We start from the raw sequence: 121,896 nt of genomic DNA, 5'->3' as shown, positions 1-121,896 counted from the left end.
GCCTAAAGAGTTCTGCATGAAGGCTGTCATTTGGTGGCCAGGCAGATGAATTCTCGCTGTTCAATCTGGCATGTGCCAGGTTAATAATTTGCAAATGCAGCCCAATGGCCCATGGGCTGAATTTGGCCACCACAGGGTGTCCAAACTATGGCCCGTGACCCTTATACTTATAACTTATAAAGAGTTATTATTCAATCGGACAAGACTGTGGCTGTTTTTATTTATTTTTTATTTCTTAAGTGTTTCTACAATTCAATTACAAACTATGTTATTGATTTGCAATTCAAAAGGCACACACAGCAGATGCATAAAATCAACAATTCCATTGACAAAGGAGGTGCTTAAAACACATGGACTACATGCTATACTATATAGACTAAAATGTATAGAGAATAAGTTAATAGACTTATACTCAGAAAAGAGAAAGGTTTATTGCCATTGCCAGTGAATCAAAATGAACATACTAGGAACTTGTTTTGGCATTAAGGTGCAACATGAAACCAATGAAATCAATAATACCACAATAAAAGCAAATATGTAACATAATTTGCTATTATAAATCTTTTTTACAAAATAAAATGTAATGTTTGTTAACCCTGCAACAAGCAGGCCCCTGTCCAGGCTGTACCATCCCTGGGATAGGCTCCTGTCACCCACGACTTGGGAACAAGTGGTAGAAAATGAATGACTGTTTGATTTAGAGCTTCTCAAAATGTGGGGCGCGACCGTTTGAGGGAGCGCAGAGCCCAGTGCCAACATGTGATTACTCTTGAAATAATAGAGAGCCTGGGTCAGCCTGCCTCTGTGCCCCTCACACATGTTTGCATTCATGCCATTCAAATTAAAGATGTAAGTTACTTTATGCATATTCACTTTTCTTCTTTTCCAAAATTCTCTTGGAAAAGGCCTAATCCCCTATAATTATTCCGTGTACCCTGGGGATACCCATACCACAGTTTTAGAACCAATGGCAGGGCGATCATTTGTCTCTGCAGCATTTACAGAACAAGGACAGTCCACTCGCCAAATGTTCACCATTTTCTAGAAAAGAATCTCTGTTCTAGGCTATTGTTTCTCTTCTGTCTTTCCGTGGGACTGGGTTTGAGTGGTTAAAATAAAAACAAATAGTATGTATCCTGAATGGGCAAAAATCCTCAAAATAGCTCATATAAACAGGAAGCTAACCCCCATGAATAGCATGCACCTCCTCTGTGGAAAGGTAGTGAGTGTAGTCCATTTTCATTCAAAAAGTACACCCTGTGCAACACAAGACAACAGTCTGTGCAACAATACATCATTTTACAATATTTTAAAATACACTTTTTAATTTAGTCGCCCATAAGTACAACAGGCTACTGAAGGCCTGGTTTCTCCTAAAATGTGTAAATTGGTAGTATAAGCCTTATTTGCTTGTGAATGTGTCATTATTTGTGAATTTACATTTTGATGTAGCTAAACACAACTTTACAACTAACTTTTGTTTCGCAGTTAGTGGTTTAAAGAGTTATAAGTGTCACGTTTGGCCATTTAGATTATTCTCTTGAAAATGTGCTGTCAAAAGCCTGACAAATGTCTCTCCTCGCGGCGGTTACATAGTGCGGGAAATTAACGACGACTTCGCCGCCCCCAGCTTTGCTCAACGGATTTCTACAACGGCCAGTCATGTGATTGTAACGTAAAACCCCCAACCGGAAAACACCGACGGACGGACGACCCTCCGCTCCACCGCCGCCAACGAACGCGAGGAACAGTACGAGCTGCAACGAGCGAGAGGACGCACGGACAGACGGAGAGACGAGTCTCCGGTAACAAACAACGGCGACGCGGTAAACTCCACGGTCCCCGGCGAGTTGAAGGTACGGCGGCGCGTCTCTAAGCGCCATCTCGTGTGTTTAGTTCAAGTGTAGCTTTTCGAGTCCTGTAGTTACTCGCGTTCGTCAGAGAAGTTAAAAGAAACGCGTTCGTGATCGCCCCATCCCCCTTGCGTGTCTCGCGCCTCAGCCTACGTGTGTTCGCGCGCGCGCGCGTGTGCACCCGCCACTGAGCAGATCTGCTTTAAGTGGTCCACACACACACATGATCGTGAAGAGAGTTTTGTTCACGAACTCGTTTTCAGTGCTACGCTGATTCCGACCCTTTTCCAAAGACCGTGTGATCTAGAAAACGTACTACGGAAGTGGCCGATCCACGTGTCTCCCAGGGGCGGGGCTTAATTCTGACCGTTAAGTGAAACTAGGATGATCACAACTGGGCTTTTATCTGATCTGCCTCTTTCCACTTCGTTTTCTAATTTGTAATAGAAATAATAGGCCCAATATTGTACTTCATGATAATTATAGCATAATAAATTAATAGATAATGTTTAGCCAAATACTAATATATATTTAAATTACAGGATAATATATATTTAAATTACAGGATGCATGGGATGCTGCTGTTCTACATGAAAATATGCACAAATATGTGATATTTTGCATTGCTTCTCAGTGATTTGTGTTTTAACACCTGCTGGGGTTTATTATATTAAAATAATGATCAAAATCCCTGCTGTGCTGAGTGTCAGCTTGCTCATGCATTGATGGGGTAGAAACGGTTCTTGCTGAGGAATGTGTGTCGACACTGGGGCCTTGATCATGTGATGGCCTGAAGCTTCTTTTGAACTTTAGGGTCAACAACACCCAGTGGACAGCAGAGCACACACAATCTAAAATAAAATATCTATTTGGGGTTTATTGTCGCAATAATTTCCCACACGTGACAAACATAATCTTTTGTTTATGGGCGTGGCTAAAATAGTAATGGTAGTAATGCAATTGAACTGTATTTAATGATATTAGTTATATATAGACCTTAGTAGGTTGGACCCTTTCAGCCGCTTAGTGGTTTCATATCTGACTTGTTTTTCCAAGCAGGAAGCCGTTTGTGGCTAACATGTGTGTGTGTTTGTGTGTTTGTGCAGGTTGAAAATGGAGTTGGCCAACCATGGTCTTATCCTGCTGCAGCAGCTTAACGCACAGAGGGAGTTTGGCTTCCTGTGTGATTGCACAGTGGCCATTGGAGATGTCTTTTTCAAAGCCCACAAGGCAGTCCTCGCTGCTTTCTCCAACTACTTCAGGATGCTCTTCATTCACCAGGACAGGTACTGAGCAGGAGTCATATCAGACCTATCAAATCACCACCAATCTATATTCCATACACGTTATCTTGTTGTTTATTCTTAGTTACAGAAACATTGGACATGATGGCCAAGTGCTGTTATAATTAAGTGTTTTGGTTCTCAAGATGAGTATCCAATCAGAAAGCAGAATGAGTTTCTCATTTGGGTTGCCAGTTCCAAAGGTGAAGTCCAGTTGGTCTAAGCTAATGATGGAGAGTTTGAACCCTCATGAATCAATGAACCACTTTGAAACTCCTGCATCTGACTGAAACACTGTTTCAAAGCACTATTATAGGCAATAGTACTCTCTGTTGGCTGTCTGTCAGAACTGCATGTGATTGAAGTACATGAAATGAAGCCTAATGTGAAGAGGTTACTGATCTGAAGCAGTGCTTCAAAAGCAGTACAGTACAATAACTCGAACACTTCCGCTTCCAAGGATCAATATCTGTGTGGAGCAGTGCGTTTTATCATAATATCTCTAGTTCAAGTCTCTTTGATCTGAATTGTCCCTACCTAAAGCCCCAACACCTGCAACCAATGTTGAATTGATGCGAGTGCAGCTTCTGCCGCTCAGTGAGGGAATTCTGGGGGTTCTGAGGTGAAAATGAAACATGGCTTCTCCATATACAGGTTAACGCTCTAGCAACACCAACGCTGGTTCAGTTGTTATTGTAGGAGTAATAGCATTAGAGCGCAGGCTACAGGTTCCTTTAATGTCATTGATATGGCCTTTGCTTCCTTTCTAATGTGATGATAAACAATCATTATAAATATAAAATATGAAGTGATAAATATGTATTATCAATGTTTTTGACTTAAGGTGGATAGTTGGTGTCCAATACATTTACAAAATGTCTTTTGTTTTTAGTGACTGTGTGCGTCTAAAAGCAGCTGATATCCAGCCAGACATCTTCAGCTACCTCCTGAATCTGATGTACACAGGCAAACTGGCGCCGCAGCTGATCGACCCCTCACGGCTGGAGCAGGGGGTCAGATTCCTGCATGCCTATCCATTGCTGCAGGAGGCAAGCCAGATGTATTCAGACCACAGCGTCAACCTGTCCACCTCCCTCTATGGCATTCAGATCTCTGACCAGCAGGGGGGGCTGTCTTCTGAACTATCCACTCAACGGCAGCTCCCTTCACCTTTTGAGATGGAGGAGCCCAGTTCTGAGGGGAAGTACCAGCCCGCAGAAGCGGCATCTACTACTTTCCCAACTTCTTTTCCTTCCAAGTTTTTTTTGACTCCACAAGAGGCAGAGCCCTCTGTCAACAGAACAGATGTTACAGAGGAGGAGGGAAGAAATGACTTGAATAATTTAGATGGTTCCTCAACCATTCGCCATGTAAAGCCTAGTATTATGAAAAGAAATGCCTCTTTTAGGAAACATTACTCGTGCCATTTATGCAGAAGTCGATTCAATCAGAGGAGTCTACTAAGGGAGCACTTGCTGCAGCACACGCAGACTCTTCATCAGCCCAGCACTGAAGTGATGTACTCCGCTCAGTCTCCTATCACTGCAGAGGAATGCACCATAGAGACTGAGGGGCCAGCTAAAGCTGCTGCTCCTGCTGCGGTGGAGATCATCAGCGACAGCGAGCAAACACCTGTTTCAGGCACAAACTCAGACTCTCCCCGGGCTGAAGTGTCCACGTCCAGCTGGGGACTCGGAGGGCTGAATTCTCAGGCAGACACCCCACCTCCATCGGACATTGCAGACATTGACAACCTGGAGAGTGTGGACATTGACAGAGAAGTGAAGCGAAGGAAATACGAGTGCTCCACATGTGGACGCAAGTTCATCCAGAAGAGTCATTGGCGTGAGCATATGTACATACACACAGGAAAACCGTTCAAATGCAGCGCCTGTGGGAAGAGCTTCTGTCGCGCTAACCAGGCTGCCCGCCATGTGTGTTTGAATCAGGGGGCCGATAGCTACACCATAGTAGACCGCCAAAGTATGGAACTGTGTGGAGGTGATGACCCAAGCCAAATGGAAGTTATGTTTATGGCATCAGCAAAACCCTACAAATGTAATATTTGTGCAACAACCTTCTCTAATCCCACTGAGGTGATCAAACACCTGTGCTTTGCACAAGGAGGTTTAGTGGGGCTGCAGGACAACGCTGAAGAGGGAGCTGACCTGCAAGAAGAGATGTCCAAAGATGAAGGCTCTGACTTGTCCAATTCTGGCACCACACTAGTAGCCATAAAGAGTGAGGACATCCTTGTGGAGTAGTGCCAAAATAGAATTCTCACATATCTTTATTTTCTAATTGATTCCTAGTGGCAGATAGGGTAGAAACATCATCAAAGTAATCTCCTACATTTAGTCAAAAAGCAAATGAACCTAACATACTGTAACACTGTAGTTGTTGTTGTTGTTGTACATTGGTCTTGAACCAGGGTGAACAACCCTTAAATTCATGGTTTGAAGTGAGAGATTTAGAGCAGAGAAAGAGGACACAGACACTTCCTGCTGCTACATTGTGTCAGATGAGCAGACTGTACAGAAGAACAGGTTAATACAAATGAAAAGAATGATCATCCACATCATAATGCACATAAGCAGCATATGCAAACTTTAGACAATCTGCGTCTTGTTTTGTGTACATTATTCAAAGTCTTCCATTTTCCGCCTCATTGAAATAAGAAGTATGATCATTTCTTTTTACTGTGTTGTGTGTGACATTTTTTTGCATGAGCAGACCGTTTGTGGCCAACAAACAACTCTGGTAAATCAGCTTTGACCTGCTAATTTGATAAACATATTTGCAACTTATAGAGTACCTGACATTTTAATGCTTTGTTTAGAACTCTTTGGTTATACTGATGAAATGTTGGCCCTTTTAAGTAAATGTTAGTTTTAATTTCATGAGTTTTCATAAGCTACAAACAGGAAATATACTACTGATCACTTGAAAGGGTATGGTAGTTTTTAATGACTTTACTTATGGTTAACCTAAATGTTAGGGGAAAAGACCAGCACTGAGCTTCCCCTCTTTCATGTATTATTAAAATGTAGTGGCTAATCTAGTAGTGTAGATACACTAACATTTCATTACTTGTATTAGTTGACTTCATACCAAAGCTATAAATTGCCTTTATGTAAATTGTCACTCTAATCAGAAACTTATTCTTTTTCCTTCTTATTTTTTAAACCTTTCTCAGATGTTTTTAAATGTGATACATTTGCATTTTGTATTTGCTAATTGGAAAAAGCTGTTAACCTGGCTTACTAGCAATTACATTTATTTTTAAGTAGATGGCGCTCTTAACTGTAAAATGTTAGACAGGGAGCAGAAGCAGGCAGAGCACACTCCTCTGTTCACAATGATGTGACCTGCCAGACTTTCATATGTACTCTTCTTATGTAGTCACAGTTCATAAGTAACAGTCTAATTATGTACTACTGATGTCATGATTTCAGTTTGTCTTTTTGTTGTTGATGATCAGTCTAGTTGTATTGGTTCTATATTTTTTTGCATTGAACCATCAAAGTATCTCAGGAAAAAGCTATGTTTTTACTATTGTTAATAAAAAATAAAGCTTAAACATCCACAAAGTGTGTACGCCGTTCATCAATTTGTGGTACATTAAAACAAAGCACAAAACAACTGTTTATATGTGGAACAAGCAGACAGTGATTTAATTATGCCATCTAAATTACACAAAATAAAGTAATTTAGGTGTTCTTATTATTAACATCTGTGTAAATTAAACATGTTACATGGTTAAAAGCTAAATTAAATTAATATACTGTAGTTTCAGTATATAGGAATACTGCTATACATAATAGACAAGCAGCATGTCTGCATAATTAGTACATTAAGTAAATTGGTGGAACTCATTTGGTTTTCAAGCTTAATTTCCAAAATTCTGGTTGGAAATGACTTGGAGTAACATGCCATCAGTGGTGATACAAATGTCACTCTCAAACAACTCTTTCCCCTATGAATGGCACTGACCTTATGACTTTGGTTTGAGAATTGAAGTGTTTTGAGAGATGTTTATTTAATTGAATGCTTAATAATTTTCTGACCTAAGTTCAGATGGGTGCTCAATTACATGTATTAAGAAATTGCACTTTTCAGGGTTTTCTGATACATAACAAGTTTGAAGGAACAATACTTTTGCTTAAGTAAAAGTCCTTTCCATTTTAAGATCAAAAGTGACAAACACTTGTATAAACAATTTTTAATATTTGCACTTCCTATACCACTCCATCAGATCTGTCTATTCTTTAGAAATACCAGAATCTGTCTGTTATTTATTATTTTGTCTGTCTGATTACACTAACTTACAAATCACATTTATATAGTATGACACTACTTTCTACTTTAGTAATGTTTTAAACTAATGGACCATGCCGATACTGTAATGTAAGTCAAGTAATGTATTTTGTCAAATGCAACAAAAATCTTTAACATAAATGCATTATTTATCACAGATCTCTGACCAAATGAGTTATCATATTACTTTATTTTATCTTTACAATATTATGCAATGTGTAACAATGTAATTTTCACAGTAAATCAGGCAGTGATTGTTTGTCATATCTACAGAAGCTTATGATACAGTAATTTTGGTGGGACGCAGCACATTGTGTTCAATCTGACAGGTTTTTGAAATACAATATCAAACATTGGTTATTTAGATTTTGACAGTGCTGTTATACACTGACACACCTGTACCGCGGTTCACTTATATTTGCTACAATAAATGAATATGACATTACAACATTGTGATGTTACAGGTGGCATCAAGATTTAGTTAAACTCAAGTTTCAACTGCCATAATGATACCCTTTGTATCACAGGTAAAAAGTCAATGTCCATACAACAAAATAGGGTCAAAATGAAAAACAAAAACACAAAGTTGAATGAAGAATAATCAATATAAATACAATATACAAGATAATAATCATCTTTATCTTCACCATTGGTCATAAATCTCACTCGCTACTGTACACATATAACCTCACACATACCGTATGCACAAAAATACACACTCGGCCATGTTTCCCCTGATTCAGCAATGGGCACTAGAAAGCCACTCAACATATGATGTCACACTCATTCTTAAGCCAGATGAGATGCTTTCAGAGGTACAGGACATGCGTGAATGTGAGAGCCAGTGGGAGTGGGGAGTTGCAGGAGGATGGTGGTCGGGACAGGGGCAGAATCAGTCTGTTTGATTCTCTGGGGCATGATAACCAGAGCTGCAGCCTTTCACATTGTCTCTCCCTCATCACTCGTCTTCCTCGTCCAAACTGTACGTCGCCCAGGCACACGTCTTGTATCTATAGCTGTAACAGAGAAACAAAACCATATTAGTAATTCCAGGGTATCACAATTGTGTTAAATAATAATAAAAAAAACATCCATTTAGTTGTATTTTTGTTTTGTTTTTTATATATTTAAGCTTATGACTACTAACAAGATGAGTAAATACGGTGCACAATGTAAAAAAAATACTGCTGCTGTAACACAATAAGCCCTTTTTCTATTAAATTCCATATGTAGCAAAAGTGCACCCCTTAGGGGACTAACATTAAAGTGTCCCTTTATACCAAGTGGGTGCATACATTGGAGGTATTGTATAATTCAGTCAAAATAACAGAAACATTTTTTTTTAGAGTTCTTTGAGACTTTGTAATTTAATCTAATAAATGTGTACACCGACATGGTTTCTTGACTCCATACGGAGACAGAAAATGGGAGGAGGCAGAGGAGGAATCATAATCAGTCTTTCAGCACAAGTTCATCTGCCCCTCACACACACCGCTTCCCTTTAAGACCCACGGCCTACAAAGAAGGGGTCAATGGCGGCATTCCTGCTTTGATATCAAAGGTCCCCTAGTTACTCACAGTCTGAACAAAAGCTTTTTCATCTGGTCAGTGGGAAAATCCCCTCCCCTACTCCCCTAATAAAACCAGGCCCATTGATGTTTCAAAAAAGCTACTATGAGAAGATTGCTTGATAGGCCAACAAAGGAATTTTACAAAACAACTACCTTGGTTCTCACACTAAAACACATGTACCATTAATAAAGGGGCTACCTCACCTGCTCATGATGCCGCTGTGATCTCTGTGGAGACTGGTTCTATTTCCTTCACGGCCTCCTCGATCACCTCGATCACCTGGGCCATGACCTCGGCGCATTTCCCCGATGGCTTCTCTCCTTCTGGTTGGCCGTCTGATGCTGTCTCTGCTTCCTGCTGTTCCTCCGACACAGTAGACAGCCGTTCGGACACTTGCTCCGAAGTTTCACCATTTGTCTTGAGTTCCTCTTGAACTGGGGCGTCTACTGTACCGTTGACGTCAAACTCAACTGCAGCCTCCTCTTCCACTGTTGGTTCTTCAAGGACTTTTGCCACCTGGAGGACCACCTGGACTGGGATGTGGAGCTCTAGGGGTTTGGATTGTGTCTCATCTTCAACTGTTTCTGTGTCATTTACTTTCTCTTCAGCTACTGCCTTCTCATTGCTCTGTTCTGGTTCTTCCTTTTGACTTTCTTCCATGGCCTCTTCTTTCTCCTCTTCTGCAGCTGTCTCTTCACTTACGTTAACCTCTTTCCCTTGCTTCAACTCATCCTCTGGCTTATTTTCTTCAGTTGAATCAATGCTGGCTGTGACTTCAATGGGAATTGTGTCGCTAACCTCCAGGGCGACGTGTAGAGCTTTTGGTGAGGATTTCTCACAAAGGATTGGAAGTGGAGCGTCAGTGACTACTGCAGTTTCTGATTTGATCTCAACATCTTTCTCAGTAGTTGCGACAGCTTGGTCTGGGGTTGGGATAGTAGAGGATTGAGTACTGGGTTTTTCAGATTCAGGGGTAGCTTCTAAAACTACGTCTACAGCATCTTGGATGACATTCTTGGCAAGTACCATGCATTGTGATTCAATCGTTTTTTGAACAATTTCCCCTTCTGTATCTTCTTCCATGGTCTTCTCCACTGCAACAGCAACTTCTGATTCAACAACGTCTTCAGACTTGGTGCCGAGGGAGGCGTCAAGAACAACTGTTTCTGCAATTACGGCGATAAATTCACTGGGCAGGACCACAGGGATTTCTGGCTCAGTTTCCTTTGTGGTGGTCATTGTGCTGTCGCATATGGTGGAGACCTTTTTGGTCATTGATGGGACTACCTCTTCAAGTGGAACATTTTCTTCAGTTGCAACAAGCTGCTCCATGTCCATTTCGACTTCTTTGGTTTCTAGAGTTGGTTCAGTAACTTCAACACACTGGTTGCACAATGCACCTTCAGTTGTTGCAATGATCGGATCAATTACCACAGCTTGAGGTGAATTCTCGCAAACTGTAGGTGGCTGGGAAACTTCGGATCCTTCCAGTTCAGTGTTGACAATACCAACTTTCTCAATACCTTGCTCAATACTTTCAGTGGCAACTTGAATGTCAGCAATGCTATTCGCTGTTTTTTCTACAATGGGTTCGAGTTCAGTGGTATCAACTTGGTGGATTTGTGCTTCAAAAATAGGATTTTCAGACATAGTGGCTTGCTCTGTATTGGCTGGCTTCTCCTCGATTGACACCTCTTCAGCACAAACATCACGAACTACAACCATACTCTCTGTAATTGGTGACACAGATTTCTCAAGAGTGATTTTTGCGATCTCCTTGGTTCCCAGACCGGTGCAGATAGCCATAGCCTCATCACGAGCATGCACTTCCAGGCATGCATTGGTCTTAGCAACAGCAGTTTCAGTTGCTGGCTCATACTCAGTTGATTCAGCAGCAGTTTGCATGGGGGCATCTTCAACAGCAACAGATGTTTCGGCTGGGATTACAGCATTCTGGGGTTCAACAGCTTGGAGAACTTCCATAACATTTTCAGTTACTGGCCCTTTGGGAAGATTGGCTGTTTCTGAGGCTGGAGCTGGAGCTACAGGCTTGAATTCAGCAGTGGATAGTCTGCGGCCAGAGTTGACTCGTTTAGGAGACATTGGGACTTGTTCTTCATCTTCTGTAATGTCAGTATCCACCGATTTAGGAGTGGCAGCGCTCTCGGCCTCCTCGGGGATATCACTCAGCTGGTCTTGTTTGTCATCTTCAACTGCTGCTGAGATCCAAGATGGCGACCTCTCCTCAGCACTGACATTGGTCGGGACAGCTTCTGTATCTGCTTGTTTCTCGGCTTCGGGTTCGGCAGGCTCGTCATATTCAGAAAGAGGGACCACCGCTGGAGTGTCAGAGTCCTCTTCACCAGAGCCGTGCTCAGTGGAGGCTTGCTTTTCTAACTTTTTCTTTCTACGCCCAGGGAAGAACTTCTTCAAAAAGAAGGATGACTCCTCTTTCGGGGCCTCGCTGTCAGACAAGACTTGTTCTACGCTCTCTTCAGGCTTTTCTTCACTTTTTGTCCTCTTCAACGTCACCATGCGTTTGAGTGTGTCCCAGGCAGAGGCAGGAGGGCTCACAGGTTCAGGAGAGGAGACGGCTTCACCCTCGTTCTCACTGGTTTGCGAAGTTGCCACCACAGCTTCAACTGTGGGCTCTGCTTCAGCTTCTATTGCTATCGATGGTTCCTCTTCAACCTTGGTCTCGTCATCATCAGAGTCAGAAGTTTTGCGTGTTCTCTTTTTAGGTCCGCCCATGCACATCAGAGCCTCCCAGGAGACAGAGGTGTCCATTTTCTTCTTCTCCTCAGTGCTGCTGGAGAGTTTCTCAGTGGCTTCCATCTTTGGCTCTTCCTCATTGTTTCTTTCCTCTTTAGCCTCCTCTTCGCCACTCTTATCTGTCAGGGTAGCACTCTCAGTGGAGGATAGCGTTGCAGACTTGGCAGGTTTCTCAGCAGTACCCTCATCGTCACTCTCAGAGGGTCTCTTCACACGTCTTTTGGGTGTCACAAGCTTCTTGAAGGAAGACCAAGCAATGATCCCTTCCTTTTTCTTCTCCCCATCAGAGGTGACCTCGCCATCGGTCTCCTGGCTGGACTCTTTCTCTGGGAACTCTGTAGTGACCACGTGTTCTCCGGACTCTTCTGGAGAGGAGGGGCCGCTCTCAACTTTAGGGGCCTCTGTCGATTCAGTGGATGATAACAGTTGTTCAGCCTGTTCCCCGGATTCTGTAAGCTTTGTTTCGGCATCTTTCTTGGTCTTTTGTTTTTTAGTTGACAGCTTTTTCAGTCCAGCTCCAGTAAACAGTTTTTTGAGAGGACTTCCATGGGGTTTGGCCTTCTCCTGGGAAGACAGCAGTTCAGCTTCTGTGGACACTTCCAGTGCGGCTTTCTCCTCGTCCTGTTTGACCTCGCCAGTAGTATCAGTTTCCAGAGCAGGTGCTTCAGCTGTGGTCTCTTCTTCTGTAGCCGCCTCAGATTTAGTTTCTTCTGCAGTCGGTTCCTTTACCTCCACAGTGACAGCCTCTTCTTTTTGCTTATCCTCTTCAGAAGTTGGTGCCACCTCCTCTTTACCCTCTAATTTACTCTCTTCTTCTAGAGCTTCTTTGTTTGTTTTAGCTTTCTCTTCTTCACCAGCAGCTGCAGTTTCCTCTTCCTTTGCTGTCTCCTCTTTCACCTCTTCTTCATCCTTTGTCTTCTTGACGCTAGCTTTCTTTCTCAGATTGGAGAACAGCCCACCGCTGAAGAGCTTTCTAAATGGGGAGATAACTTCTTGGGCTGGAGTAGGCTCTTCCTCCTTCTCAGTTTTCTCCTCTTCAGTGACCTCTCCTTCAGAAGGCTCAGTGTCTACCTCGGTATTTTCAGCCTTCTCTGTGTCTTTAGTTACCTCAGCCTCCGCAGCCGTATCTGCCTCCTTCTCTTCGACTGAGCTCTTCTCCTCAACAGCTGCCTCTTCCTCTTTAACATCTTCATCCACCAATGTATCGTCTTCTTTATCTTTGATGGTTAGAAGTTTAACTGGGTCCTTCTCCTCACTCTTATCTTTCTTCAGGGTGAACTTAAAACCAACAAAACGGAAAATCTTCTTGAAGCCCACCTCATTGGCATCTCCACTCTTCTCCTCTGTGGCTTGCTCTTCAACAACTGAAATGTCATTGGCATCAGCGGATTCCTTCTCAACTTTCTCCCCATTTACTTGAGGAGCCACTTCGTCCTGAATAGCTGAATCCATCGTCTCAGCGGCCTCCTCCTTCTGAGCCACAGACACACCATCCGGCTGGCCCACTGAAATGATAAGAAATAAAAACATTTGATGAGTTCTCTATACTAGAATACATATAATATAATGTACATTACAAACATTAGTACTGCCCCAACAAGTTTTATTTCAACCAATGCTGTTCACTTCTTGCGTCTCAAACCCAAATGAATGTTGAGCAAGGAAAAACATGTCTATACTCCAATACAATTTTAATCAGAAGCATTTTGGCAGTATGATTAGTTTTGGTTAGTTTAAGTGTATGGCGTGATGATTTGCAGCGTCTGAATCCTTTTTTCTCTCCTCACATCTCACTGCAGTCTGGAAATCCTCACATCTGATACCTCTGCACTTTCAATAGGGACTGCCAGCACTTAATGCCAGCTATCAGCTTACCTAATTACACCCACTAAAAACACCAAAAGCCCATTACACAGGGGGGAGACTAAGCTCTCAACTTTAAAAAAAATAGACCATTATAAAGGTGCTTGATAAGTTGTGTTTATATGGAACAAAACATCCAATTCTGCATTTGTCCTACACAAAAATGCAAAACCAAATGCATGTCTACATTAAGTTTATTTAATTATAGACATGAAGCTCCACTTAGAAGAAACGCATTCCAACATTTCTAAAGATACAAAAAGTAAGAGGGGATTTTGAAAGCTATGGCACATTGCAAATGGACTACACACTAATTATATTATAGAAACTATTTTGTTTGACATACCAGACTTTAAGTCATGGTCACACCCATATCTCATGGATTAACTATATTTGTACCTCCTTATTTAGCAAAAAGATTTAAGGATGCTGTAAACATTTTTGGATTGAAATAACAATAGGAATTCCAGAATGTTTGTTGTTGATGTATTATGTCTAAACTGTGTTATATTTAAGCTATACAATGCAGGCTTCTATTCCTAGTTAAAAGTACCAATCCCCTTGACCCAAATTCCACCACAGCAGGATGGATGGGGACCACCCCCCTTCCCCGGGCGCACACTCATACAAACACAATAGCCTTCTTACCCTCTGTGGCCTCCCAAAATAAAAGACGGGGGGTGGTCAGCTTTACTATTATCAAGAAACCATGCAGGCTAGAGGAAGTTTGTCATTTGGAGCTAACACATTGAAAAGACCCTATGTAAACCTGGATTGGAGCTGACCAATCAAAAAACAGTTTCTTACTATTGTGTGTCTCGGGCACATAGGTGATACTAATCAAGCATTAACAACACACATACAATAGTGTGAACTTGGGGCATTGACTTGATGTTCATGTGTGAGGGAGGTGTCTATGTGTATCTACATGGATAGTAAAACAGGAACCATGTTGATTTAACAGACTACTGGCATCTCTCCTCTCTTTTTGATCTTTGTTTTCAGTCACATTTTTTTTTCTTTTTACAGGCACACTCAACTGTTAACTGACTTGTTTTGGGGAAAGGGGGTGTAGTAGTTTAAATGCAAAAGTGAGAGAGAGAGAGGAGGGGGGTATTTTGAATAACGACTGTATCGGCAAGAATGTGTGAGAGAGGGTTGAGACAGCGGGGGGCTTTGGGGAGAGACGGAGATGGAGGAGGGGGGTTTGCCCTGAGGCTGAAGAGTAAGTAACTTTAGAAGGGCGTTGCATATCAAACATACAGATATGGAGTCATAGTGCTCTCTACTGGAGGCAAGCTCTCTTTATTATGGGTGATGCATGGGATTTGTGTTTTGATACAATATCGAGTAATACTATGGCAAGTAATACTGTAGCGAGTATAAATCTGATACCTATGTGCTTTGAATTCAAATGCAATGACTGCAAACAATTGTACCACAGAAGCTATGATTGTTTTGCCCTACCACAGCTTGAACAGATCTAAAAATAAACAACAGTGCAAATAAACTTGAATAAAACGAAAATATTTTTAAAATGAATACAATTGATTAAAAAAAACAATTAAAAGAGAGAATTCACAATTCAAACAAGTATACTTTACCACCAATGTAAAGTAGAAATATTAGTATGTCATACTAAAAGTACAACAGTATGTATTTTATAGCAACAATATTATACATTAAATTAATGTAAACTGATCAACTAATAATACTAACTATAGCAGTTACAAACTAGCAGAGTATTGTGGAAAGCATCTCAATAGATCCATGAAAAAAGGTGTGGTCAGACGGAGCACTTCACTGTCTCCATAGGGGATCCAGGCATCAGTCACACCCAAAGTCCATTAATCGTTGCATCATTCTTTCCACATTATGTCTTTGAACATCACTGTTCAACAAATGTGATATACCACTTTGTGTAACTTTATAATGCCCTGAGAAGTAATTAAATCCATATGCCCTCCGCCCTTCCCATTACAGTCCACTAAAGTGAATAACCCACTGGGAATTAAGATGCAGGTCTAATCTAATGAATACTTCACATGACAAGACGCTGGGGAGAGCTGGCTCCGATTGTGACCCAAGCTAAAGAGAGCTTTGAAAAGATTTCTGTCAAATACTGATGTTGTACTGTGGGGGCATTTGTACTACAGGGGCAGCTGTTGCTTTTTCAAATTTCTTCCCACCAAAAAGTTAGAGTTGTTGAGTTATGTTTAGTGCAGTTAGTTGAATAGATCAGTGTATGGCTTCATTGACTGTATGGAACAATTGAAGAATGGGCTACATTGGCAGCAGGAAAAGAGGGGATGCAGTAGAATAAAGCCTATAGTATAGTCAGTCATCTCTTGTAGCTCATAATACTTCATATAAATGTGAGACAAATGTGACCCCAGATGTTAAATTCAAAAGGCTGAATGTGACAAATCCACGCTGGAATCCTCTATCACTATATCTACAAACAGGACAGCTGAATTTACTCATCCATGCCCGGGCAGTGCAGAGTAACCACACCCTCAGGACAACAATGCCTTTGGCTAAAAAACTAACCTGTAACAAGCATGGACTTACACTCCATTATCAATTACCACAGACAAAAACAATGGAAATGATGATACATCTCAGCGCGCATGCAGAATAATGTTATTGAAACATGGGCTTACCTGTTAAAGTTATTGTCCCAAGCATTTGTGAAACTCCAAAATTACTTTCTTCAAAATAATATGAAAAACTTAGAAAAAAAAAAAAAATGTTGTGATAAAAGTCTGTTGTATTTTCTCAGTTCAAAGTTGCTCGCAGTTCAAACTTGGCTCGCTTCACTCGTTTCTTTCTACAGAGGGCAGAGCTGTGTCTCCAGTTGCTGCGTCCCGGTCGGTATGTGGGCAAAAGACCGCTCCACACTGATTTCAACAGACTGACACACATGTCATGTTTGGGACCACCCCCGTCTCCCTTCCTCTTCTCCTCCTCCTCCCCCGTCCCGCTCCTTTCTTCAGCTGTTCTGAATGAGCACACCCACCCCCCCTCACCATCCCAACACCCGCTCCACCTACTCCTGTTTCTACAAGCATGACTGAAGTAAGTTTGTGGTCACTACTACATTGATTTGCTACTATTACCTCCATTACCACTACTGTTTATTGTGTTTCTGTATCCGACTGTGCAACTGTCAACATTTATTTCCGTATCTTCAGCTCATATCGCATATTCATCAAAGTATTGTCTATTACTTAAACCCTTAGTTCTCAATCAGATGCAGCCATCATATCTTAGCCAGGTCTATAACAGGACTGTTCTAGGTCAAAATTGGGGCTACACTAGGTCTAAAATAGGACTATACCGATGCTGCAGTCGTTCTTACCAAGATCTTATCCAAAAGATGACAAAAATGTAGATTAAGTAACTCTAAATTAATGTTAGAACAGTGGTGTTTGAGAAACAGTGACTTAAATCAGGATTCCCTAACAACATGGTGAGGTTATGAGTAAACTTTAATATAACTACAGTTACAAGTTGTGAAACTTTACTTTGCACCATGTTTAAACGCCATACAATCCTCTCCAGATACTTGCTGAATGAGTCTCTGCGCACCAATTCATATGCGTTGATTCTCTTTCACCACAAAAGACAAACAAGTAACTCAGAACAAGTCTAGAAAGAATCCCCTACCCCCTCTTCCACTCCCACATTCAGGAGGCAACCACAAGCCCACAGTATCACCAAATCTCATAACTACTGTCACCAGGCGTCAAGAGACACGCTGACGGAGACAAAGCAGGAGGCAGACATTTTGTTTGGAAGTCCATTGTGTATCCACTGCGTTTCTGTAACATTATAGGTTCATTTGGGGTAAACGGTAAATGTTTTTCAACGCTTCAAGTGCTACAATTTTAGACAAAGCCAACTGTGTGGACAGGAAGACAAGTTGATCTGATACTATCATTTGCATTTTGATTCCTGCAGAGAGAGAACAGTCTATGGGAAAAACACATTTCCATCGACTCTACCGGTGTCCAGAAAATAATGTTCAAGTTAGGTCACTTTGAAACTTTATTGAATGTATTTGAGCCACTTTGCCCAAAAGTAACATTAGAAATACATGTTTTTGTGTCTCTTTGTGCAAGTCAGCATCTATGACTAAGCAATTTAAGCCTATTATTCACCTAATTTAAATTAACAGACCTCACAAACTCATTAGCTATTCCAAAACAAGTCTGAACCCACGCCTCAATCTATTAAAGCTCAACTCCACTACTCAATTACTCCAATCCAGACAGGTTTGAATCGGCCTTTGTGTGAGGGGAGTCCTAGGACGAGGGGGGTCTCAAGGAATGCAGATAAATCCCCAGGTAAATACCTGTATAATCAGATCTGTCACACTTATGCATTGTCCCACAGGAATGTGTGAATTCTGGTGCACTGCTCCCAGAAGTGTGATAACAACAGTAATCGAGTGGTGTCTGCTGCAGCCACACAGCATGTATAAAGCCGACATTAGGCACGCTTAGATGATACAACTCATTTAACACTATTTGAATTACAGCGTCTGCCTCCAAATGAACTTTGGGATGAACTTTGTCAGGCTGAAAGAGTGTAATATTATGTAAGACTGACGTAAATTGAATGCCTTTTAAAGACTTTTAAGACCTTAAAAAGTGTAAGACCTCATTGCATGTTCTGTATGGCCATTTGTTTTTGGAAAATAGTCTGAAAGTCTCAAAATGTGTTAATGGACAAACTTACAAATAAAGTAAAGTGATAATATAATCTATGCAATTGTAATGAAGACTAAGAGCCTTGAGTTCAGCTAAATTAATAACATAACACTTTTCAATGTTTTTTTCATTTCATTTTTAGTGTTTACAAATGTATTGTATTGTAATATTATAAATGTACTTTTGCTGCCATAACTGATCATGTCATTTAATCAAAGAAGTTGCAGTTTTGATTGTCCAAGAGTCTTTGCCTCTTGTAAGCCCAGACAATGTCATCTTTGTATTGTACTGTATTTCCCTGCAGGACAAAATGTGGTTGTGTTTTTTGTTGCTGTTTATCGAATATGCAAATACATATCTTTAGATTCAGTTGTAACTTCAAGTACTGGTAAGTGAGGAGAGAAAGCGCATCTCCAAACTACTCAGACATAACAAAAACAACTGCACAATAAAATGGAGCGCGATGCCATAAGTCATCTTTGCGATTTTCATAAAGACGATCACAGTCATTTACCAGGAATCCAGCCATGACACATACATCGAGCCTGCCGTTATTACAGTGTCTCATAGGGCTGGCATTTCACTTTACAACTCCCCTATCATCTTACACAATGGACCACTATAGGAGCAACGCATAATGCTGAGTGGACATTGAGTCACTCCGAGGCATTTAAAGTTTGATTGGAGTGCACTTCCTTTTGGCTCGGCCCTCATCCTCGCCGCGCTCTCTGACTCGCCCACATCAGTCACATTCCTGGACTTCCATACATACTGACACATTTTAATTTAGGCACCCGCACTGCCTCCGGGCTGCAGCGGGATGTGTGAGAATCAGATTTGATATACCGTCCATAAAGTGGTTCACGGAGGGAAAATATTGTGTGTTTTGAGAGACGACATTGTGTAAAATAGTTTTATTCTGTGTTTTGTGAAGCACTTTGTGACTTCTGTCACAAAGATAGTGTCTGGACATACACCATAAAACCTTCAGAAACATTGGAACAAACCACTGAATGCCATTATTGGTGTATGTCCAATGTATTAATAAATTAATACATTTAAATAATATTGTGAATTTTGTTTTGAAGATATGCTAAATTTGAATGATAACTGTGTTGTCTATAGTAAAAATGATACAAAAATAAAACTGAAAAAAGTGATGTTGTCAACTTTTAAATAAAAGTACAAGAGGATATTTTTGCACTTTAGTGATACATTTTACAGACATTTAAATGTTCTGATAATTAAACCTCAACTAATAAGTTTACAGACATATTTTAACACATTTCTGATGGTTTGACATAAAATTGTCAGATACTCATTTTTGTCAATATAATTTTGTGGTTGGAGGTGGCAAGCTCTGTCACCACACAGCGAGAAGGTCATGAGTTTGATTCCTCAGCAGGTTAAGGGTATGAGAAGTTTACTTTTTTACTTCATGCCTGTTTGAACTGAAGGATGGAAGTTAGAGAATGACACAATATGACCTTTTTACTTTGTCGCTGTCTGTGTTTTGTTCAATTTGTCTTTATGTTGTGTTATATTTCACAAAAGTAATAAAAAGAGTATCAAATCCACTGACGGAAATGAATGACCCTTCTTTGTGTAAAATATCTTTAAAAAATATCTCAAATTCTTAAAATTCTGATTGCATTGAATCACACACTCTCACCTAAAAAAACACGAGCACACTAGACACAACCTGGGGGGAAGTAAGCAACCACAGTTTGATTGAGTACTGACGCAAAACTCTAATCTGATCAATGTGAAGACAAAAAACGTACAAGCGCTCAGGAATGTCTAAGGAGGGGTACTGAGAGGGCGGCTTTTTGTACGCTGTATACAAAAAGAGCATGACATCATCAGACAGGCCGATCTAAGCCGCGTCCTTCCTCAAAGAATTCCAAGAACAAGATTTCGGACCATGTTGGGATAATTGGAGGAAAGGGAAACCTAAGTGTTAAGCAAGATCAGAGCATTTTGAGCAATGGACCACTTGAAGGTGTCCAGTGCCGCTCCACTGTCCCATCTGAGAAGCACTTAAGCCGGGCTCTACAGTTTGGGCTGCCAGGACGGGATAAGAATGTAAGACAGGAAATACAGTCGCTTGTTGACATCACAACTTCCTCTTCCGCTCCCTTTCCCATTTCCTCGAGGTACGCAATGTTTGTCCTGTACTCCGCAAAGTTCCGTAAATGTGTGATTCAGGAGGATAAAAAGTTATGACGCGTCTCGTTTGAATGTTTCATGACTCAAACGTGAACAGTGAAGAGGATCACAGCTGTTCAGGAATACTGTTTGATCTCATTGTTACAGCATTCAGTCGCTAACATACAATACAATGTAAAACAGAATGTCAAATTAATTAAAAATCTAAAAATTGGCAGTGGCAAATTTACTTTATTTTTTTGAATCAACTATGTTCAGTAAGCAGTGCATATGGTCGTGGCCTGCCATCTGTTATACTTGATTTTACTTTGAATTCCAGGCATATTTTGGGGTGCACTTTGGCATTCCAGTTGGTGTTATGCTTCATGTCTCAGCGTACAGGCGCAGCGTTATGAAACTTAGCTAAAAGTAACTGAAACAACCAATTAGGCAAAAAAACTAAAATGGTGTGTGAATGACAATCGTCAGAGTGGTTTGTCAAATAGATGAGCTTGTAACACATTTATACAATCTCTGCTTAACATTACAATTTGGCTCGGATCCACAACATGCACTCTATTTTCAGCTCTAACATTGTTCCCCTTTAACAAGCCATTTCAACCTAATTTCAATCTAACTTAGACGCTAGAATAGGTGTACGCAGCTGTTTTCACAACAATTTGGACGTTTTTTGATAAATCTCTCTCCACAAATGTTAATGACGTAAAAACTCTGGGATGGTTTAGTACTCACATTATTCCTGGTTTGGACCTTTTAAGCATTTGTTTTTCTTTGATGTAACATACAGCTCTTCTGCGTTACATAAAAGCCTGTATTAATTGCTGGTTAAATTTTAACCATTAGTCATAATGCTTTTGGGAGGAGGGAGGACCACATTCCTCTGTCCCATTCTCTGGATCCCACTTGTGAATGTGGGGTGAGGGGCTGAGGGGGATTATGTTCTCTGACAGGGAGGGTCCGGGGGAGACCCTTCACATTCATTACATTTGTTCAGTTTTATATTCTTGGGTTGGGCAAAATGGCAAAAAATGAATGTCTAATGTCAAAATAATTTTCATGAACAAAAACAAGACAGACTTTGAATGAATGTCATCAAACACAATGAATAGTCCAATTTATTCCTCAGAATTCTGCTCCAAACCACATACTTTTACAGCCAGAGGATTTGCCGTAGTCATGACAATTAACAAGCCTCAAGCTGATCACTGACAATCAAAGTTGAGGCAATTGCACATCAACTCCACTTCGATTGAAACCTGATTAATGGATTTTTTGGGGGGTAGACAGTGTAGTGTGAAACAGGGGTGAGAGAACAGACGACATTCAGCAAATTTTCGGAGCCAATAATCAAACTCACAGCACAGAGGCAGCGGCACGCGCTTTAACCACTCGACCACCAGCAAGATTGTATTAATCAAAGAACCAGACTCAACCAGGTTTAGGTTTAGATCTAGTCACACGATTAAATAGCATAATTTGAATCGATCAAGGTTGTAACAAAATATTATTAGTTAAAACCATGATAAAAAGTTTCTCTGTAAAACTGTAAAAGCCGTTAGTCATTTCTGTTGCCTCTAGAGATGTCAAGCTTATTAAATGAATCAATACATGGGTGATTATTCATGTCACAATATAATCGTAAGAACTAAAATATACTAATTGTGACAATTTTACAGGCGAAATTCAGAAATGTTGTAAAGCTGGTCACAAACTTGAGGAATAGCAAAGTGTTAGACAATGGGAATGAAAGAAAAAGAAACGTTTCACTGTTGTTTGGTTATGGTCAAAGTAATCATGACTAGTTGTTCAACCCTGGTGATTTTTGCACAACAATCGTCAAATACAAAATGGTTGAGAGTAGCCAAAAATCCACTTAAGGGACACTGATAACTATATTATACTAATGATGGGAACCTTTTCCAAACTTCAGCTCACATATGCATCCATTCATATCACGAGTTGCTCAACAAATTATCGAATAAAACATGCAGCTGTCTGACTCAGTTACACGAGCGGACTGTGATTGATGCTCGTCTCACTACTGAGGAAATATCCTTCAGAAGACCATATACACACATGTTAAAGCAGTATTAGAGGTGGAATGGGAAATACTCACTATAATTACCAATGTCAGAAGGAATGCTGGAGGAATACGGCGTAATTCATATTGGGAAAGAACCATGCCGCGGTCTGGTTTGTGTTAGGACGAAGTGAGACCCGCTGGCCCAGAGCACACAGCCTGAGCAAAGGGAGAGGTTCGAAACACAGGGATGATGAATACTTTTGGCAACGGGACAGTCCCATCCAGTTAACCCCCAGCCACATGCACACACACACAGGCCCGGACACATTCTTCTCGTAAAATGTTACACCTGCAACGAAATGTGATAAAGAGGTACAGGGCGCGCAGAGAGCAGCGGATAACTACAACAATCTGGACTGGCAACATCTGTGGACACTTTATTCTAACTGACAATGGAGCTGGGGCGGTTTGGTCGCGTACAAAAATGTGCATATTGATTTTGCAGCCATTACTGCTCGACTGCCGAAAGGTCTTGTGTTTTAATGCATGTTGAGTTGTTTTATAATCGTCATCGATCACGATTAAAACAATGAGTGGATCCTTATGTGCTTTCAAGGAAGGTTGTGCCCCATGGTTCAGAAAAGCTTTTAGTCAAATGCACGCGCTGGCATTGATTTGTAGGAGTTGGACTGAGGACTTAGCTAATGATTGTACACAGCTGAAAGAAAAAGAGACAAATAATAACATCAAAATGGAGAAAAGGGTGAAGAACATACATAATTCACAAATGGGTGAAAATGTCCTGACTATAATGTCAAAGGTGGTCTAGGGTTGTCAAAAGTATCACAAATGACGGACTAATCAATGTTGAAAATAGTATTGAATCTAGCAGTATTCATACAAAAAAAAATCACATAAACAGGACAAAATGTGATCTTTCCTGAACATTTTTAGAACAATCTTGAGCTTTATATATGTAACGGAAGACAACATGGTGACGACTAAAGAATTTTTTTTGTGTTAAAATGAATCACGTATCGAGCCCATTCCTTCAATCAAGTTCAAGATCAAGATATTTTAGTTTGTTTAGTGTGTTCACTGATTGGTAGTAAACCTAAGCTACAAGGTGTTTTATTCATTGTATCTCCATTGTATTTTCATTTTTTTCACGTAAATGTACAAAAAGCCTTTGGGAGGGACTCTTTAATCATATGACATCACCCCAGAATGTTTTAGACCCACACCCAACAAGAGCACATATGGAATTGAATCTTGCCGCACGTCTTTTTGTCCTCCACTGATGCTAAACCCATTTCACCCCATTTCATGTGATTTTTGTAACCGTTCCTATCCAAAATCCAAATTGTCTTGTTAATTCTTCAGATACAAATCAAATACAGACAGATTTAGCCCTTTTCATTTTCGAACTAGGTAAACACAATCACTTTTCTAATTTGTTGATTTTCTTGCTTGACCCAATCCCTATCGTTCTGTGTAAACCAGAATATCAACCTGCTTTGCCATTTTGGGAATTGCCTAATGGATAAGATGTGACTGCCCTCATTTCCAGACACTTTTAATGGAAAACTAATACCTTGGGTGAACTTCTCAATTTGCTGTTTGTATTCACTGATGCGCACCAAAGATAATGTTCTGTTTTTATTACATTTTGTGCAATTCAATTAAACTAAACGCTGGGATATGATTTGTGGTGCAATATTTGCTTTCATTACAACTTAAGACTCGCCCATGTCCTTAAAAGTCTCTCACGTGTGCTCGCCGGAGGTGCAGTGGTTCAACGCGTAGCACACGTTTGGTTGCTACCTCCGCACAGTTGTGAGATGATTCCTGGCCTTGACCATTCTCTAGAACAAGTGAAATAAAAGTAAAAGTATGCAAGTCTGTTTTTGAGGTCACAGAAACTTTCGTCTATCATGATGCTTTGCAAATGTAATCTTCTCCAGCTCTAGAGGATGTGTCTCTTGTATCTCTCTTCCTCTCACTCCCACCGCGAGGCCTTGGCGGTGTTACATAACAGTAATACAGTTAGTCAGAGGAGGAGCTCAAAACCTGACTTTGTTAAATGTATTGTTACTTTCACAAGGCTATTTGGAAAAATACGTGCATAAAAAGTAGGAAGTTTGTGTAGATTTGCAAAGTAGTAAAATGGACAAAAGACCTGTCCAAATGTTGGATGGATGGAGAGGGCAATAGAAAGGGCATCTGATATAAAACATGAAATACACAGAGAAGGCTAAAGACTTTACACTAAGGGTCACCGCCCAGAAACCAAGAAGCCGAATGGAAAATCCTGCTCTAGTGCTTTTGCAGATTGCACATTTCACCCCCTTTACAAAAATACAACAATACTTGCAATACTACATAACTTTCACACACATAAGGTCAGTCCTCATCTTCCGCTACATCTTTGGAGTCTAGAGTTTCTTCATAAACAACCAGATTCACAGAGTCACATATTAAATGCATGTTTGGCGTGGTATGTGACATATTTGGCTCTTTCAAGTAGTATAAGGTTACTCCTTCCCCTCAGGCAAGCGTATTATGAAGAGTGGACGTTGCTCTGAGCGGGCTCCAGGTCATGGCCCACCAAATATTTGGGGAGGGCCTACACACACCCTGCAGCCCCCAACGCCAAGGGAGACGTCAGTAAAATAAACACACGGGGATTAAGGACAGCACAGAATGGAGATAGTACGCTTGTGTCAATAAAGGTATAATATATTTTCATGGTAATGTGATGTCAATAGAAGGACCTTAAACTGTATATATAGTCTGACCAGCAGGACCTGTTCATTTATAAAGATAACCAAGTCAAGGAACCTTTCATCAACCACAAACGTGCACAAAATATGTAATGAATTAAAAAGAAAATGCAAGCTTTAAGTCCACGATGTTCAAAAGGAGAAGGAGGAAACGTTGTGAAATGATGTGTCTCTGAATTATAATATCATATTTTGAAAATATCTTTAAAAAAATAATGCTTTTCAGACGATACTTTTGGTTAAATGGTACATACCCCTTCAAAATTGTTTAAAATATAACTTCAAACTCATCTTTTAATGTATAACACTTTCTCCCCAGATTAATTGCACTACTAGAGTACCAAAAGTCACCTCTACGTATTGAGGAAGCTTTGATGTATAAAACATCTGTAGATATCCCTCCACACACGGGCCCAGACAGACAAACAACCTTACCTTTTGCCTAAGCTGTAGCAACAGTACGCGATCCCCAGACACAAACACACACAAATACGGCTCGCGGACCACACCAAGAGCAGCTAAAGACACAACACTCGGGTCAAACAAACTCACCTTCATCCAGCGTGTTGTCCTCCGAGTGTCCGTTCAGGCTGCTCATGCTGGAAATCTGACCATTCTTCTGCAAAGACTGGAAAAAAGATAGAGAAAAGGTTAGTCTGATTAATTTAGACTAAGATAACATGAAAACAAATTTGATACTAGGACATTTTATAAGAGTTGTACAAGAGCAAACCATTTTCTTAGAGAAATCTGGAGAATGTCAGCTTCTTAGAAATTAAAACATGGCCTTGATCTTGGAAAACCAATACTTTACAATTTAGTACAGGCAATTTGCATTATCCACTTCAGGTAAGAGACTTTATATATTTACTTAGCTAATTGTAGATGAAAATCAGTGTTAAACAAAGCAGGAGTAGGATACATAGGTGAAAGTAATGACCGCCAAAGTAAACATTTACAGTCACTTATTAACAGTTTAAGCAGAGCCAGCCAGACTCCGGGACTCTATCTTCACATCTATGTCTACACATGGGTTTTTCTGTTCTGGCAGGGACATGTTGTGAGTGACAGGGTTACAATGGCAGGCTGGCCCATGCATTGTGCCGTCCTGGGGCTGAAAAAGGCAACCAGAGCCTCCCCACAGAGCTGCTAATCTAACTAATGGACACGTCAGGTCTCCATTCCCAGCAGCCTCGACTCCTCCTGGAACGCCATGAAACTCAATACAACAAAAGAGAGATTCTGCTTGAATGAAATATTGAAAATGAAAGTGACGAAATGGTGAGAAAAGGGGAGTTGGCGGTGATGGTCAAGTGTAATCGCTTAAGGAGGACTAAAGCTGAGATTTGTGTCAGAAGTATTTGTAACTGATCCCAAAATGTTCAGTCCAAGGTTTGACAATGTTTTCTCAATATGCCTGTCAAACATTGTTTTGTTTACCTACCCTGACATGTCTTCATGTCAAAGTGTGAATGTAATATTACTCCACCTGTGTCTCACAGCGAGGGCAGTAGACGACAACAGAAATTCTTGTTTGACTTACAACATGCTCTGTGCATTAACTGTTTGAAAAGAGGTGTGACACTGGCAAAAGCTCTAAAAACTATTGGATCACGTGCAAAAAAATACAGCGAATCATTGGTAAACAACATCTACATCAAGTGAAATGGCAGATAAAAGGGTCCAGTCACTCCCAAAACCGCAGCGAGGTCACTCCACGCGTCCCCCTTTCTGCGCAAAGCAATACTCATAATCCTCATAACATAATAGGCTGACAAATTTAAGTCAGGTGCCCTTTCTAAATTTCTTTATCCAGGCTTGGGGCCAACAACAGAGTAGCGTTGATAGACTGAAAAAAACACAAACACAAGTATATTACAATAATTGATCCACGAGCATTTAAGATGGGAATTGAAGCTCGCCGGTGGTGTAATGGTTTACGGTGTTGAACATATGCAGTTGTTTTCACCTCGTTGTCATGGATATACTTCCCAGTCTCAAACGTTAACCGAGAGTCTCTTTCACCGCTCTCCCCATTTCTTACAAAAACTGTTCTGTCCAACAAAGGGTAGTGAAAGAAAGGATATTTTGGCCCCGTAGGCTGCACGTGGAGCCTGGCATATGTGCTGCTGTCTTAAGCACTCCACCACCGGGCAGCACAATATTTATCTTTCTAAAACCATGGGGGTCCCACTCACTGCAGACCAGAAGTGACCCCACCCCCCCATTTTGACCACATGACAAGCATTCCCAGAATTCTTTGCCTGCCACACGGAATTCTACCCATAGCCCAACACTTATCTCTCACCTAAACGCTCACCCTTTGACCGCCACTGTCCCAAAGTCAATCCACGAAGCCTCTCTAATGCCTATGAAAATGCCAGAGATAGCAGTGATGCAACAGACCCACACCAAGTGCAGTAATCTGGGTTTAAAAGACACAAAGGAACGTCACACTGGTCCAAGCATGTCTTTCTTTACAAACACACATAATCTCTAGGGATGAGAGTCTTCATCCGATTGGTGGAATAATCAGTAGACGGTGTCCAAAACAAGCTATTTATTGTATTGGCATTATAAAGATTTGCATTGGAGCATTGGAGTGAGTTAACTGGAGATTTGGAAGAGAATTGTGAGTTTCATCTCCATTTTAACGTTCTTTATGCAATTTACTAGTACTTCTTTGTATATAGCATTGTAATAGTATTGTAAAAACACTGTAACTGCAATATAAGATAGCACTAAATACTTTTTAACATTTGCTCAAGTAATTTTGTTAACAACCAATACTTCCCCTAACACTTCAGGAATATAATTTTGAAGTAACACAACTTGAGTACATGTTTTAACCACTTCCTTTTTAGGTTCAAGATTGGGATATCAATATTTGAATCAAGCCCACATGCAAACATTGAGATTTCTGTCATACCCAAACCATACAAAAGAAGATTAGGAGAGAAGCCGCAGCGGATTGGCATTATAAAAATTCACACTCTGGTTTATCATTGCAGTGAACTGGAAATGAACCGATTGACGTTGACCTGAATCTCACCGCTTTTCGAAGCAGACACAGAACTTTCTCTGCCAATTGTGCATATTTTGGACAGACGTTGGTCAAAATGGTTGCGCCACGAAGACTTACTTTACAAACTAGGAGACTCGCTAGACATCTGCTGAACAAAACAACAGCGGATAAACAGACTGGAGACGGCTGTGCGAAGCGTCTGGCTTGTCTTGTAATGCGATAGTCTCCGGCTTCATTGTATAAGCGTAAGAGTAGAGCTGTGTATTCAATGTGCACGAGTGCGGCTTTATTGTGTGGAAGTTACAGGGGATCACCCACTTCTCGTGTTTACACATTGTGCTTGTCTTGAGGACAACGGATAGTTTTTGCACCACGTTCTTGTTGGTGTTGGTTCAAACTGACGACCCGATGGTTGGTAGGAGAAGGTTTAACACACTGCACCACTGATTACCCACAATTACTAAGTCTTACAGGGTTTTTTGAGTCCCGTGTGTACATTTTCTTTGCACTAGCGGTAAAAGTGTTGTTTTTGGTTCTACTATAAGATTTGAGCTTTAGAGGGATTAATTAATAAGTAACTTTTAAGAGATACTTACGATATTGTACATTTAGAAAAGATAGAAAAGATATACTGGGTTTTCCTGCTTCAAAGTTATTCTGTAGCAGTGTATCGCACTGACAAAGTTATTATTTTGACCGGCCTATGTCCAAAAGATGTCACAGAGAAGGTTTTCAGTCAAATTAAGTCAAATGTTCAAAAAAAAAAAAGATTATATTATTAATGTATAGATAATTTAGTTCTAGCTGGTTCAAATTGTGTGTTTCTGAGCTATACATGGGTGAAAATACATCTGCTACCTTTATTGTTGACAGAATAAAAATAAAACTGTATGTTTGATGTCTTTATCCAACCTTATTCAGCTGATTTATTTGTCACCGCTGAATCTATGACAGAAGAAAATATATCTCCTTCCAGATAACCTCATCCCTCCTTCACACTTTCCATACATCACGCAATGCTCTTGGTTTTGACTTTTGTCCTTAAAAGTCTGGTTTGTGTCTCAGTCTAGACACTCCTAGTTTATTTAGTGTGGTCTACGGCACTCACAAAATGGAAGACTCAATGCGTCAGTAAGCACCTTATATCTAATACTCATTTCAAATCAAAGTCCTTAATTTGTATGCAACTATTTCATTCTAATAGCCTTTTAGATTATTACGCAGGCATTAAGTGACATATAGTACTTGATTTACTATAAAACCTGCTGTATGTTTGCAACAAAACACTCTATCAGGCTGTTGGATTGGTGATAAAGTTGTGATTCAGAAATGCATTTTACAACCACTATCTGGAGTTTGTCATGGCAATTACAGAAGTATGGCACAAATTGCTGCAAAAAGGCCCTGTTCCCATGATATGCCACTCAAGGACCTTTAAGAGCCATTTCCTGTAAAGCTTTACTGTTATAAATCTAACAGCCAAGATACAGTGCAGAGCAAGTTTTAGAAATGAAAACAAGTATGATATTATACAAAAAAATATGACAAATACACAGTATGTACAAATTTCCAAAAAATTACCCATCTGTTTTCCCAGGAACAAGATCAAGTATAAGACAAGGATTCATTTGGTCAGACAGGACTCAGAAGAGTTTTGTTTACCTGCTTTATCTCAGAAGCTTCTGAGGAAATAGACAGAATGAACCTTCACCAGACGAGGTAAACCATGTTCAAATCATGTATAGATTTTACTGATACCAATTGTAATGTAGATTACAAAAAATGTTGGACATGATGGATGAGTGGTTCTCCTGCTCCAATCATGAATGAGTGCTAGTTTCTCCTGCTCAGTGAGAGACTTCAGGAGGTTCTGAGCTGAAGATGAGACATGGCCTGTCCATAAACTGAGAATGAGAATGTTTCTCTGTCTCTAGGTTAAGGATCTTGCAGCACAGTTGTGATTGTAGTTCCTCCTTAAACCAGTAAGCGAGCAGGCTACAAACCCAGCCCTTAAAACTATGTAACTTCAGAAAAAGACCCTCAATCAAGGCACTGTCCTGTCATGTAATTATAAAATGTGACAATAGAAAACCTTTCCAAAGAAAAAAAAGACTGACTAATCATGAAATTCGCATTACAAAAATCTAGAGAGAGTGTTCTTATAAAGACGTCTTACTAAACCTAACCACTCTTACTACAAAATAATTAATACTTATCTTTTTCAATCTCAAATTAAGATTGAGATTACATTTCCCTTTGAGAGTACTCAGTGTTTTTCCACTTTCTGCTTTATCTTTTCTGAAATTTGTCTTTGATTCCTTGTTTCTTCTTATCTGTCTCCCTTCTTTGGCTGTCGGCTGCACCTTCTGTAGACAGGCGGTGGCTCCAACGCCGAGACGACCCTAAATCACTTGACAAAAGGCAGCAGAGCAGATTTATGTCTCTTAAGGCAAACACAAGATACAAGTTGATGGAGAAAAGGAGGCAGATGGCAAATTAGGTCCATAGGAGGCTGTCAGAGTAACTGTGCTGGAGAAACGTGGAAGGAAATGATTTAATTGTGGTAAAAAAAACATTCAAATGAAAACATTTGATATCTAAAGCAGATGACATTACCTAAATTGAACTTGCTGATTACTACCATTCAAATAGTGATTTTAAAATTTATCCCAATTCATCTTTCTGCCCTGTTGTACTGTAGAACTCAAATCAGAGTGCAAAGTTACTACCAAGCTCTTACTTAAACACCAACCCAATGTAAACAAACTTAGAAATAAGTTAAAAAGATTCATTGACCTAATTACTTTACTAATTGATTCATATTTGCCAGAATATTCAAGTTTTTTATGAATCCCCATGTGAAGCCAGACAATAATTCACTCATGGAATTGAAACCCATGACTGTCCATTACCAGCTGTAAACGTTATTTCTTCTCTTTACATTTTACAATCAAACAATGTGATTTTACACCGGCCACAGTAGGAGATAATAGGCTTAAAGACTCTCTGTGGGGTCGTATTTGGATGAAGGCAGTTAACACTGTGACCTTTGACCTGAGTTATTCGTGCAGACAGACTCGGGCCACAGACAAAAGTGGAAAACCGCCGCTTGGGACACGAGAGAATGGGACGGAGCTAATAACAAGAGTGAAAATGTATAAACAGAAATGCTCAATGGACCGACACAGGGGGAATAAACTGAGAACATTTAATTCAAATAAAATCATACGGACATGGGTTTCAGTGACTGGTACTGTCCATAATTTTAACTAATTAGGTCAACAACAATCTATTCATTCAAGCGTCTTTGGCTCACAGTCGACACTAGCTCACATTTTCGCAAACAATTAATTATATTAAATGTACCAGCAACCTTATTTGACCTAAATTAATTTGTATCATGTAGCAAAATAAATAGTTGTTGATGACACAAACATTGAATGGCATGTATGGATTGCTAACCATGTATGGATTGCTGATACATTTTGGTCAGCTCAAACTAAAGTGTATATGGAGTAGAAAATATGTATAAAAACAAATTATATGCAATTGTAAAATAAAAAAATACTTTTATAAAAGATCAATACTAAGAGAAAAAACAAAGAAATAAACAACACATATAGGACAATAGTGATGCATTGTCCTTTTCTGAATTGTTGTATAGTTTATACAACATAGTACTATTAAGTAAACTACTATTATTTTATGTAGGTAATTCTATAATAATAATAAATAATAATAAATCTTTTATTTGTATAGCGCTTTTCAGGGACCCAAAGACGCTGGACATATACAAAAAAAAGGGGGGGGGGGGTATTTACAGACAGGGGGGGACAGCACGTACAATACACAATAATGAACAGATAAAATAAACAAGACAGGAGAGGTAGAAAGAAAAAGATGGGATGTAACAGGGGGTAGAGGAGGCTAGGGGTTGGGGAGGTCATTGGCTTGGGTGAAGAGTAATGTCTTTAGGCGGGATTTAAATGTTGTGAGTGAGGGAGAGTGGCGGACAGTTTGGGGAAGGGAGTTCCAGAGACGGGGTGCTAATAATAGTATTATCAGAAAGCAGTAATTCTACTTTCTTAAATGGTAATTCCACTTTCTTAAATGATCAATGTGGTTCAGAACATAGTATCAAGTATTGAGCCTTTTCTAAATTGAGTTTGAAATTACAGATTTATGTCAACACAAAGCAAGACTAAGCAAGATATAGATATAGAAGTATCAAGTACACTTGAATTAGGATATTTGGCCTTGTCTTGCAATGATAATTCATTCATTTAAAATGATTATAGTGAGGTTTTTAACCAAAAACTATTGTGTAAGGCTCGTGCTGATCCGTTCGAGTCTGGCAGAAAGCGTATATTTTTGGACAAAAACATTTGACCAGTATTACTAATTGCTAACAAGGTAACAAATGTAAAACAAGTTAACATGGTATGATGCTACACAATAATTCAGCCAAAAATGTTATTGACAAGGATGTCAATTGGCTGCTGATTGTCCCTAATCCTCACAAACCTTTACACAGGTTTCATTCCAGATTAATATCACAGAGCTAACCTCATTTGCTGTTATATCAATATATATATATATATATATATATATATTGCCAGGTTCATCATTCATAGCAAATCATGTGCGAGCATTTCAACAGTAATGTTTTATTTAATAAACTATAGCCTTTGTTTGCATTTCTAGGGTCATAGAATTCCTATGCCACACTCAGTCTTAAATCATACTACAACAGAAGGTATTCCCTCCCCAAGTGGCCCAAACATCCACGAAATCCCAACTATTCTTCAACATGCAAACTTGGCTCCACTAATTGGCCAGCATCTGGTCAAGCGTTTTAAGAGTCTATTAAAAGTATGTCCAGTATTTACCCCCGATGTAAATGTAGGGGTCTGGCCTGCCCCTCTCCTACTGCTGCCTGCTTCATGTGTCTTCAGCCCAGGCAGACCTAGTCCATTATGGCTGACCTCACATTCAGAACATACCTGAGATCAAAGAGGCACAGGACCCCTGAAGAACACTCTCCCTGTTTCCACATCCCATTAAGTCTGGACTCAGCTGGGACCCTGGACCAGGACCCTCCTCGCTCACTCTATTGTGTGTGCTGTGTACAACGTGAAGTACAAGAACCAGGTGAGGTACAAGAAGCAGGTGAGGTACAAGACCCAAGTGAGGTACAAGAACCAGGTGAGGTAAAAGAACCAGGTGAGGTACAAGACCCAAGTGAGGTACAAGAACCAGTTGAGGAAATAGTGTCCGGGTAGTGTGGAAACAGTGCACAGTGCGCGCTCCGGGCACAGCACTCTTGTGCCATGAGAGAGCCGGGAAGGCGCTGGGTGGATGAATGACGGGGCTGTTACACAACCACAATCCAATATAATTCATAATAAATCAAATTTTCACTAATTTGAGTACATAGTCTAAAAACACGAAGAACTCTTCAGAAACAGTACTGAATGTAACTTCACTATCAATTCAAATAAGGTCTTACGTCAACAAACTGAATAGCTAAGATGATATGCTGTTAGTAAAGTTTGTCATGTTCCATTTACTTGATTGGTGCATTTAAGGCAAGTGTGTCCAAACTTTTTTCACCGAGGGCCGTATTTTGAAACTTATACAGAGCAGAGGGCCACAAACAGTGCAACAATCTCGAATTTGTTGAATGACAAAGGGAATCATTTGCAATTTTGAATTTGACATAGTTTTGATGCGCCTCCACACCTTTTAATAAGACTTGGAACATTAACATTAGGTTGGTATGACGTCAAAATGCTTGAATTTTTACAATTTTACAGGAAAAAGTAGTACTTTTTGTTGTTAGGACCAACTTAGCCTGGAAGCTGGAGGGCCAACAAAAAATGGTAGTTTGGACATGCCTGATTTAAGGTAACAAAATTAGGGCATTTATTTTTACACATACATGTTTGGGGTCTATGAGTCTTGGTCAAACTATACTCTGGGAAATGGTGGATGGTTTCCAAACACAGCCCCATTGTAATAGATATATATTATGTGTATTGTTACTAATTGGCTATTGTGCAACATAGGTTTCAGAAACCATTCATACTAAAAGCAGAAGATAAAGTACACTGATTTGAGACAATTTGGTTTTATGTAAAATAACTTGTGTTTTTCAGATTTTTACCTTTCAAAGGAACAGGTTTAATAAAATTAGTCCTTTAATTAATTAAACTGTGGGATCAAATTTCCTTAATTTAATATTTTCGGAAATTTTTGCCAGGATTTGTCTGGGAACCACATCAGTGTCAGGGTCTGTCAGCTGGGTCTGATTTGGACCTAGTTCACTTCCAGCGTGTGACCTACGAGAGACTAATACTATGTAAAACAGGCCTATTCATCTGATGGCCCACATGCAAATGAACTGTTTTTACCGTTTCTACTTCCCCAAATGTCCAATCGGAACATAGGGACCCAGCTACACAATCAGCGGGAGCACAGTGGAACACACTGTTTAACTTTTTCAGCTACTCAAACATATACCGTAAGTGCATTTTAGTGTCCTGGTTTAACTTGTTGCACAATAAAAAGAACATATCTCCTGCTTTTCCTACACATGAACCGCACACACTGCCCGGTGCTGGACTCGACAGCCAGGTTCAGCCCACATTGCAGCGTATTTATTTTAAAAGGGGACCATGTACAATTAGAACATAAGTATTACCATTAGATGCATTGTACCAGAGTTAGCCTCAGGCTAATTTTACATCTGCGGAACAACCCAAAAACATTTGACAAGACACAGATGTGACAATGTGTTGAACACAGAGAGTACACACCAACACACTATTTACACATGCAATAAACTCTACTACACTCTTCCACTCACAGATACAGACACATTCACACAGTTCCAGACAGTTCCATTGGAGCGTGGGACCTAAAGAGTCTAATTGTTACAACTTTATGCTCTTGAGATGCTGTTTTAGTTTAGTTTTACAGCCTTGGATTATAACACATGTCCAGAGTCAGGCAGTATATTTGTTCCCTTTAACCTAGGCCCCACAGTTTGTCTGTTATTCTGCTCTTCATCTGTTGCGCTTCTACGATATCAAACAACAGGAATAACAACAAGCTGGACACAGGAAGGACCCCCCAGGACTGAACCCCATGCAGACCCACCCTCACTACCCAAAGATTGACCCCAGGTCAAAACAACAAATCCACTCCCTTAGCTGACCTCCAGTCTTGGATCTCTGAATATCTGTGGGCTCGATAAGGATCTAGGTCAGACCTGAGAGAAAAAGACGACTGGTTAGAAACATACGCAGACACTATAAATATGGTTTTAATTAACACTGTGTTTTTATATGTCTTTGGACTTCAAACTACTCTTACATTATTGCTTTGCATATCAGCCAAGAAATCGTTTGTTGTCCAAATAAGCCATGGCTTTACATCACATAAAACATTACAAAGAGTTGAGTTATGCCTTAAATACAGCAATTTGTACAGAATATAGCTTTATGGAAAATGTCTGAGCAAGTTAGTTATTAGATGAAGTAAAATGGATGTCAAACAAAATTGCACAAAACCATGTTGAATTAACTACAGTGTTATGGCAACAGATAAAGAGCAACAAAGAGAGAATCAAGCCATGAAATCAATGCAGTCTCATGTTGTTTTATTTACAGCTACCCATGCAACACACTAAAATGTTTGTATAGGCCTTCTGGGGAATTTAACCCAAAAACTTTATCTTCTACATAAACATCATAAAGATATTTATGATATATGATGTAGTATCAACATATCCAGCGACATGTCCGGGAGAAGATGGAAAAGAGACTCTTGTGAACGCTAAGAAATTCATGAGCTACAAGCACGATTTTTCGCCAAGATACAATTCCAGTGTCAGTGGTAAGAAGTCCACCTGTTTTTACAACAAAAACGTCTACTTTCAACCAAAACCGGAGTGACTCTGTGTCGTTCCCAAAACGGTCTAAAGACCAGCCTGTATCTTGGATGCAAATCCTAAACTACAAAGATAATAAAGTCACCTAAAATGCAGCTTACAAACAGATTTTTACCATTTTCAGAGACTGAAGTAAATGAAACAAGGAAAAATGTAATACATGACGTGGCCAAAAGGCAGCAGACAGAAAGAGAATCAGTGTCAAATGTCAAGGTCACTGAGACTTGATAGGAGACGGCGTGATGTACGAAAAATCAAAACACATTATTTGTCCCATTGTGTTTCTGAGATAACGTCACTCCTTGACAGCTGATAGTGCACGTGGGTGCAGTGGACATATGACGGGAACAGACTGAAGTATTGAAAAGAGACTTCTTGAAATTATTCGATGTGCTTGATAAAATAGAAATCAAAACATTCACTGCATTACATTGAGAACTTCTATCTATTCTGGAAATGAGAGGACCTGCTTAAGAGAAACGGCCCACACCTATGCAGAGGTGGAGTGAGGGTGCTGACAGAGAACCTGCTCCACGCTCTGAGGCATTGGACTGGGCCTGGACAGCGTCCTGAGCAGAGAGTTAGAGAAGAGAGGAATGAGAGAAGAATTCCTGCTCCATCAGGCAGTGACCAAGCCAATGTTTCAGCGTCAACAGCACCACAACCACAGCCTCCACCAAAGGATTCATCAGCTGCCAATTCACCATCAAAGGATTCAGCTCCAGCTACTCCACAATCTCCACCGCCTCCAGCGAAGGAGTCGTCAGAAGAAGCACCACAACAATCTCAACTGCGGCCAGCGCAGAAGTCATTAAAGCTATTTCCCACAGGGTCCTCATCAAATGCCTTAGACCCATCTGTGACAGGCTCGACAGCATCAATATCATCGCCCCTGCCCTCGGAGCAGCCCTGGGTCCCCCCTACAACATCTTCTCCCACTACAGATTCAAAGTTTACGATAATACCAGCCGATGGTTTTGGAATAACAGACAGGTCAAAGAAGACACAGAAATAATCAGACAGAGCAACATCAATCACATTGATGTTTGAAATATTAACCCCCTTTGTAATTACGAGATCTAGAGTGTGCCCTCTGCTGTAGGTGGGCACTTACGGGCTGAATAAGTTTCAAGGACAGCATCAATCTCTTCAGCATTCCTGTCACAAATATTATCAACATGAACATTGAAATCACCTGTAATGACCAAACCATCAAAGTCTGTGCATACGACTGAAAGCATCTCAGTAAAATCATCAATACAACTTTGGCACTGCTGGGGAGGTTTGTATAAAACAATTAAGAGAATGGATGGAGACTGTTTTAGCTCAATTTGAAAGGATACATACTCAAATGATGAAAACACCTCTTATCCATGCATTTGTCTCCAGTAGATTAGACTAATGTAAAGGCCTGCTCACTGGCCTCTCCAAACGAGCTGTAAAACAGCTGCAGTACATCCAGAACGCTGCTGCTCGGGTCCTGACTAGAACCAGGAAGTATGAGCACATTAGTCCTGTTCTCAGGTCTCTGCACTGGCTCCTGTGGCTCAGAGAATAGACTTTAAAGCAGCTCTGCTTGTGCACAAGTCTCTCCATGGCCTAGCACCAAAGTACATCTTGGACATGTTAGTGCCATATGAACCATCTCAGACTCTGAGGACCTCAGGGACTGGCCTCCTGCTGGTGCCAGAGTCAGGACTAAACATGGACCAGCCTCCTGCTGGTGCCAGAGTCAGGACTAAACATGGACCGGCCTCCTGCTGGTGCCAGAGTCAGGACTAAACATGGACCGGCCTCCTGCTGGTGCCAGAGTCAGAACTAAACATGGGCCGGCCTCCTGCTGGTGCCAGAGTCAGGAATAAACATGGACCGGCCTCCTGCTGGTGCCAGAGTCAGAATTAAACATGGACCGGCCTCCTGCTCGTGCCAGAGTCAGGACTAAACATGGACCGGCCTCCTGCTGGTGCCAGAGTCAGGACTAAACATGGACCAGCCTCCTGCTGGTGCCAGAGTCAGGAATAAACATGGACCAGCCTCCTGCTGGTGCCAGAGTCAGGACTAAACATGGACCGGCCTCCTGCTGGTGCCAGAGTCAGGAATAAACATGGACCGGCCTCCTGCTGGTGCCAGAGTCAGGAATAAACATGGACCGGCCTCCTGCTGGTGCCAGAGTCAGGACTAAACATGGACCGGCCTCTTGCTGGTGCCAGAGTCAGGAGTAAACATGGACCGGCCTCCTGCTGGTGCCAGAGTCAGAACTAAACATGGGCCGGCCTCCTGCTGGTGCCAGAGTCAGGACTAAACATGGACCGGCCTCTTGCTGGTGCCAGAGTCAGGACTAAACATGGACCGGCCTCCTGCTGGTGCCAGAGTCAGAATTAAACATGGACCGGCCTCCTGCTGGTGCCAGAGTCAGGACTAAACATGGACCGGCCTCCTGCTGGTGCCAGAGTCAGGACTAAACATGGACCGGCCTCCTGCTGGTGCCAGAGTCAGGACTAAACATGGACCGGCCTCTTGCTGGTGCCAGAGTCAGGACTAAACATGGACCGGCCTCCTGCTGGTGCCAGAGTCAGAATTAAACATGGACCGGCCTCCTGCTGGTGCCAGAGTCAGGACTAAACATGGACCGGCCTCCTGCTGGTGCCAGAGTCAGGACTAAACATGGACCGGCCTCCTGCTGGTGCCAGAGTCAGGACTAAACATGGACCGGCCTCCTGCTGGTGCCAGAGTCAGAACTAAACATGGACCGGCCTGTTCCAGAAATGTCTAATTCTGTCCTGTTTATATGATTTTTTCAAACATCGATACTTGCTCAAAAGAGTATCTAGTTTCAACACTAGTTTTAGCATTGATTAGTATCTGACTTTTGACAATCCTACTGTAAACAAAATACTAATACGCTCTGGCGAAGTCTTCCTCTGTCTTTCGTATCCAGTAGAGTAGAGACATGTGAGAGCAATCAGCTTTAAAAAGAGGTTTGTTTTTGGGCCAAAAACTGGACAAACTGACTCTTGTTGCTGTCTTTTATTGCCCTAATTTTCTACTTAACCTAGCAGGGAGAGAACACAGGCCTTGGTCTATTATTATGCTATGTTATCTGCTCAAAAATGACTTAATCACATTGCCAACACAAAACACAGTGGCCAAAGCACTGCAGTATAGACGTAGAGTAAAAGACGTAGGTTTCTACGCTTTTTTCCCAAAGAGGTTTTTTTTTGTAGTTTTTCCTGGCCGAGAAGGAGAGTCTAAGGACAGAGGACCCTGGGACATTGTCCCTCGCCACCACAGACATTGTCTGACTTCATCGCCACCACAGACATTGTCTGACTCCATCGCCACCACAGACATTGTCTGACTTCATCGCCACCACAGACATTGTTGATTCATTTCTCCCTGTGGCCCTCAGAGGCAACTGTTGTTGTGATTTTGGGCCTTACAAAAATAAATTGATTTGATTTGATTTGACTATGGAAAAAAGTAACATTCACTTATCTTACAAAAACAAACTTGGCCACAGGATACCACTACTGAGACTCAAAAGATAAACCCAATTTAAGTCCTTTTAACTTAATGTGGCTTGATAGACACTGGCTACAACATTTATCTATTTTTTAGAATAAAATGCAAAAGTGAATGGAACACATTGAATAATTTGTAAATATAGTTATCGAATCAGAGTCGCAATTTCAATTAACAAATCACGAAGGCTGTAATTGTTTAGATAGAATAATGTCCACAGTAAACGAACTACAAATCTATGTAGAAAGACTTGTTTAACCCCCCCAAGTTTAAACCTCTACAAACATTTATTTTAGAATTCTTCATATTTCAATGTTCTCTCTAATGTTGTCGCTTTTGGATGTGTTTAAAATGTGAGCTTAGAACTGAATTGTAATTTTAAAACATCAATGGCAAATCCAATTTTACGCCGTGTCACAACAAGTGCCAAAACCCTGCAGCCCTTGTGTCCCGTATGCAAAATGAAACCTTTGATATAAACCTTTGCATCTTCTTTTAGTGGTTTATGTAAAGCAGAGAGCGTGAGAGTGCGTCTGACTGTGGCTGCAGAGATTTGGACATCGCAATCGCATTAAGCAGAGCTGTACATTGGTGACGTAGATTTGTAATGTAGTGAGAGTCCTTTAGTGTTTCTCATCTGCCGTAGATCCAATAGAATCTCAGTGCAAAAGACTAGTGTTCTAAGGACATTTCTGACATTTTACCAATCAAAATAAATTAAAACAACAGCTGCATACAGAAGAAAAAAATGTATGAGGGAGAGTCAAATTAGTCAGAAAGACACATATTTGAATCCCACAAAGACAAATAGGAACCAAAACAAACTTAAGAATTCAGAATATTTGACTTCAAACTTGTTTCTACTCTTTGTCCTATACACTTATATACACATTATTCTGTAGTTTGTATTGAAGATTTCTTAGTGTTAGATTGAAAGTTATTCATAGATTGTATACACATAATAAACAAAACACAGGCATATCACTTACACTGTAGTTCAGATGTTTTTTCAACAGTCTACAGATATTTGTATCTGAAATTTACACCGTAAATTTCATACTTAGTTTAATAAAAGAGCAAAAAAAAAAAGTAAATTATGCAGAAATATAATAAAATCGATACCCAGATACCCCACAGTAAATCTAGCAGCAGAACTAGATACTCGTTTGAGCAAGTATAGATACTTTACAAAATCACATAACTAGTATACTAAACATATCAAAGAAACTGTGGAATTGTACAGGAAATTCTATCCTATTGTCTAAAAATGCTGATTGTAGATTGCCGTTTGCATTGAATAAGAATAAATGATCCTCCCACATCCGTCTCCACTGGAGGTCATGAGTTTTATTCAGCTGTAGCTGCGTCGTCTTTACGTCTTGCGCCGACTGCGGAGGTTACACTGCCCTGTTCGAACAAATACAGCAGCTGCGCCAGGATCACCTTCAAACGCTCACCTCCCACCAGCGCCAAGGCACAACCACCCACACGCTCGCTCGCACGCACGCTCACGCTCACACACACTGTACGCTTTAGTGCTGCATCAGGACCAAATGAAAAATGGATGGAGGGGAAAAGATGGCGGAGGAAGGTCAGTGAGTGCAAAGGAAAGAACGGTGCGCAAAGCATAACAGCCTATGATGGAGCCCTACACTGAGAAAACACATCTTATAGAACTAAAAGCTATAAAACGGCATTGCCAGACAGGATAGTTATGTATAAAAGGCCCTTATAAATGTATGAGTAAGCTGTAATGTGAGTATGATCGTCGGGATGAAGTGGCCACAATCAATATGAAGTAAAAGTACAAAAGACACAATGACTGTCTGACTAAATGCATTTGTATTTATTGAGTTTCCGGTACAACACATGAGATTAGAGCTGCAAGATTGACCGCAATCAAATTTGAATGGGCGCGATTTGCAAAATGCAATGGCTGCAATTTTGGAAGTGCAATCATTTCCCCCACAGACAACACAATATTCTCCTAATCCATCGCACAAAAACTGCAGAATGCTGTTAACCCTGAAGTTTAAATCGGTACAAACACAAAATACATGTGATTCTTTTGTTAGCTTGCCAGTATTGTGATCCTGGTCACGTTTATAGTATTGTTTTTTTTTTTGTCTAGTGTTATTTGATAGTGAGTCCTCAGTTGACTTTGGCGGTGTATGAAATTACATCAACACACAACAGCTCCACAGGCTGCACTATCACAAACAATAAGATACAGATCATTTATTATGCAAAGAGTGCCCCGAGTGTGCTGAGTAATACATCAAGTCAAGTACATCTTCAAGCTGTTCTTTTTACCAGGTATTTTAGCACCTTCCAAACAATTGTGATAGCGCCAACTTGAATGTGAACGATTTCAATAGGACAACTTCCCTGTATAAATAAATTAAATGAAAGAAGTAGGAGAATACAATTAGCACAGCCAGTAGCTATTCCCCTATGGAGTGCATTACTTTGTGGCTGGGCAGTGGTCGTGATCTCATTCCTGTGACAGTTTGCTTTTTGTTTTTGTTAAAATTGCAATATTGCCAGTCACTAGTTTTCTTTTGAATGCAAATGCAAAGACATTTTTCCCTTCTCTTACTGGTCAGCCTGAGAAATGCTCCGAGTGAGTCACAGGAAGATTTAACCAATGCAATGAACTCGCCGAAGAGGCCAATTACTTCAGTTACTTCTTCAAGGCAATGTTAAGATTGTGATCAAATTAAAATTGTGATCTGGCTCCAACTAAATGGAGATGTTCATATTTTTGCCCACCCCTTATTCACTCAGCATCTCATCTGAGGCAAGATGTCGTTTCAACATTACAACTTCCATTTTTAAGGACTTTTCTATTCTTTTTATTTCCAAATGGACAGTATTCAATATATACTTGCTCAATGGAAAATGATCGTTGGCAATGACGTTAATCCTTATCCAAAGATGGCATTTTCAGTTCATACAAAAACAGGCATTGAAAGAACAAGGTTTAGACAAAGTGAGGAGTGCAGTTAAGATGGCAGGATGGGTCCACAGAGGCCAGTGACGCAAGGAGGAAGGAAGTTATTTAAAGGCCTGTGCAGCAAATGACTCTGAATCCAGGCCAAAGCAATAACATGCACCGCACAGCCCGAGTCCCGACAGCTATCCACGACAAAAATGCATGATCAGTTGCTGCTTAGGGGAGCCATAAAATATCTATAACGTCCCTAAAATATGCCAACCTATCATTTATTCATTCAAGAGCGATGGGTCCGTAATGAAACGCTGCTATAAATACCGAGACTCAAACCGATCTCAGAGAAGATTTATTGAGAAGAAGTGAGTGAGATTAACTGCAATGAAGTAAAATTAGCACGCATTTGTTGCTTTCCCTTGCAAAACGACACGTTGAAGTGCAGGGGCAATGAAGACCGAGGACACTATCGCTGAAGGGGCAGAATTGTCCGATACCAGAGATTGACCAGTGCAGGTTATAAGCCCCAGGAGAACCGTGAAGGAGCTGGAGGCTGCAAAACAATCCAACACACGATCAATAATCTATAAAGGCCAGACGGGCATGCCTCAACCCTCTGCAAGGACAACACGTCTGGCTCTGGAATGATCTGTCAAAGCGTTTGCTAAGGTTTTGGAACGGTTTTCAGTTTTTAAATCAGTTTTGTTGAATCTAGTTTTGTAGTTTACATGTTTAACACAAGCCTCATTGCTCACGTATAAATGAAGAGCTGCATCTGGAGGGACATGTTGCTGTGTGAAGCCAATGATGTACAGTATCAGTATATCAAACACCACAAATGTGTAATACCTTCAATATTAAATAAGCGAAAAAACAAACAAACAAACAAGTGTCCATTTACTTTCTGTGCCTCAACCAAATCTTGTAATATGCAATTCTGTGGGACTACAAAGTATCATCTGACAATCAGGTTAATGCCACTTCGATTGTAATATTAGTGTAGGAATTCTGAATTGTAAAGATAAGCCTTATATTGAAATTTCGATAATATATTATGAATGTGGTTTTGAAGATAAGCTGAATTTTAATATCAAGTTTATCGTTCATAGTCAAATAAATGCTGGAAAAAGAGCTGGATAAAAATAAAAAGGTCTTTTAAAAATGAATGAAGAGTACAAGGTGAGATATCTGCCCTTTGTGATTCATTTGACAGATTTTCACATTTGTTTGATGATTACACCTTAACCAATACATTTTAACAAATCACTGCATCGTCTGACACTACGAATAAACATCACAATATTCATTTTTCCCCTTAATTGTACTGTCATTCCCCACTGCATGACACAAATGGAAAGTACCAGTATCACACTGATAAACTGCTTTACTCTTGTCTTGTGCAATCATCTCTTTTTATTATTCTCGTGGGAGGGGATTTTTCATCTTGCTCCTCATTATTAGATCAAAGGTTCGGAAATAAGTTGAAAGGCGGGACAAAAAGGGCAGCGTCCCGTGTGTCAGAGACTGGACTGGGGCAGTGCATCTGAGAGAGGGCAGATAGACGCCTGGCACACTAATTAACTAATTGGAGGAAACACACTTCCTGTTACTGCACGGCCAAAATGAAAAACAATTTAAAGGTGGATGGAATGCAGTTGTTGCACTTGTGGCCTCTCAGATTCATCTTACTGAAGCTCTGTGATGTTCAGACGCAGGTGGAGGGCTTTATTACGTTAATGATGACATAAGTTAATGATGACATAACCTTCCTCGTTTGTCTTTATGCACATTTAAGTGAATTACTCAGGAGGAAAAGGCCATGAACTCTGTGACTCCGTGGTTGTTTTAGTCTTATGTATCTCCATGGAGACAAACAGGTGACGTAATCCAGGTTAAAGGTCAGATCTGTGGAGAGACGATCCCGCTCACAGTAACAGTGCACGTTTTTCAAGGTATGTGCAATACAAACTGATGGAAAATAACAATAATAACGATGAAAGGTTTAATGTTCAATGCCATATTTTAGGATATTTCAGGGAAAAGCAATAACATTATTATCTCGGGCTGTAGACCTTTAGTCATTTAGTCGATTAAATGGTCGATTGCCTATTGGGCAACAAAATTCTGTCGACTTTTTATTTTGGGGGGGATTTTTAAATATTTATAATCCTAAAAGCAGAACGGAAAAGGCTTGGAGTGAGTTATTTTGAGAATTGAAAGTTTTATCTGCCGTTTCACAGATGAATGTTTTCGGTATGAATATGTTTTAATTGAGATTTCCTGTAGTCTCAAGGTCTTCTCAATGCACTTAAAGTCGGTAAGTAATGAACAAAATGTAAAAGGATCTACTTATGGTACCGTTTATTACAAAGGACCTGAAAAAGGCACAACATGCGCGGTCAAATGGCCCAGCAGTTTCAGGAACCGCGGCACTGCCATATAGCCTCATGGCTAACCCTAACCTTAACCTTAACCCTGACCCTAACCTTAACCCTAACCTTAACCCTGACCCTAACCTTAACCCTAACCTTAACCCTGACCTTAACCCTAACCTTAACCCTAAACTTAACCCGGCGCGGTCTAAAACGGCGCGGTCAAATAGCGCCGCAGTTTCAGTTTCGCCGCGGCTCTGTAGACACTCCCTTAATGACAACGCTAATGCCAAGATGGAACCACACTCTTATATTCTTACTTCCTTAGAACAATACAGTTTTTGCCCTATACAGTATATATTTGGTAAACGCACTATGTATTATTATTTGTATCATTCGTGATCCTGGTCCACCTCAGTCTTAAAGTTAAACATATACAATCATGAATGTAGAGCATTTTGAGGTGGGGAAGAGTTTGTGAGAATTGAGGCACATTTCAAATTCATTTCTATCAATGTATAAGAACAGGAAAAAGTACTTCAGTATTCATTTTAAGAACACACTTTCTGTAGATCTGTAAATAAACACAAATAAACAACTTGTAAAAAGTGGTAAATCCGTACTCTCAAGCATTCCGCAGTTATTATCAGTGCATTCAGCTCCTTGAATACGCCATTATATTTCTGTCTCATCTCCTATAGAAGCATTTCCTTCACACCCATTCTCTCCCAGAACACAGTTACAGGCCCTCCTCTCATGTCCGGGGCCTGTATATTCCCTTTGGCTCTCACTGGGGCCTCCTGTCTGTTATCAATGGCCCCTCTGTGCTCCTGTCTCTCTGTGTCTCCGGCCTTAACAGCATAATATAACCCGCTCATTAGAGGAACGCAGCACATGACGTTACGTAAGATCACTGGAGTCACCTGCCGAAGCTGTTGTCTCTGTAGATATCAGCAAAGAAGACTGTAGGTCCTTTTGTTTTGAAGAGGGAAATGTCAGGGATCAGGTTTAGCGCTTTGCAATTAATCCAATTTTAATCAAATCAAGATTTGTACTAGAGAGGTTTAGAGTGAACGCTGTGGCAGTAAAATCATGTGTTTGGAGCGGAGTTCAGACACTGGGGGAATACATTTGAACATCTTTGTATTCAATTCCCTAAACGTCCCATCCAGAGATAATTATTGACTGTTATTTAATGAGAGAGATGATGATGATGTGATTGGTCAATAAGAGCGGGGAAAATGTGATTGATTTTTTGTTTTAACACATCGCCCAGGCCTAGTACTGTTATTAAGAGGCAGCATTTTTAGATTGACAGCGTTTCCTGTTTGAAAGGGATGTTTAAGCTCTCCGCTGTCGATGCAACACACGATAACCTGCTGATGATGTGAACCGAACAAAATAACATGAGATTTGTATTTAAAAAATCCATCCACTACTGTATGTGCCTGGATTTTCTATAACTGTCTTCTGTTCTCATTTAGCTCTTTATCCCCTGTGCACTCTTTGGTCTTGTTCTGATTTTGTGTTTGAGATTTATTGCTATGAAATTGAAAAATGAAAGAAAAGTAAATAAAATCTACCCAAAAACCTTCAGCATACCTTTCTTCTCGCCAATATTGCCTTCACATGTGTCGCCGTAGATCGTTTTTGGCCACTGTCCCAAGAATGACACAATTGATACTTGCAGGAGGTCATTAAACCGGCGAAACGACATGGTGCAGTCAACATGTTTCCGCTTCTGACACCGTCATTATCGCTCAACACCAGTTTAGCACCAGCTGAGAAATGCATTCCGTATCAATCTGTATAATACGCCGGGGTCCATTATCACGACATGTACCAACGGCGCGTAAACAGTGGCGGACTATGTTATTACACAAGTTAAATCATACAGTGGGTGATGGATATCTCTGTGACAGCTGGGGCCATATGCAAAAAAAAACACACACACAAAAAACCTGGAAATCCCCCACGTGCCCCAAAAAAACGAGTCACATTACCAGCTGTATTACAATGTGTGCGTACAATGTGTTTCAACTGATAACAGTGCAGTGTTTATACGGTGCAAAACTTCCAACTCTTTTTATATCAACCATGAGAGAAAAGTTCAAAATAACAGATTGTCAAGTTATAGTAATAAAAGGAGGGGTACATGTATTTGTTTTTCCCACAAAGACATTATAAAAGCAGCATTTTCTCAAAATCAGACTGCAACACGCTGTCTGCATCTAAATATATATATTCAGGGCTGCACAACACATCGCAAAAGTGTCAATAACAAGACGGTTTTCAGTTTGAAAAAAGAAAGAAAGTATGAGTTATAAAAGGTGGGTTTTATTAGTTTAATGAAGACCTGAATTAGCTTTAACTCTGCCACGATTCAAACATACATACATCGAAAGTTTAGTGGAAAAACAAGCACACAAACCTCAGTCTAGAGGTCAGGGGATGAAGTCTCGGTTAGTTAGCAACAAACGTCCGGAAATGGATTGAGGAGATGTTTAAGATTAGATCAAAGGCAAAGATTTTTGCTGCTAATTCCAGTGATCAGAAATAACGTGACTTTCGAGAAATGGCCTGCTCAAACTATGTAAACATGGATATTAATCTGATGATGCTGATTACCCATGAGGCTTTGGGGAGTAGAAAAGTATGTGAGGTCTGTTATTGTTACTGTAGTCGATGGATGGAGGAGGGAACTGCCTAATGGAGAACTGTCTTTTATGCAGAGATACTTAAGCAGATAGTATTTACAAATATGAGAAATAATTGTGTGTTTACGGCATAACTTTTTATTGGTAGGAGAGTACTACTACCTTCAGCGCTACTACTGTGTTTGTTTACTATAATGTTATCTTTTTGTTTTTTTCTTCATATCATTCAATTTTGTTGCAGCTGCATCAATTAAGATAAACAGAGCAGCATTTGTATTAGGCAAGCAAATACATGTATTTGAGCAATATACAGACAATAACACACAAACTAAAAAGAGGCAAAAAGGCAATGTGTTGAAAGGTTTACACAGAATGTAAACTACCAATTAAATAAACAAATGTAAAGTGGCTATAATTGCTGTATTATACTTATATAATATATATGTACAGTATATACACTAAAGTTGCTGCACATTCGCAGCACTTTTCTGGCACATTTCTGTAGTTTAACTGTAAATATTTCATGGGGTCACATCTGTTTCTCTGCAGTCACCACATTATGGCCACACGCAGTTTCACAACCTAAAAGACAACAACAACAATAATTAAAGCCGCAAGCGGCATCCAACGGCCCTCGCGGGCCGCCGGCCTTCCGACTCTGCTCTCTGCATTTTACAGAGATGGCGATAACGCAAGAACTAAGACAACGACACATTGTACATGTACAATGCTGTGCTTAACCAGTGCAAATGAACACAAATGTCGGTCAAATGTGCAGCTCCAGCGCACAGAGACCGTGACACTTGGAATAAAAATATGGATAACTTTTGATGCTCCGCTTGTGTAGATTATTTTCCCAAAATATGAGCTTGATCGAGCTATTGCCCTTAGAGGAGTTTGTTAAAGTGTGAAGCGTAAATGTGAACATTTCAAGGATTTGGCGTTTTTCCCATTTGTGACAGTATATTTGCAGCTCCACGGCACAGAGACCGTAGCACTTAAAATCAAAATATGGATAACTTTTGATGCCCCGTTTGTGTAGATGATTTCCCCAAATATGAACTTGATCGGGCAATCGCCCTGGGAGGAGTTGGTTAAAGTGTGAAGCGTAAAAATGTGGTCATTTTAGAGATTTTGCTGTTTTCCCATTTGTGACATATATTTGCGGGTCCGCCACACAGAGACCGTACCACTTAAAATCAAAATATGGATAACTTTTGATGCCCCGTTTGTGTAGATGATTTTCCCCAAATATGAGTTTGATCGGACAATCGCCCTAGGAGGAGTTTGTTAAAGTGTGAAGCGTAAAAATGTGGTGATTTGAGCGATTTTGCGATTTTCCCATTTCTGACATATATTTGCGGGTCCGCCACACAGAGACCGTAGCACTTAGAATCAAAATATGGATAACTTTTGATGCCCCGCTTGTGTAGATGATATTCTCCAAATATGAACTTGATCGGACAATCGCCCTAGGAGGAGTTCGTTAAAGTGTGAAGCGTAAAAATGTGGTGATTTGAGCGATTCTACGATTTTCCCATAAGGATAACATGGGATGTTTCTGTCATCGCTACGGTTACGCCGTACAAAATATGACTTTGGCTCTCATACTTTTATGATCAGGATGGCAAATTAGAATTTTGTTCAAAATATCATGTCATTTGGAAAAACTCTATTGTTTATAGGCCACTCTGAAGGCCAAATAGTCAGAATTCTGGGAAACGTTTGCGGCTCCGTCGCACAGAGACCGTAAAAGCTATCCTTAAAATTTTGATAACTTTAGATGCCCCACTTGTCTAGAGGACGTACACCGATTTTGAGGTCGGTGGGCAAAACGCCCTAGGAGGAGTTCGTTAAAGTGTGAAACAGAAAAATGTGGATATTTGAGAGATTTTGCGGTTTTCCCATAGGGATAACATGGGAGGTTTCTGTCATCGCTACGACTACGCCGTAAAAAATAAGGCATTTGTCTGATTGGCTTTTTTGATCGGTCACTCTGTAGGGTCACTCTGTAGGGGGCGCTATCGCGCCCATTTCAATTTTGTCAGTCTAAACTGGTCCAAATTAGAAAGTTTTACAACTGATTCAAATTTGGTCCTAATCGGACTGGTTTTGATCAAATGGGAGCAATTTTTAGATCTGCAATATCCCAAAATAAGTTGTCCAACTTTGCGGCTGCGCCGCACACAGACCGTAAAAGGTATCTCAAAAAATTGGATAACTTTAGATGCCCCACTTGTCCAGAGGACGTCCGCCGATTTTGAAGTCGGTGGGCAAAACGCCCTAGGAGGAGTTCGTCAAAGTTTGACGTGAACAAAATGGCTAACACAGCGTGTTTTCATTTTCAAAGGAAGATGGTGGCCATAGGGTAAGTCTGGGGGCGTGGCCACAATGATTATTTTTTTTTGTCCTCACGAGAGGAATGCGTGTCCCGAATTTCGTAGCTTTACGTCAAAGTTGACCTCGGGGCGTCTCCCATAGGCGCAATGTATTTTGACTTTTGTCGGTGGCGCTGTCGCGCCATTTTTTAACGAAAAAAAAAATGGCCCAGAAAAAACAAAATTTTTCGCCGATTCTGAATTTTGGCCAAAGTTTGGTGAGTTTTTGAGCATGTTCAGGGGGTCAAATTAGAGTTCAAAGCGCTGAAGAAGAACAAGAAAAATAAAAATTAAAGCCGCAAGCGGCATCCAAAGGCCCTTGCGGGCCGCCGGCCTTCCGACTCTGCGCTTTCGACTTGATAAAGATGGCGCCCTTATTGTGTGTTGAATAAAAAAAGAACTTGACAGACGGCGACACAATTGACATGGCCAATCCAGTGCAAATCAACACAAGTGTCAGTCAAATTTGCTGCTCCGCCGCACAGAGACCGTAGCACTTAGAACATAAATATGGATAACTTTTGATGCCGCGCTTGTGTAGATGATTTTTCCCAAAGTAAAGCTTGATCGAGCTATTGCCCACGGAGGAGTTTGTTAAAGTGTGAAGCGTAAATGTGAACATTTCAGAGATTTCGCTGTTTTCCCATTTCTGACATATATTTGCGGGTCCGCCACACAGAGACCGTAGCACTTAGAATCAAAATATGGATACGTTTTGATGCCCCGCTTGTGTAGATGATATTCTCCAAATATGAACTTGATCGGACAAACGCCCTAGGAGGAGTTCGTTAAAGTGTGAAGCGTAAAAATGTGGTGATTTGAGCAATTCTATGATTTTCCCATAAGGATAACATGGGATGTTTCTGTCATCGCTACGGTTACGCCGTACAAAATATGACTTTGGCTCTCATACTTTTGTGATCAGGATGGCAAATTAGAATTTTGTGCAAAATATCATGTCATTTGGAAAAACTCTATTGTTTATAGGCCACTCTGAAGGCCAAATAGTCAGAATTCTGGGAAACGTTTGCGGCTCCGTCGCACAGAGACCGTAAAAGCTATCCTTAAAATTTGGATAACTTTAGATGCCCCACTTGTCTAGAGGACGTACACCGATTTTGAGGTCGGTGGGCAAAACGCACTAGGAGGACTTTGTTAAAGTGTAAAACATAAAAATGTGGATATTCGAGAGATTTAGCGGTTTTCCCATAGGGATAACATGGGAGGTTTATGTCATCGCTACGACTACGCCGTAAAAATTAAGGCATTTGTCTGATTGGCTTTTTTGATCGGGACGCCAAAATAGAATTTTGAGTAAAGTTTAGAAAATTTTGGTAAAACAAATTTTTGACCTTCAATGTTAATTTAAAGGTCACTCTGTAGGGGGCGCTATCGCGCCCATTTCAATTTTGTCATCATAAACTGGTCCAAACTAGAAAGTTGAACAACTGATTCAAATTTGGTCCTAATCGGACTTGTTTTGATCAAATGGGAACAATTTTTAGATCTGCAATATCCCAAAATAAGTTGTCCAACTTTGCGGCTGCGCCGCACACAGACCGTAAAAGGTATCTCAAAAAATTGGATAACTTTAGATGCCCCACTTGTCCAGAGGACGTCCGCCGATTTTGAAGTCGGTGGGCAAAATGCCCTAGGAGGAGTTCGTCAAAGTTTGACGTGAACAAAATGGCTAACACAGCGTGTTTTCATTTTCAAAGGAAGATGGCGGGCATAGGGTAATTCTGGGGGCGTGGCCACAATAATATTTGTTTTTTGTCCTCACGAGAGGAATGCGTGTTCCGAATTTCGTAGCTCTACGACAAAGTTGACCTCGGGGCGTCTCCCATAGGCGCAATGTATTTTGACTTTTGTCGGTGGCGCTGTCGCGCCATTTTTTAACGAAAAAAAAAAATGGCCCAGAAAAAACAAAATTTTTCGCCGATTTTGAATTTTGTATAAAGTTTGGTGAGTTTTTGAGCATGTTCAGGGGGTCAAATTAGAGTTCAAAGCGCTGAAGAAGAACAAGAAAAATTAAAGCCGCAAGCGGCATCCAACGGCCCTCGCGGGCCGCCGGCCTTCCGACTCTGCGCTTTCGACTTGATAAAGATGGCGCCCTTATTGTGTTGAATTAAAAAAAGAACTTGACAGACGGAGACACATTGGACATGGCCAATCCAGTGCAAATCAACACAAGTGTCAGTCAAATTTGCTGCGCCGCCGCACAGAGACCGTAGCACTTAGAATATAAATATGGATAACTTTTGATGCCCCGCTTGTGTAGATGATATTTCCCAAAGTAAAGCTTGATCGAGCTATTGCCCACGGAGGAGTTTGTTAAAGTGTGAAGCATAAATTTGAACATTTCATAGATTTAGCGTTTTTCCCATTTGTGACAGTATATTTGCAGCTCCACGGCACAGAGACCGTAGCACTTAGAATCCAAATATGACTAACTTTTGATGCTTCCCTTGTGTAGATGATTTCCCCCAAATATGAGCTTGATCGGGCAATCGCACTAGGAGGAGTTTGTTTAAGTGTGAAGCGTAAAAATGTGGTCATTTTAGAGATTTCGCTGTTTTCCCATTTCTGACATATATTTGCGGGTCCGCCACACAGAGACCGTAGCACTTAGAATAAAAATATGGATAGCTTTTGATGCCCCGCTTGTATAGATGATTTTCCCTAAATATGAGTTTGATCGGACAATCGCCCTAGGAGGAGTTTGTTAAAGTGTGAAGCGTAAAAATGTGGTGATTTGAGGGATTTCGCGATTTTCCCATAAGGATAACATGGGATATTTCTGTCATGGCTACGGTTACGCTGTACAAAATATGACTTTGTCTCTCATACTTTTATGATCAGGATGGCAAATTAGAATTTTGTGCAAAATATCATGTCATTTGGAAAAACTCTATTGTTTATAGGCCACTCTGAAGGCCAAATAGTCAGAATTCTGGGAAACGTTTGAGGCTCCGTCGCACAGAGACCTTAAAAGCTATCCTTAAAATTTGGATAACTTTAGATGCCCCACTTGTCTAGAGGACGTACACCGATTTTGAGGTTGGTGGGCAAAACGCACTAGGAGGAGTTCGTCAAAGTTTGAAACAGAAAAATGTGGATATTCGAGAGATTTAGCGGTTTTCCCATAGGGATAACATGGGAGATTTATGTCATCGCTACGACTACGCCGTAAAAATTAAGGCATTTGTCTGATAGGCTTTTTTGATCGGGACGCCAAAATAGAATTTTGGGTAAAGTTTAGAAAATTTTGGTAAAACTAATTTTTGACCTTCAATGTTAATTTAAAGGTCACTCTGTAGGGGGCGCTATCGCGCCCATTTCAATTTTGTCAGCCTAAACTGGTCCAAACTAGAACGTTTAACAACTGATTCAAATTTGGTCCTAATCGGACTGGTTTTGATCAAATGGGAGCAATTTTTAGATCTGCAATATTCCAAAATAAGTTGTCCAACTTTGCGGCTGCGCCGCACACAGACCGTAAAAGGTATCTCAAAAAATTGGATAACTTTAGATGCCCCACTTGTCCAGAGAACGTACGCCGATTTTGAAGTTGGTGGGCAAAACGCCCTAGGAGGAGTTCGTCAAAGTTTGACGTGAACAAAATGGCTAACACAGCGTGTTTTCATTTTCAAAGGAAGATGGCGGCCATAGGGTAAGTCTGGGGGCGTGGCCACAATGATTTTTTTTGTTTGTCCTCACGAGAGGAATGCGTGTCCCGAATTTAGTAGCTTTACGTCAAAGTTGACCTCGGGGCGTCTCCCATAGGCGCAATGTATTTTGACTTTTGTCGGTGGCGCTGTCGCGCCATTTTTTAACGAAAAAAAAAATGGCCCAGAAAAAATTAAATTTTTCGCCGTTTCTGAATTTTGGGCAAAGTTTGGTGAGTTTTTGAGCATGTTCAGGGGGTCAAATTAGAGTTCAAAGCGATGAAGAACAAGAAAAATAATAATAATATTTTTAGCAAAAACAATATAGCCGTTTCCACTATAACAACAAATTATACATCGTTTGAAAGCTCTAAGCCTTCCCCATGCCGCCATGGGGTGGAATCATCATTACGAGCGCTTACGCGCTCGTCACTCCCCATTCCGTCGGGATGCCCCGCCCACTCCCCATAGACTTCCATTGATTTGAGCAGATACAAGCATGGCCCATGCCTGCGGCATGGATTCTCGCGTACAGGACGATGCCAGGAGGGTTTTTGGAGGAATGCAGCGCTTCGCGCTGCTGTTGTCAACAATTAGTGAATGGGCTACGCCCATTCACTCATTGTTGACTTTTTCTGTCATAGCAGGGGTAAGTATGCATGATCCATGCCTTCGGCATGGGCTAGTTCACTGTACTTGCCAGGGGCGACGGGGTACCAAACATGCGGGCTGCGACAGTTGCAACGCTGCCGAAGGCAGCGTTGCGGGAGCAATAGGCCCTCCGCCCTGCTGGGGCTCGGGCCTAATAATATTCCGATGCGAAAACAATGTTTCCCATTTTTCAAATATCATAAACTATACATTTTCGGAAAGCGCTCGCGCTTTCCTACCTCATGGTGTGGGTCCCTGGTCACTGACGGGTACTTTCGTTAATTTTGAGTGGGCTCCGCCCACTTTGTGTTTTTGGCCCTCTATACAGTAATAATGTTAAATTTTTGCATTACATGCTTATATGCACGGAACATGCAAGAGATGGGGAACGTATTCGTGAGCTACTTAGTGCAAATGAGTGCTTCGCGGTCGTCATCTCAATGTAAAGTGCTCGTTTAGTGCGCACTTTTGCACGGGCTTCGCCCGTTTACAACGGTAATGTTCCATTTTCCTACTACTAATTAGTATGCACGGGGCGTGCATGAGTGAAGGAGTGCGTTAGTGAGTGTTTGGAAGTGGGCGAGCGCTTCGCGCTCGATTTCGTGCGCACTAGGTGCGCACTTTCGCAGCCGTGCTTCGCACGGCCTTACGAGATTAATAGGCCTCTCGCCAGCTTGTGGCGCTCGGGCCTAATAATATTTTTAGCAAAAACAATATAGCCGTTTCCACTATAACAACAAATTATACATCGTTTGAAAGCTCTAAGCCTTCCCGATGCCGCCATGGGGTGGAATCATCATTACGAGCTCGTCACTCCCTATTCCGTCGGAAACATGCGGGCTGCGCCCGCATGTTTGGTCAGACAGTTGCAACGCTGCCTTTGGCCTTTTAGCAATAGGCCCTCCGCCCTGCTGGGGCTCGGGCCTAATAATACGATGTAGACAGTGCCAACTCGGCTGAACTGTGTGCAAAAGCCATTATCTTGGATAATGTGTGGTGATATTGATGTGTGGTTCTCGATCAGAAGTGAGCATCTTATTGTGATATTTTGTTCAGTTGGTTCAGGCCTACAATGGTTGACTTTAGTTTTGAAAAAGACATAGATTATACTTTCTGCAGTATAATCTGGTGGTTCATGATTTTATATTTTGCAGTATTGATCTAAAAGGACTTAATAAAAGAAGAAATGGTTCTGCTGACATCAGGTCTGCTCTCTCTCTCTTTTGTTGTTAACATTTTAAAAACAAAACTACGGCGCTGATTTCCGCCTGCTCTTGTACAGTGCGTCACCGAACCATGTTGACGGCATCGCCAAAGGATAGAGAGCAGTGGATTTGGTTTTTCATTAATGAAAAAGAAAAAACCTTCTGCAAAGAGAAACATGTGAACAAAGAAACTACAGAGCAGTTGGCGTCAATGGAACGAGGGGGAATATTGGAATTTTTGGAGCAATAGCGTCTTTAATGCAGAAGAATAAAGATTACTTAAACATGAATCGATCCCTCTAAAAATAACTTCAAATGGGTCAAAGAGAAGGGAAAACAAAGCTCTTAAAAATCAATTTTGCATAATATGTCCCCTTTAAGTCCTATTTTCAGAACTTCTTTGGTTAGACCTCCTTGTTAAGTGTTACCATGTATAGCCTTAACATGTTTAAGGTCATACATGTTATATTAGTAAAGATTGTTAATTTTTGTCCCCTCAATTCTTTCTCATGCAACGTGTGCCCTTTAAGCTCTAAAATTATGTAAATTATTCTCCAAATGAACAGTGTTTTCTGGTGTTTTGACCTGTACATCGACCCCTTGGCAGAAAACATGACTTGTTGACCCCTCTGATAATAAAAGAGTCTATAAAGATGGACAGGTGCTGTGGGGCAGGTGGCTGGGACGTGCAGCGAGGGTCTGTTGGCAGCTGTGTTCATTTGCACCACAGTGACAATCTGCAAATATGTAGTGTAAAGGTCAACAACAAAGCAAAGAGTGCCATTTGTGTCTAAAGATCTGGATGGTAATTTTAAACGGCATTGTAATTACCAGTAATTCAGTTCACTGTAAGACGTCCCTGTGGAGTGACAAACGTGACCCATTTCTACAGATGAAAAATTATATAAAAGTAGCTGAAGTGGATTTAGAACTAACCGAAGTATAACTACAATACAATGACTATTTCAAATTAACATCATTACTGCATTGTCCCCAAACTATCTTAGACTACACACAATCATTTGTCTTATTTTCTATTTGTTCATATATGATTACACTGACATACTATAAATACAAGTTAGCATTAACAATTTACATAATAATTAGTAGTATTTAGTATAACTCTGCATTTCTGAAAACTTAACTCCATAAGAAATAATTTATGTTACTGGATAATTACACTGAAAAAACATGTAAACACAACATTTTTGTTTTGCTCCCATTTTTCATGAGCTGAACTCAAAGATATGAAATTAGGGCTGGGCAACGATTACATTTTTTAATCGTGATTAATCGCATTATTTCCCTGATTAATCACGATTAATCGCATTTTTACGTGCAAAATTCAAAATTAATTCAAAAGAAGTGTAAAGTGCATCAGCATTTTCATTCAGTAGCAAATATTAAGTATTCACTTGCCACAAAATCCTGAGCCACAATCATTAAAAGTCTGAAAGTGTTTTTCAGACTTCCTATAAGTGATCTGTTCTTCTGTATCTACCTCTGTATCTACCTGCGCTGCACCAATGAAATTTCCCCATGTGGGACAATAAAGGAATATCTTATCTCTTATCTTATCTTATTAAAGATGAACAGGCCACTTCAGAGGTAACGTCAGAAACATTGTAATCTCATTAAACATTAGACACTCAAAACACATTTTAGGAGCAGCATAACAAGTCTAGTACCAAATGTCCCTAAACCAGAAAACACTTGACACTAAAGCGCCATAACATTAGTTGTGCAAACAAACAGTTAAATAAAAATATATACATTGTGTACATTTTAACTTAAACAATGTTATCAAACACAAAACTAAAGCTTATTGCCACTGCCAGGGTGTTAAAGAACCAGAAAAGTTTGTAGATTCCTAAAACTGGGTGTTTTTTTACTCCTCTGCACTTAAGCCAGTTGCTAAGGCACCAGATTATTCACGTTTTCAAGACGTGCGCCGGGCCCTTCTCGGGACTTGCTCACGCGGGCCCCCGGCGGGACCTGCTCACGCGGCCCCCGGCGAGACCTGCTCACGCGTGGCCCCCGGCGGGACCTGCTCACGCGGACCCCCGGCGAGACCTGCTCACGCGTGGCCCCCGGCGGGACCTGCTCACGCGGACCCCCGGCGGGTTGCCTCGGCTGCGCCTATAGCCGCTGACTTTGTAAAGTTAATAAACCAAAGCCATGATCTGCCATTAAACTCCATTTACACCACGAGAAAAGCAACACAGCACAACTCCTCCACTGAGCATGTGCAGGACGACTCGACTCCACTGAGCATGTGCAGGACGACTCGACTCCACTGAGCATGTGCAGGACGACTCGACTCCACTGAGCATGTGCAGGACGACTCGACTCCACTGAGCATGTGCAGGACGACTCGACTCTACTGAGCATGTGCAGGACGACTCGACTCCACTGAGCATGTGCAGGACGACTCGACTCTACTGAGCATGTGCAGGACGACTCGACTCCACTGAGCATGTGCAGGACGACTCGACTCCACTGAGCATGTGCAGGACGACTCGACTCCACTGAGCATGTGCAGGACGACTCGACTCCACTGAGCATGTGCAGGACGACTCGACTCCACTGAGCATGTGCAGGACGACTCGACTCCACTGAGCATGTGCAGGACGACTCGACTCCACTGAGCATGTGCAGGACGACTCGACTCCACTGAGCATGTGCAGGACGACTCGACTCCACTGAGCATGTGCAGGACGACTCGACTCCACTGAGCATGTGCAGGACGACTCGACTCCACTGAGCATGTGCAGGACGACTCGACTCCACTGAGCATGTGCAGGACGACTCGACTCCACTGAGCATGTGCAGGACGACTCGACTCTACTGAGCATGTGCAGGACGACTCGACTCCACTGAGCATGTGCAGGACGACTCGACTCCACTGAGCATGTGCAGGACGACTCGACTCCACTGAGCATGTGCAGGACGACTCGACTCCACTGAGCATGTGCAGGACGACTCGACTCCACTGAGCATGTGCAGGACGACTCGACTCCACTGAGCATGTGCAGGACGACTCAGACGCACGTCTGCTGCTGAGTGTATTCTACAGACATGAGTCCGGGGCGTCGAGAACGCGCGTCTGGTGCGTTTGTCTTTCTAATGTACACGCGCTCAAATTCTGCGTCGGATGTGATTCGGCCGCAAGAAAACTGGTGTGGACCAGGGGAATCCGACCTGCGTTAATGCGCATTAAAATAATTGATCGTGTTAATAAGTGATGAGTTAACGCGATAATAACGCGTTAACTTGCCCAGCCCTAAACATATGTCAAAATTTGCTGATGCTGATGACACATGAATATTGCACAGGTGTGCCTTAGGCTGGGCACAATAAAAGGTCACCTTAAAATGTTCAGTCTTGCATTATTGGAGGGTCTGGTGTGACAGCCGAAGTTGCTGGATATTGGCAGGAACTGTAACACTGTTGTATATACGCTGATCCAGAGCATCAAATGTGCTCAGTGACATGTCCATTGTTGTGCCATTCATCCACGACCCTCACCTCATGTTGCAGTATGCATGGCCCCATGTTGCAAGGATCTTCACACTTTTCCTGGAAGTTATTGCATGTCCAGCACACTGACTTGACCCATTGAGAACATTTGATGCTCTGGATCAGCAAATATAACAGTTATTATTAAAAGGGTTATTTTGCGTATATATGAAAAGTTTCAGATAAAAATAAGAGCAAAACCTAAAGTGTTGCATTTTGTCATATATTTTCATGGCTGTTGAATGCACCACATAATCTAATGTAAGAAAAACAAGTGCATTTTATACCAAACTCATTACAAAACACGTTGGCCACCTGTCTTTCTACAAAACAAAAAGGGAGGTGACATTGATCCCCGAGAGTGGGGTGTTGTGAACAAACGTCTGTTTAGTGCAGTTAAAGTGCACCTGTGCTGCCGTTGAGATAATCATCACTTTGCATTGGGTGTTTATATCGTGCAGCTACAATGCCCCAGGCGTCTTATTAAACTTTTATTAAGCTGTGTTTGAAGTCAAAGTGAATGGAACATGATACAATGGAACCTGCTAGTGTTGCAGGCTATTTTGTTTTAAGTTGAGGGAAATTTTAAATGTTTGGTTTAGATAAAGTAGGCTATTAAACAGGATTAAGTAGTGTCAAACAGCATTTTACTGAAATAGCCTAAAATGTTTCTAGCACCTTAATACCAACAATGTCGATAACAGCCACTGAGTAAAAAAAAAAAAATGAAAAAAATATTATTAATAATGATAATAATAGTCCTACAACACTATGATGACATGTCATGTTTTCAGTTTGCCCTTTCAACAGAATTTGTTTTTACTGTAGACTCATTCAACCAACGCAAAATGCATGAGATACGACACAATTTAAATAACTGCCATTGCAGAGGAAATATTGTCTCAAGTCAATAATTAATAGAGTGATAAGGCCGATGCTGCTGTGTGAAGAGCAGCAGAAGTGGGACAGTGCGCTCACTTTATTACTGCGGGACTGCAGACCACAGAGGAGCCCCTGGAGCCCCCGGAGCCCCTGTGCTGGGCATTACTCAGCACAAACACAGCGTGGGGCGCACATGCGATGCGCCACTTCACTGCAGCTGTTTTGCATGGGATAAAAATAGGCACTGCTTTTGGGGGTTAGTTTTGGCTGTACCTTGGTGTCCGGGGCGCTCTCCTCTCCCTCACACACCTTCACCTCCTCTTCCTCGCCCGGGGCAGTGGCTGCGGTGGATGCATCCTCCGTCTTCCCGTCCCGCTGCGCTGAGCTCTCGGCCCCCATGATCGCAGTGTGTGTTCAACTCTCCAACAAACACGACCAAATCAAAGGGGGGGGGAAGCACAAAAAAGCGCGCAAGTGTCCCGGAGGAGTTTGTAGTTGCACTGTTGGCTGCAGCTCCGCCCCCGTGACAGTTCGCGTTTGGAGGGATGCAGAGCGAGCAGCACCAGAAAAGTATCCCAAACAGCACGCCTCCCCCCCGCCCCTGCCCGCCAATACCTCCCCGCGCCGCTCGGTCACATGGGTCCCGGTGCACGGTGATGACACGCCCTGCAGCATCACCACAACTCCCGGGAGGACGGAGGACGAGGTGCACGGTAACGAAGGGGGGAGTAGGGGACACGGAGTTAAGATGAGGAGGAAGGGGACGAGGTGAGGAGAGAGGAGGTGAACGACGAGGGAAGATGAGGAGAGAGGAGAGGAAGGAGGAGGTAGGGGACAAGGTGAGGAGAGAAGAGATGAACGAGGAGGGATGATGAGGAGAGAGGAGAGGAAAGAGGAGGTAGGGGACAAGGTGAGGAGAGAAGAGATGAACGAGGAGGGAAGATGAGGAGAGAGGTGAGGAAGGAGGAGGTAGGGGACAAGGTGAGGAGAGAAGAGATGAACGAGGAGGGATGATGAGGAGAGAGGAGAGGAAAGAGGAGGTAGGGGACAAGGTGAGAAGAGGAGATGAATGAGGAGGGAAGATGAGGAGAGGAAAGAGGAGGTAGGGGACAAGGTGAGGAGAGAAGAGATGAACGATGAGGGAAGATGAGGAGAGAGGAGAGGAAAGAGAAGGTAGGAGGCATGGAGAGGAGTGAGGAAACGAATGAGGAGGTAAGATGTGGAGAGAGGAGATGTACGATGAGGTGGAGGACAAGTTGAGAAGATGAACAAGGAATTTTAAATCATACAAATAACAACTCACATGTTCAAGGTCAAGTTCACACATGTGGATCATGACAAAGCACGATCCCCCTCACACATCATGCAGGGGCCCCGATTGTATCTGTTAATGAAGCAAATTCAACTTAAAAACACATAATCCAAATCAATAGGATCATTTATTTTCCTGAATAAATGTTTGAAGTGATTCTGTTTTATTCCTGTTTAGTGTCTGCAGACTGTGCTGAAGGTACATTAAAGAGGTTCATTCCCAGAGGCCCCAGACCTCTTTGTTAGCCGAGGTGACAGCAGCGCTTTAGCACGTCTTTCATCTGCTGCCTTTGTGTCGCCTTCAACTCCATTATTCCAGTTGGATTATGCATCTTATTCAAGTGTCTGTCGATCTCCTGTTGGAGCACAATATCAGCTCTCGTCAGAACATTCCTTTGGCCACTCGATTTTAACATCTTTTGATTGGGGTCGACAGGTTTATCACCCAGGTTTTAGAAACATCAAAAACCTTCAGGGGTCCAGCACCTTCAGGGGTCCAGCACCTTCACAGGTCCAGCACCTTCACAGGTCCAACACCTTCACAGGTCCAGCACCTTCATGGGTCCAGCACCTTCAGGGGTCCAGCACCTTCAGGGGTCCAGCACCTTCACAGGTCCAGCACCTTCAGGGGTCCAGCACCTTCACAGGTCCAGCACCTTCAGGGGTCCAGCACCTTCATGGGTCCAGCACCTTCAGGGGTCCAGCACCTTCACAGGTCCAGCACCTTCAGGGGTCCAGCACCTTCACGGGTCCAGCACCTTCAGGGGTCCAGCACCTTCACAGGTCCAGCACCTTCAGGGGTCCAGCACCTTCACGGGTCCAGCACCTTCAGGGGTCCAGCACCTTCACGGGTCCAGCACCTTCAGGGGTCCAGCACCTTCAGGGGTCCAGCACCTTCAGGGGTCCAGCACCTTCATGGGTCCAGCACCTTCAGGGGTCCAGCACCTTCACAGGTCCAGCACCTTCAGGGGTCCAGCACCTTCACGGGTCCAGCACCTTCAGGGGTCCAGCACCTTCACAGGTCCAGCACCTTCAGGGGTCCAGCACCTTCACGGGTCCAGCACCTTCAGGGGTCCAGCACCTTCACGGGTCCAGCACCTTCAGGGGTCCAGCACCTTCAGGGGTCCAGCACCTTCAGGGGTCCAGCACCTTCACGGGTCCAGCACCTTCAGGGGTCCAGCACCTTCACGGGTCCAGCACCTTCAGGGGTCCAGCACCTTCACGGGTCCAGCACCTTCAGGGGTCCAGCACCTTCACGGGTCCAGCACCTTCAGGGGTCCAGCACCTTCACGGGTCCAGCACCTTCAGGGGTCCAGCACCTTCACGGGTCCAGCACCTTCAGGGGTCCAGCACCTTCAGGGGTCCAGCACCTTAAGGGGTCCAGCACCTTCACAGGTCCAGCACCTTCAGGGGTCCAGCACCTTCACAGGTCCAGCACCTTCAGGGGTCCAGCACCTTCAGGGGTCCAGCACCTTCACGGGTCCAGCACCTTCAGGGGTCCAGCACCTTCACAGGTCCAGCACCTTCAGGGGTCCAGCACCTTCACAGGTCCAGCACCTTCAGGGGTCCAGCATCTTCACGGGTCCAGCACCTTCAGGGGTCCAGCACCTTCACGGGTCCAGCACCTTCAGGGGTCCAGCACCTTCACAGGTCCAGCACCTTCAGGGGTCCAGCACCTTCACAGGTCCAGCACCTTCAGGGGTCCAGCACCTTCAGGGGTCCAGCACCTTAAGGGGTCCAGCACCTTCACAGGTCCAGCACCTTCAGGGGTCCAGCACCTTCACAGGTCCAGCACCTTCAGGGGTCCAGCACCTTCAGGGGTCCAGCACCTTCATGGGTCCAGCACCTTCAGGGGTCCAGCACCTTCAGGGGTCCAGCACCTCCAGGGGTCCAGCATCTTCACGGGTCCAGCATCTTCATGGGTCCAGCACCTCCAGGGGTCCAGCACCTTCAGGGGTCCAGCACCTTCAGGGGTCCAGCACCTTCATGGGTCCAGCACCTTCAGGGGTCCAGCACTTTCACGGGTCCAGCATCTTCACGGGTCCAGCACCTCCAGGGGTCCAGCACCTTCACAGGTCCAGCACCTTCAGGGGTCCAGCACCTTCAGGGGTCCAGCACCTCCAGGGGTCCAGCACCTCAGGGTTCCAGCACCTTCAGGGGTCCAGCACCTCCAGGGGTCCAGCACCTTCAGGGGTCCAGCACCTTCAGGGGTCCAGCACCTCCAGGGGTCCAGCACCTTCACGGGTCCAGCACCTCCAGGGGTCCAGCACCTCCAGGGGTCCAGCACCTTCAGGGGTCCAGCACCTTCAGGGGTCCAGCACCTCCAGGGGTCCAGCACCTCAGGGTTCCAGCACCTTCAGGGGTCCAGCACCTCCAGGGGTCCAGCACCTTCAGGGGTCCAGCACCTTCAGGGGTCCAGCACCTCCAGGGGTCCAGCACCTTCAGGGGTCCAGCATTTTCAGGGGTCCAGCACCTCCAGGGGTCCAGCACCTCCAGGGGTCCAGCACCTTCAGGGGTCCAGCACCTTCAGGGGTCCAGCACCTCCAGGGGTCCAGCACCTCAGGGTTCCAGCACCTTCAGGGGTCCAGCACCTCCAGGGGTCCAGCACCTTCAGGGGTCCAGCACCTTCAGGGGTCCAGCACCTCCAGGGGTCCAGCACCTTCAGGGGTCCAGCACCTTCAGGGGTCCAGCACCTCCAGGGGTCCAGCACCTTCAGGGGTCCAGCATTTTCAGGGGTCCAGCACCTTCAGGGGTCCAGCACCTTCAGGGGTCCATGCAGTGCCTCTCACGTGTTCTCTACAGTCAAACGCCTCTGAAGCATTCATGGCACAACCTAATCAAGAGTTTATGAAACAATTCCAATCCCAAAATAAAATAAATACATATTAAGTTTTCTGAACATTTCCCCCATAAGAGGACAGACAGTCCCGTTGGCACATTGTGGAAAACCGTGTGAATGACCTTGACACATATCAGTGGAAAGTGTGGGAGTGAAGAGAGTAAGAAAAACTAACAATATATTTTATAAACAGTTTAAACAGCAGGCTGCAAATGATCTGTTCAAAATGCACAACACATAAACACACACATACATACATATACTGTATTTTTTTCATAGTTTTGTTATAAACTTATATTCCGGAGCGACTTACATGTGATATTAAGTGTTATTTTCACACTTGCAACCGCATTCAATACTCCAGTGTGACTTGTATATGTCTTTTTCTTCTTTATTATGTATTTTTTGGCTGGTGCGACTTATAGTCCGGAAAATTGTACAATACGTAGATAATAATCAATGTTACTACAGGTAAAATACATAATAGTACTTAACACTCCAAACACTGGCTGTCCCATTTGAACTGCATGTTGCATCCCGTTTGTGCCCACAATAAACACAAGCTGCATCTGTCAGTTATTATGTAACTTCAGCCCGTAACAAGGGGAAAGAACTCATCCACATTCAGCACGAGAAGCCCGGCGAGACGTGATGGGACCTGTCCTTGGTACTGAAATAAACATCAATTAAAAATCTTACACTACAATATTGTGCATACATCTTGATTCAATTCATTTTTGTAACGCCCAAAATCATTACAACAGCAGTTGCCTTGAGGAGCGACAACGAAAAACAGATTCAACCATGTTCATAGGGACTTGTCCCAGCATCCCGTGTCCTTAGACAAATGTCCCAGCATCCCGTGTCCTTAGACAAATGTCCTAGCATCCCGTGTCCTTAGACAAATGTCCCAGCATCCCGTGTCCTTAGACAAATGTCCCAGCATCCCGTGTCCTTTAACAAATGTCCCAGCTTCCCGTGTCCTTAGACAAATGTCCCAGCATCCCTTGTCCTTAGACAAATGTCCCAGCTTCCCGTGTCCTTAGACAAATGTCCCAGCATCCCGTGTCCTTAGACAAATGTCCCAAGCTGCCCTGTCCTCAGACCCTCCTTCTCGGTAAAGAAAAAACTACAAAATCTTGGGAAAAAGTAGAAACCTGGAGGAGTTCCACAGTGAAGGAGCGATCCGACTCCCTCAGACCAGTTCTTCCAGGCATTAGAACCGTCCATATGGAGCAGAGACCGTTTCTCCAGGGACTCAAGGATCATCTGAGTCGACAGGTCATCGATGTTTATGTATCAATGCATTGGTTTCAAATTTTAGTCTAAAGAGCAAATCATTCATTGACCTAAGATATTTATGTTGTTTCTTTATCATTGCAACAGACCAGGACGAGCACGGGCTTTTCCACCGACCTTCAAGAGTATTCTCCAGTTTCCACTACATTATAAAGCCATGACGAGCCCGTGGGGCCTCATCACCGTCCTCAGATCTGTCAACGTTTCCACTCCACACGCACACACACACACGTACACACATTTACACACACGTACGCACACACACACGTACGCACACACACGCACACAGTAAATAAGCCGTGTACTGTAGATAAGGCTCAGATCCTGTAGGTGAACGCACAATGACAGAGTGAGCGGATGAGGAATGCCAGCTATGAGAAGGATCCGCATGTGATCACACGTATGTTAACTGTATGTCAGCCACGCACACCCCGTAATGACAGACGCCACCGCCGCCGCGCCCCCGTCGAGCCGTGAAGGGGGGGCAGCAGCACCTGTCAAGACGCAGACATTTTATAAACATAACCATGAACAACAGACAGAAGAAGAAAAAAAGAGACATTTGGATCACCTTGTAGTCAAATTTAGCAGCTGTGTGCAAAACACTTTCCCACAGTTCAGTCACAGCTTACCGTATTTTCCGGACTATAAATCGCACCTTTTTTCATAAATTTGGCCGGGGTGCAACTTATACTTATACTCCGGAGCGACTTATACGTGATATTTATTATTTTCACACTTGCAACTGAATTTCATACTCCAGTGCAACTTATGTTTTTTTTCCTTCTCTATTATGCATTTTTTGGCTGGTGCGATTTATACTCCGGTGCGACTTATAGTCCGGAGTACTTATTTTTTCAACGTAATCACACCAGCAAACAATCCTTTCTACAGCAAGCAATTTTAGCCATTTTCTCTTTGCACGTGTTAAGAATAGGAGTCAAACACCAATAAGAATGAGGACTGCGAGGGAAAAAGGGTATAAATGCACACGTACAGCTTCGTTTGCCTGATCACACCAGTCCTGGGCTGAGGTGAACATGGCGACCGCTAGATAATTTTAGCATTTGTAGCTACAGTACGTATCCAGATGTAGCTGTTCATTGTGTGTTGTAACATCTATTTAATGGACACTTGAGATCACTTCACGCCGTCTTTAAATTGTGAGCTTTAAACAGCGTCACTAGGAGGTGTTTGTGTACAACCAAGGACGAAAAGCAGACACACCATTAGATTAACTAAACTTTATTGTAACGAAAAATGTATTGATAATTGAAATCCATTGACATTTGTTAGAAAGAGCGTGACGTAAATACTGCAGTACACAATTCAGGCACCGATTCCAGGTAAACAAAATATTATTAAATTACACAAAATATAACTTTTGGCAGTAACAGCATTTGGATTTTAAACTGCTAAGTTCACTCTGAGGCAAATACCTGAGTTCTTAACTGTGCGTACAACAGCAAATAACATCAAAAACACGATTAAACTGAAAGGTTTGCAACATTTTAAGACTGACTAGACAAAAACAGTGGCAGATGAACAACTGTTACAAAGCAAAATGTTAAAAGTAGTGTGCAAAGTGAGCATTAAGTTGAGTGAGTCAAGTAATAGTTTTTTCCAGGATATAGTAATAGTGTTTTTAAAGGCAGCAAAGCTCTTCAGACGGATCCTTTTCTCCAAGACCCTGTGAAGAAAGCAGACAAATGTTTTACAATTTGGAATAGAATCGTTTAAGAATGAGACTCACGTTGCTTGAAACTTAATTTAGTCATTATCCATTCTGTCCCACAATACCTCTTTGACATGTTGCGTCTAGCGGCTCAGAAAAGTCCTGTGATCTCCTCGGTGACGGGGTCAAGGTCGATGTCATAGAAACAGGGTCGAGTCGGCAGCCCAGGCATGGTGCTCATCTGAGGGGACACATGTAAATACATCATTCATAAGCCTTTATTTACATTTTTGCGACCGTTGTGGTGTTCCAGAAGCCGTTAAAACAGTGTAACGCAGAGCTCCTTGTCGTTTAATCCTTATACAATGTTGACAGTGTCCTATAGTCTATCTGGACATTAAAACCCCCAAAAAATAACTTTATTTTAGCGCTCATTGGGATCAACTAGTCTACATACAAACAAAAACTATTATTCTCCCGTTTTAAACAACTTGCCATCACAAGTTAGTTATTGTCACGCTGTCAGTCAAATTATTACAAGTGGCAGGAGTGGAAAATAGTGCTACAAACTAAAGTGCACAACATTTCTAAAACATGAAGACAGGATCTATGTTAGGCTTTTTAACTCCCTATCCCTGTAAATCCCTATCCACTGCATATGTCACACAGAATATGTAGCTATTCCCCTTTGGCTTTATTAGATGCACACAAACATTTGACATAATCCTAAAAACATGTAGCACAGCATCATCCCATTTGGGCCAATGACTATTGCATTTGTCAAGTTTTCCCATTAAGTTTAATGTCATTTTCTTCTCTCAGTTTGTCTAATGCTGGTTATAACGTCGGCACTGTCCTTGATTGTTTGTGTCATCCATATTTGTTTGTAATGGCCTTCTTTTCTGTCGCCAAAAGTATGTTCCAAAAGTATCCATTTATTGTGTCCATGGTAGGAGTTTTGAGGCCTAAAGTTATGAAGTATAGTGAAATATCAGTACTGAAAACAGCTTGCTGTGGTTTGTCAGTCTCAGTCCAATATTTATGAACAATATGGAGGGATGTCAAGGTTATGAGGTTAATCGATAATTGTGATTATTTAGGTCACAATAAATTAAAAAACAAAATAAAAATTGGGTTTTTAAATTCAATTTATAGAAAAGTGACCATTTTCAAGTATTTTCTGCTCACCCCTTTCCTCAAAAAAGTAAACCTAAATGTAAAGTGCTTTTTAACATACCGTTTATGTCAAGTCAATCATTCAGAAAGTTTGATTTCATGAAACAGGTGACATATTGAGGAGCAGTAATGTGCAAATAGAACAAGAAGGAAAGAACATGCATTGTCGTTTTGGCCACGAGGTTAATGATGATCGTGAAAAATAGTTATATCGCAATCTCACAATAATCGTTACACTCAAACATGAAATTGTGACAACGGTCCCAAAACACGCGACGATGGTGGGACACTTGACAACCAGTTTCTCCAGCAGGGCTTTATCAAACTTACAGAGCAGCATGAGAGCAAACGGGGGCGAAGCGTGGCTCTGACCTTGCGCCGTTCCTTGGCCATTTCGCAGCGCTCAACTTCACGTTTCTTTTTATTTTTAAACTGGTGATTATTTTGTTATTACGTTTATATTAAAGCTCCCACCATAACACAGCTGAGGAGCGCCAGACCCACCGACCACTGGATGACATCACCCTCCATACATGATAACTATAATCATGAGTCATTTGGCGCAGGGGCAAACGGATGATCAATGCACTGACAACCTCCACTTTGCCCAAGATTAACTTAGTCGACACACAATAGACCCTTTGTACGCACAACCACTTCTTTCCAAATAAGACAAACAAAGGGCAGCGTTTTCATTCCTGTTCTCCAATATCCCGCTTACACTGTGTTTCTGGAAACGCATCATCTGAAGAAGCTACTCGGAACCAAACAAATGGTAAGCGATAATATCTGGACATCTACAGAGAACAGATGTGCTACAACTCAATTTGATCAATCATTTAACCGTCGACCACCACTAATTCCATAATTACTCTTGGTGTTCTTGGATTTAATCAAGCGATTGTCAGATGTACACAGAAATGTTGTAATAAAAGTCTGTAAAAAGAATGTTTACATAACGCAGCTCTTTGACTATAATATAAGATCATGGTTTCTGGGCTCTGTTGACATTAGGATACTGTCAAAAATGAATATCTCGATAACAATATTCAAACAAGGTTATGTCAATCCAACAAGAATGTGTTAAAATGTGTCTGTAAATGTTGAGATTTCATTATCAGACAAGTGTGAAATGTTTGTCAAATGAATCACAAAAGAGCAGAAATATCCCAAATAAATATACTGAGAGAAGTTGAATCAAATACAGCTTCGCTCCCAACCAGCTTTGAGCTTCCCTTTTAGCTGTATTTGATTTAACTTCTTTCAGCTATAATTATGTGCCTGAATGTCTCAACACCATCATTTATTGAAAGTACTTTTTTCTTTAATCAGCTCTTTGTTGCATTTGTTCTCTAAGCAATATTCTCGATGTTCATATTTTGCATGTCTTCAAAAGAATGTTGAGAAAATTTGCCCACCTCTCGTTGCCATAGCAATTAGCAATTCAAAACTAAACATTATATTCTTTGAATCGTGAAATTCTCATAATGTCACCTATAAAATAAAGTTAATTTCATTTATACATAAATATGGAAACCATTAACCCTTAGTATCAAATACTTGAACTGCATTCTAACTCGTAGTGCAATAAGTAATATGAGTTACAGCAACAGTGTGAATAGTATAGTTTGTGAGCACTTTTACATCAAATTTAAAACCATCTCTACCTAAATCTGACATCACAGTGTTTGTTTTACCTAAAGTATTAACCCTCGCCCAACTGACTTAGAAACCCTTTTATTGCAGCTGCTCATTACTTCAGACACAGAACTAAACGTGACCATAAGCAGGCGATATCAGGGAGGCCATAAGGAACAGAGTAGATGTAATTAAGAGGAAAAAAACAGGATTTGAAACCGGCTCTAATGTCATTTGTGACGTGAACAGGAAGGAGCATGTGAATGAAGCTGCAATCAACTGGATTACCGAGACATCCACCACAGTCACAGACGTCCAATAAAGTCAACACGACAAATACTACAGGCACGCATAAAAGGTTTAGCCAAAATCCAGCGATGCCAACTGAGAAAGTAAATCATCCCCCTGATTGGTTGAGGAGTGGCATTTTTCACATGCCTGCCTCCGCCTGGCCTGGGTTTTTTACGAGCCCATTAGTGGAGACGAGGAGCCCACAGGAAGTGAGCCGCTGTTTCCTGTCTCTGTGTAAATGATGGGACGGGGCCGGGCAGAGGGCGCAGAGGAAGACACCGGCTTCTTCCTGGTAGTGGGCATGACCTCAGATTGTGTCAAAAGGCTTTTAAAAGATGAGCCAGAGTGTGAGGCGCTTAATGGGAATTCAATAAAGTTCACGCGGCCTTTTGATGTAATAAAAAGGGAAATGATTTGTTCAAAATGTGACGTCGCCGCAGACTAATGACTCATTGGTGATACAACTGTAGGTACTAAAAAGAATGTCAAATTGTGTAAAAATGTGATATTGTGACATCCCTTTCAGTAATTGACTTAAGGATTAATGGAGGTCAGGACCGAACAAATTGAATCTTTGATTTTCTTTCATTCCAATTTTCGAACTCAGAGTTCAAACCTTTCAGGCCGGGGCCGCCAAAATAACCGTGCAACCAACCCGGGACCCCCACAGTAAAATGAAATAGATGTCTGTACTAATTTCAAGTAGAAAACCTTTAAAAATGAGGTTTATTTGTTTTTATTTTAATAGTTTGTGCTCATGCTTCGGGAAGCACTGAACTAACATAACATAACATACTATATTAATATTCCGCTAATATTCCGTTTGTTACCAGGTCTATAGAAACAAACATTCTGAATGAAAATGTGACAAAAATGGGCAGGTAAAAAATAAAAATAAAAAAAATTGAAATGTTCTTTAACTAAACAGATACCGGTAATTAAAAACAATCAAAAATTTAACTTTGCTTCTAAAATAGTCAATGTCTTTTTGTTCTCATAATTGTATTTTCATATAAATGATCATGATGATCGATTAACCGAATAATCTTGACATCCTTAGTAAATGACTACTTAACCTGAGTAATAAAACATGCCATTACTAATTACAATTACCTGGTAATACAATTTATACTCTGATAGCTACTATTTAAATTACTGCTGCAACTAAACACTGGAAATGTGGTTGGTTTAATGGTAAAATAATAAAAAGAAAGCAGCTTTATGTATAGTAAACAAAAAGCATCAAACAAGTACAAGTTAAAAGGCTAAGATTTTGATAATCTAATAAATATTCAATGGTGGAAGAAATACTCCTTTTTGTTACTCAAGTAAAAGATACAGGAGATTTGTTTTTTGTCCCATAAAGAAAATCTACTTAATTATTAAAGTACACCTTTAAGAATGACTTTGAGAACTGTCAAAGAGAAAGAATTGTCCTTATTCTTGGTTCACACAAGTCATTTTCCTGGTCAATTCTTTTTAATCTACTTTTCAGCTCAAAAATGTAGTAGAGGAAAGTACAGAAACCTGCTCTCAAATGTAGTGAGAAAGAAAACAGAACAAGCATTTACTGTAAAATTTAAATACATACACTGGAATATTGTACATACATGTTTTTTTTAAACTTTAACTTTTTTACTTTGTTACTTTCCACCACTGCATGATTACATGGACACTGGTATCTGCTCGTCCGTTTGTTTGTTTGCTTATGATGGAAAATACAGACTGAAATAAATATTTTCCTGTAAATAATAAACCTCAGACTGAGATTCAAAATGCCTTACACAGTGACAGTAATAGTGTTATCTTCTTCTTTCTGGTGTAGTGAATGCTTATCATGAGAAAAATAACAAAAAACAAACATTTAACATTGTGCATTGTTCAGAAATCTTTGGTTTGATGACGGTAATAACTTATGCTTTCACACAGCGTATATAACGGACCAGATTTCACCCCAAATATCCTGTTGTTAATTGGCATAAATTGTCAGTGAAAAGGGATGAGACGGCGTGACGGCCAACGTGGACTCCTGAATACTCCTGAGCGATACAGCGTGAAATGTAGTCTATTCTCTTTTCTCAATATTCAAATGCACACTTCCCTAACTCTATCTCATTTTAGAAGTCTGAGTGACACATCTTTACAATTGCTTTTTATATTTTGTATGCAGACACATAAATTGTTGTAAATAACCTTTTGAATAGTTTTGGCATTTCTGATCGGTCCAAGTTGTCAGTTTGAACATCAAAAGCAACAAAAATACGACCGTGCCAAAGTTGTGAAGCGCAACAAAAGGCTCTTTGGGTGCTCTGCTCCTCAGACTCACAAACATGTTGGCACTCGCGAAACAGACAACACGACGCGGCTAAAGTTGGAAACTGCACTTTGGGCCAAATCAGTTCCTCTCCCGCAAACACAATGTCCCTTTGTCGGAGTAAAACCCTGAAGGAGACAATGTGGTGAGAGTTTGACCCCCACTGCCACCATCTACCAGGCAAAACAAAAGTCTGCTAGAATCGGATGAATAAATACAAATAAATGCATGATAGTGAAACATGTGTTGATTTCTCAAGGTGCAAAAGAAGTTGTTTATTGATGCTAAACCGATTGAGTAAAGTTTAATTTAAAGAAGATTTTACTATTAAGATCCCTAAGACACACTTATATGGTTGTATATAGTTTCCACTGATAGATTGAGTGCATTGTGACAAAAATGAGTCCAACTATGTTCAGAAATAAATACCGGTACACAGTTTTGATCAATTGCTTGGACAAGTAACAGAATTTCCGCTGTACATAAAAACAATCCTCCTTTATGTAAAAAAACAAACAAACTGCCAACCCTCAACTAAAACGTCCTGTAAATGCATGGGGTTCTTGCACTAGTTTAGCCATTCAATTAAAACAAACCTAATCACAGTGCTTGTCCGAGAAATTGCAGTTACATACAACAAAAACAAAACATGTTATCAAAAACTGCTAACAAGGTAGCAGGGGTTAGGAAATAAATACATAAATGGTAAGCCAAAACCAATATAGTTTTATTATTGCAGTTTGTCAATCGGCTGCAGTGATTGGCTGAACGTCGATTAGCTGAAAGTGCCTCTTCAGTCGATTCCAGTGCGAGCTGTGCCGTGTCACTATTACAGCTCTATACGTTTGGTTACGGTTTTGGCAACTCTCTAGAAACATGTCGCATCAGTGTTTCAGATAAAGCGGATCTAGACAGATCTATTGTTCGGGCTGCGACCCCTCCCGCACATATCTGGGGCATGACATCAGGCCCTTCCTGGTTCTTCACCCCCTCCAAAGACCCTGACCCCCCTTCCACCCCAGAGCACAACTCCCACTGCTCCCACACAACACACGCACTGGGATAGGAAGGAGTCGCCAGAAAAGAAAACACCAAGATATCTCTCGAAGCCAGTGACTATATTAACATGAAGTGCAAGAAAATGCGTCACTAGATAAACGAGAACTAAAACCAGAGATGAGCCAAAGTAACCCAGGTCAAAAGTGTAGGTCAACAACACAATAACTAAGAAATGTGATGATTATAGCACTGATTTAAAGTATATTGAGGTTTTAGTCTGATTTATGCTCAATTTAGCTCCAGTTTAGAAGGGGTTCGAACAGAAAATGAAATAAACAGCATCCGCAAAAGACTAATGTGTGTTTTCTTCTTAAAATTAGGTAATTTGTCAAAAATGTGTGACTTTGTGAAAAAAATTTGATGAATGTCACTTTTTGTCAACAAGAACATTCTGAAAAATAATGTTCAAAATATATACGATAATCACATGCAGATAACTTACTTTCAGCCAAATGCAAATACTGAGTTTTGTTTTAAGTTTCAAGTAAAAGAAAGAACAAAAACGCATCAGGGTGTAACTTGTTTTGTTTTTGTACAATATAAATGACGGTAAGCGATTTCAGGGTCTTCAGGGTCTCGGGGCGACCGGTCTGACAAGTCTTGCAGACGCACACTCAGCGCCAACCCGAGTTCAAAGCCCTCGCAGGAGTCTCCCTTTGGGGTCGGAGCCGCGGTTTAAGGGCGTAACCGCGGGCAACAGCACATCAAAGACTTGGAGACTGGACAGACACCAGTCCCGCATTCTGCCAGACCCTCCCAGCATGCACCGGGACTGACACCCTGACCTCGGCCAATCAGAGCGCAACCCCTCAGGACACACTGGTGAAGTAGGAGGCAAAGCACTTCCTTCCTCCGCATCACTGTGAAACTAAACATGGCTGCAGTAAATCCTAACATGGCCCGTTTATATTACTGTATTCATTCTGGTGATTAGAACAGGATAAAAACAAATACTCACAAGATTCTTATGGTTGTTCTCCGAGTCTTAAAGAGTTCTTGACTTGATTTAGTTAATTGGCATGTAAGTTAATATAATCTACTTTTATAATCGTTAAGTTCAGTTTTAGGCTACTTTTAGAAACTATATTCGTCAGGTTTTAGGTCACTTTTTGACCTGGTTTTATCAGGTTTTAACTCACTTTTAGAACCTGGATTTGTCAGGTTTTAGCCACTTTTAGACATGGTTTCTTCAGATGTTAGTCTTTGTTTAGCCCTTGTACTCATGCTTGGAACGCTTAACTTACTTGGTTCGACGTATTAAGAGATCCACTGGTCTAGTTAGTGCATTTAAAAATATTGAAAAAGGCTATTAAACCACTTGTCTGTTGTTTTGTTGCAGAACGTACCGTTCCAACAAGTGGGTAGATGAATCCGGCCCCGATGCTTGCTCTAACATCTCGTATGGGCAAAACAAATCCAGTCGGGGCTCCTTTCTTCTCCGGCATATGTGACAAGGACAGGTGCGTCTTAGCCATGCAGATGGGCAACGAGCCAAAACCCTGCATTTAAAACGAAACGAAACGTGTAGACAGTTAAATTACTTTGGGGATTAGAAATGAAAGGGTGGCATTAGGTAGAAGCTATGAGCGCGTTACCTGTTGATTGTAGTAGTTGATTTTAGCCTCAGCTTCGGCCGACAGCTCGATGTCACTGGCGCCATAAACATTTTGGGCAATAGTTCTGATCTTTTCCACTATGGGCATCTAGAAAGAAGAACAAATCATAAAACGTAATGTGGCGGAAGTTAGATCAAGTAATACAATCAATGATTACAACCAAACAGTGAAAGCTTTAATTTTTGTTGATGCTTTGTTTAAGACCAGCCACGTGACACGCAACTTTCTGCATGAAAAAAAGGAAAAAGTGTCTTTTTAAATATAGATTTAAAAAAAAATACTTGTTTTTGCCTCTGAAATTGTCTCGATTATTATGTTCTTATGATTTTATTGTGACCTGAATAATCATGATTACTTACTATTATTACTTCCGCTACGATTAAGGGTTAAGTAATCAAGTACCGGTAATACATTTAGTTGATATTACACTGCTGCTGCTCCAACGACTGGTACAGTGTTGAACAAAAGGGGAATGCCCATATTGAAACATACTTCCAGAAATCTGTGATGATACAATTTAGCCTTTTTCTACTCTGGATAAATAGTTCTGGGCAAATTCCCAGTCGGTCCTGCATCGCTGTCAAAGACCTGCCACTCAGAAGCCCCTCCTTTACCCATGGATTCATCCCATCTCTCACACTCCTCTTGGTCCAACTACTCCCCCAAGAGACCTCTTCTGTTCTGACATTTCAGTGATACCTGCAACTTGAGTTAAGCTCAAACTCGATGAACTCGCATTCTGTTGAACAGAATGTATCTGAATAGGTAACTATATACACGCTAGTATCCCTGTGTGCACTATACTATACTGTACTGTAAATGGGAGATCATGCGTGTGCACTTTGGGTTAATCAAAGTCACAACTTCACAACTCTAACTCAAACCAGCTGATGTTTTTACTTGCACATTCTTCTACATCTCTGTCTAATACAAGTGACAACATTACCCCGGGGGAATGTAATGGACGCTACAGTGAGGAAAGTTCTCCCACTTAGAAATTATGGATGGGGCTTTTCAACGTGGGTGCATTTCCACTGCGAGAGACAAAAAAAAAAAAAATGGAACTCTCATTGTATGATTTTTAAATAATTTATTTGAAGGTTTTTGAAGCAAATAAATATTTGAACACCTACCAATCAGCAAGAATTCTGGCTGTCAAAGACCCGTTGGTCTGCCTTTAAAAAGTCCACCTCTCTTCCACTTTTTAATCTAAATTAGAAGAACCTGTTTGAGCTTGTTAGCTGCATAAAGACACCTGTCCACCCCAAATCAGTCAGACTCCAACAACTACCACGGGCAAGCCCAAAGAACTGTCATAAAGACACCAGAGACAAAATTGTAGACCTCCACAAGGCTGGAAAGGGCTACGGGGCAATTGGCAAGCAGCTTGGTGAAAAAAGATCAACTGTTGGAGCGATTGTTAGAAAATGGAAGAGATTTCGATCTCCCTCAGACTGAGGCTCCAAGCAAAAGCTCACCTCGTGGGATCTCAATGAAGATAAGAAAGGTGAGGAATCAGCCCTACACAGGAGGAGCTGGTCAATGACCTGAAGAGAGCTGGGACAACAGTTTCAAAGGTAAAACACTACGCCGTCATAGTTTAAATCATGCATCGCACAGAAGGTTCCCCTGCCCAAGTCAGCACTTGTCCAGGCCCGTCTGAAGTTTGCCAGTGTCCATCTGGACGATCCAGAGGAGTCATGGGAGAAAGTCATGTAGTCAGATGAGGCCACAATAGAACATTTTGATATAAATTCCACTTGTCGCATTTGGAGGACAAAGTAGGATGAGTACATCACAAGAACACCATCCATACTGTGAAGCATGTGCTTTTCTTCACAGGGGACAGGACGACCGCACTGCATTAAAGAAGGAACAAATGGGCCTCCTTCCCTCAGTCAGAGCATTGAAGATGGGTCGTTGCTGGGTCTTGCAATAATGACCTAAAGCACACAGCCAGGATAACCAAGGATAGAATATCAAGGTTCTGGAAAGGCCTAGCCAGTCTCCTGACCTAAAGCCAATTGAAAATCTTAGGAGGGAGCTGAAACTGTGTTGCTCAGCGACGGCCCTGAAACCTGACAGATCTAGAGAAGATCTGTGAGGAGTGGACCACAATCCTTGCTGCAGTGTGCAAACCTGGTCAAGAACTACAGGAAACTTTTGACCTTAGTCATTGTAAACAAGGTTTCTGTACCAAACATTAACATTGATTTTCTCAGGTGTTCAAAGACTACTATTTTTAGCAGACCCTCCACCAGAAAAGCTAAATCGTGCACTTTTAAAAACAATGCGAGTTTGCTCTCCTAGAATGACATTTGGTTCTCACAAATGTCCTCCAAAACACTTCTTCTGCTCCAGATTTAACAAGTCATAAGTTCTTCATAAATTATTTCCAATGTCAAACTCAAATTATAATATACAATACAATATAATTTAGTGTAAAGGTCCAGTATCTTTTGGATATTGAATAACATGGTCCTCCCACAATATATTAAAATATCAAAATTCCACACGTGAAGTAGTACAAATACTTTTTTCTTAACAATGTCACACAATTTACATGTCACAAATGTAGTAAATAGCAATTATTTTGTTGACAAAACTAGTTTACTGTCTGTAACCAATAATACATTTACTGAACATATTGCAGTCCCTAGTAATGCCTTCCTGGTTTCTAAATTTGTGCAAAACCACAAATCAAAGTGGGAGCCAAAGTGAAACATGTTTAAATATGGTAATGTTCTGAAGATATTCATCAAGAACAAGTTTGTTACAGAGCAGTCTCCCTAAAGTCAGACAGGAAAATGGGATAAAAACAGTTTTATCTATTAAAAAAACAACTAGGGTGCTTTGACACAATAAATAACTTACAGTTGTGACGGTCTCACCTCAATGTCATACAGGAACTTGAAGTGGCTGGGTTTGCTCGCTGCCTCCTTCACAGCTTTAGCCAGCTCCACAGACCCTCGCCCGCCCTGAGCCCAGTGGTGACAGGGCACTGCGTCTGCTGCCCCACTCTCCTGGGCAATCTGACACACCAGCGCCACCTCCGCCTCCGTGTCTGTCCTGAAGAAGAACCACAATAGTAATCGCAGTCCACTTGGCTGGATGTAATTTTAATTTAATTTACATTTGGCATTTGTGCTTTACCTGAAAACATTAACTGCTACCACAACTGGTATCCCAAATTGGTGGGCAATCTGGATCTGCTTTCTGAGGTTGCTGTGGCATCCACCTGCAACTAAGTCCAAATTCTGTAGAAAAACAAACAAAAATGTATTTAAAAAAAAATATATCTGAGGCAAATATGCAAACAAATATTTAAAAGGAGTTCTTTTAAAAACACAAGTGTATTTAATTTTAAATGCGAAATTTAACTTGTGATACAGTTAATTTGGAATTCAGCTTTCACATTGTACATTTCTAATCTTAATCAGGTCACCGCAGTGTTGTTACTTAATACTTAAGTTACAAGTTATTCTGTAAATGTAATCCATTTTTTATTGGTTATCATTTACTGACCTCAAAGCTCCCCTTTATCCAGAGGATATGTGTTGTGTGTTTCGTAGTATATTTGTGTGTTTTTGTAGTATATTTGGTTGTTTCATGTGCTTTTTTTTTTACTGCTCAAACTAATTGCCCCTGGTGGGATTAATAAAGTTGTCTGAATCTGTATCAATTTGAATATAACTGGATGTGTTGGGACTTTCCAAACATCTCACACACATTTTGACCAAATCCCCCATCTTGAATCTAATGAGTCATAGATGATTATATATATTGCAACATACTTCCTAATCTTTGTCATTTCCTTCATAAATATTGGAATTATTTCTGTAGTCATTGACAGGTTATTTACTTATTTTTCTTCTCGCACGACCCTTCAAGTTTATCAGAGTAATTGAATTGTGTGTGTGCATGTGTCCAGCCTCAGGCCCGGAGCGGTAAGGGTGAACAGACTCTGTAAACCCATTTCCCTGGATCTGTTTTCCTTAGTACTTCTGGTTCTCATTAAGGTCTTCACAATTAGTGTATGCTGCGCCACTATTTTGGCAGCTGTAACTATCCAAGAGGGCAGCGAACCGGGTCAAAGGGAATATTATCGTTCCTCACCAAAGTCGCCCTTTATCTCTTCTATTCTCTGGTTGAATTGAACTTTCAAGTGACCTCTTAACTTCCTTAGTCTTGAAGTACAAGAAATTAATGTGTTCCTGCGCTCATTTAAGACCCCCTGTATGTGCCTTTAAAGTGCCTCTGACAGGTTGGACAACTCATTGAACTAAAACGCAGTTAAGAAATATATAGAATTTTGCTAAAAAATATTATCAGAATATTGAATTTTTTAGGTTTATAATTTCACTTCCTGGAATTTCACTTCCAATAAAAATATATGAGAAGTTGAAGTTTATAGGGTCAAAATAGTAATTTCTTTGTGTAAATTATGCATAAACTGCAAATTTTTCAACTTTTCTCCACAAATACCTCCTCGATTGGTGTAAAACTAACAGGTATCATATCATTTGCACTTTAACATCCAAACAATAGCTGAATGTTTTTGTAAATATGCTATGTTGTAACTATGTTAATAGGCACATGACGGTCTCCTAAGTGATGTCGTGCGCTGGTGAATGAGTTCAAAAGGGGCCTAACCTGTTACAGTCTGATGTAGTTCAAGAGGTACAGAAAGTAATGTAGTTAACCAATGTATAAAACCACTGAACCCAATAACAGCAATGCCCTTCGATAATACCTACCTCATCTATGTACTCTTTAGGGAGAGGAGCGCCCGCCGAGACCTGCATTAAAAAACAAACAAGATATTATCAGTTCAAAATATCATCTCAGATCATATAAAAGAAAGGGTGTATAATGTGTATGTTTCAACAAACGTACACTCGGACCTCCGCCGTGCATCTTGAGAGCCCGTACGGTGGCGACCAGAACGACGACGTTGGGTTTGAGCCCTGAAGCTCTGCATTTGATGTTGAAGAACTTCTCCATCCCGATATCGGCACCAAACCCGGCTTCGGTCACTGCAACAGACAAGAACACACAATGATTACACCCCATCACAGTATTGCAATGATTTAGAAAGTACCAGGACATGAACTGGGACTGTAGGATCTTTGACTTCAGACACAACGCTCTCTTCACTGAACTTGTGAATAATAATACTTTTATTGTATAATGCCAAAGAATTAAATACAACAAAAATGTAGGTCCAAGTTGTATGTCTGTCCCATCTGTAACATTATGTTGAGTAATGGCTTCTCCAAAGACTTCAAATGCGCTACAGGCCTCTTGAACCGGATCCAAGCCAAGCAAATAGTCCACCTGGAGTGACAGCCGTGTTAAGATAAAGATTCCCCTTACTTGTGAGCGGCTTATGTGTAGTAGACGTGCCCCTATAGCTGGTTTTACAGTGTGGGAAATGTTGAGAATCCCAATTCAAAAGAATACATATAAGCTTAAGCAAAGAAGTTAGTGTTTCCATTACACACTTCCTTCCTCCTTTCACCTGCCAATCACCATTTACACTGTAATATTGTGTTACTGTGGGACCAAAAGAAGAACATGCATGACATTAATACACCAATCATTAGGGATAAAATATATTGATGTATTTTGTATGCATACAGCCCCATTTATTTTTAGCTCCATTGCTCCATCTTTATCATTAAACTCACTGGTCTGTTTAAAGATTGTGTCCAGCTGCAGATGCCATGATGAAGAGACAGTCTGGATTAATGGGCTTCTCGTGTCCGTGATCATAATGTTATTGCAGATCATTGTGCACATCTCCAGTCACAAGGTTGATTCTGTCTGTAAAGTCCATTTTAAGTAAATTTGGACACTTTACTCATCCTATTACAGATTACAGTATGTGTCACACAACAGACAGTCTGGAAAACTAAAAACGATAATCACTGTCAGATATAAGGTTAATATGAAGAACATAAGGTTTGGATACAAGATCTTGGTTGCACAAGGCCTCTTGTGGGATTAGATAGACAACAAGAAAACAAATAACAGGAAAACAAAACACTGTATTTAAGGGCCATCTATTGCTCATCTATTGCTCAGACTTTATAGTATTTACAGTTTTACTTACTGTAGGTTTTGTGTATTCTACATCAGAATGAATTGATTGATGTTCTAATTTGAAACATTAAAAATGTAAACCATTTCATGTTACACTGCATGAAAATTCCAAAAGGCATCCACGTGGCATATATGCATTGAACTGAATTGGGCTAAAGTTCCTGAGAAACCCTTTACGCCCACATCACACCGAGCAGCAGTGTGACCTCCAAAGGATGTGAGGAGGAAACACTTGCACACTTCCTGCTTCGTGAGTTAGCCTTGAACTCTCCATGAAGCTAAATGTTTTTGAGAGGGAAAGAGCTGGAAGAGATTACTGCCAGCAAAAGCATCTGCACTGGCACCTCAGCCAATCACAATAACAACAAACGACAGGTAGGTCAACACCACATTCCTCAGTGTGTAATTTTGATAACAAGTTTATATGAGAGTGAATGTTCTGTGTTGAGCAAAACCTTATAGTGACTTGTCTGCATTTACTGGTAATCACAGAAGTCCCCCACATCTGCTATGACATATCCAGCTCCCCAGTGCAAAGCAACATTTCTCCATTTACAGTTTAAATTCCTATGGGACGTGAAAAGCCCCCTTGATGAAACAGAAAAAAGTATGTCCCACAATCCTGCGGGAGTTCAACTAAAGTTCTTTCTTTCTAATAGCACTGGACACTGTTTGACTGTGTATATATACACACTGTTTAATAAATTAAGAATGTGTATATTTAAGTTTTAATAAACTTGTAAAAAGGTATTTTGAAATATCACAATAATAATAATACAGATATTGCCGTACTTCACAGCTGTATCGCATATCACGACACTGTGGAGCTCTAGTTTCAGCTTGTTGATATACACGCTAATTAATGTTGTAATTATTCACAGAAGTATCTCTTAGTTTAAAAAGGCAGCAATGCAGAAAAAATGCATTGGCCTAAACATTAGTGATTGTGGTGGGGGGTGCGTGTCTCCCAGCTGCTGAGGGTCGGGCAGGTGGGAGGCCGAGTTCTTGGCATAGCTCAAGGTCAGGTAACAAATACAGGAGTAGAAGGAGTAGAGGGCTAGACAGAGGAAAACAAGGTTACCCTTCCTCACCTCTCTTACTCCACTTAAGTGCAGTGAAACCAGACTCCGAGCTGTCAGGTCTTCAGACCGATCATAGATGTCAGGATATACGCAGTCTGAACAATTCCTCCTCAACGTGTCGCTTAAATGAAAGAGTCTCAGACAATACTTTACTAAAGGGTCACAATGAGTCCATAACCAATTCATTCTTATTCATATTTTGCTTATTCCTTGGAGCTTATCACAGAAAGTACGAGACACTTAGAATGATCAATTGGTTATGACAAATGTACCACACAACATACAACCTTTTAATAAACTGCAACAGTTTATCTTAGTGTGTTCACCATGTTCTAAACAGGTTCAAGTAAACTCTCTCTTATTCATTCACTCGACTATGTGAGGAATCAGAGAGAAGCTTCCATGAACATGATAACACTGACAAACTCAAGTCTGCTATGACGTGCTGGGATTAGTGCGGTTTACTCTGAGGCATTCCAGGGACTCTTAACTTTATGTGGTTCCTTTCTTTGGTTTCTAGAAAGTCATGAAAGTAGCAGGTGGGTTAATACAAATAATGTAAGTTTACTTTTTTAAGGCCATTCCAAGACATTTCTTTATGATTTGCCAACCAGTAGATACTACAATATTCAAACGGTAGACCAACTTGTGTTTTTAAATGGCACACGTAGTTCTTTGGGGATGTCACGGTGATAATTTGCCAGGCTGTGGTGCTACTTTCACCGGCATTTGATCTGCGAGCCTGAACTTACCCACAAAGCCCTCTCGTCCCACCATCTTCAGCGCGAGCTTGTCGGCGAGCACAGAGGAGTTGCCATGGGCGATGTTGGCGAAGGGCCCAGCGTGGACAAACACTGGAGAGCCCTGCAACAATCGCACAAAGACACGGGGCTAAATGAAAAAACAGTGAAACCACAACAACGAAGGCGTACGAGCAAGCAACAAAAACCTTTCACATTAAAGCAAAACCATAATACGGCTGAATGTGAAAATGTAACTTGTATTCTGAATAAGTACAATTAAACTGACATATACCATCACATCTACTCAAACTACAAAGTCTCCAAACCACAGTAGAACTAAGAACTTAAGAATTAATTTACACACAATGAAGAAAAAAGATTGCCACAACAGATTTCCTCAAACAGACTTGATTTCACATAATTCAAATGTTTAGACATGTGGCACATTCCTTCATAAACCCATTGAATATGAGGGAGGTCAATATCTGAGGAAAATAAAGCATTGTTGAGTAACTTGAGCCGGGAGTTTGAGGAAAGAGGAAGGATGGGAAGGACCATATTGACGTTTTTGTTCATTTTGACACTTTTGTTTGCATTCCTCTGTCTGGCTCAATAAACATGCCGCCCGCTGTGGAGTAAATCAGAAATGTAAGACCAGACCAGAGCTGCCGGGTTTGTCCATGCAAACCAACAACAAATATTTACAGTTACACGTCTTGTGGAAAATAAAATACTGAAAGAGCTCAGTCACATAAATAAGGCTGACACAGATACAGAGGGAAGTTTCACAGTGAAATAACAATCATCTCTGGCACACAAAGCTTTGCATCCAATTCGTCAACGGAAACATATCTGTAGCTAAGGAGATACCAATCCTGTCGAACTAAGCAAATACAAAAAACGAAAAACAAAACACATTCCATTTCTACACGCACACATACAACATGCTTCAGATTAAATGTTCTGTAACATGTGACCAAACCAGGAAGATGACAATCGTCTCAGTATTTCCTCCTCTGGTGCATCTTAACATGTGCACGATTAACTGAAAAACCACATATACATTCTGATAGTAGCGGGTTAAACAGGGCGGCATGGGAGAAACCATGACAGTCTCCAGCACAGGAAAGATGCAGGGGACTGTGGGACTCCACGTAGACAGGATGTATGACACAATGTGGGCCCCACAGGCACGTACTGCACCAGGTCCCAAAATTCTAAGAAAAATGTATACCGGTAATAATAACCGATGGCTCACACTCAAATGAATCGCCACTGCCTAGTTTAGTTGGTCTTTCGCCTATAATGATACATCTTCATTTTTCTTATATTCACTTAAATGTCACAAATGCACAGGGGGGAAAAGGGTGGATGCATGGAATTTTCTCACACAGCTTGGAGGCCTGAAAACTGAAGGCGGACCGGAATGACAGGAAAACCACAGCGGAAACAGCTTCACACAACAGAGACACAATATTTCCTCTTAAAAAAACGGAAAGTAACCAAATCCCTGGTGCCTGCTCACCCCACACACACACACACACACTCACACACTCACACACTCACACACTCACACACTCACACACGAACACACTCTCACACACTCTCACACACTCTCACACACTCACACACACTCTCACACACTCTCACACACTCTCACACACTCTCACACACACACACTCACACACACTCACACACACTCACACACACACACTCACACACACTCACACACACTCACACACACTCACACACACTCACACACACTCACACACACTCACACACACTCACACACACTCACACACACTCACACACACTCACACACACTCACTCACACACACTCACACACACTCACACACACTCACACACTCACACACTCACACACTCACACACTCACACACTCACACTCACCTCTAGAGTCTGCATAAGAGTAGGTTTGATGGCATCTTTCATCAAAACGGCCAAGGCTCCACTCACGCCCTTAACAGAAAAGCAAAGAAAAACACCAGGGTGGTTAAATCCAAAACAGCACTCGGATCCATCTCCTGATCATTGTGGTAAGTGCTAAAAAAGGCACATTGCATAAAACCTATATAGAGACATCTGCACTAGGGTTTGCTATACTGAGAGGCACATTGCATAAAACCTATATAGAGACATCTGCACTAGGGTTTGATATACTGAGAGGGCACGTTTCCATAAAATTCTGTATAATCGGTGGAAAACAGTTTGTATTTTCACTGTGCATCCTGCTAACCAGATTAACTAACGTAACTTTATATGGGAACCTCCTCTTTGCTCTGTGCATAACAAGAGCCAGCTGACTCCACACATGGATCAGGTGAAGGGAACACTATTTTAATGGACCACAAAGTGAAAACATATTGTTATAACTTGAATCACTCGTGGTTAGGGTCGGTTAACGTGTTGCAGAAAGACTGGAAACTGACCGAGTTCTTAACCTTGGATGTCTTTAAAACCAAGCTGAACGCATTAGAGGCTGCCTTGCAATTGTTTTTCATAATCTGTGCTTCATGGTATTATTTTACAGTCGTTTGTAAGTATGCATGCATGCATGTATGTATGTTGTCTTTACATCTCAATGGAACTGTCCTGATTAAATAAAAGGTAAAAAAAAAAAATAACAGATTAAGATGTCATATACAACAGATACCACACATCATACAGATATAGAATGAAAGGAAATTAGAGGAAATGTAGAGCAAGCTATAAAACCTACACCTGATGCTCATGAAGTCCCACTCACCAGGTCCTCTGCAGTAACCGGACGTCCCGAGCGGCTGGTGCCCACTACCATGCGAGCCAGCCTGTTCCTCATGTCCTGCAGACTGTCCGACAGAGCCAGGATCGCCATGATTTCACTGGCCACTGCAATGTCAAAACCAGTCTAGGGAAAGACATTAACAAAATTATAAAACAAAAGGTAAGAGTATTATATAAAGAGAACACTCGAGTCCAACGTAATAACTTGATCATGACTGCATATTGTGTATTTATGCATTTATGTCATGACTTTTAAACATTGTATCGTTAGTCTTTCCCATCACAGAATTCCCAAAATCATTGTAAATTGACAGCAAACAATGATATTCCTTATTGTACTTCAAGACAAACCTCATTTGAATAGGCTCTAAACCTGCTCAGAGTCACAGCATTTGGCCACATAAAAATACAGACTCAAAATTAATTGTGAACTAGAACAGGACCAAACCCATGACCCCATCAGGACTTAAATGGGCTCAATTCAGCACCAGTTAATGAACAAGCTCTGACTCCACTAACAGATTATGACAAGGGGAATGTAAGAAGACTAGAAATTTGTTTTACAACTATGAACTGTATGGTATCCAAAACCACACCGAACCACTGGGGAGCTCTGAGATTCAACTCCCAGCGCCAAAAGCCTCTGGACATGTGGTGTATCCAGTGCTGAAGGAAATTTGGGGCCAAAATCCAAATAGCGTGGACAACCCAACGACTTTAAATGTAAGCATCTGCTAAACTAACATATGGAGTTTAGTGTGCGTGTCATATTCCTCGTCCTTTAAACATTTGCTTTCACTTAAGTCCTTCATGCTGCCCATTGAGCTTAACTGTTTATTTACACAATTTAATTTATCTGTCATTACTAGAGACATATGGGTGCAATACATATGGGTTGAATCACAGAGGAGGAGGAGGAGGAGGAGGAGGAGGAGGAGGAGGAGGAGGAGGAGGAGGAGGAGGAGGAGCAAAGAGATTGGGAGTGGGTGTCTACAACAATGTCCACTCATGTCCTCCTCTGTAGTGGAAACTATTGAACCAATGACAAGTCTTTGAGCAAATGAAGAAGTGTGCACAACATGTAGATCTGTCAAGAGGCGTTCAGGTGTTTGTGAGGGTTAACAAAATATACTAATACTATAAAGATTACAAAACTAGTATTGACACGAGATACTGAACAAAGTCCTGAAGAAAATTACCGGTACAAAGATTGGATAAAATTACATACTATTGTCCCAAACTGTAGAACCATTACCTATATTTTTCATTTTCTTAGATTCAAAATTGTTTTAAATTTTAGTATGGCGAAAACACTGTATGCTTCAGCCAAACGAAGCAGGTAATTAGACAGAAAACGTTAAACCATGTCTTAAACGTATTCCCTTGACATTAGCTGCTCTGAACTTATACTTAAATTCAACTTCTTTGTGATTATTACAAATATTCACTCAGGGTCATCCATATACGTATTGTACAAAGCTCTAGTACAACTGCAGCACAAGATGGGGAGAGACACTTGGCAATTGGTCGAGGCAAAGAATCAAACACCCAAGGCCTCTACCCAATGCACCACCAGCGAAGAAGGATATTGAGAATTTTTCAATATACCATAGATTAATTTATTCTTACCTCTCTCATCTGTCCCTTTTCAGTGCTCGCTTGTCCAACGGTGATCTTCCTCAAGAAACGATCGTTTGTATCAAGAACTAAATGAGGATAAAAATGCACCATTAGAAGAAATGCATTTTAAAAACAAATTTATTTTCTTGCTACAGTGAAGCTCAGGAATGTTATGTCAAAAGAATCTGACAAAAACATTAGCCATATAAACTCAGATTTATATCTCCTCCGCTGGTGAGAGTGAAGTTTGTTTGATTTAGGGTCACACCCATGTAACATGTGCTGCTAAATGCGTTTTTAATCTCAAGTCCCTTTGAGAGCTCTATGCAGACAGTGGACTACATTCCCCATCAGTCAAAGCGGCACCCAACTGCTGGTTCTCACAGACACATTTAAAATAACATGGCATCAGTGACAGTTAGCTTAGGTTACACACCAATTTATTTCAACTGAGAGAAACCCTCAAAAACACATAGCACATATTCACATAAACCATTCCAAAAATAGGTTTGTGATGATTGATTGAAACTGAAATTTAAGCCATGACTTTTAGATCTGATGCTCTTTGAAATTGACTTGATTTGACAATTACCAAAGAAAAACACATAAAAGATAAGTTAGCCATGTGTGTACCCCTCTGCCAGGTGATTTTGTTTGGGTCCAGATCAAGGCGGACAAAGCTGCTGACCTCCTGTGGTGTGAGAGACTCTGGGTCTGTTTTATTGATGCCCAAACGCTGAAACACAAACAGATAAAACAGACAAACTTATCCCTGGGGTGTGAACTAAATGTCAACAGCTAGTAAGACGTCACACTTGTATTTACACAACCTGTTGAACTTCATCATTGGTAGAGTAAAAGCGGCATTAAAAGCCCTAAAAGGTTGTTTGCTGGGGCCCTCTTGTGGACAGAACATCCACATTACACATTTACAATACAAGAGAGGCATATTTAGTTCAGATTAAACTAGCTAAACTAGATTCTCACGCACTAGTATTTAACATTAAGTATTAAACTTTTTCCACCTTATCAAATTTCAAACTATTCAAATAAATATATAGGTTTTTCTTTTTTAAATTACACAAATTATTCAGGGTTAGACACTGCATTAATAGACTGACCTGGAGCCTGGAGATTTGAATTGGTGAAAATGTCCTAACTCCATTCAAAGAAGGAACCAGCCTTTTGTACAGCGCCTGTAGAGGAATAATTGTGTTATTTCATGTACATCTTTCACAGTTTTAGTCCTTTATCCCTAAAGTAAAATGACATCAAACTGTTTAGAAATAAAATGTGGACCTTGTCTGACTGTGCTGCCTCGTGAAGCATTCTGGCATCAATAGCAGCTGCCACCAAGTTGTTCGCTGCAGTGATGGCGTGAATGTCACCGGTCAGATGGAGATTAAACTAAGGAGAACAAACATAGCACATGTATTTGAAATATATTTTGACACTCATGAGTCTATTTTACTTTTGAGGTACATCAACATTTCAACCACACCGTCCACAGCCAAGTCTCATTATGGTATTAGCAAGTCCAAGTTTTGTGAAAACTGTTTTTAAGGTTTAAAGCTGGCAGTAATTCTGCTGAACTGAGTTGAGTGAAGTTCACTTGTGTCCGTTTAACTTACCTCTTCCATAGGGATGACCTGTGCATATCCACCCCCAGCAGCGCCCCCTAGGCACAATGAAGAGATGGTGAGTGTCAGAACAGAAAAACTAAAAGGAAACAATAAACAAAAAGGTCCGTGCAATAATTCCTCAGTGAAACACATAGCGTGTTACCGCAGTCTTTATTCAACTCCACTCTTGTATGTGCAAGTACTTATATTGCTGAAATAATTAGCAACATTTAAAAAAATAATTGATAACTATAAGGGCAGCAGTTTTTTGAAAAGGGGCAAAAATACAAAGTATTCTTTTCTGTCTGCTGTGCCCTCTGTGACTGAATTTAATTGATCAAAAAATAAAGAGTTTTTTCTTTTTTACATCTATGAGCCATAGCAATTAGTATTGAAGAGATGAAGACCTTTGACTCCAAATGTAGGTCCCTGAGAAGGCTGTCGGAGACAGGCAAAGGAGTTGAGCTTCAGGTGGGCCGAGAGGGCCTGGACCAGGCCAATGGTCACGGTGCTCTTCCCTTCTCCAAGTGGAGTAGGTGTTATGCTGCAAAAGGAAAGAAACAATGCCGTTTATACAATGTGATACATGGACAAAAGCAGACATCCCATTTAGTATGAAGTAACAAATTATGTTATAAATTGCTTAGTCAGTTACTTTAGAACAACAATATGTAAATAATATGCAAAAAGCTTTATAATTTCTGGCACAAGGGCAGAGGCACACGTGAATCGTCTTCCACATTGTGAACCAGTGATGAAGTGATGACAAACACTCACCCAGCCACCAGCACATAGTTCCCATCAGGCTGAGACTGAAGTCGGTCTAACAGAGACAGACGGACTTTTGCTTTGCTCCTGCCGTAGGCCTCCAGTTCTTCAGGAAGTAGACCAATCTCCTCCGCCAACACTGTGACAGCTTTGGGAGTCTGAGCTCTGGAAATCTCTATGTCACTGTGAAATAATTAAACATTATATTATTATAATTCCAGAGCTTGTACATTTTGTCAATCACTTGGTTCCATACCTTGGCACAGGAGTCACAGGCTTCAGTTTGAGGCTCCTCAGGCTCCAGGGTTTGTGCTGCTGCTCCTGGAACCAGCGACTGCTGCTGCGGATCACATTCTAAGAAGACAACATTTGCGGCAGGTAAATTACAAGCATTGACAACAAAAGACACAGGCAGTAGTATCGACAGGTGAAAACCTGTATTCTGTAGGCAGCAACGAGGTCTCCTGATCCCTGCTTTGTAGACATCTCATGTTCATCTGAAACAAAAAGCATGATTTATTATTAATACATTATTTCAAATGTTCTTGTTACATCAAAGAACACATAATATGCATAAAACCACACATTTACACACATACACGCATTCAAAACATATGGAAACGCCAAATAAATAATAAAAAACAAAAAATCTAAAAGAAAACTCACAAATGACTGCCGCTCCTGGTCGAACCCATGTTGAGGGGATATTTCCATCTCCTAATAAGATGACAGCATCAGCCTCCATTACCTGGGAAAACAATGCAAATAAGAAAGAAGTAAAGTAAAAAAAAGCCATCATCACCGCATCAAAAGGTCCCGGTTAAACGATAAAGCGTTACCCGTCTTTGGAGATTGTCGCGGTGACTCTTACAGGCCTCCATCCCGCTCCTCTCAATCAGGGCCTGAAGAGAGTACGTCAGAGCGCCTTCAGCTCCAACCAACAGTACACGTTTTCCTTCCAGAGGCACATCTAAGAAGCGGAAATTATGAGCACTCCAATATAGGACAAATATGGAGGGGGGGGCAATATTTTATGTTTATTTTTTCGTCGACAATCTAAAATGATCCTCCCACACAAATTAATCTTAAAAAGTAAATTAAACATATAAACATAATTTCAATCTCACCATGATTCTCCAAAAGATTGACAATTGCCCTCGCAACGGGCGGCATAAAGCTCCGTCCACAGTCACCTCGCAGCAAGCGCCCAACATTCATGTCAGATAATCTAACCAACGATGGAAAGAAAAAAAATAAAAATATGAATCACACTTCACATCGGCAAGGCTGTATCGAGACGCTTTTGACAATCACCGCATTGACTGAGGAAATTGCTATGATTTATCGCGATGACACGGCGTGCCTTAGTCATCCTCCGCTCACGAGATGCACCAGCACGCCGTTACTAACTCCGTCTAATTGTCCCCAGGCCTTTCTGATTTGCGTTAAATCTGCCCCTGAACATGTGAGTGGCCGGTGAGTGGAAATGTGTGCGCCGCAAGAGGACAAGACTTCACTAAACCAGAATGTTGAGATTTATAGAACAGTTTTGCGTAAGGACGCTTTACCCGTCGGTGTCCTTCTCTGGTCTGAGAGCGTTGACCACTCGGCTTGTGAGGAAAGAAGGGGGGAGTTGTAGAGAAACGCCGTGGACACCGGGATCATCGTTCAGCTTCAAAATCTCCTCGATGACCTGGAAAAGGCAGAAGTCAGAAAAATCTGAAAACAAAGTTGTTAAAGTGGCACTGAGAGGTCGGACGACACGTTGAACTGAAATGCAGTTAAGACAAATACATTTTGAATTTATAAAAACGTTATCTCCGGAATAGCTCAACTTTTTTTTGGATAATTTAATTTCCCGTTTATAAATCGATGATATCACTAGGAAATTACCTCACCTAATGTTGCAATTATTCTTATTTAAAAAGGTTGAATGGACGATTTTTTGGACCAAAATCTGAGTCTTATTTCCTCGTGGCGTGGACTGCCAATTAGTTCTGCCACGTATCAATCATAAAACGCACCTACCGCTCACCTGCAGCCGCGTGCTGGCTCGCCCCCACGAGCAGCACGGTTCCGCGCGTCTAAGCGGATGGATCTATCATAATAAAGGGAATAAGGGAACTATATTATAGTTCCCTCAGTGTACGGGACAAAATGAAGACGGAGAAAGACAGTTCGAGCTGACTCATTAGAGACGGAAATCTACGGGAGACGAGAGATGTGATACGATCCGCCGCGCTAGTAAACAAACGCACGTGTGTGTTGTATCAGTCCGCACGGGGGAGTGCGCATGCGCACTTCCGCCTGAGTTCTCAAATCACCGAAAAATCGTCCATTGCGCCTTTAAGTCAACAACAATATATTTTTAGTCAACAACTTTATTTTGTTGAATTAATGTTTAGAGATTCAAAAAAGTTGTTTTTGGTGTAATTTATGCATAAACTTAGAACACTGGAATGAGTGTACCTAGAGTGATGTCACTTCCTGTCATTTTCAACAGATTTTTAAGCGTTTTCTCCACAAATACCTGCTCAATTGGTGTAAAAAACGATCATGAATATGTAAAACAGGTACAAATACACACACACAAAAAAATCCAAATTAGGTACTGGTTATTACGTCTAAAACTTCTGCTTCTTTTGCCACTATTAATATTATTACTACAGTTATTACCACAAAAACTATTCCAACTAACTTATTGAAAATGTACAAGATTTAGACTATATACACTCATATTAAAATGCAAAGTATTCCTGAAAGTTGGGTGGATACTTTACACCAAACAAGAACAATTAGCAGTGTGAGTAGGGGAATAAATCCAAAGGAGTAAATCCAGCTACACAAACACGGGGAGGCTTCTGGGCAAATGAAAAGTTAACAGTTTGGTGCTACTCGCCTCATCTTCAGTGCTGTGCTTTGGAAGACACGTCTGGGTGATGTTCAGTCCAATCTAGAGAAGCACAGCTCGGTAAGAGAACGTTTTAAGGCAAATATTACAATATAGAGTTAATATAGTGTTACCATTTTTGCCACTCTTTTATTGATCTGCCACGTGTTGTCATCTTCACCAGACTTGGAAAAAAAAAGAACAGACAAATTTGGCTGTAAAATGTGCAAAATTATAATTGATACGTAACGATTATGTTTGATATATTTCCTTAATAAATTCTGATTTCCTTTGTATGTGTTCCCAAACTTCACATACCTGTAGGATAACAAGAGTTGGTTGGATGGTTGGGCTTTTTCTCTTCAGAACTGCCAACGCTTCACTGGAGCTTTGGATGATTTCTCTACAGACACAATTATAAAAATGTAATGGTTTTACAAACATTCATAAAAAACATTAAACTTGCATCAAGCATACAAATTGAAGTAGGTGGAATGCTCCATTGTTCAAAACCTAAATAAGTGTCACCCTCTTATCTTTTAACAATTATATCCTCAGGCCCATTGGTCCCCAGACCTGAGCAGCGTGAGGCCCCAACACACTGACCTATTTTCAGTAAAAAAAAAAATGTAAACACTGGGATAATAATTTCTGTAGATCATTGAAAACAGGCAATTCATTCAGACAATCTCTTAACTGAGACGTCGTGTTTTTGTCTTATGATCATTATAAACGCGATGTTGTAGCCGCGGTTTAATTGTTTCAATGGTTTGATTAAAAAAAAAATCAAGTTTAAAAAGGTTTGGAGGCTCAAGGTAAGGTGAGTTATACACGCAAAAAGAGCTACAGACAAACCACGAGGATGTATTAACAATAAGTCTGGTAAGAAAAGGCAGAAGTTACATCAGCTGGCAGCGAGACAGCGGCGCACGTGCTGAACCCCCAACAGGAAACGGCAAAAACACACAAGAAACACACAGAGTAATGTCTCACCGAGGAGCGCCGTCACTCTCAAACTTATCCTCTTCAGCCGGATGTTTCCCGAGGTTAAACGCTACTTTGGCGCTGGATCTACCGCTTGAAGTTGCGCTCGCAGCCCGCGGGAGCAGCAGCAGATTACCGGCGGCGGCGTGTACCGGCGGTAGTCTCCGTGACAAACCGCAGACCACGCGCCCGGTACGCTGTCCTCGGAGGATCCCGCAAGTGTTTCGGATTAACGACAGTCTCATCGCGTTTTCCTCTCGTTGTGTCTTTTATCTCCCCCGGTGGTGCTGTGCCGCTCGGAGTCTGTCAGAGCTGCCGCGGGAGGGAGGGAGGCGAGTACCGGGAAGTCAGCGGCGGCGGCAGACGCGGGCTCTGGGTGGCGCTAGGTCCTTGATGGAGGCGCGGCGGCTTCACGGGCGGTTGGAAATCCACACGTGGCATCAAGTAGGCACACGTTCGGCCAAATCCCGATCCCCTTTGTGATCCAATGACGCGGCGGGTGTGACGTGCACGCTGTCATGTGCCACCTGAGACATGTTCGCAAATTATTATAATTTTATTTTTATTTACTTAATTATCACGGAATTTGCTTCCCATAACGGTTGCCTATTATTTAAGGAAAAGTTAATTTAATATCGTGTACTTTACGAACTGTGCTGCGTGTATTTGAACGCAGCCGCGCGCATCAAGCTTGTTAAGTGCGGGCGTATAAATGACACATATAAATATTGTTTTATTCCTATTTTGTTAATTATTGTAGGCAATGCGAAGTTTAAGATAGACCTGAGTGGTACAATTTGTTTTGATACGAAGTTGGCAAAGTAATTTAGATGAAGTATCAAGAGTTTAGGAAACTTTTTGGGGTGACAAAAAGGGGGCGCGGCAGAGAAACGTGACGGAGGTTAGTGGAGAAAACTCAAAATCATAACCCTAATGTATGCGTTTCCAGCTCTTTGCAGTGCTCTTAACAGTTAAGTTCCAAAGTGAATTATGTGCAGGTTGAAACACATGTGGTCTGTCTGTGCAGTCTCTCCTCTCGACCTGCCCTGCGCCTTGACGCTCCTGAGTCACGCTGGGAGACCAAATCAAACCGACCGAGCTTCATTCCAGGAGTTGCAGATGTAAAAGAAGGAAAGGGCTGGCCAAACGCATCACTCTCAGACGAGCTTCAGGTCAGATTGAGCTCCAGATATAGCACTATTGCGCACGGTGACTCCATTGTTTCTGCTCTTTGCGCAGAGAAGTCATCAATAGGATGTTGTTGTGGGACCTTTGACGTCTGCAATCCCAGAACTAAGTCATCTCATTTGTCTGTGGGGAAAGGGGAAACTGGTAAGGTGATTCTCTTTTACATTTGGCTCTATTTCTTTTTATTTTCTACAATAATAGTTATATGAGGCTGTGGACAATGGAGCTATGGCTGGGAATAATTTCTGCCACAAACAAAGCAGATTTCTTCTATCATGAGAGATGTAATCTGTATATACTTTTTTTTTGTTTGGTAATAGATCAATGGCATACATTATTTGGTAACTCTGTGGTGTCGGGCTCAACACTAAACAACGAGTATTTAATATCCTGGTCACATTATTATCATCATTATATTAGTATTATTGTAAAACAAATACACATGCAGAATAAAATATACATTTTGCTATATGCCTTTGACAAAGAACCCATCACATTTATGTCCGGGATGGCGTAATTGTTGATCAGATTTGCTAGAGTAAGATTTTGATCAAAAAGTCAAGTGAATATTTTGACTGAAACGTCAGAACTAAAACAACTGGTTTGGTAAGAAACTACACCTTGCACTATTCTCCAAGGAACCAGTTTCTCCAGTGAAGTGCGCTGTACGTTAAAGAAGAGTCAAAGCGTATTATATTTTAAGATTTAAGGTGTGTAGGAAAGTGTTTGTAATGATAGTTATGCTAAATACTGTAATATGCTCTATTCTACGGAATTCTTAAGACAAGGTGGTAGAAAAACGATCCTTGTTGGGTTATATGTTGAAAATAGTTTTTGCTAAGTAACCAGTTTTAGATTTAGATTCACCTGTGTCCAAAGGCCACATTCCCGCTCTATTCCTATCATATGGGATGGAAGGTAACAACTGTGGGGGAGACAGTGGGGAGTAGATTGTGTTAAAATACATGTATCTGTGTACCATCGTGCATGACCTGTCTTCTTGCCCAAGTAAAAACCTGCCTGACTCCACTTCAGTCACACCTTCTTATTTAAGATTCAACAAAAGGTGAAAGAGTTAAAAGCAGAAAAATAAAATACAAAAAATATGAGCAAAATGTTGTAAAACTCACTAAACCCTGATCCTTAGTAATAGACTTCAACCCAACTTCAACTAGTTAGTCATTCATCAGGTCACAATAAAATCATAAGAACTAAACAATAATAATTGTAACAAACTTAGAAGCAAAAGTCAATATTTTCAGTTCAATCTATCGTCCAAGAAATAGATCTAAATGTAAATAATTTTTTGTCATATTTAAGATGAACTTGTCTTGACTTTGAATTTCGTAAAGCCGGTCACAAACCTGAGGACCAGTGACATGTAACAAAGGGAATGAAAGAAAAATGAAAGATTTCCCTGTTGTTTGGTCACTGTCTCAATAATCGTGGATAATGGTTAAATCAAGATGTTTCTTCTCACAATAACCGTACCACCAAAATGTGATACTATGACATCCCTAACCAAAACTAACAAAATAATCCAACCAAAAGAAAAATGTATGTTGCATCGGTCATATTTTGTGCATTAATAAAATATATCAATACTGTGACTCTAATACCATTTTCTACCCTTAGTGCAACCATGAGGGACCGACTGAGCCACCTCCAGGACATCCAGTCCAATGACTCCGAGCTGGAGCAGATGGAGTATGCGGAGTATGCAGAATCTGTCACCTCGGACACTTACAGCAACGTGGACCTGCAGGATGAGCTGCCGCACGAGGCCATAGTGTACGACAACAGCCCTGCCCTGACCGAGGTCTTCTCACAATCCCAGGACATCCACAGAGAGGTCCAGCTCATCCGCCTGGAAGTGAAGCGACTCCGGGAGCAGAATTCCCGAATCCACCAGGGCACCTCCACTATGAGCATGATCAAAAGGGACTCCAACGCTATAGGGGCCGATATTAAATCCAGAGCTGAGAAAGTACTAGCCAGTCTGCAAACTATGGACGGCACGGCGCACAAGTTGGAAGAACAGCACGGAGAAAACTCGGCAGTCACTCGAATCGCAAGAACCCAGTATGCCTGTCTGAGCAACGGCTTCCGTGACGCCATGTTTGACTACAACGAAGCCGAAATGAGTCACAGGGAAAACATCAAGGGTCAGATTCAAAGGCAGATGGAGATCGTGGGGCGTGAGGTGACGGGCGACCAGGTGGAGGAGATGATCGAGAAGGGCCAGTGGAACATCTTCACCGACAACGTTTTGAGTGAAGGCAAAACGGCCCGGTCGGCTCTGTCCCAAATCGAGAAGCGCCACCAAGAGTTATTGGATCTAGAGAACCGAATTCAAGGCATCCATGAGGTTTTTCTAGACATTGCCCTGTTGGTAGAAGAGCAGGGGCCTATGCTCACCTCCATCCAAACTAACGTGCAGAAAACTGATGAGGACATCCAAGTCGCATTGGTCAAACTGGGACGTGCCAAGAAACACGACCGGGACAACCCCTTTAAAAAGATGTTCTGCAGCTGTTTTCCATGCTACAAGTCATAATGCAAGTAGCTTCTTTTATTGTTTAACTCCTACGTGCAGGGATTTTATTTTGAAGTAAATCATTATTTCAGATGCTCCACCTTCTGCAACCTTCTTTCTTTCTATAAGCCTGCACAAATAGTAGTGCATTGGTTTATTGTGGATTCAAAACTGACTATCTCATTCTAAAATCCCACCTATAAATGTGTCTCTAATACCTTTGTTGTACACAGAAATTCCTTGAATAATAATATATGTAATGGCCAAATGTATAAATATGTAAATTAAATTATTACTTAATAAATATTCCATGTGAATTGAAAGAAACATTTTATTATCTTGCATTTGTATTGCTACACACATTGATTATATATTATTAAAAGCCATGCAAACGTAAGTAAATTGCTGCATTTGTATCAGTTTTTTCACAACTTACGGAAAATGACAGCTTAAACTGCTGCTACTTTTTATTTGTTTTAATAAAAAAAAAAAAATAAAAAAAAAAATTCAACATTTTAGAGCAATTAGCAGAAAAAAATACCTGAACAAAACCATACAAAAGGAAATCACAAGACACCAAAATTAAAACAAATGCAGAAAAGCTCCAAACTAAACATCCCGATTGGTAAACTGCTGCTGCTCTAATGTCTCCTGAATGCAGCTCCACAAACTCATTAGTCTCCCAACTCAAATCAGCTGCCCCACAAGCCCGGGGCCACGTATTTCTCCTTAAACACCAAAAATATTTCTGGGCACTTCCTGGAACCAACGCACACACTAAAAATAAAAAAGGAGGGGAAAGTTAAATGAAGCATGTGGTGTGGTGGGAGGGCTAACTCGTGTCACCTGGGAGGAGGAAAAAGGTGGCATTCAGAGAGCACAGCAGATGTCTTCCACCCAGCTCAGAGATGCTCCTGACTAATGCTACGTAAATAAGATTGCTGTCCCAAGAAAAGGATAACTCTGGCCTTTGGGTGCGGAAGCTACAAGTCGGCACCAGAAAGGAAAGGTAAAATGTCACATTTGTGCCACTTTCTACCTGGTTGAATGTCATTTTTCTCTCCTAATGCTATTTACAGAGTATTAGAATGGGTCAATTTATCCCCGACATGTTTTGAAAAGCTAGACACGAGAGTGATGTGAAGTTTGTTTTCCACACTGCTGGAGCCTTAAAAACACAAAGTTTAGACCTATACTAAACTTGATCACTAAACTAAATGCAGACTAGTGTCCTTCCTCGTTCTTGCGTTTCATCATTGCATTGTCCAGGGCACCTTTCATTCTTGCTGAAAGTCTTTTATCACATCTGACACTTTCTCCACCCATTCAAACCTGCTCAGAGACTCTCCCTCACTCTGGCATTCTAAAATCCTGTGACTTTTCTGCCTCCATGTTCCTTCATTCACACATCATCTTGCATTAACTGAGATTTTTTATTGTTGTTGTCTTTTTTCCCAACATAGGGGAAAGATGCGGGACTTGATGGAAAGGCTGTACACCGTCCAAGAGGAGAATGAGGCAAACTTTTTTGAACCTGAAGTTGAGGATGACCCTGACACGGTGAGGTTCTCTCAGGAGGCTGTTGTGTTTGAGACTCACCCTGTGCTTGAAAAGACTCTCAAAGAAGCCCATGCCATTCGAAAAGAGATAAAGGTGCTCCATTTTGAGGTGGAACGTCTAGGTGCCCACAACGAACGCTTTGGCACATCAGTTCGCCGCCTTACTTTGCTGAAAAAAGACTCAGACACCATCGCCAGGGACATTGTCCAACGAGGGCAGTTTCTCCACACTCGTATTCATGCCCTGGGTATTCACAGCAGACAACTAAAGAAGACCGAGGGCTCACACCGAGCGGTCAGTCGCATTGCCAAAACCCAACATGACACTTTAACATATGCCTTCTACACTGTCATAAGTGATTATAACAAGGCAGAGATGATGCAGAGGAGTATGTGCCGTGGGCGAATCAAGAGACATGCTTCCATCATGGGCACTGAAATCACAGACCAGCAGTTGGACGAGCTCGTGGACAAAGGGGGAGAGGGTTGGGCAGAGTTTTCTCAGAGCCTGCAAACTCAAGGTGCGCGCTCATCCCGCTGGGCCCTGAGGGAGATCCAGGGCAGGCACAAAGAGCTGCTGGAGCTGGAGTCAAGGCTCAAGCAAGTGCACGAGCTCTTCTTGCAGATTGCCATCCTGGTGGAGGAGCAGGGCAGCATGCTTAACAACATAGAAGCCAATGTAAACGGAACCCAGGAATACGTGGATCGAATCCAAGTCCAGATTAAGAAGGCGTTGAAATATAAGAAGAAGAATCCTTGCCTTCAGTTTTGCCCTTGCTTGCCATGTTGGAGACAAAACAAAACATTTTAGGTCAAGACTGACTTCTGTATTATGTACATTTGTGTATGATTGTATATTGTGCACATTTACAGGCTGTACATGTCTGTGGACAACCTCAGATCTTTATCCTTATATGCCTTTTTACATTACTGTGTTTTATATACATTTTAAATAAAATTTTAAATGTGTTAACAATTGTTTATTAGTCAATTAATCCAGCTACACTGAAGAATCTGCACTTTCCTGTCTCCACTTTGTCAATCACCTTTTACAAAGGCTTACTATTAGACCCTATTTTTGTTCTTTCACTGATAAACAATTCATGTATATTTGTTATACAATTTTTAAAATTCGAATCTGTATTATATATTATCCTGTTCACATGTTCACACTTAACATAAATGTTCATCTGTACCTCTCAATAAACCGCTGGGAGGCAGCAAACGCACAAACTGCAGCCTCTTGCACTAGTTCTTTACATGGGATCAGAAATACACACACGGCAGGAGGATCCACCGTCTCTAAACTTTCAGCTGACTTTATTTAAGAAACTTCTCCACGATCCAATCATTTTATATTTCTTGTTTCTCACGGTCCTACTTTGTCGGATTATACATTTAATTGGTGGACTGTATGCTAAAAGTGCGTAATTTCGGCGTCGTTTGTATATGAATCTAATTTTAATATGACATTTTGTTTTGCTACATGGGCACATGCTAACATGTAGCTCAAAGCTAGCAGCTAATGCTAACGATTTTTTGGGCATAGCATTTCTCGTGAAAGCCTATTTTTGTTGATCAATTGTTATTGTTCAATTTATTGAGACCCGATATTGTACATTACAGTAGAAAAATATCGATTAGTGTGGTTCTTCATGAAGCTAAGCTCAAAGTGGTATGGATATGGCACATATTTAGCCGTATGCTAAATGTCGTTATGTATTTGCACCTGTCTAATGTTTGATGCGCTCGTTATAAAAAAACAGATCATTTTAGAAACCAAGAAATGTTTATAGTATTTATTAATCGAGATAGTTGATATTTATTGTTATTTGTAACGGAGCGCTCTATGTACCAGGATGGCCGAGTGGTTAAGGCGTTGGACTTAAGATCCAATGGACACATGTCCGCGTGGGTTCGAACCCCACTCCTGGTAGAATCTTTTGACGCATTTCTCCAACTTCTCAGTTCAATATACAATAAATGTGTAAAAGGATTTATGACTACGTGAGTTTTTACATAGAATAATCGACTTGAGTGTTTTTGTTTGTTTTACTTACAATGTAGTTTCATTTCACGACAGAAGAGGGCAGTCAAACATGCTCTGACAGAACGTTCTGTTTATATTCAGCCTCGTGCAAATAATAATAAATAATATTGATTTATAACAATACTTAATCAATCTAATCCATGTTTTCATTAACCATCCGAATATAATCAACAATAGTGTTTTACTAAACACTACCTATGTTGTTACTTCAGGTGACCATGTGGGACAATAAAGGATTATCTTGTAATGTTGCAAACCTGAACTGCCGGTGTGATAAAAGCTTCAGGGCTTCGGGACTTTCTTTTCTTCACTCAGTTAACTGATGGGATAGTACACTACATTATACATATGCATAAGTACATATATTCTTGCGCTGTTTAGTCACGGATGTATAACAATAATATCATTTAGTAGGTGTCGCTCGCTCCCTCGATCACATGACAAATCCACGCCATGTTTCCATCTCCGCGTCAGGAAAGTTTTTAGAGCCAGAAGGGAGAGCCCGAGACCCTGGTCAAGATACCCACTCAACACCAGTGCAGTCCGGTTAAACCAGCAAACTAAAAGTAACACTGTTGCAATAACAAAATAAAAGACTCTTCACACCTCTACAGTCAATGCCAATTACAATGTCTGTCAGTTACTCTTAGTAATCTGACATTTGCGTTTCTGTTCTCTGGTCTTTATTGTAAAAACGTGTTTACCTTCCAGTTTTATTTTGGAGAGCATTTCCTCACGCAAACGACAATGACTGTCCAACTTGACGTCTCCGCAAGACGGAGAGTCAAGCAACAGGAACAAAGTTGTGGGACCTTCGCTACAATCGTGTATGGTACTCGTGAAATGTAAAATCCACAGTAGTGGAGTCACAGGTGGACTTACAACCCGCCTCGAGGAGGGACCTGAGGCACTTTTGTTCTCGGAGCAGAAGGAGAGCGCGGGGAGCGTTTGGTCACATTGTGGGATGCGCTTTTCTTGGACCAAATTAAACTCGCCCAAAATGGATTAAGTAACTTCTGGATGACTTTCTTTTATGAACGTTTGTGTCCCGTGAAGTCCTTTGGATCTGTTCAGAAAGGACACAGAAAGGTCCCTCGGTGACAGCAGAGGTTTGTGATTTGTCTTTTGTCTTTTATTGGAAGTAAACGTTAAAGTCTCATGCAAAAGTTAGCCTTAAAAGGGCAAAGTTTGTTTCCTCAATAGTGTCCTTCTTTCAGGGATACTCTGGCTACGACCTAACGAGAAGTCACTGCTCTTGTGAAACTTGGAGTAAAATATTAACTACTAAACTTTGCATGGCGAGAGTTTATCATGAGATCAGGCTTTCAAACACATTTTTTGAGAACTGTGACATGGTTTTATTTTGCACTTCATTTAGACTATTGTCACGTTTAATTTGAGCCACTTAGTTCTCCTCAGCCTTGTGTTATCGCCATCCTCACACTGTGACGGTTAATGGTGAGCGCCTGTCTTCAGTTCTCTTATTTTTAGGTCTTGCATCGTCCTTTAAGAGCTGTGACTGACTATGGACTGGCAGATAAAGGGTCCATAAACTCCTTTCATGGTAAAGTCAGCCTTTTGTGGTCCTGGACAGGATTTGAACGCACCATACATGTCTAAACACTGGATCCATTTGTTAGAAAACCTGCCAAGCTGTTTGCACTTTGTCTTGTTGACCCTTTTACTCGAGGTCGATATTTGATGTAAAGCATCCAAATCCTATGTTTAACAAATGGAACATTGACAACTGTGCATTATTCTGCAGAAAGAGTGTACACAGCTGTAACAATACATGCATAAAATAAAAGTACTGACATCTTAAGTCATGTAAACATCAGTAGCCTAAACTTGGGTATCTTCTAGTTCAGGAGAGCTTATCTGTCATGATTCAGAATCATTTGTATATTTTACCAACATCTAATACTTCCATAACAACCTAATTCAGTTTTCTTTTAATTAACAGCTTGCAGCGTAAAATGCCAAGGTTTGGTTCGTGGCTTTATAAATGGTTATTCAGCCTAAGATGTATTGTCTTCATTTAGTTTGAAGGGCCCAGTGTGAAATGGCATTTGTGCCGTCAGACCGATGTTGGGAGTTGTCAGTAAGTCGTTTGTTTATGAGGAGTGTGAACATTCATTCAGACCCTGTTATTGAGTTACATCTACCAAACGTGCCTCAATGAATTTAAATCACTGCTAATAAAACATCTGATATGTTTTCCCTTTCAGGTGGGGAGAGGTCCAGGCGGGCCTAACACTACATTTTCCAATACTGACATCTTGGATTAATTGAGTGCCATGGCAACGCAGGGCAACACTGCAGAAGGGGGAAAGGACGAAGAATTCAACGACATCATTAAGTGGAGATCTGGTACGTTCATTCAGAACTGATAACTTTAATTCAATAACTAACGTGGATCATTGTAGCTCTTCTCCAGCAATAGTGAGTCAGTTGTGATCTAGAGGAGACACAAGGTTCTGGACTCATCTTTAGTGACAATACCACAGCACTATTATAATGCTTCTCAAGTCTTGAAATGCAGCTATGGCTTTAAAACAGATGATAATCCACAGAGACTCCTCATTTTTGTCTGCGTCGCTGCTGCGGGATGCTTTTGTTACACTTGCGTATCAGCAGTCGGTGTGAAAGGAAACTCTGATCTAGCCAGAAATCCTGTTGTGCATGGTTAACCTCAGTTCCCATGGTGGCAACAGACAGGTCCGGGGCAGAGCACGCAACAAAGGCGCAGCGAGAACAGGAGATGGTTCGGTTGTAACGCGCCGCCTCGGAGGAAATGAAAGTAACAGTGAAGGTGGCCAATGGCGGTGCAGGCGGTGAAAGGCAAGAATGCAGGGATGGCTTTATACAGTGAAGGCCACACCCAGGCGAGCTTTCTCAGCGGATCATTGCATAGGTTAATCTTTTGTAGACCGCACTCGCACACGCAGCAAGTCTTCAGCTATGAAAACTCTAATCAGTTCAAGATTAGTTTAGGTGCACACTGTATTTTAGCCAGTCAAATGCTTAGGCTTGTGTTGTACTTATATTTTTGGGCATTTGCGCGTGTTCCAAACGCGTTATTATAGGGAAATTTGTCGGTGTTTGGGTATTACGCGTTGGTTAAGCGCTCCATATGCCGTCGCTCCCTGCACAACCACCTAAAATGCCACAGAGACCTGGCAGAGTCTGTGGCATTCCACCGCGCAGACGGAGTTTGCAATTTAACGGCGCTCGTATCCAAAACCGCAATCCTGCTCGAGCGCACTTCACGATCAAGTTCAAATAGCCGAAAATCAGGATTTTTATGTATATTATGTAGATTATTATGGCAAACTCATAACGATAGAGTGCATAAGGGTGTGAGTCGTTAAGTATTGTAATTATGTCAAATATTTAGACTAAACGATCGCCTAAAGAAGTTGTTTTTGTTGTTTTATGGGGGAAAAAAGAACAAGACACACAGAAGTGGAATTCATTTTTTTTTTTTTATTAACAGATTATTTTATTATTTTCACATTTATGTCGAGTGTAGGGTTTTGACTTAAATTAATATATTAATATATATTTTTGCACTTTATTAGAGAAAATGTGCTTGTAAATGTTATAAGATTTTTTGCTCATGATTTTTTTTTGTTTTGTCAAATAAAAACACAAAATTTAAAAATAATAAAAAGAGGCTCGGAAAATGAACATGATAGAAGATTAGTTGACTTTTTTTCTCCGAACGCTCTTCTGATTTCTGTGGTGCTTGGTTGCAAACAGGTGAAGCAGGTGGGAGTTTGTTTTCTCAGCTGTCAGACACATCGACAGACGCTTTAAAGAACTCGCTCTTGTGCTCTAAACCTTTACAACAGCGTGGGCCAGTAAAACGACTCTTGGTTTGTAGCGTCTTACTTATAGAAACCACTGAATAAATATCCCAATCTGCCTCGACACTGTTTTAGAATTTGTCTACACATTAGTAGCTATAAACAAAGTAAGTGAGGAGGTTTGTCCACTGCTGCTGCTGCTGGACTGTTCAAAGACCCTCGTATCTGCAGGGATCGGGGGCGCAATGCGACTCCACAATCCATTGCAAAGGATTAAACATGGGTAATAATGTGCGTGTTATACAGCCAATTATAAAAGATCAATTCAATGTGAAATATAGAAAATGTTATTGTTACGATTATCTGTCACAAACATTGAAATTCTTTTGTCTGGAGTAGGTATGTCAAGATTATTAGGTTATAATTTTATAATCGCAAGAACCAGAAAATAATAATAATTATGACAATTTTATTATACAATTGTATTTATATTAATTCGTTTTCTGCCTGTTTTTGTCACATTTAACTTTATTTAGTATTTTTAAAAAGTAAATTTTCGTAAAACCGTTCACAAACCTGAGGAACAGTAACAGTAACTATGGGAATGATTAAAAAAAAAAGATTTTCACTGTTGATTAGTCACAGTCTGAATAATTGTGAATACCGACGATAAATCGTGATGTTTTTTTTCTCACAGTAATTATACAATTATACATTTTTTATGTGACATCTCTAGTCTAGATTTATGAAATCTAACTTCCTGAATTAAAAAATAAAGATATTCTCACATAAACGGCAAGATAAAAAAGTATTTGTACATATTGTTTGGGTTTTTTGGAGAATAGATTGAACAGAAATTACTCATTGTTACTGCCTCCGATTCTCACGGTTTGAATTTTTTAGTTCTCATTGCGTAAGACTGACATTAAAGGCCTTATTGCTCTTGAAATATTATACGTAATCCAATGTAATGTTTTCGCTCTGTTGATCTAACGCGGGGGCTTCAGTGTCCGGGATGTTTCTCTGGTCACTCTCCTGAAAGTGTCAAATATACAGTTGATGTGACTTTTCCATTCTGCGGCATCACAGGCAACACCAACCAGCGTTTGGTTTAGAGCTAACCTTAGAACGGTATAACCTTATCCCGTCTGCCCCGCCCCTCCCCCTGTTCACCTATTCAAGAGCCGAGACAAGTGTGAAAGGTCAGATATCACCCACCTTATTTTGGCTGTTGTTTAACCGCTATGACCCATTTTCTCACGTTTATTTGTCACTCGAGAGCCTCACGTATGTTTTGGTTACCCAACCTAAGCTTTGCGATCCATTTACCCATTCTTTATGTACTTACCGTGCGGCTTTTCTTACCTTTTGTTGTGCATTTTTGTTGGATTTTCTGCGTTTATGTTGCATTTAAGAAAAAAAGGTGTTTCTTCAGCGAGGAATGCACCTGGCGTGGTTTGATTTATGTCACCGAACTCGCTCAGCTACTTGTGACAAATCTGTTATTTCTTGGTGTTTGCATTGTAGCACGGTGAACATAATTACAGTTGCAGTCTGGAACTTTTGTACACCTTATAATCTGTCTTTGTGAAGAGTAAGAACAAAGATCATTCTTGTTTGAGATAAAATATGCTTTTGGATTATATTCTCACGTGTAAAAACGTGCTTAAATCTAATGTGTTTGAAGATTATGTTTGATATAGGCCAAATATATAAGTGCTGACTGCTGCTTTTATGGGTGCTCTGTAGGCCAGTATCAGTCAAAAGTGTCTATAGCTTGTTCTGTCTGATACAACAGCGAAATGTAGCTCAAATAAAGTGGATTGACAGTGTTGACTAAAGACTAAAAAGCTATCTAAATTCACTAATAAATGTAGCTCGTGTCAGCAGAAAACGTCTTCCTCGCTCCGTGGAGATCTGCTATCTGCACCAAAACGGCTGTCGTTCCACCACTTACTCAGGCGTATTATTAAACTATTAAAAGCTCGATTCGTAAAAGCAATTGCATTAAAATGGGTGTGCTTTGGGTGTCCCGCCTGGAGAACAAAAGGCAAACTTTCAGAAGTGACTATCTAAGGGTTAACCAGTTTGGAGGTGTGTTAAATACTTGTAATTGTGTCACACCGGGGCAGAGAAACACATGCACATGATTGACTTGTCACTTTCCTTTTGTGTTCTCATTGTTTCTGCTACAGCTGCAATGGTTAGACGGGGGTCGTTTTGAACACAGTTAATAATCAAACCCTTACGCAATTCAGTCCAATACGGGCTGCTTTTTGTACTCTTTCCACGTGCAGAACGCCGAGTTACTGTACAACCACTGTCATTCCTCACCAGCCACTCAGAAGCCACCCCTTATAATTATTCAACCTTTTACTTATACTGACTAAACGAAAGCCACCCTTCCTTGTGCAATCATAATGACGACGTTGTTTGTTTTGGAGCTTCCTTGACTTCATGCCACCCTTATGTTCTCATGAATGGAGCAACAGCACGCCTCCTATGGGAATGCTGCTTGTGTTGTGCAGTTATAAATATCCAATAGGCCCTTTACTCGCCATAGCTCGCGCCGGCATCTCGGAAAGTGGGTGGAAAATAGTAGCTGCAACTTTAGGGAATGGAAACTGTGGCTCCGAAACGTCACCCTTGGGTGGAGTTGACTGTGGGACCCATTGCTTCAGCCTCGTACGAGTGTTTCTTTCAACGTGACTCCACTCCACCCATTCAACATGGCATTTAAACTGACGGATTGGGTCGAAAATGATCTGCCTCGTATGCTCTGGAGGTGGTTTGCAGCAAATGAGCGCGCTCCGTCTTCATCTCGGCCCAACACAGTTGCCTACCACTGTGAGACCTGCTCATTAGAACTACAAATCCCCGTTGGCAAATCTTACCTTCTGACCTCTCGCATGACAGGATTTACCACAACAAAAAATAGGCTGAGGCCCAGACACAGTGCAGATTAACTCTTTAAAGCTGGAGGGGCACTTGAAAATCCATGCTTCTCATAGCGGAGGGCACTATATATAAAAGTGAGCATACCTACAGGGGCCCAGAAGAACCGTTTTCCGTCCGTCAAATCGTAGATGTGCGTGATGGTTCCATGTTGTTTGCACACTAGTTTTTACTTTTGTTTGGTGGAGTAACATTTAATACATTTAGAAAGGACTGCAATGAATAATTATATATATTTTTCATAGTTTTGGCCGGGGTCGACTTATACTTATTATATCTATATTATATTTATACTTGGATACTTATACTTTTACTTATACTCCGGAGCGACTTATATGTGATATTATTTGTTAGTTTCACACTTACAACCTTATTTTATACTCCAGCGTGACTTTTATATGTTTTTTTCTTCTCTATTTGGCTGGTGTGACTTATACTCCGGTGCGACTTATAGTCCGGAAAATACGGTACATATTTTATTGAACTATAACATAACTAAATTATAATTTTACGTTTTGTTCATTGTAAACCGCAAAATGGATCCAAAACAAACAAGGTAATAATAGAAAAGGGTCCAATTACTTCCTGTTCACGACTGCAGAGATAAGCTCCGCCTCCTCCGTGACATTTCCCTGTAACAAGCAGCAGATTGTCATTTACATGTTTTTATTTTTCGTAAATTGGCTGCGTGGCATTTTAGAATCCTGCACGTGTCACTCTGGATCTTCTTTTTCTTCTTATTTTTTGTAAGGACACAGATGAAAAACAACCATTTCAATTTCAAATCATGCAGCCGTATCAAAGCCGTAGTAGATCATAATCGGTCCAACAAATTGCTGTATTGGTGAATGAATGAATGAATGAATGAAAGAAAGAGTTTTTAAAGGATATGGGATGATCTTGTAGTTTAGCCTTTTTGGTTGTCAGAAAGGCGGGACTATCTTTTGGTCCAGTTTGGTTGATGTGGATCTGGAAAGTCCCTCTTGGTCCACTGCCTGTAACTGGCCTCACCCCGACTCCACTTCATTCGTCTCAGTGACTCTTAATGCAGCTGTTGTGACTATGTTGTCTTTTAATAAAACACTCATTATTCATCTTAAACTTTCCCCTGACCCGATCTTTGTTCCACTTTGTTTGTCATTAGTTCAGTCTACGATTCGTGGAATTGGAAAACCTATGCTGACTGTCAGTTCTGTCACTATTCACACTTTGTTGTTGTTTTTGTCTTGTCAGGGTGGTCCTTCTCACCACCTGAGCCTCCCACAACCAAAAAACCCGCTTGCACCTCTTCCACTTCCTCATTTACCCTTTCTCTACATCAATCCTCTGTTTCTTCCACTTCCTGTGTACATTTGTTTCGTCTTTTCATTCCGTGCGTAAAACTGTTCTAAGATGAATAAAAGTAGATGGCGGTCCTGGCACAAACGTAGCTTTTTAAGGAAGAAAGGAAAACACGGGCCGGAGCAGAATTTAGGTAAGTGCGTAAGAAGCTACTGCACTGACGTAAAGTGCACCGCAGTAACTATAGTTCGGCTACTAATACTTTGAAGTCATGACAAGTTATCAGTGTGCTTTATTCCTGCTTTCTTCTTCAAGATTATTATGATTATTACATTCGACTTTATTGTTACGTAGAAGTTAAACAGAATGCAGTTTTAGCATCTAACCAGAAGTGCTGAAGGCAACTCGGTAGTACATGTAACGATATACAGTGTGCATTTTAGAACAACCACAGTGAAGTGCCAAAGTGTTTGATATAAAAAGTGATCCAGCCTCAAGTCCACTGTTCTTGACAAGTTACTTTGGTGAAATGTTAAAAGAATCCAGTCTTCTATATGTAAAATCTTTTCTAATATATTTACTATTTCTGCACTTTTCTGTCTTAAATGTGGAGTGTGAGCAATGTGGTTGTAAATGACTGTATATGACTGTGCAGCGGGGGTCTTCAATCTTACCCCCGAAGAGCTACTTTCACAAAACTAAAATGCTTAGTGGTCGCAAGAAATGAGGTCAATACAACAGTGACAACTTGGGGTACAGTTCTGAAACATGAACTATTATCCATTAAGTAGTGCACATGTTTGACATCTAAAATGTACATTTGCAATAATAATAATAATAATAATAATAATAATAATAATAATAATAATAATAATAATAATAATAATAATAATAATAATAATAATAATAATAATAATAATAATAATAATAATAATAATAATAATAATAATAATAATAATAATAATAATAATAATAATAATAATAAACAGGTGGATTTAACCAAACGCAGTCAATCTAAAATGTGACCCTGCCCATGAAAATTTTTATATTTGTTTATCTTTTTTTTTGTTGCTAAATTGTCCCTCCTTTCCATAAAGTGCCTGAGGCAGGTTGGACTACACATTTCACTGAGACATAGTTAACCTGATTATATTTTAGATTTTTCTAAACGATATGTTGATTTCCCCCCAGTTTGACACTTTTGGTGACGTTTATATTGTTACTTCCTGGTTGTACATGAGCAGCAGATGTAAGAGGTAGAGGTATATTCTAACTGTTACCTAGCAACCATACTGTAAACAAGGGTCAAAATCCTCATAACTCAGTTATGATTAACCTATAACTGTCTGAAAATTGTGTCTACCGTATTGCGTGTAACTGTCCCTGCAGCTCAAACCTCCCCAACACAGTCCTGCCACACAAACACAACTTTGTATTGGTGATCGTGCTGACAAATATATTTTACATATATTTTATGACAATTTGGGTAAGGTCAGGGTTAGATTAAGGAACAGTTCATTTGGTAAGTCCCATGTTTTCTCTATTATTTAATAATACAAAAACATTAAATTAAATGTTTTTAAAGGGATGAACATAAAACACAGAACACCACAGAACACAATATGACCAGAGAACAATTTGTCTGACGTTTGCGACCATGTCAGTCCAGTCCTTGATTGTTGGTGAGGTTTTTGTCATCCATTCCTTTGTGATGGCCTTTTTTCCTGCCTCCAAAATATGTTCCAACGGTATCCATGTATTGTGTCCATGGCAGGAGTTTTGAGGCCCAAGTACATCGTTCTAAAACAGTCTGCAGTGCATAGTTAATTTCAGCTCAATATTTTTGAGCAACAGGACAGTCCCAGAACACGAGATAGAGGTTTGCCTCTTGGCTGACAAAGTTACTCCAATAGTTAGCATTTCCTTGTGATTAATGGGCAATTTGACATGTCGTTATTGTAGAAAAAGATTCAATTGTAGATATCTGGACACTCCACTGGGACATACACACATTTTCCAACTTTTCACCTGTTAAAGTAAGATTACCTTCTCTTTCCCGTTTGTTTTAAAGTATTTAGTGGAGCAGCTGTTCAAATTACAGAACCAAGTGCTACTTGTTATAATTTTCAACTTTTATTTTACATTTTTTCTTTATAAACTAGAGCTTGACCAATGCAAAACTACTACGATAAATATTTACCACAGGAACTCCTGCACCAAACAAAGTACTAATATGCACTAAACATTAGAGGATCACCCTGATTACTCCCATGTTGTGTCTATGCGTTTGCGTGGCTGATTGTATGTAATCTGTTGACGTTCCTGGCATTCCCGCCGATGCACGCTGTGATGGTACAGAACAGTGGTCTGTGTGTTTGCCCCCCTGTCCCACCATGCGTTATGACTCAACACAGTTTGGCCCCGTCCCACACCGCTATGGCCCCCTGCTTTACCCCCTCACTGTCCCACCTCCCCAGTGCACTCCTGCATTCCTCTCATCTCCACTCTCACTGACTCGGCAGAGACTGAGCAGAGACACCAAACCACTTGTCCTGGTCCTACCGAGTCCGGCGAGGGGATCCTTTTTTTTTTTCTTTTTTTTTTTAAAGGGGTTGTGTTGAGGACGTTTACCTGTAAAGATGGCAGAGGATGGGTCTAAACTCGCAGGTCAGTGGACAGGTGGGGTTTGTGAGGTGTTGTAAAACAGGTGTGAGGCAATTGTGACGCAGCGAAACCTCTTTTCTTTGTGTTGTTAACAAGAAATTGAGCTCATGAAACGGAGATGTTTGCAGTTTCTATCTACCGTATACTTGTAACTACATGCCCATCATTCAAAATTGATAGTTAATCAACGTTAATGTGAATTCATTGAAAAACATTAACTGTTTAAGTTCGATCTTTAAGTTCAATCTTCTGAATACATTTTCTAAATCGTTTGTTTGAGAAAACATTTGAGGAAAATGGTCCTTTTACTGTATAAAGTTGACTCAATATATGGATTAATTGGTCATAGCAAGAATAGCAGTTGTGGCAGGTAGTTGTATCACCTCAATTAATATGAACCTTTAAGAGTTGAATTACTGTTTTGCATTTGGAGTATTATTTTAAAGTATTATATAGTAGGTGACTGGCCTTTTTATTACCTCTATACATCTATGATTAATCAATGTATTGGTGAATAAAAGTGATAATCCTACTTCCTCCACCTTTGCACATTGTTTATTTGTAGAGTGTAGCTCCTTGAGCCCACTGTACAATAGGCAGTGCACAACAGTGTTGACCCTCACAGTTTTGCTCCCCTCTAATTAAACCATTACACACAACCTCTCTCACTAAAGGTGTGTTTGCCAGGCTGCTAAGTGGGGATCTGGGATAATCTTCATGGACGTTGCGAGTGTTTTGCTAACAAATTCGCAAATGTTGGTGGGTGAAGAGCGTCAACAAGGCTACTCCGGCTGGGACAGGCTCAGACAAGTGACCGCTGTGGGGAGGACGGAGGAATGCATGGGAAGTTATAGGAATTCTATGCATTCCTTTTTAACTACAAAGTACACGTGTTTGCAAATGAGTTAAAGTGACCAAATATTGATGTAATAGCGTAGCGGAAGGAGAAAGTTTGTTTAGTGAGTTCAAGGTGGTCACGGTTTGATTGAAATTCGAGTCATTGGTTTACATGTTAGCGCTGTGTGTAGTGTTCTGCACCTAAAGGCCAGACAGCTGAGCCTCAGTCAAGGACAGGTTCACCTTAGTAAATGCTTTGAGTGATGGAAACATTTGTAATAAAAAGACATCGTCTGAAAAGTGTAACATCGACTGTTTTATTCACTTGGCCAAGGGAACCATGTTAACAGTCGTAGATGCAAAAATGTTCGTAGATATAATCAATGCTGGAGATTTTTGCTAATGGAGTTGATCTATTTAGAGGGAGTGGATATGATTGATCGTCTTCTGATCAGAGCCGTTCTTCTGAAGATTTCTCATCTTCTTAAGTTTATGTTTATCATATAACATTTAACAATTTTGTATGGAAGTCGGTTCACTTCAATCGCTAACTACAATTTCATGCACGCCAGGGAAACCGAATAACTTTCCCTTTCCAATTAAACTTATTGCCCTGCATGTAGACTGGCACAACAGGGGCCTGACTGGTTCTTTAGAGAAGAGGGACAAAAATCAGATCAATTGCGCACTCTGCGTAGGGCTGCAACGATTAATCGAATATTAAAAAAATAATCATAGTTGTATTTTTAGTCGCAGTCATTTTCAAGACAATACAGACTCTAAAACACATACAAAAAGAAAGACAGCGGCATTTTTGAATCAATATGTCAAAAAAGACTTGTTGACTAATGGAAGCAATAATCCCGGTCAAAAAAAAGTCTAGTGTTAGTCTCAGTCCTAAATCAGTGTTATTATGTAAACGTAGTGACTGAACTGAACTGATTGAAAGGCTGAAATTAACATAATGTCCAGTGTCAGTACTAGTTATCTCAAGTATTTTTCATAATTATTTGGTTGTGGTGATGATTATCAAAGTCATGAAGCAGCAATTATAGCTAGCCATTTATTAATACTGTATTATTTGTTAGATATTGAGATTGTGGTGCCACAGAAGATGGCCTAGTGACTAGGCTAAATATAAGCATCAGAACACAAAAGTAATGCAGTAGCAGCGATAATTGTAGTGGAACATAAACTTATCCATTAAGTAGTATACATAAAACAATTGTATAGACTTAAAGTTGTTTTTTGTCCTCTATTTTTAGTCTGATATTGTTTTGCTTGAGAAGCTCTTTGATCTGTGTCATTGATAAAAATAGATTTCAGGAAATATCACTGGTCCACTTTATGACATGTCGGTGGTTGTTGTAGGCGCTCGGTGGTGCGTCTAAACTTTGTAAATATCTGTATTTGTTGTAGCTCTGACCTCATGTTTACTGTGTGATGCTGCCGTGGTAACCCTCAGTTCTGTTTGGTTTTCACTTGAGCGCCTCCCTCCTTTTCCCACCGGACCTGCTGCGGTCACAAACTCTTCACCTGTAGAAGAGGCACACGCAGAGGCCACGGCTGTTTATTTAATATGAGAGTCTGTTATGTGTTACCAGCTGACTGTGACGGATACACCACTTGTGATTTCTCTTCACTTTTCTTACACTGTTTTAGAAGTTTATTTGATTTCTGCAGATTGTAAACAAACCAGGAAGATATATTTATAGTCAGCCAAATGTGAACTTTTGTGCTCTATGTGGCAAATTGAGAAGGTTTGAAATGAAGATGGCTGGATGAAAGAATGCGTCTCTAAAATTACAGCTCATGGAGGGTGTTCCTCTGGTGAAGAGATGATTGCTGGAGCAAACTGCTATGACAAGCAGTCACTTCTCTACTTACTAGGCCAGGCAAGTTTATTTGTAGAGCACAAATTATACACAGTGTTTCAAAGTGTTTTACTTATGTATCCAATATAAAATGAGCAATGTAAACCGTAAAACATAAAAATCCTTTAATTTACAATGTTCTTTATGTCAGCCAACACATTTACAGTTCATTTGCTTATGTTAGGCAAGTGAAAGTGACTTTATGGACTGAATAAATACATTAGATGACATAAATAACCTTTGGCGTTATAATGATAGCTTATAAACAGGTTATTAAAACTTACCTAAAGTCAACATCCTATTCCTAATCTCATAATGTCTATTTATTGAGCTGTGAGAGCACACCGGTGGGATTGCTTCCTGATGTAATCATAACTTCCTGTTTGGTTTTGGAGGAAGTGTCTCTTTGCACTTTAACAGTACTTGACCTTGTCCTTAAATATCATCCACATCCCTCCGGCTGGGCTGGTCATTAAATGAGTCAAAGTTCTACTATTTGTTTTGCCTTGAAACGTGGTGCAGTTAAGTCAGTGTAGTATCTGTATATGTAGTATATGTAATATAAGGCCAAGTCACCCACGATGTTTCTTGTAGATTATGGGTCATAAAGTACCAGAAGATTGTACATATGTAAATATTGTGTGTGTAACATGAAGCTAGCTCTGTTTATAGTATTGACTAGTAGTAAAAGGCACGTGTTCGGTGTACCACAGTCTGTCAGTCTGTTTACATTCGAGATGTGTTTTTATCCTGCTCATATAAATGTCAGCTTAAGTGAGACTTTAACATGTTTGAGGTTTTTAAGGCTGTTACATGATCTGTGAAGCTTGCAAAATGTTTGAAACCAAATGCATTCATCTAAAAACATTGTTGTATAACCATATAATTCTTTTGAGACTTTTAAATGGCCAAAAATCACGACTAAAACTGGAATTGAAACTAATCAAGTATCGATTGAAAAACACACTCAAATCTCAACCTTCTGTGAACAGTTTCAGAATGATTTTTTGATGTTTTATAAAGAAAGTCTATTGCCTTAAACCTTGAGCTAAAAAAAAGAGCATGTTCATTATCAGTATCATGTTCAAAATCAGTATCAAGAATCAAGTCTATATATATACATTATTTAGTACTGATATTTCGGTATCATGACAACACTAGTCTTTAATGAAATGTATACTTTTAAATGTACATACAGTTCTGGCTCCACAAATGTCAAGCTAATTTTGGTTGAAATAATACAGATGAAAACATACTGCAGGTTAATTTCACGATTCTAAAAATTCAAGCTTGATTTCGATACTTAGGAATATTCTGGATTCTTGATACTGATTTCGAAACCACAGTGGTAAGTAAATATGCTTTTTTCTTTTAGGTAAAGGTTTTAGACAATAGACTGTAATTTTCAACACTAAATAATGGTACTTTCTTTATTAAACAAAGTGGTTGTATTCTATTTCTGATAAAGATAATTTAAAAAACGTTTGTCAAAGGGATTATTTCCGTGTTGTTACTTTCTCAAAATTGAGTATCTAGTTTTGATTCTAGTTTTAGTATCAATGAGTATCTGATTGTTGATACTTTTGACAACTCTTTTGGCAAGTGAACACGTGTAGCGCTAATGCTAATACAATCCGTGTTTAGCTGAGGGACTCACAGCTGTGCCAAAGCTTTGATCCGTCCGTGGGACATTCCTGGCTGGACCGAGCAGGAGCAGCCCTCGTCAGGTGGAGGGCGGTGGGAGGGGTCCGGGGGGAGTGTCCTAGATGAATTGGGTGCATTGTGCTGTGGAGGTGGAAAGGTTCAGAGCCCAGAGACCTGAGCCCACTGGGAGCCTCTGAGGCCTCAGGGGGCCGTCACAGGGTGTCAAACGAGTCCGAAGCATGAGGGAAATTTATGTGCTGAAGTTACTCCGCTGTCGGCTCTCTGTAATGATTTCTTGCCTCTAAACTAGGGTTGTCAAGTATCAAAAATGAGATACTAATCAATACTTGAACTACTTTTGAAACTAGATACACTCAATGTATAATCTATTCTAGTTGAAACAAGGAGCGTTTAAAAAAAAAATTGGGTGTCGTGTATCGAGCTTTTTCCTTTGTATCAAAGTTGAGTTGGAAAGTTTAGTATTGTGACAAAACCACTCTAAACTATTTTAACACTAGTATTACAATTGTAGAAAAAGATTCAGTTATTTTCAATCACGAATGAGGGATTGCACCGACACATTCTTCTTACAAATATATAGTTTTGGCTTATTTGCATTACATAAAGCTGGATCAGAATTTGCACATCTTTATCCTGCGAAAACATACATATTTATTTTTCTCTTATAATAACTATTGTCAATATTTTGATCTAAAAAACTAAATTGCTTCTGAATTTCAAATTTTAAATTGCAAAAAATCTTTGTTTATTTGTTAGGAACTATGTGCAAAAAACACCTTAACAATAGAGAAAAGGCGTAGCACCGGAAAGCTACTTTCTGTCCAGAGACCCTAGTTAGGGCCTTAAAAAAAATCATTCTTTACTGTATTTGTAAATTGTCTAGGCTATATTCTACTTAAATTTAACATATAGATAAATCTTGATGGTCATATTCTTTCAAAGCAACCCTCACTTAGCTTTTGCACAGTATTCTTGTCTCTTCTCGCCTTCAAACCCTACTCCGGCCTCCCTCTTGCAGTACATTCTTGTTTTTTTGACCCATCTCAGCCTTCCCGCGGCTGCACTCGCACTCACCACGTACATACAAAACAACAAGGCCGACTACTCGTGCCAGTCATCATAACCCCTGACCTGTTGTTCACTTCATGGGGCTTTACACTGCAGTTAGTTGGATGACGGTGGCAGTTCTATTCCATCCCTACTGACCGCCAGAGGCAGTGCTTAAGCGCTGAATGAATCCCCTTTGCACATTCGTATGGTTTGTTTTACGCCCACGCACACAGGTTTCGCACTCTCCTCGGGACAGATGTTTTGCCTGCCCTTTGACCTCAGGTGAACGATGACTGCATGATGCGGTGATAACTGTAAAAGAAAGGACACAAATCAGCTTAGATAATATGTCTCGCAAAATTTACAAAATGGACCAAGAATTGTGTTATTCTTGTGTTATTGTCTTGCAAAAATGTAGATAAAATAATACCGCCTGTAAAGAAGTTGAGGTTGATTTAATCTTATTCCTTTAAACTACCAGTCTTCGCTTGTAGATTACTTTAATATTACCCTTTTGTGAATGATTCTTTTATGATTCTTTCAACTTCTCTGTGTATGTGGTACTGTCAGCAATGCGGCCAATTATGTCCCTGTAAAAGATTTACCTCCTGAGGTTATGATTCACATGGGTTTATTGAATGTACAATACAAACCTGTTTGCAAACCTTTCACTTGGGACCACATTTAGCTTTTTGAGCACCTGCAGATCAATGACATGACTAAACCAATACGTAACAGGGTTTAAAACAAAAAAAAGTAATTCTAAATGAGGACTACTAACATGAGACAGAAAAAAATATAGACGTGAGAACCAGGTGAGTCCAGCGTACCACAATTTGAGAACCATTGCTACATAATAATACCTACAGTTTATATTTTGCTTTTAATCATGCCAAAAACGATTGGGTCCAATAAAGGTCTTTCCTGGACTGCAATGATCCGCAGCAGGTTGTAAAGCACTTCAAGGCAGCTCTGTCTGTGCCTGAAAAACAATGAAACCTTATTGCAGAGCCGGCCGCGTTGGTAGAGCATAAAGCAAGAGCTGAGTGAAGGCTTGAGTGGGTAGAGAATGTGAAATATGTATACGAGTCAATCTGGCGAACAGGAGCGCTGCAGTCACTGGCAAAGGTCCGTGTCCACGTGTGTTCAGGCTTTTGATTTTCCCGTTTGAAGCATTTTAATGCTGATAAGCATAATAGCAATAGCAAGTAGGATCATAGGCTTACCAATTTACATTATGATCTCATTAAAGACGTTAAACTGATGCAAACATATGTAATTTGTACAAGCCGTTTGTAGGGTTGCCTCTAACGTGCCTCTGTTATTTATTTTCCACAGATGAACATGATTCGGTACAAAAGAAAACCTTCACCAAATGGATCAACGCTCAATTTTCAAAGGTATTTCTCGGCACCAGAAATGCATAATGTTTTTTATGTATCAACCTTAATTTTGGGCTAAACTTTTACATTATGCAGAATGGAAAGACATCCATCAAAGACATGTTCTCCGACCTGAAGGATGGGAGGAAGCTGCTGGACCTGTTAGAAGGCCTCACCGGCTCTGTTCTGGTTAGTCCATTCATATCGTTTTGAATAATGTCACATCATTTTGCCAGTATTCGGAATTGCGGCTTCCCTACATTAAATATAAATAAGTAATTCCTCCAGGAGTAGGTCCAGACCAAACTGACTGATGGTGCATTCAACTTTAAAAGGAGTGAAATTTAATCTGCCTCTATTAAGGGTGCAAGTATGTTTAACGCCCCCCTTTTGCACCTCTGCAGATATGGCCCTAGATCTTCTTTGAGCTGGAATTTTCTTCTCTTTCTTCAATTACTGAGAGACTAATTTCTGTTTTGAAGCACCTGCAGCTACATTAAGTGACAACAGACGCATAACATGAGCCAACAGCGTCTGATAGCGAACACTTGGTCTATAATTGAGTGTTAATAAGAGGTTTAACTGCGCGCACACTTAAAAGAGCTACAGAGTTGGCAGCCGCTCATCTCAACATTCCTTCTATAATTTGCTGCCTGTGTACTGCTGATAGGATAATGTGTATATATATATATATATATATATATATATATATATATATATATATATATATATATATATATATATATATATATATATATATATATATATATATATATATATATATATATATATATATATGTATATATATATATATATATGTATGTATATATATATATATATATGTATATATATATATATATATATATATATATATATATATATATGTATATATATATATATATATATGTATATATATATATATATATATATATATATATATATATATGTACACACATTATGTATATATATATATATGTACACACATTATGTATATATATATGTACACACATTATGTATATATATATGTGTGTGTATGATAACTCATGCTCCAAAACTGACGAGATTCTCAAGTGTGCACTGCAAAACCCAAGTTCAAATGCTTCTCCTCCTTTTTTATAGTTTGTGTAATTGCTTCCTTTTAAGTACATACATTTTAGACAGTATAATTCACTGTTATGGATTGGAACGGTTTATATCTTTAAAGTTACCCCATGTTTTATATGCCAAGAGAGTGGTGAAATGTGTTAATAAACAACTGCAGTGTTAAAGAATATGTAGAAAAACTTTTAGTTTTGTAGCTACATGATGCTGACCAAAATCGTAATAGCTCAAATGACCCATGCCGCCAACTGAAAGTAAATAATATAAATGCTGATTATTAATGGGAAGTAACTGACGTCGCTTTTGTTTTGTTTCCTCTTCCTCAGACCAAAGAGAAGGGCTCTACAAGAGTACATGCCCTCAACAACGTTAACAAAGTACTTCAAGTCCTGCATCAAAATAATGTACGTACCCAATTCACTGTAATTATTTTAGCTCCATCTCGACGTCGGTGGGGTTAAAAGGTTTGTTTTGATCCGGGTCAAACTGGTACAATGTTGTGTCTGTCGTATTGCAGAACTCCATTGACCTTTTGTATGAATGTGTCATTTTGTGTTCGCGTGCCCTGTATTTTTCTTCGCCCGTCTGCGGCTTTTGCATTTTTGCTCACTTTTCCGCCTCCACTTTGCGCACAATGTTGGCTCTTAATACTCTGACTTCAGCAGTGAGCTTCAAGGTCTAAGGAAATTGCTTTTAACCTCTACAGCTTTCTTTCTTGCAATTCAGAACAGTTTTCCTTTGCCTCTATGGCGGTAACCGATAATGAATACCCTGTAGATGACTTCTGAATTATGTGACCTTTTACATAGATGTTAAATGTAGGATGAAGGATGATTTGCTCCACACTGTAGTTACGCTTTTATTGTACATTTGCTTTCAGTTAACTCTGTCCAGATGTACTGAAACTTTGTAAACATTTGCTATACATTTGAAGGCCAACATGTTCTCTTTTTGGATTTCAAATTGGTTGGAGCACATAGTACATGAATAATTATGACAAACATTAAACAGATGACAATCTCTGGAAGAACGGTTGGTCCTGATTCACTTCAGCCTTAAATGGATATACTCTGTATATAGCTAAACTCTCCCTCTCCTTTGCTCTAGCCAAAACACAGGTCCCATGGCATTGTTGAACATGTTTGCATTTCCAACTACTGTTGGAGTAAATTAAACTACAAATAATGAAACAATTCCCCTTATTATCTGAATCAAAATTCAGCTGAATGTAGCTAATTTGAGATTTTGCATTCCAAATATATAAGTAAATGAACAAAAGTAATATTACTCTATTATCGTTAAAAATGTACTCTAAGATTAAGGCATTACTTCCTGTCTAGTCCACAGATGTGTTTTTCTCATTTGAACGGTTTGCTCCTTGTGTGCAGGTGGAGCTGGTAAACATCGGGGGCACAGATATTGTTGATGGGAATCATAAACTCACCCTCGGACTCATCTGGAGCATTATTCTGCACTGGCAGGTGAGCACGTGGGCCCTCTGACATCTGCTACCCACATTTGAGCTTTCTTCCAACACATATACATGTACATGTTTGCTTTACTGGCATTAAAATGATCTGTTTTGCATTCATTCAGTTCTTTCTAGTTGCTAAATATACCTTTCTGAGCACTTAAGCCTCCAGGACAAAACAGAATCAGAATTGCCAATGAACAGAATTCACAAACATAGGAACTTGCTTTGGTGATTCGGTGCAACATAAAACAATGATAAATCAACCTACCGGTATATAAAATCAAAACGGGCATGCATTAAAGAAAAACAATTGCTGAATGATAACAATCAAAATTTAACTCTGTAATGATGTCATGTATTCTGGTTAAAAGCTCATAAATGTTAATTTACATAATGCCCCCCGGAAATTCTGACTGTGACTGTCACCCCTCCGTGGATCTTACCTGTAATTCGGCGATAGAACCATTTAATGCCATGCTGTAAAAAACTATTTTCAAATATTTCAAGCCTGTGCAGGACTCTCCA

The 121,896-nt window shown here is 40.8% G+C and overlaps 6 protein-coding genes and 1 non-coding gene across 8 annotated transcripts in view; 5 read left to right on the top strand and 2 right to left on the bottom strand.

The window, feature by feature from the left end:
• The first annotated feature begins 1,556 nt into the window (after nucleotides 1-1,556).
• zbtb2b (zinc finger and BTB domain containing 2b) lies at nucleotides 1,557-6,726 on the top strand. Its single transcript, XM_072442973.1, has 3 exons — nucleotides 1,557-1,856; nucleotides 2,960-3,139; nucleotides 4,029-6,726. Exons 2-3 carry the CDS (start codon nucleotides 2,967-2,969, stop codon nucleotides 5,398-5,400), a joined length of 1,545 nt encoding a protein of 514 aa, XP_072299074.1. The 5' UTR covers nucleotides 1,557-1,856; nucleotides 2,960-2,966; the 3' UTR covers nucleotides 5,401-6,726.
• Nucleotides 6,727-7,624: 898 nt separating this feature from the next.
• On the bottom strand, nucleotides 7,625-60,732 carry akap12b (A kinase (PRKA) anchor protein 12b). 2 transcript variants are annotated; one of them, XM_072442951.1, is made up of 4 exons: nucleotides 60,407-60,732; nucleotides 25,903-25,978; nucleotides 9,229-13,302; nucleotides 7,625-8,469 (listed from the first exon to the last, which is right to left on the bottom strand). In XM_072442951.1, exons 1-3 carry the CDS (start codon nucleotides 60,530-60,532, stop codon nucleotides 9,233-9,235), a joined length of 4,272 nt encoding a protein of 1,423 aa, XP_072299052.1. In that variant the 5' UTR covers nucleotides 60,533-60,732; the 3' UTR covers nucleotides 7,625-8,469; nucleotides 9,229-9,232. The 2 variants fall into 2 exon arrangements, with proteins under 2 accessions (XP_072299052.1, XP_072299060.1); XM_072442959.1 differs by lacking the exons at nucleotides 25,903-25,978; nucleotides 60,407-60,732 and adding an exon at nucleotides 16,324-16,548.
• Nucleotides 60,733-67,245: 6,513 nt separating this feature from the next.
• Nucleotides 67,246-94,215, bottom strand: mthfd1l (methylenetetrahydrofolate dehydrogenase (NADP+ dependent) 1 like). The gene is made up of 28 exons (XM_072442939.1): nucleotides 93,956-94,215; nucleotides 93,281-93,365; nucleotides 93,097-93,147; nucleotides 92,972-93,025; nucleotides 91,641-91,765; nucleotides 91,200-91,300; nucleotides 90,912-91,042; nucleotides 90,739-90,820; nucleotides 90,508-90,569; nucleotides 90,329-90,426; nucleotides 90,082-90,255; nucleotides 89,712-89,848; nucleotides 89,314-89,360; nucleotides 88,982-89,089; nucleotides 88,804-88,878; nucleotides 88,316-88,418; nucleotides 87,692-87,768; nucleotides 86,046-86,186; nucleotides 85,190-85,258; nucleotides 83,291-83,402; nucleotides 80,248-80,387; nucleotides 80,109-80,150; nucleotides 78,505-78,608; nucleotides 78,243-78,420; nucleotides 75,331-75,438; nucleotides 75,082-75,234; nucleotides 67,383-67,498; nucleotides 67,246-67,272 (listed from the first exon to the last, which is right to left on the bottom strand). The coding sequence occupies exons 1-27, from the start codon at nucleotides 94,189-94,191 to the stop codon at nucleotides 67,409-67,411; spliced, it is 2,883 nt and encodes a 960-aa protein (XP_072299040.1). The 5' UTR covers nucleotides 94,192-94,215; the 3' UTR covers nucleotides 67,246-67,272; nucleotides 67,383-67,408.
• Nucleotides 94,216-95,013: 798 nt separating this feature from the next.
• On the top strand, nucleotides 95,014-99,228 carry stx11b.1 (syntaxin 11b, tandem duplicate 1). Its single transcript, XM_072442926.1, has 3 exons — nucleotides 95,014-95,278; nucleotides 96,770-97,696; nucleotides 99,134-99,228. Exon 2 carries the CDS (start codon nucleotides 96,777-96,779, stop codon nucleotides 97,689-97,691), a length of 915 nt encoding a protein of 304 aa, XP_072299027.1. The 5' UTR covers nucleotides 95,014-95,278; nucleotides 96,770-96,776; the 3' UTR covers nucleotides 97,692-97,696; nucleotides 99,134-99,228.
• Nucleotides 99,141-100,040, top strand: LOC140363683 (syntaxin-11-like). Its single transcript, XM_072450294.1, has one exon. The coding sequence runs from the start codon at nucleotides 99,141-99,143 to the stop codon at nucleotides 100,038-100,040; it is 900 nt and encodes a 299-aa protein (XP_072306395.1).
• A 1,042-nt stretch (nucleotides 100,041-101,082) lies between these two features.
• On the top strand, nucleotides 101,083-101,165 carry trnal-uaa (transfer RNA leucine (anticodon UAA)). The gene has a single exon. It is a non-coding gene; the product is annotated as a tRNA-Leu (tRNA).
• A 2,336-nt stretch (nucleotides 101,166-103,501) lies between these two features.
• Nucleotides 103,502-121,896, top strand: part of utrn (utrophin) — a 182,737-nt gene continuing 164,342 nt past the window's right edge. Inside the window, exons 1-5 of the mRNA XM_072442911.1 lie at nucleotides 103,502-103,649; nucleotides 118,753-118,814; nucleotides 118,893-118,985; nucleotides 120,224-120,301; nucleotides 121,286-121,378. Of these exons, the coding sequence (XP_072299012.1) occupies nucleotides 103,577-103,649; nucleotides 118,753-118,814; nucleotides 118,893-118,985; nucleotides 120,224-120,301; nucleotides 121,286-121,378 (399 nt within the window). The 5' untranslated portion in view covers nucleotides 103,502-103,576. The remainder of the gene's footprint in view (nucleotides 103,650-118,752; nucleotides 118,815-118,892; nucleotides 118,986-120,223; nucleotides 120,302-121,285; nucleotides 121,379-121,896) is intronic.

This window comes from Eucyclogobius newberryi, unplaced genomic scaffold (genome assembly GCF_026437365.1).
Source record: "Eucyclogobius newberryi isolate DKJ021-1_F unplaced genomic scaffold, fEucNew1.0.hap1 SCAF_1, whole genome shotgun sequence".
NCBI classification, from domain to species: domain Eukaryota; kingdom Metazoa; phylum Chordata; class Actinopteri; order Gobiiformes; family Gobiidae; genus Eucyclogobius; species Eucyclogobius newberryi.
Note: the sequence above shows the minus strand (reverse complement) of the source record. Positions and strands in the feature narration are given on the sequence as shown.

Coding starts and splice junctions, on each gene's coding strand:
- zbtb2b (XM_072442973.1), top strand. CDS start 2,967: ATGGAGTTGGCCAACCATGGTCTTATCCTGCTGCAGCAGCTTAACGCA. Junction 3,140..4,028: donor CTCTTCATTCACCAGGACAG/GTACTGAGCAGG, acceptor TTTTGTTTTTAG/TGACTGTGTGCGTCTAAAAG.
- akap12b (XM_072442951.1), bottom strand. CDS start 60,532: ATGGGGGCCGAGAGCTCAGCGCAGCGGGACGGGAAGACGGAGGATGCA. Junction 25,979..60,406: donor AGAGCGCCCCGGACACCAAG/GTACAGCCAAAA, acceptor TCTTTTTTCCAG/TCTTTGCAGAAGAATGGTCA. Junction 13,303..25,902: donor GGACAACACGCTGGATGAAG/GTGAGTTTGTTT, acceptor TTATCATTTCAG/TGGGCCAGCCGGATGGTGTG.
- mthfd1l (XM_072442939.1), bottom strand. CDS start 94,191: ATGAGACTGTCGTTAATCCGAAACACTTGCGGGATCCTCCGAGGACAG. Junction 86,187..87,691: donor AAAAGGGACAGATGAGAGAG/GTAAGAATAAAT, acceptor GTCTTTCCCTAG/ACTGGTTTTGACATTGCAGT. Junction 67,499..75,081: donor TCTACCCACTTGTTGGAACG/GTACGTTCTGCA, acceptor GTGTCCCCTCAG/ATGAGCACCATGCCTGGGCT.
- stx11b.1 (XM_072442926.1), top strand. CDS start 96,777: ATGAGGGACCGACTGAGCCACCTCCAGGACATCCAGTCCAATGACTCC.
- LOC140363683 (XM_072450294.1), top strand. CDS start 99,141: ATGCGGGACTTGATGGAAAGGCTGTACACCGTCCAAGAGGAGAATGAG.